This window comes from Prionailurus viverrinus, chromosome B1 (assembly GCF_022837055.1).
Source record: "Prionailurus viverrinus isolate Anna chromosome B1, UM_Priviv_1.0, whole genome shotgun sequence".
Taxonomy (NCBI): Eukaryota; Metazoa; Chordata; class Mammalia; order Carnivora; family Felidae; genus Prionailurus; species Prionailurus viverrinus.
In genome coordinates this window covers 27,877,094-28,021,272 of record NC_062564.1, presented here as the reverse complement: position 1 = coordinate 28,021,272, position 144,179 = coordinate 27,877,094, and the positions used below count along the sequence as shown (strand labels likewise).

Genomic DNA, 144,179 nt, shown 5'->3' with positions numbered 1-144,179 from the left:
CTTTCCTTAGATCTCTTGCCTGGGTCTGGAAATGACAAAAGGACTATTTTTTGAGTTGGCTGTCAAAGTATCTGGTGACCTCTCCTGGTAGCTAGCCACACCCCCACCCTACAGGGCACCAGCACCCCTACTGCAGATGTCACACCAGCAGGAAGCCCGACTGTGTGAATGTCTGAAATAAAGGCACCTGGCACCCTGGAATCCACTGCATGGCTTGTGCAGAACTTTTTTGGGGGTGGGGGGACGTCTGCAGTGAATTAAGTTATGAATAGCAGGCAGATGCAACAGGAAAGGGCCAGAGTTTTCTGCCAAAATGTTGACGTGTGGGGGCGCCTGGGTGGCTCAGTCGGTTAAGCGTCTGACTTCGGCTAAGGTCACGATCTCATGGTCCGTGAGTTTGAGCCCCGCGTGGGGCTCTGTGCTGACAGCTCAGAGCCTGGAGCCTGCTTCGGATTCTGTGTCTCCCTCTCTCTCTCTGCTCCTCCCCCATTTATGCTCTGTCTCTCTCTCTGTCTCAAAAATAAATATTAAAAACAAAACAAAATGTTGACATGTGTTCTGATCGCCTCACACCTCTGTGCACTGAAAGGTAATTTTCTGATTCCCTGCTTCCAACCGCTAGACAGGGAAGCAAACGGAGCTGCTGTCACTTGTTCGTGAGGCCAGGCTTTCCGACGTGGGCTTAAGGCTAGAATGGAGTCTCCCAAGGAAACATCCGGCTCCTTTTGCAGACTCCCGGGCTGTTCCTCGGCGGGCAGGCGGGCAGGGCTCACAGACTCATGCAGAAAGGAAGCTGCTCTAGCAGATTGGCCGGGCCTCCAGTGTGCCGCTGGCTCTGTGAATTCCACTCGTGGCCTTGTCCCTCACCTGCCTCTCAGCTGCAGCCAGAGGCCCAGCACTGCATGTTGGCAATGCCCCGATGCAGGGGACTGCAGCAGAACCCTACCTAAATATTTAGAACTGACCAATCATGAGAATGATCAATTACTGCCTGAGGCAAGGTGTGTTATCTCTGCCCTGAGGCCAAGTGAGCAGTGAGGTTGGGAGGGACAGCTGGGGCTCTGGGGTTGAGTACGAGCCCCCATTAGTTTGCCAAGGGTGCAGAGCAATGCTGCCGAACTGGGGGGCTGTGGCTGTGCCTGGATGGGGCTCGGTAGCTCCCGCCTCACCCTGATGGAGACTCAGAGGGTTGGGCTGGTGGTGGGGAGAATCAGACCCAAGTGTGAGGCTGCTGGTGTAGTGTATGCACATGTATGTGTGCGTGTTAGAAAGATGTGTTTACTCCTAGCCCCAGGAAACTTTCCTGTGCCTTGTTGTTGGGGGAGGGGACTGAGAGGAGGGAAGTTTATTTAAGCAGTGAGACTCAAACACCAAAAAATGAGGAGGGAGGATTATTTCCCAGCATCTATGTTACCCCAAGGAATGTCCATCACAGAAGTTGATCCCTGGGGAGGGGTGCATGTGAGCATGTGGGGTGCACTGAGGAGGGTTTGACCACCCAAGGGAGGGAAAGAGAGTTCCTATAAATAGGGCTGAAGTAAACTCCCCAGGAAAGCTGAGTACTACCCAAGACAGGGCTTAGGACACACTGGATGGCCATGGAGAAGTGAGGGGGAAAGAAAGAAGATGAAGTGTCAAGGTCAAGACAGCTGACCCTCTATTCCCAGATCTCACCACATGTCCTAAGACTTGGGCCTGCTCTCCTCTAAGCAGAATGAAAGAGATTGAATATGGACTGTATGTTGGATAATATTATTGTATCAATGTCCAACGTCTTGGCCATGACAATGGTTTTATGATAATGTAGACTGTCCTTGTTCTAAGGAGCACATGCTGAAGTATTTAGGGATGAAGTTTTCTGATACCTGCAATTTTCAAGGGGTTCAGTAAAAAAGAAAGGACAAGAAATAGAAAGTATTCAAGCAAATATGGCAAGACATTAACAATTGGTGGATCTAGGTCAAGGATACATAGGGATTCATTGTATTAACTTTCAGTTCTTCTGTAGATTTGAAATTTTAAAAAATGATGCTAGGGGAAATGAATCACTGGTGCATGACAACATGAATGAATCAACATACTGATTAAAGACAAAACTAGACTCAAAAGAATACATACTATGTGATTCTATTTATTTGAAATTCTAGAACATGTAAAACTACAGTGGAAAGGTATCACAACAGTAGTTGCTTGAGTGTGTGTGTGTGTGTGTGTGTGTGTGTGTGTGGTGGGTGGGATGACTGGGAAGGATCATGAAGGAATTTTCTATATTTCTGTAGGGGTTTGGGTTATGCAGGAATGAGGCATTATACAAAACTGGGACATTGTACACCTAAGATTTGTGCATTTAACGATATATAAAATTCATATGAAAAAGGAAAAGGTGGTTAAAAAAGAGTTGGGGGAAAATGAGTAAGGGTAGAGTGAGGTTTGTCTTGGAATTCTGACCTTTTGGGGATAATCCTTAGCATCTTTCCCAGGTTCCCAATGTGGCTGGACATATTCTGAATGCTTCACTTTGAGGGTTCAGAAAGAATATACCGTTGCTCAGGTTTTGGAAGTTACCAGCACTCGGGCTCTCAGTCAGCCATGGATCCAATGATGTGGCTAGACTGGTGGCTTAGCTCTGGGTACAGCGTGGCAGCCAGTCTCCAAGATGGCACCCAACGATCCTCACCTTCTGGTTTTGTAGTTCTCTTTCCCACTGAGTAGGGCCAACAGTACAATCAATAGGACATGGTGGATACAATGTGTGACTTCTGAGACTGTGTGTAAAAGACACTGCAGCATCTGTCTTGCTCTCTCTTGGATCACTTTCTCTGGGCACAACCAACCCTATGGTGACCGGCAAGGAACTGAGGCTTCCTGCCAACCACTAGGACCAGTTCACCTGCTGTATGAGTGAGCTTTTCGGGAAGCGGATCTCCAGTCCCAGTCAATTGTTTGCATGATTGCAGCCCTGGTGGTCATCTTCACTGCAACCTCATGAGAGATCCTAAGCCAGATTTATGTTAATTCACTCTTGAATTCCTTACCCACAGAAACTCTGGGGTAATAAATGTTTACCATTGTGTGAAGCCACTAAGTTTCGAGGTTACACACCAATAGATAACCTACACAGAAAGTGACACTGGGATCGTCAGAGGACACAAAGGTGCCTCCAGGCAGGGGTGGCCTGCCTTCCTGTGGCGAACCACGGGAGCTTCCCCTTGTGCCCACAAACTTCACCCTCCCTCCTGTTTTCATTCACGGCAGCCCAGAGAGAGAAGCATTTTCTCTTGCCATTCTGACCCGACAGTTGTACTAACAGTCACTAAACTTCTTCAAGGCTCTGCTCTCTAACACCGTCTCCACCCCCACCCCCACAAGAGGAATTCATCACCACACACTCGCCTCAGGACCTCATAGTACCTCATAGCACCACCAAGATTACCTTTTGGACCTGAAAGGTCCCCGGTTCTCACCATTGAAAAGTTATTGCCAGGGCGCCTGAGTGTCTCAGTCGGTTGGGCGTCCAACTTCGGTTCAGGTCATGACCTCTTGGTTTGCAGGTTCGAGCCCTGAGTCGGGCTCTGTTCTGACAGCTTGGAGCCTGGAGCTTCAGATTCTGTATGTCCCTCTCTCTCTCTGCTCCTCCCCGACTTGTGCTCTCCCTCCCTCTCTCTCTTTCAAAAGTAAATAAACATTAAAAAAAAAAAAAAGAAAAATTATTGCCAACGTCCCACCTGCGTTTTCCTCACCAACCTCGAGCCTCTCATCTGAGGAGAATCTCTGCAACCACAATCAATTTTTGTAGCAGATGCAGCACCCTCTTTTAAAGGAAATTTTATTAAAATATTTTCTTCATAAAATGTATATAAGGTCATTTTAGAAAAATTATAAAATACATATAGCAATCACTGTTAACAGGGGTGTGTGTGTGTGTGTGTGTGTGTGTGTGTGTGTGTATGTGTTCTCAAAGCACATTCACAATAAATAATTTAAAAGAAATGAAGTGCTGGGGCGCCTAGGTGGCTCATTCGGTTAAGCATCTGACTCTTGATCTCGGCTCCGGTCATGACCTCATGTGAGTTCGAGCCCTGCATCAGGCTCTGCGCCGATGGCGTGATGGTGCAGAGCTTCCTTGGGATTTTGTGTCTCCTCTCTGCCCCTCCCCTTCTTTGCACGTGCACTCTCTCTCAAACTAAAGAAATAAACTTGAAAAAAAAACAAAAGAAATCAAGTGCTAAAGTAATTTATTTTGTCACAGCCAAATTAAATTAACACATGTCAACCTGGATGCTTTGTGTATTAAAGGCAAACTCTGGCAAACAACAACTTAAACCTTCTGGAAATAATACGGACACAGATCAAAGGGGGAGAAAGTGATCTTTGCGGTCTGCGTTCTGTCCGACCTGTCTGTCTGATTGGACTTTTGCCGACTGCCATTACATGCGATGTTGGTGGATACCACTGGACACCTCCTTGCCCTCTCACAGTGAGAACGATCGCCCCTTTCCTCTCACAAGTGCTTAGACCCAGGTTCCTCCGAGGCCACGGCCCCCTGTACGTAGTGTACAAGGTCGGCCATAACAAAATGCAACAAACTGGGTGACTTAAAACAACAGACATGTGTTCTCTCGCAGCTCTGGAGACGGGGAGTCCCAAATCAAGGCGTTGGCAGGATGGGTTCCTTCTTAGGGCCTTGGCAGGAGAGTCTGCTCCATGCCTGTCTCTGAGCTGCTGGTGGTTGCCAGCAATCCTGAATGTTCCTTGGCTTGTAGACGCGTTCCTCCAATTCCTGTGCGCATCTTCTCATGGTGTTCTCCATCTGTGTCTCTGTGTCTTCTCATGGCCTTCTTAGAAGGACACCCGTCATTGGATTTGGGGTCCACCCTAATCTAGTGTGGCCTCATTTTCCTGTATTATATCTGCAAAGACCTGTTTTGAAATAAGGTCGCATTCTAAGGTTCTGGGTGGATATGAATTTGCGGGGGGACATCATTCAATCCCATGCATGAAACATCACACATTTTAGCCATCAGCAATGACAGTTATCTCCAGTGAATTATAAATCCCTCCATCATGAGAAATAAAGGCAGAGGAAGAGATCAAGAAAAGAAAGGCTTTAAATTTTCTAAAATGTTCATCTATTTTTGAGAGAGAGAGAGAGAGAGAGAGAGAGAGAGAACGCACGAGCAGGGGAGGGGCAGAGAGAGGGAGACACAGAATCTAAAGCAGGCTCCAGGCTCTGGGCGGTCAGCACAGAGGCTGATGTGGGGCTCAACTCACAAACCGTGAGATCATGACCTGAGCTGAAGTCGGACGCTTAACTGAGCCACCCAGGTGCCCCAAGAAAAGAAAGGCTTTAAATTTGATCTCTGTTGAAACATTAAACAAGTTTTATGGAGGTCCCAGGAGAGCGTGGATGAAGCCATTGCTTGCTGTCTTCCTTGTTGCTTGGAGAAAGCAAAGGAGCGGTTTTCTGCAGGAGAAGACATTCTAAGACATGGGTAATGAAAGCGAATCTTCAGGAAACATAAGGGCTAGATCACAGCTAATTTAGGCAAGAAGACAGTGCCTTGAATATCACAAAACCTATAAAATTGTCTTTAAGAAGAGTCCTTCAGGACACGGGGAAAGGCTCATGCTGTAAAGCTGACAAGAAAGCCAGCATTCAAAACCGCATTGGCAGCGTGAGCTCAACTATGCCATAAAGAGGAAGCATTTCCGGAAAATAAGGCTGGTGCCAGACGTGAGGTGGAGAGATGGACGCAGAGGGCGATTGCCTTTTATTCCACACAATTCTGCATTTGTCTGAATTCTTTTCCCCAGTGATCATGTACTTCTTTAAAAAATAAACTTTAAATCTGAAAATAGGTTTAGATCTACATAAAAACTGCAAGGATAATACAGAACATTCCCATATATCCAGTATCTTGTTTCCCCTATTGTTAACATCTTATGTTCATCACCAATAATGAACCGATACTGGCACATGATTATTAACTAATGTCCGTTATTTAATGGGATTTCAAAAGTTGTTTTGTAACGTCCCTTTCCTGTTCCAGGATTATATTTAGCGATCACGTCTTCTTAGTCTCCTCTAGACTGTAACATTTTGTCAGACTTGTTTTTGATGACCTTGACAGTTTTGAGGAGTTCTGGTCAGATATTTTATAGTGTCCCTCAGTTTGGGCTTGTCTGATGTTTTTCTCATTAGAGGGGGTTTTAAATTGGGGGGAACAAGAAACACACAGAAGTGAAGTGCCATTCTTATCACATCACATCAAGAGATATATTACTTTTTTAATAAAACACACAATAAAATATATTTTCAATAAGGATTATTCCAGGAAAAAAAAAACAGTGCTTAACTCTGAGTGTGGATTATGAGGGTTTTCTTAATATTTTTCTTTATAGTCTTCCAGGAAATGTACAAAATACATTTTATAATTAGAAAAAGAATTAACAAAAAATCTGCCTGTAGATAACCAGGAAGATCCGCAGTGGCTGTGGGGACAGGGGACGGAGGGAGGGGTCCAGGGCCCGTCTGGCGCGGGAACAGAGAGTGTCAGCGTGATGGGGAACACACCAGGGCCTGGCTGCATGCTGGGAGCAGTCAAGATTACTAATGGCAGGACAGAAAGTAACAGCAACAAAAGCAAAGCGAGGGCCAGGGCTAAGAAGACAGCACTAATGAGAACACTGAGATGCATTCCAGGCGAAAGGGTAACCCAAAAATGTAAGCAAGCCTGGAGCTGAGATTAGTTATAGCCAAATAAGTCATGCAGGATTCAGAGGGTGCAGGCAGCTGGGTGGAAACCCAGGCACCTCTGTGTCTCTGAATCCGGCAACGTAATGCTTTGTATAAATACTGACTTTTTAGGGAAGACAGAGAGGAGCCTCTCTCTTTTTCCACTGCAGGGATTAAGAAAAGTTTATTGATTTTTAAACAGGCTGTTTCTAATCAGGTCTTTTTTTAGATCTAATAAGGCTGTTATCGTTATTTTTTTTTTAATTGGGCGCAGAGAAGGGAATTCAATGTCAATCTGGGTAAAGTATTTTTAATTGCTTTGGAAGATGTTACATGAAACTAAGATTGTAGCTCACACATGTAAGCCCCAGGGCACTGGTCCCGTAGGGACATTCTACAATCCATACTTTGCCCCCGCTGTTGGTCCAGCATTAAAATGGCTAGGCTTAGGGCGCCTGGCTGGCTCCATTGGAGGAGCATGTGACTCTAGATCTCAGGGCTGTGAGTTCGAGCCCCAGGTTGGATGTAGAGATGGCTTAAAAATAAAATCTTTAAAAAATAATAAAGATAGGTAAATAAAATGGCTGGGCAGATGGGTTGGCGTCCATATAATGGGATATATGGCCGTAACTTCCAAAGAAAGCAATCTCTCAGTCATGACTGGCAAACTGCTATTCATGTTTCCAGACCCAAATCAAGTGTTCTGTAAAGTCTTCTCAAATTCTCTCAGGCATAACAGTGACTTTGTCCTCTGTTTCCTTCTATGGAATGTTGTAGCAATTTTCACCATTGTGTTTATCACATTGCACTAAATCATTAGTTTCTGCTTGTGGTCCCCCAGTAGACAGTGCTGCACAGAGAAGAGAGACGTGACGTATTCTCATTTTGTATTCTTTTCTCTTTCAAAGTAATTCACTTACTAGAGTATAGCAGGCACTCAAATCCATTTTTCTTTTTTTTTTTTTTCCTGAGTAACAGACTGGCTCTATCTCTCTCTAGGTCTGGTTTGTCTCGATCCACCTTCATATGTAACTGATTCTTGAGTTACTAAATCTGCAGTGCTTGTTTGTTGAGCACTTCCTGTGGGCTTAACTTCTGTCCCAGGATATACAAGGTTATAAAAGAACTATATGATGTACTCTTGCTGCTGTGTAGCCCTTACTCTTTAAAGAGATCCAATAGACAAAAACATTGCACAATCAGAGAACACCAGGAGGATATGTAATTATGGAAAAGTAATCCTAAGTGGCCTAATGCGCACGGCCTCAAGGTAGCTCCTGGTATGGGGGTGAGGAAGAAAAGGAAGATGGAAGAAATGAGGGTGCATGCTTCAGACTTACAACACAGCTGCCTGGGTGGGGTGGAACTCCAAGGAGAGCAGACAGTAAGAAGACCAGCCTGGAACTTCCCATTCGATTTTGGAGCCTTTGGGGTGAGTGCACTCCTGACCCACCAAGAAGCCAAGTGCTGAAACCAGAAGCTGGGCACGAACCAAGTCAAACTGGGGTGAAGAATGGAGCCTCAGTGGGCAGGCTGGGGGTGGCCTCAGAAGCAGGATCTGGATAAACAAAGGGCATGGGCCCAGGGCCATGTGCCTCAGGGGATCTGGCAGCACAGGTACCAGATCCCTTGAGAGCCATGGAATGTTATAGATTGATGTGTCCCTGCCTCACTGGCCTTTATTCCTGCTCCCTTCTCAGAGAAAGAGTTCTCCCCAAAATGCTTAAAGGCCCCATGGCTATTCCTGATGAGTAGGGGGCAGTAGGAGAGGAAAGGAGAAATATTTCTGGAGGGGATTAAGGCAGCAACGTGCACTTGGAGAAGACTTGGATGAAAGCTACGATGTTGCTACCTGCTAGCACTGTGCCCTTAGGCAAGTTGCCTGATGTCCCTGAGCCCTAATCTCATTTGTAAGACTCGATGACCATCTGTATCTTGCAACTGTCATTAGGACATACAGCACATGAGGCACTTTGGGCTGCAAGAAATCCAGAGCCTGGGATTCACCTCAAGGATGTGGAGGGTGGTAGCCAAGTTTATTGTAAACATTTGTGTGGCAACAGGCAGATGGGATCTTAGGGTGGCCCTTCCCGGCCTCATGGCAACCCAAGGGCAGACACGGCTAGGACTCACTCAGAGAACCCAGAAGTGAGCCTGGGACCAACAGCAGCCCTGCAGGCAGGGGCACCTCTCTGCCCACTCAAGAGAGGTTCAGTGCTTGCCTCTCTGCCGTTTTATTCGCTCAGTCCCTCTTGAACACCGACTGTGTGCCAGTGTGGGTGCTGGGGAGGCAGCCTTCCCACACATCGCTTGGCTCTGTCTCTGTGTGTCTTTTGGTTTCTGCCCCTGAATGGAGATATTTACACATTAGTCAGTATTCTTTATGTGTAAGTGACCGAAACCCAACTCAAAGTAGCTGAAAGAAAGGGAGCCTTTAGTGGCTCACAGTTTACACAAACCACAGAAAGGCAGGGAAGGGAGGGGAGGAGAGGGGAAGGAGAAGTAGGGGGAGAAGGAGCTGGCCTCAGGGTTAACTGATCAAGTTCACCAGAGAGAAGGCTGGGACTTAAAAAGAGCTGCAGGGGTGCCTGGGTGGCTCAGTTCATTAAACATGAGAGAGAGAGAGTGTGTGGGCGAGCAGGGGAGGTGATGGTCAGAGAGAGAGGGAGAGAGAGAACCCCAACTAGGCTCTGCGCTGTCAGCATGGAGCCCGACACGGGGCTCTGACTCGCAAACCATGAGATCATGACCTGAGCCGAAACCAAGAGTCAGACACTTAACCGACTGAGCCACCCAGGTACCCAGGATTCCTTTTTTCTTTCTTTTTTTTTTTTTATGTCTCTTTTCTTTTCCAGTTTCATTGAGGTATGATTGACAAATACAAATTGTATATATTTAGGTTGTACAATGTGATTTTTTTAAAGGAGTATAACATGATGATTTAATATACTGTATGAATGCATTATGAGATGATTACCACAATCAAGTTAATGAACACATCCATCACTCCCATAGTTACCTTTTGTGTCTGGGTGGTGAGAACACTGAAGATTTACTTCCTTAGCAAATTTCAAGCATATGGTACAGTATTATTAACTATTATCACTGTGCTGTCCAGTAGATTCCCATCTTATAACTGAAAGTTCATAAACCGGACCATCATCTCCCTATTTCCCCACCCCCAGCCACTGGCAGCACCATTCTGTTCCTCTATTCTAGGAGTTTGACTTTTCCAGATTTCAGATATAAGTGAGAGCATACATATTCATCCTTCTGTGTCTGGCTTATCTCACTTAGCCTAACATCCTCCCGGTTCAATCCTGCTGTTGCCAATGACAGGATTTCCTTCTTTTTACAGCTGAATAATATTCCATTGCATATATGCCACATTCTTTATACACTTATCCTTTGAAGAGGATTCCTTTTTCAACTCCCAGATATGCCACTTATTAACTGCCTGCTAGCATTTATAATCTTGCTAGGGCTTCATCTGGAAAATGGGCATAACAATCACCTCCCTTTTTACCATATAAATACCAGATGATATTATTATAAAATATCTGCACGTTAACAGTATGTGCCTATCTGCATGCTAAGTACCTCTGCACAAAGACTCGCATGGGAAGAAAAACATTGACCAACACCGACAATTGATAATTCAACCTACTGAATTCAGGATGTGTGGTTTCCATCCCGTGTTCTTGACTTTCTCCACCAACTGCTCATAGCTGGGACCACTGACTTCACTGACCTCTATCCCTCAATGCAGGTTCCTGAGCAGGGCTCAAGCAATAGGTAATTAAAGAGTTTAGGGGTGGTCACCTGGGTGGCTCAGTCGGTTAAGTATCTGACTTCAGCTCAGGTCATGATCTCACAGTTTGTGAGTTTCAGCCCCGTATCAGCCTCCATGATGCCAGTGTGGAGTCAGCTTGGTATTCTCTCTCTCTGCCCCTCCCCTACTTGTGCTTTCTCTCTCTCTCTCTCTGAAAATAAATAAATAAACTTAAGAAAAAAAGAGCTTTACGGGTGCCTGGGTGGTTCAGTCTGTTGACTGATTCTTGATCTCAGCTCAGGTCATGATCCCAAGGTTGTAGGATCAAGCCTCATGGAAAAAAAAAAAATTAGCAGTCCCCCCACTTCCTGTGGGAAGCTGTGCTTGGTAGCCTATGGGGTGGGGTGGGGAAGAGCCTCAGAAGCCCAGAGCTCCATCACCTCAGAACAAGGTTTCTGAATGGTTCTCGATCTCTCTTCTCAGGAGCCAGAATTCTAGACAGGACATCTAACATCCAGACTCTGGATCACTGGATGCCTAGATTTCTGGGCTGCTTCCTCCTCTCCAGGTGAGAACTTGCTGCCACCTAGAACCTAAATGATGGTTGAGAGCTGACCCCCTGTTCGTTTCCCTCTCCTGTTACACATGGTGGGCTGAGCCTAGACCCTCTCCTCCCCACCTGCCAGTTTTCCAAAAAAAAAAAGTCCTGCCTAGGTGTTGTCAGTCTTAGGTTTTAACATGCTGCTTTACTAATTTGTTTTTGTCGGTACCTATTTCTCCATTGTACCTTGCCAAACTGCCAGATCCATTAATATTTCAATAGTATTCTGCCCTAATGTAGAATCTCTGCTCTCATCTCAAATTTACTGAAGACTCACATAACGATAAAAACAATAAAATAGACCACATCCGTGGGGCGCCTGGCGGGCTCAGTTGGTGGAGTATACAACTCTTGATTTCAGGGTTGTAAGTTCAAACCCCATGTTGGGTGTAGTGATTACTTAAAAATAAAATCTTAAAAAACAATAGGGGCGCCTGAGTGGCTCAGTTGGTTGAGCATCCGACTTCGGCTCAGGTCATAATCTCATGGTTCACAAGTTTGAACCTTGCATCGGGCTCTGTGCTGACAGCTCAGAGCCTGAAGCCTGCTTCGGATTCTGTGTCTCCCTCTTACTCTGCCCCTCCCCCACTTGCACTCAGTCTCTCTCAAGAATAAACATTAATTTTTTTTTTTAATATAGACTACATCCCATGTGCCCAGCACTGAGCCAAGTGTTTGACACCCTTCCTGTGAGGCCCCTGCTGTATTCCTCTTGACAGGTGAGGACACAGAGACTCAAAAGGTTAACCCAGGATGGACAGCCAAAGTTGCATGCTTAAGTGACTGAGCCACCCAGGCGCCCCAGGAATACACGATTTTTTGTGTGTTTTAAGAGGATAAGACTTGGAGGATGGGTGATGTTGTTACTATCACTTGCCATGAAATATTGCAATCTCATCCCTGCCCAGGGATTTAGGGGAGAATAAATTTTAGATTTGGTCACTGTAGAAGCCATTCTACTTTCTAGTCCTTCTGGCCTGCCTTGGAGCTATTATTAGGTTCACTTTGGCAAACCTTTATTTTTGGCCCACCAGGGACTAGGTAGGATGTGAGGAAAGGGGGGGCGTGGGTGTGGGGTTAAAGTTGCAAAGGGCATGGCCTCTGACCTTGAAGGATTTGTCACTGAGATTGGAGGACGGATTTGTCAGTAAAAGCTGGTCAAGTGTCTTTGTCTGAACACCACGCAGGTTCACTCACTCTTTGCAGTTCTCTCAGCCCAGTTACCGCTGTAGTTTGACTGACCTACATGCTTAGACACGTATGAGGGGTTAGGCTATGCTGTTAGGCGGTGAGGGTCCTAACTCTGGGAGGTTTTACAACACCATTTATTTTTTTTAAAGATTTTATTTTGGGGTGCCTGGGGGCTCAATCGGTTAAGCGTTCAACTTCAGCTCAGGTCATGATCTTGCAGTTTGTGAGTTCAAGCCGCTTGTCGGGCTCTGTGCTGACACTTTGGAGCCTGGAGCCTGCTTTGGATTCTGGGTCTCCTTCTCTCTGCCCCTCCTCCACTCACTCTCTCTCTCTCAAAAATAAACGTTAAAAATTTTTTTTTAAGATTTTATTTTTAAGTAATCTCTACACCCAACGTGGGGCTCGAACTCACATCCCCAAGATCAAGAGTCACACGCTCCACTGACTAAGCCAGCCAGGTGCCCCACAACACCACTTCTTTTTCCTTTTAATGGAAACACATTTTCCTCCCCTCTCTCCCACCCACCCTTCTCCTGCTGGACTCCAGGTTGTCCAGGTGAAGACAGTGTGCCCACTCGATGGGGGATTCCTGTTACCTCAGGAACAGGCTTCCACTGGAAGAGTTTCCTTATAAGGGCTTATTCTTTGCTTCTAGAAGTCATTTCAATAAATATGTCAGAGTAGACTCTCATTTAAACATAATCTGTGGTGGGGAGAGGAGCAATTAAAATGTAATGAGGCTGTTAGGAAGTGGATCTGGGACTTTTCAGCTTTCTTATTCTGGTGAAATCAAAACCAACAGGCAGTTTTGAGCACCTGACCTCCCAATGCATCGCACGAGGAAGTGGGGCCTGTATGTGGATGTGTAAGATAACAGCCCAGGCCTGTCCTCCCGGGGGTGGGTCCACAGGCCCAGGGGAGCACAGGGGAGAACTGCTGAGTGTGTCCAAGGGAGTCGGGGGTGCTTATGTCTGAACTGGGTTTTGTTGTTGTTGTTGTTGTTGTTGTTGATGTTTAGAGAGACAGAGAGACTGAGTGTGAGCAGGGGCAGGACGGGCAGAGGGAGACAAAGAATCTGAAGCAGGCTCCAGGCTCTGAGCTGTCAGCACAGAACCTGACACAGGACTCGAACCCACGAACCTTGCAATCATGACCTGAACCGAAGTTGGATGCTTAACCGAGACACCCAAGTGCTCCCAGCTGGGTTTTTGATTAAGTGGATGTTTGACTGGCAAACGCAAGGACACTCAGAGCTGAAGAGACAGCTAAGGAGACAGTGTGGCCAGTAGTGGCATGGGGCACGGGAGGAGGTGGCTCTGGGACCAGAAGTTAGGGGTGTCTCAAGGATGGGGTCCTTGGGGAGCGATCAGGAGAGGCAGCTGATAAGGTGGCCTGAGGGCACCAGGCACCAGAACTGAGCTGTGCTTACAAGCACCCAGAAGCCACCAAATGTGCGCAGGCCTGATGCCGTTCATGTCTTAGGAAGTCAACTCAATGAACGAGAGAGGAAACGGTGACAATCAATCTGGAGATGGTTAGAAGATAAAGATGATGAAGGCTGCTTTTGGCAGAGGAATAGAGAGAGAGGGAGATGTCAAGAGAGATTTCAGAGGTAGAGCCGAGCTGAGCTGAGCTTTCCGAGGTAGAGCTGATGGTACAGGAAGGAGTCAGGTCTGATAGAAGGCTTGCTGGTTTGGGAAAATAGGTGCTTACCACACACTATGCTAGGATACATGAGGAGAGCTAACGTTTTTATATAAACTGCCTTCTGGTATCATCTCACGCGAATCTAAGAATGGAATCGCCTAACGACGCGGCAGAAGGCAAAATGAAGAGCTGAGGGAGGACGTACGAACAGAGGTTTGTTCTTTGTGCCCAGATAGAATCTGCCAGTTTGTGTAAGGTCTGCAATTGTGCCATTGGTGCCAACCACTATCTGCTGTGTAAAGTGGGACTCACTCCGGACTCCCACGTGAAACATTTCTGGGAGACCCCATCAGATGAAAGCACATGACAAATGCAATGCTAGAAGGGCATGGAAGGGGGGCTCTCTAGAAAGCATCTGGGGCCTGGATAGGGGGAGCTAGATGCGCTGGGAATCCAGGCTGCACGGAATTAGCATACCGGAGGCAGTTGAAGCTGGGGGCGCAGGTGAAATCATCCAAGGAGGGCCCAGGACAGACACTCAAGGAGCACTGGCATTCAGGGGGCAGCTGAGGTCGGTGGCAGTGGAAAATGAGGCATGAAGAGAACAAGGAGAGGGCAGAGGCTGGGAATCTGCCATGTGACGGACCAGGCTGGTTAAGGGCAAGTGGAACGTGTGAGGGGGGGAAGCAGGCACAGTGGGAACAAGGGGAATCGGCAAAAATAGTGTGTGGGCCTCTATTGCAAGTCAGGCGCTTACATCTGGACCGTTGTGCCTCTGTGTACTAACTTCTCTCAGTCCAGACCCAGCTAAGTTTGCTCTTGGCCCATAGCTTATGGCTCTCAGGGAGGCTGCCACCTTGACCTTTTAGAGCTCAGGCCCCTGGGATCATAGGTCAAGAAAGAAGGGGCTCATAACTTCCCTTCACTCATCTCTGTGATAAGAGCTTTTGAACCACTGGGCCAACGCACTCTCTCGTTTTGCACCGAGAAAAACAATCAGTGTAGATACTATGCAAAGATATTTCTGAGTGTGGCTTTGATCTCGCGGTAGCAGCATTCCAGGAGAAAAATAAGAAAAAAGCTTCTTAAGAATCTGCTGCTTGTTGGCTGAGAGATTGGGTGTTGTGCTGATTGATGAAGGTCCCAACGCTCAGCAGTTCAGGGGAGAAAGCAGGCCTTCGCTATTGGAAGAACTGCACGCGTGCTCTCGTCCTGGAGGGACAGCCCCTATCTTCGTGGTTAAGCACTTCCAATGGCTACCATGTGTCAGCTGGAAATTTTCCTTAACTAAAGGAATTAATCAACAATATGTCACAGCATCACGAAGGGTTTTCTGCACTTGTGTGCCATCATGAGCGAATCACATCTGTTAGAATTCTATGTGCAAACAGATTTTTTAAATAATTTTTTAAAGTTTATTTATTTACTTGAGAGAGAGAGAGAGAGACAGAGAGAGACAGAGAGAGAGAGAGAGAGAGAGAGAGAGAGAGAGAGAAACAGAGAACATGAGCAGGGGAGGGAAAGAGAGAATCCCAAGCAGGCTCCACACTGTCAGTGCAGAGCCCAAAGTGGGACGTGAACTCATGAACTCTGAGGTCATGACCTAAGCCAAAATCAAGAGTCAGATGCTTAACTGACTGAGCCACCCAGGTGCCCCACCTCTGAAGAGGAATGTGATGGAACAGAGTTGAAGAACATAATGATGATGTAAATGTTCTACAAGTCAAACCGTTCTCGTAATCACACTGCAACAATACATACATTAGTATTAATATATACATATGTTATTATGCTGATTTCTTTGGTTAAATAAAAATTCCAACGGACAGGAGGTAGATTTTAGAAGGTTTTAACCATGAACGAAGCAAGATAGGGTAGTACCTGGCCGGAGATAAATCCAAGATTACATTCGTTTTGGTGGATTGGGACCAAATGCAGATTTTTCAAGGAAAAGTAAAGTGGCATTTAACCTATAATTTCTCTTTTCTGAAAATTCGTGTTTTTTATTTGATTACTGATAGAAATTGATCATGTCCACATTTCTTCCTTGCCTCTCGTCTTAATTCAGAAAATAGAATGTATTCTGTCTGCTGTCACTCTCCTCACCCCACATCTTCTCATTCTCATTAAGGCAGAGTTGCTAAATAGTTGATATAGTTTCTGATGAGAATTGGATGATCATAGAGATTGAGGAACATGCCACACGCGTGATCAAAGGAGGAGACTGTGTATAGGTGAAATCTGTGAAGTCTCATTTTGACAATTTTATTTTGACAAGTTATTCGCCTTAAAAAAAAATTTTGAGGGGCACCTGGGTGGCTCAGTCGGTTAAGCGTCCGACTTCAGCTCAGGTCACGATCTCTCGGTCTGTGAGTTCGAGCCCCGCATCGGGCTCTGGGCTGATGGCTCAGAGCCTGGAGCCTGCTTCCGATTCTGTGTCTCCCTCTCTCTCTGTCCCTCCCCCATTCATGCTCTGTCTCTCTCTGTCTCAAAAATAAATAAACGTTAAAAAAAAAAAAAAAAAATTTTGGGGGCGCCTGGGTGGCGCAGTCGGTTAAGCGTCCAACTTCAGCCAGGTCACGATCTCGCGGTCCGTGAGTTCGAGCCCCGCGTCAGGCTCTGGGCTGATGGCTCAGAGCCTGGAGCCTGTTTCCGATTCTGTGTCTCCCTCTCTCTCTGCCCCTACCCGTTCATGCTCTGTTTCTCTCTGTCCCAAAAAATAAATAAACGTTGAAAAAAAAAAAAAAATGAAAAAAAAAATTTTTTTTTTTTCTGGCCTGAACTTGAACCATTAGGGTCATTACTGTTCTGGATGTTTTTTGTTCTCATCTATTTATTTACTAGCACCTAAGGTCTGCAGCTGTCCTCTGGTGCCTACCACTGTTGTATACGCGGGACTCTCACCCAGCCCTCCACGCAGGCGCCATTTCTGGGAGGCTCTTGGGGACTGTACTGGGCGTTGGGCTCTACAGGGCAGGGATCTCAGATCCAGAAAAGGGTAAGAGGAGAATCCTGTCTGGTTAGATTCTCCAGTCTCTCTGACCTGCGCCAGAAGTACATCTTGAGAATCTTCCAGTTGAAAGTGTCTATTCTATGTAATGAGAACAATGTAACTTATTCTTTTTTTTATTTGTCATGACTCCCAAGAATAATAGAGATGTTTTTCAGGCCAAAATGTTGGGGACCTTATTACCTCAAATTTTCTAGTCAGAGATGAAGGAGCTAAACATATGGCAAAAGCTCATCGCTAGTTTAATCCTCCTTTTCTATTTCCTAAAACACAAGACTCAAATGATTCTGAGTTGGAAGAGCAAGCTGACACACAGTCCAGTAGAGCTCGTGCTGGAATGTACTAGAAGATTCTGATCCAGTGGCGTCTTGTTACAATATGAAAGCCTTAAATATCGATGCAGCTGCAAATTCAGGTGGTGAAAAACATGGGTATTTGAGAAATGTGAAACTATGAATTATAACATTAACCACCATTCATTAGCCCTTCCATTGCTTTCAGGTTTTCCATTTTCTGATTTGTATACCTGCTCTCAAAGTCAAATCCAATGATCAATCACGGCAGTCAGTGGTTCCTCAGGGTCAGCACATCTGCTTCTCCTCATGTGCCGGCTTGCTATGTTCATTTCTATTTTGTTAACCTGTATACATACACATTCTTTATCTTCAAGTTTCTTTTGGAAAGAGGCAGCATTCTGCATACAGTTTTGGAATTAGTTTCTAAAGAGTAATTAATTGCGAAGGCTTTAGTTTGTCTTAAATCCTAAATAATCAATGGATTACCTGGCAGGAAGACAACAGCCATTCTTGTTAAATTATTCTGCTAATGTTTACTTTGTAAGCAGTGGTATTTTATGCAAACAAAATTGGAAAGCCTTGCTTTGGGCCCTGTAGGGGCAAAGGTCTTTCTTCTATTACTAAGTATTGTCTGGTAGGCCTTCCTGAGGGAGGCTTTGTCATTTCCACACCTCCCTGGAAGGTGGATCGGAAAGGACATGTGGGGCTGGGCTGTCTTCTAGAATGAAGTCTGACTTACTCTCCTTTTCAGTATAGATAATTTGTATTCATAGATGCATAATTTTTACACTTGTACTTTAGGAACAGTTTATATGCCTGTATATATAGTACAGTACATATGTGATCATTTCTCTAAGCTGTTTCATTTCTACCTGAGTGGCCCTCCATAATTAATCCAATATACTTTTGCACAGTGACCCGAATGAAATGTAAACTGTTCAAAAAGAATTTAGATTTCCAGAGAGGACAGTTGCTCATTGACAAGGACTCCGACCCTTGGCAAGCTGACTCCGAGGGAGCTGTCAGAAACCTGAGAGGGAGAATGAACTCAAGGGCAGCATAAGTCACCTCCAGGTGGCAGCTCACTGCTATCAGTTGGTGGTGTTAAATCAGGTGGCAGCCTCCTCTGGGGCTGGGGTCCCATTATTAAAAAAAAATTCTTTTTCAATGTTTATGCATTCTTGAGAGAGAGGGCAACAGAGCGTGGGCAGGGGAGGGGCAGAGAGAGAGGGAGGCAGCATCCCAAGCAGTCTCTGCGCGGTCAGAGCAGAGCCCGGTGTGGGGAGCAAACTCACGAACCATGAGATCATGACCTGAGCCAAAGTTGGATGCTTAACTGACCAAGCCACTCAGGCAGCCCCATTTTTCTTTTTCTAATGTGTATTTATTTTTGAGGGGGAGGAGGGGTAGAGAGAGAGGGAGACAGAATCCGAAGCAGGCTCCTGGCTCCAAGCTGTCAACGCAGAGGCTGACGTGGGGCTTAAACTCACGAACGGTGGGATTATGACCTGAGCTGGAGTCCCATGCTTAACTGACTGAACCACTCAGGCACCCCTAAATTCATTTTTCAAAAAATGGCAGATCTCATAGCACTCCTGGAGAAGGGAGAGGGTTTGCGAAATAAAATACATATGGGACACTACAGGTTGGGATTCACCTCTTCAGATGACTGATATTAACCAATATACCAACCATGACGACTTTTAAGCTAAATATTGAGGAAGGCATCTATCTTTTCAGCTAATGTGTGTATGGGTGGGTGGATGATGATCGGGACCAGGATCTGAAACTGTAACATGAGAAAGTGACACAAATTCCACAAGTTCGCAATACAGATAAGAGACCTAAATCAACATGATGGAGAGTTCAATCTAAAAGTAAGATCATGGTTTTATGTAAAGTCTTCTCTCTTAATGCTCTCCATAGGAAAAGAGAATATTTTAAGATTATAGAGACTATTATAAATGAAAACTTCCTGAAATTCAGGCATACAGACAAGCAAATTCACTTTCAATGGAGTGGACTAGGAGACACAGATGGGGTGCCTCTCAGCCTCTGCTCCCCTTTCTGGGAGTTGCCCATGGTCACACCCAGCAGCCGCACTCACACTTGCCTTCCTGCCTGTGGCTGACGAGACCAGCAGTGGGTCCAGCAGAGACTCCGTCCTGAGAGTTCTGAACGGGGCACTGTGAGATGCTGTGTCGTTATTTCCGCAGGCCAGTGAACAGAGCACGAGCAAACCAGGGAGTGAGGGCAACTGTGGCGGGTCACATGCACGTATAAGCAGTGATCGCTGGTCTGCTGAGAAGCCAACAGAGGGGACAATGTGAGAGAACTTGAGTAAGGGAAGCTAAGCTGACTGCCAGCTTCCTGGTCCAGTCCTCTGTGGGTCCCAGTTCTGCTTGATGCCCTTGGATTCCATTAACTATCGAGAACCTTCCATGAAGGCCTTTTTGCTTAAATTAGTTTTAAGTAATGTCTTTACCTTGTGACCCAAAAAGCCCTGACTAGAAAATATGGTAACCAAAGCAAACTGTGTAATGTAACCAGTAATTAACATTGAGAAAGAAATGTAAATGGAAGCAAAATTAGGGATGTATTAGTCATTTTCCCCTGCTGAAAATTTCAGAGCAGTCATTCTTAGCTTTTTGTGGGGGGTGGTAACAGAATTCTTTAAGAAGTTGATGGAAGTTACAGACACTTTTTTTTAGGGAAAAAAACCCACTTTTTGCATATAAGCCATGTACCACAGGGTAAGTACTTAGGTAATTTGTGTTTTTATTAAAAAAAATTTTTTTTAATCTTTATTTTTGAGAGAGAGACAGAGTGCAAGCAGGGGAGGAGAAGAGAAAGAGGGAGAAACAGAATCTGAAGCAGGCTCCAGGCTCTGAGCTGTCAGCACGGAGCCAGACATGGGGCTCGAACTCATAAACAGCAAGATCATGACCCGAGCTGAAGTCATACACTTAACCAACTGAGTCACCCAGGCTCCCTGATTAGTGTTCTCATTTGACCCTTAATAAATGTACGTATACACCTATCATCCTCATTGTGTCACCCTTATAAGCTTCTTTCTGAAGGATAAAACCAGTTTTCTCTGTAAATTTCCTTCAGTTCCTTTAACTTGATGGCTCAATCAGAATTATTCAATTCTGTTGAATAACTGTTGAATTCAACAGTTATTATCTGTTAAATTATGGGATATATATTGTACCAAAAACCTTTTTTTTAAAAAGTTTATTTATTTTTGAGGGGGTCGGGGGCGGGGGGGGGGGGAGAGAGAGAGAGAGAGAGAGAGAGAGAGAGAGAATCCCAAGCAGGGTCCATGCTGTCAGCGCAGAGCCTGATACAGGGCTCGATCTCACAAACCATGAGATCATGACCTGAGCCGAAATCAAAAGTCAGACACTCAGCTGACTAAGCCACCCTATCCAAATACTTTTTCATAATATTTAAAATACTTTTGAATGCAAATCCTGATCGATGCCTGAAACATAAATTGTCTTATTAAGGTGGATTAGATATACTTCACATTGAAATTGAATGCCCTCTTCTGTAGGCTACGCTTTTCTTCCCTATGTTAAACTTGTAATTTATCAAAGGTTCCAAGTAGCTATTAAGTCAGATGGTCTGTATTTGCATCCAGCCTCTGCTGCTTACCACATAACCTTGGGCAAATTATTTAGCCCTTTGAGAGTAAATTTCCTCATTGGCAAATGATGTCAAGAGTGGTACCTAATCATAAGGTTTTTGTGAGGTTTTAGTAAAACCCATTTAAAGCACTTAGCAAAGCCTAACACAAGGCAAGTAACTAATAAATATTAATTTCTTATCTAGATGAATTGACATAAAAACTTAATCACGATATACTGTTAACTTGCTTCTCTTGAAAGCCTTTTTTCCTGATTTGTCCTGCATACTTACACGGATAGAGTAAGTGCCAGGATTGAGTCAGGGTCAGGTCTGTTCAAGGCTTTTCTCCTCTGGGAACCTCCCTCCCTCTTCTAGACAGAACGAGTGTAGCTGAGTTCCACCCCCAGACTCTGGGACAGGGATTGTATTATTCTCCTCCTCTGTATGCCATGACACAATTTGTTGAATAGATATATGAGTAAAGAAGCACAGAGCCTGTATTGAAGGAGATTCCTGCCCTTTCCCTCTCATTGATCAGACCCTGAGGGAGAGAATGGAAGAGGTTACAGACATGGAAGAGGTTGGTATGAGAAAAAGAAGGCTCCTACCAAGTTAGGGAAAGATGGATTGTTCTGTAGCCATGGTAACAAGAAGCCACCATAACTGGTTGTTAAGTCTCTTCAATCTATCTGTGACAATCAGCTGAACTGAACATACTTTTGCAAACCAACCAGTGTTCACTCTTGCTTTTGAAAATCAGTCAATAAATAAGAATGGACCCGATGTGGTAAAAGTGCACCTGAGCACCTGCAAATCAGTATGTCTCACCTGAGCAACCACACTCCCACAGATGATGTCAACCCATTCACACTTCTGAAAGGCCATCAATCCATGAATTCCACACTTCTCAAAAACCCTACAGGAGATCAGCAGTCTGTTCTGCTCTTGGAGACCATGCCTGACAAGCAGTTCTCCCTTACTAGAGACTGCCATAAATCCAGTTTTGTCCTTTAATATCAGATATGGGGAAATAGTCTCATCATCCTTTCCCATTTCTGAAACAGAAAATTCGTCTATTTAGGTAAATTTCATGTAACATAATTCACCACCTTAAACATTTGAGAGTATACAATTCAGTGATTTTTAGTATATTCGCAATGCTATGCAACCACCATCCCTGTTTAATTCTAGAATATTTCTACTTTAACCTAAAAGGAAACCTGTAGTCCCCAATTGCCCTTCTCTTCATCACCCATCAACTACCACTCTACTTTTTGTTTCTGTAGGTTTGCCTATTCTTGACAGATCATATGAATGGAATCACACTGTGTGTGTGGCCTTTTGGGTCTGGCTTCTTTTACTCAGCATGTTTCAAGGTTCATCCATGTTGTAGGATGGATCCATACTTCATTCCTTTTTTATGACCAAATAATATTCCACTGTATGGACACACTACACATTTTTTATCCATTCTTCTATAAATGAATACTTGGGTTGTTTCTACCTTTGGTGAATAATGCTATGAACGTTGGTGAACATTGTTGGTGTGCAAATACCTGTTTGTAAGTACCTCTTTTCAATTGGTTGACAATTTTTTTTCCAGGACTTTAAGTATATCACCCTAAGGGCACCTGGCTGGCCCAGTTGGAGAAGCGTGCAACTCTTGATCTCGGGGTTGTGAGTTCAAGCCCCACACTGGGTGTGGAGATTAAGATAAAATCATAAAATCACAAAATCAAAAAATACATACATACATACATACATACATACATACATACGTCACCTACTGCCTTCTAGCCTCTGTGATTTTAAAAAATTTTTTATTACTCAAAAAAACTTCACTTTTTTAGTTAGCTTTCTGACGCTGTGCTTGTGCCTTCAACACTTTCAAAACAATTTTCTGCTCATCAACAAGGAAAGCACAATTGGTCCTATCACAAACACACTTAGCTCACACAGAACCACCATAGGCCCTGATGATATGTTTTTTCGTTTTAGACAACCTCAGAACTCCTCTAGGTCTCATAGCATGAATTCCTCAAAGTCGGCCTGGGCACACCCCACAAGCGGAATTGGATGCTTTCCCAATCTTCTTGGTATAAAGGTAAACGATTCTATTACCAGGGGTTCAGGACAGCCTGGTTTTGTTAGAGGCTGTATCGTAGGACAGCCAACGATGGTATGTCAAACACTAGGCCATTCTGAGTGCCTATGGACACCATCCCGAGAAGAAAAAGCTAGCCTCCATGATTTCTGATGAGAAACCCAGCCATTAACTTTATCATCACATTTTATGTGATGAGTTGCTTATCCAGAACAGGCAAATCCAGACACTGAAAGTAGATCAGCGGTTGCCAGGGTTTGGAGGAAGAAGGAATGAGAAAACTGCTCATGGGTATGGGGTTTTGGAGTGAAAATGTTAAAAAAAGAAATTAGTAATGATGATTGTATAGCTCTATGAATGTATTAAAATCCTCAAAACTGTAGATTTTAAAAGGATAAATTATGTCTCGAGCTGCTATAGAAAAATCTACATTGGATATCTCAAAGGCATCTCAAAATCAATGTTTCCAACATCAAATTCTTGTTAATATCAACCTGTCTTCTTCCTGTGCTCTCTCGAGCTCAGTGAGTAGACCACCACCCATCTACTTACACAAAATAGAAACCCTAGGTCATGCTTGCCACCTTGTCTCTCCCTTCCCCCAATATTTAGTCAATCGCTGAATCTTATCAATTTTACCTCCTAAATGTCTAAGTGTTCCACTTGTCCCTATCTTTAACAGTCCATCCCAAAGCCACCACAAAACTTCTTATCTGGTCTCCTTGCATATGCACACTTGCCCCTCTTCAATTTGCCATCCCTGCAGCACCTGGCAGTGCTGGACTGCACAATAGTTAGACCAGGCACATACTGACTACATCAGCAAAGCAGGCCACTTAAAAATTGAGGCAGGGGTGGGGCGCCTGGGTGGCTCAGTCGGTTGAGTGACCGACTTCAGCTCAAGTCATGATCTCACAGTCTGGGAGTTCGAGCCCCTCATCGGGCTCTGTGCTGACAGCTCGGAGCCTGGAGCCTGCTTCGAATTCTGTGTCTCCCTCTCTCTCTGCCCCCCCCCCGCTCATGCTCTGTCTCTGTCCCTCAAAAATAAGTAAACATTAAAAAAAAAATTGAGGTAGGGGTGCATGGGTCCATCAGTCAGTTAAGCATCTGACTCTTGGCTTCGGCTCAGGTCACAATCTCACAATTCGTGAGTTTGAGGCCCGAGTCGGGTTCTGAGCTGACAATGCCAAGCCTGCTTGAGGCTCTCCCCTCCTCTCTGTCCTTATCCCACTAGAACACCCCCACCCCCTCTCTCAAAAATCAATAAATAAACTTAAAAAAAATTGGGGCAAAATTTCTTGAAAATATTTGGTATTTTGTATTAGGATATAAAATTTCTGTAACAGAAAACCCAGCTCACACTTGCTGAGATAATGGGAAAATGTATTATCTCACCTAACAAGTCCAGAGTGAAGCAGGCTCTAAGATTAAGCTCAGCCACATCTTAAAGCACCTCCATTTTTTCTATATTGTCATTCTGCTACCTCTCCTCGTGGTGGTAAGGTGGCTCCCAGCAGCAAATAGGCAGTATGTCCCCTTATTCACATCCAGAAGGTAGAGGAAACTAACTCCCTCAATGACAAGTTAGTTCGTCCTTCAGCTTGTATTAGGCAAATTTAAGTTACAGGCACATTGTGGACCAGGGAAAGGCCCAACACTCATTGGCATGGACTGATTAAGGTTCACCTGTGGACTGGATGGACAGCTGAGTAAAATTTGAGGCTCTGCTGAGGAGGAAGAAGAGGGGGATGGATGCTTGCCCTTGATCTAATAACATGGCTTTTCTTTTGGGCAAGGGTTGAAATATAGGGAGGGGCCCTAACACATTGTAGAAAGAGGAAGTCAACTTTAGCAGAGTACCATTTACAGTACAAGTTTTCCCCTTTCATATTTCAGTATTCAAAACTCAGGGGCGCCTGGGTGGCGCAGTCGGTTAAGCGTCCGACTTCAGCCAGGTCACGATCTCGCAGTCCGTGAGTTCGAGCCCCACGGGCCCCACGAGCCCTGGGCTGATGGCTCAGAGCCTGGAGCCTGTTTCCGATTCTGTGTCTCCCTCTCTCTCTGCCCCTCCCCCATTCATCCTCTGTCTCTCTCTGTCCCAAAAATAAAATAAACGTTGAAAAAAAAAATTTTTTTTTTAAATAAAAACTCAAATGCATTTGATTTTCTGTCATCTGGCACAAATTTAACAATTTATCTGCAACCGGTAAAAAGCTTTCCAATTTTTTTTACTGCATTATAATAAAGTTCAAATGTAAAGATTATCATACGGGACCAAGTGTGGGTCATTCTTTTTCTAATTATAAAATATACTGAGCACAATGGCAGAAGTTCACTAACTACAGGGGTAAACACAGAGTCAAAGACTTCTCTTTTGGAGGCTCTACGCATTTAAGCAATATATATGACACATCTACAATTGTGCCAGCGAGCCTTAAGTAAAAAAAAAATGTATTTTAGGCAGTTACAGGATAAGTTGAAGGACCTGAAACCATTCTTTCAGCTAATAGGTCTAGATATATTATAGGTAATTAAGTTCTAAAAATCTGCTGTATTAAAAATCAAGTGCACTTAACCCAGAGATAAAGGGTTCTGTGTGTTAGGTTATTCATGGGGTGCCTGGGTGACTCAGTGGGTTATATGCCCAACTTAGGCTCAAGTCTTGATCTCACGGTTCGTGAGAATCAGGCTCTCTACTGTCAGTGCAGAGCCCACTTTGGATCCTCTGTCCCCTTGCACTCCTGCCCCTCCCCGACTCATGCTCTCTCAAAAATAAATAAACATTAAAAAAAAAAAGAGGTTATTCATTCAACAGTATACGTAAGTCACTAACAAGCATTGAGGTCAATCGTTCCGCTACCTACGTGTGGTTGGCCAGCTCCTACAAGTCTACGGAAGAAGCTCTCTTCCCTAGGTCGTCAGGATCTGCTGATCCGAGTGGAGAATCACAAAATTATAATAAACATAAAAATGTTATTTATTTTAACGTTTATTTATTTTTGAGACAGAGAGACAGAGCACGAATGGGGGAGGGTCAGAGAGAGGGAGACACAGAATCCGAAGCAGGCTCCAGGCTCTGAGCCGTCAGCCCACAGCCCGACGCGGGGCTGGAACTCACGGACCGCGAGATCATGACCTGAGCCGAAGTCGGACGCTCAACCGACTGAGCCACCCAGGCACCCTTTAAAATGTTATTTTTAATTAAAAACATACAATTCCATTCATCCACCATTCCTCTGATATCAGGCTAAAAGGCCTTTTCTGATTGGAGTCTATGGACCAGGGCTGTACAAAAGACATACATTAATGTGAGCAAGCAGCACTATCAATTTTAGTTTCATTGGACTGAGGACTCAAGACACTTGTAGAGAAAACTGAGGGCAGAATTCTGCTGGATTTTGACCTTTCCTCCACCCGAACTTACACATTTGTTTGCCCATACCTAATCCCACAGCATTTTTTTCTTGAGACAGACAATCCTTTAGAGCTACTTCTGGGTATCCGGTAGGTCTTTACCAGGACTTTCTAAGTATTCAACTTATTTTCATGGACATCACAACTCTCTTCATGCTCCTATTTGTTTCATTTGGGTAATATTAAATTAAATTATATGATTACCAAGTACAACTTGCATAAACAAGTTTGGGAACAAATGACTGACTTTTGGAGAGCATACGTGTCAGGAAGAAGTGACTAGCCTGTCAGAGACTAGCCTACTTACTAGTTGTAAAAATTGTGTGGGTCTTCAGCATCAGGAGTATTTTTCACACAGAACAGGGACTGGTTCAAAGGTATGAACCACAGGAAAGCTGAGCTGGTTTTAGAGACAGAAAATCTCAATTCAGAAACTTAGCATTCAAATTTATATGAAGCTGTGAAACTCTTCTGAGGGGAATGCTAACGAATACGATTTGACCAAACCCTTCTTTGCTAAGCCGCCAGGAGGGCCAGTAATGCTTCTCTGCAGCAGGGCATAATGCCGGGGTCTCCCATTGGATGTGTTTGGTGTCACCGGGTCCAACATGGTGAATGCTCAGAAATATTAAAATACATCTCTTTGAAGAAGGCAGGAAAGGAACTGTTCCTAGTTTATGTTTAAGAAAATATTGAAGGGGCGCCTGGGTGGCTCAGTCGGTTAAGCGGCCGACTTCGGCTCAGGTCATGATCTCGCGGTCTGTGAGTTCAAGCCCCACGTCGGGCTCTGTGCTGACAGCCTAGAGCCTGGAGCCTGCTTCAGATTCTGGGTCTCTCCATCTCTCTCTCTGCCCCTCCCCCATTCATGCTCTGTCTTTCTCTGTCTCAAAAATAAATAAAACATTAAAAAAAGACAAAAATTAAAAAAAAAAAGAAAATATGGAAGTCAAGCTTTCGGCTTTCGGCTCAGAAGAGGCCAAGGTGCGACTGTCTTCGGTCGTCCCAAATCCAGGTTCACCTGACACCAGCCGCCTCCAACATGGCGCCTAAATTTGACCCCGGCGAGATCAAAGTCGCACACCTGAGGTGCACTGGTGAGGAGGTTGGCACCACATCTGTCCTGGCCCCGAAGATTGGCCCCCTGCGTTTGTCTACAAAAAAAGTTGGTGATAACATCACCAAGGCAACTGGTGATTGGAAGAGTCTGAGGATTACAGCTAAGCGGACCATTCAGAACAGACAGGCCCAGATTGAAGTGGTACCTTCTGCCTCCACCCGGATTACCAGAGTCCTCAAGGAACCACCAACAGACAGAAAGAAGCACAAGAACAGTAAGCACAGTAGAAATATCACTTTAAAAAATTTTTTAATTTTGTTTTATTTTGAGAGACAGTGTGTGCACACACACAGGCACAGGCAGAGGCAGAGGGAGAGGGAGAAAGAGAAAAAATCATCAACAGGCTCCACGCTCAGCACAGAGCCTGACTCGGGGCTCAATCCCATGACCCTGGGATTGTGACCTCACCCAAAATCAAGAGTCAGAGGCTCAACCACCTGAGCCATTCGGCACCCCAGAAATCTCACTTTTGATGAGATTGTCAATATTGCCTGATAAATGTGGCACGGATCTTTAGCCTGAGAACTCTCTGGAACCATTAAAGAGATCCTGGAGACTTCCCAGTCTGTGGGATGCAATGTTGATGGCCACCACCCTCATGACATCACAGATGACATCAATAGTGGTACAATGGAATGCCCAGCTAGTTAAGAACTACTAATAAGGAAAATATTTCAATAAAGGATCATTTGACAACGAAAATAAAAGAAAAAGAAAGGAGGTAGGGAAGAAAGAAGGAAAGAAAGAAAGAAGAGGAAGGAAGGCAGGAAGGCAGGAAGGAAAAAGGAAGAAAATATTGGTAGCTTTAATAGTGGGTCAGATTATGGGGCGCCTGGGTGGCTCAGTCGGTTGAGTGTCCAACTTCGGCTCAGGTCATAATCTCATGGTTTGGGGGTTCGAGTCCTGTGTCAGGCTCTGTGCTGACAGCTCAGAACAGCTCAGAGCCTGGAGCCTGCTTCTGATTCTGTGTCTCCCTCTCTCTCTGCCCCTACCCTGCTTGTGCTCTGTCTCTCAAAAATAAATGTAAAAAAATTTTTTAAATAAAAAAAATATGGGTCAGATTACTAAGGATAATAAAATTCTCAGGGCGTGTGGGTGGTTGAGTCAGTTAAGTGTCAGACTTCAGCTTGGGTCATCTTGCGGTTCATGAGTTCGAGAGCCCTGCATCAGGCCCTCTCCTCTGCTTTCGGCTTGGAGCCTGCTTTGGATCCTCTGCGCCGCCCCGCCTCCCCCATTCTCTGTCCCTCCCCTGCTTGATCTGCCTCTCTCAAAACTAAATAAACATTAAAAAACAAAATTCTTCAAGGGAACCTATTTGCTAATCACTAGGGGCAAAACTATCCTGTTTCCTGGTGCCCTCTTGTGATAAAACAGCAGGTCTACAGGGCGGATTATGAAGCTTTAAGATTCAAGTATCTGAAAGAGATCTTCATTTACCTTCATTAACGGTTGGACTGTATACTGAGAACTAGCTACCAAAATGATATAAGGAGTTCAAGCAGTGATGTTTAAGGGTGGGCCATAGAATTATAAGTATTTCCTTCCCACCCCTAAATCATCTAAATGAAATTATATTACGTTTATTAGTAAAAACAACAAAAACACCACCATGATTTACTACCACGGTTAATTAATAATCAGCAGAACCAATTTAAAGTTTTTGGATAGAATGTCCTATAGCCTCAACATGATGACCCCTCTTTTAGTAATTCTTTTTTTTTTTTTTTCCAAGATTTTATTTTTAAGTGATCTTTACACCCAATGTGGGGCTTGAACTCACAACCCAGAGATCAAGAGTTGCATGCTCTACTGACTGAACCAGGCAGGCATCCCCCTTTCTAGTAATTTTTACTGAATTCAGGGGGAAGACCAAATAATTCTTTTTAAGTTTTCCTATTGTTTTATCTCACGCTATTGAAGAACTTAAAAAAAAAAAAAAAGATTAATAAGCAAGGCAAGTCTACAACTGTTTTTCTAACTAGCATTTAGGAAGCCCGCTGAATTATGGAATCTCTAAAAAGGTTTAACAGGTCTTCTAAAAGGCAGTATTGAATGGGGTTAAGATCATGAACTCTGGGGTAACTGGGTGGCTCAGTCGGTTAAGCGTCCGACTTCAGCTCAGGTCACGATCTCGCGGTCCGTGAGTTCGAGCCTTGCATCGGACTCTGGGATGACAGCTTAGAACCTGGAGCCTGCTTCCGATTCTGTGTCTCCCTCTCTCTCTGCCTCTCCCCCATTCATGCTCTCTCTCTGTCTCAAAAATAAATAAACGTTAAAAAAATAAATTAAAAAAAAAAAAGATCATGAACTCTGGAGCCAAATGCCATTTACTCAGTGACCTTGGACAGTTACTTAGCCTGTCTGTGCTTCAACTTCCACATCTGTAAAACAGTGATAATATCACCTGATTGTCAAGAGAATTAAATGACTTAGTGTATAACTAACCAGTTAAGTGTCAACTGCTTTTAACAGTGCCTGTCACGTAGTCGGTTGTATACACATTTAATAAGTTAATGCCTAAGTATATGTTAAGAATAGTTTTTGTAAGGGGGCGCCTGGGTGGCACAGTCGGTTGAGCGTCCGACTTCAGCCAGGTCACGATCTCACTGTCTGTGAGTTCGAGCCCCGCGTCGGGCTCTGGGCTGATGGCTCGGAGCCTGGAGCCTGTTTCCGATTCTGTGTCTCCCTCTCTCTCTGCCCCTCCCCCGTTCATGCTCTGTCTCTCTCTGTCCCAAAAATAAATAAAAAAACGTTGAAAAAAAAATTAAAAAAAAAAAAAAAGAATAGTTTTTGTAAGGATGCCTGGCTGGCTTAGTTGGTAGAGCGTGTGTATAATATGTGACTCTTGATCATGGGGACATGAGTTTGAGCCCCACATTGGGTGGAGAGGTTACTTAAAAAATTTAAAAGAGGGGCGCCTGGGTGGCGCAGTCGGTTAAGCGTCCGACTTCAGCCAGGTCACGATCTCGCGGTCCGTGAGTTCGAGCCCCGCGTCGGGCTCTGGGCTGATGGCTCGGAGCCTGGAGCCTGTTTCCGATTCTGTGTCTCCCTCTCTCTCTGCCCCTCCCCCGTTCATGCTCTGTCTCTCTCTATCCCAAAAATAAAATAAAACGTTGAAAAAAAAAAAAATTTAAAAAAAAAAATTTAAAAGAAGAAGAGGAGGAGGGGGATGAGAGGGAGGAGGAAGAAGAAGAAGAAGAAGAGTTTTTGTATTGTTTTCATTCTCTTACTCAACAGTCTTACCCTTCAGGATTTTTATTAATAATTTCTACTAAGCCTAGAGAAGTTAAACTTATGGTTAATGAAATATATATTTAGGGATGAGTAATCTAAATTTCTAAGAAGATGATGTTTAGAGAAGTTTATAAGCTGAAGACCTCTGATGAGGTCATGTGGCATGCCCATTAAGAAAGAGTTCTTCCTGAACCCATCTTCCCTGATGTGGAGAGCCTTGAGATGCTGACTGCGCACTAGTAAGGAACCCAGGTATAAAGGGAGGTGTGTATGGTTTTAGAATATGAACGTGAATTCTTGGATGCTCCTCCCTTGAAAAGCTGGATCTTAATCCTCTCTCCATTGAGTGAGAGACGGACTTAATGACTTGCTTCTAAGTAGAAGTGATGGTATGCAACTCTAGAGACAAGGTCCTTCCTCACCTGGATCTGAAGGAAGCTGAGGGAAACTGGCTGCCATTTCATGGATACCCACCAGCCCTATGGCAAGGCTCACGTGCTCCATCTTGTAAGTGGACCATCCAGCCCCAGTCAAGTCTTCAGATGACTGCAGGTCTGACTGACTGGCTGAGAAACATCATGAGGCACACTGAGCCAGAAGCACCAGTTGAAGTACTCCTAGATTTGACCTGCAGAAAGCATGTAAGATATGTTCACTGGATCTCGTTGCTACATCTCAAGGTAACTTTCTACATAGCATAAGTAAGTATTATAGTGTGTATTCATGGATGAGTAAGACAGCAGTGTAGAGTACCCTTTCTGGACCTGATACTATCCAACTGGTGAAAATCTATCATCCTGACCCAACAGCTATCACCACATTGCAGTAAGATGCTGTGATAAGATGGTTTCTTTCTTCTCTCTGCCCAACTGCTACCATTTTTGTCACAAGCTTGTCAGGGTTTGTCCTACCATTAGCATAATTGCCTAGAATGTCTGTGATGAAGCTGGAGTGCAGTCTCAGTGAGAGAGACTATTAGAGAAAGTGGCAACCTGGTTATGGAGAAGCCCCAAAGAGCGAAGTTTCATAATACATTGTCCAGGCTTTGGTTCTTTGTCCTAAAGGATCAGAAACTGTGTTTTATCAGAATATTCAGAATTCATAGACTAAATGGACAGACTTGGGGCCCGAACTATACAAATTAAATTCACATGAGACTAATGTATAACTCAGAAAGCTTCTCTAAATTTGCCACGTGTAGGGGTGCCTGGATGGCTCAGTTAAGCATCCGATGCGATTTCAGCTCAGGTCATAATCTCATAGTTCGTGAATTGGAGCCCCACCTCCAATTCAGGCTCTTTGCTGACAGTGCGGACCCTGCTTGGGATTCTCTCTTTTCCTCTCTCTCTACTCCTCCTCCATTTGTGTGTGCACTCTCTCTCTCAAAATAAATAAACTTAAAAAAAAAAAAATTTTTGCTATGTGTTGAATGGAATTCTGGTGCTCTGAGCCAGAGTTCTTCCCTTTCTTGAATGATAGCTTGGAGGTCATATTAGCAAATCGGAAGATGGTTCAGTTAAGCTTGTAATTAGAGCCCAAAGCTGTGAGTCTCAGGCATGTTCTTCTCAAGCCATGGCAAGTCTTGATAAACTGATACTAGCTGAACAAGAGAACACTTCCGGTCACTAAACTGCTCACATGTCTTGGGTTCAGTACCTCCCTTCCAGGGAGAACACTGTATGTACACAGTCATATTTTGCTTCTCCAAACTCTTGACAAATTGACCATTTCTGATCATATTTTCTTTCCTCAAATGAGATAATATCACTTAAAAACCACAGAGTACCTAGGAAACAGAGGCTTACCTTCCCACAAAATGACTTAATTAGTTTAACTCTCTGGGGGTATCTTATTACCGAGTCCTTGGGAAATGTCTCACTGTTGCTTTCACATATTACCTGTACAGTTAGGAACAGAGGACATTTATTAGCATGTCAGAGCTTGTCCAGAGATAATATTTTAAAACTGGCATAGCCTACATGAAAGCAGTTTTGTAATTTTTTATCTTTCATCTAGAAAAATTTTCCATGATCAACAAAATCCTAAGTTGAGACCACCAGGGGTGGAAAAATGAATAAATCGGTTATCAAAAATAGGGCATTTATGTGATGTTATTTTCCTTTTTTCAATCCACCATATGCGGTAGTATAGCTTTCTAACTTGAGTCATGAGTATTCTTACCAAAATTTAACCATTTGAATTTGGAACAAAGGCTAATTTGCACCTGTTCCATTTCAGAACTTCAAAAATAGTTTTTGGATACAATTATTTAATTTCAATAGGAAATATTTTGGTATTTAATGTCTTAATATTAACCAACAGCTACTGACTCAGAAAAAAGTATGTTCCATCAAATGTACACATTTGAATTATTAAAAAAAAAACTTAGGATTACAATAAAATCCTCAATATGTTGCCATTAAGTAACTAAGATAAATAATATGTAATTAAGATAAATAATAATAAGATCAACAGTCATTGGTAATGTGCCAAAGTAATTTCATAAATTTATAAATATATCAAAATCTCTTTTAGTTTTATTATCCTCAGAAACTCAGGACTACTCAAGGGCCATTTACTTGTCATTTCCATCAGAGATCATTCTTACTGATTTTGTTTGTATGCTACAGAATACATCTTTTTCTAATACCTGTTTTACTAAAATGAAAATAGATTTTTTTTCTTGGAAATAAGATGAAGTCAAATTAGTTCAACAGCTGCTGAAATTTCACCTGAAATATCAAACCGCTCCAAAGTAACAAAAGGAAAAGATAAACACATTAGCTTTAATATGGCTAGTACACAGTAAAAATTAAAAGAGCTATTTTAGCGAAGTTAACAAAAGTAGAAAACTTGATCAAAGTATGTTCACTGAAAGTCCCGTCACTAGCATTTTTATTGAATACAACATATGCTAGAATATAAATACATAGTAATATACCCTTTCTTATCACAGGGAATCTTTTACACAACTAAAATCATGGCCAACATATGACAAAAGAAAAATAAACCAAACCTGCAAATTCTCAGAAAAGGAGTAAGGATATAGGAAAATAATGCATTTTATGTAATTACAGAGGACAGTTATAATGAAAATCCATTACTTTCCTCTCTGACTCAATTTTATAAAATAAAGTCAACATGTATTAATCTGTGAATTGCTAAGAGTGCATAAACACTGTGGCCCTCTCAAAAGACAGTGGTCAAAGACAAACTGTTATCTTGATGTTGTATATTGTTCTTAGTTCTTAACTGGAGTTGAGCTTCCTTTCATAGTCTTCTTTAGGTGGTGGTAGTTTGGCAAGATTTTCATCAGGAAATCCAGCTGTAGTGTCTGGGGCTAAAAAGATAAGAGAATTAAGAACTGACAAGCAGAAAGCAAGAGTACCAGGCAGCTCAGGGTCAGGGAAGTATAGGTGATTTCCACTGGCTGATTTTTGCTTACCTGTTTTTTGTGGGGATTTTGGTTACTTATTTATTTATTTTTGTTAATTTACAATGAATATACATTAAGTTTGGAAATACGAAAAAGCCAAAAGATTTTACATATAAAAATATACATGAGGGGCACCTGGGTGACTAAGTATCTGACTCTTGATTTCAGCTCAGGTCACGATCTGCCCCGCATCGGGCTCTGTGCTAACGACAAGGAGCCTGCTTGGGTTTCTTTCTCCCCCTTTCTCTCTGCTCCTCCCCTGCTCCAACTCACTCTCTCGCACACTCTCTCTCTAAATAAATAAACTTTAAAAAAAAAATTAAAAATATACATGACTCAATTTTCAACCCTGCTGTTACAGGCTTTACGCTGCCCTTGAAAAAGTTAAAAAGTTCTCATCATAGACAACAACCTAAGTAGAATTCTTGGAATGCAGTTTTCCACAGGCCCTACAAGTACACAGCTGTACTCTCTGCTCTTCACTCACCAGTGCCGCCCAAACTTCCCTCGTTGCAAAACTCACTAGGGGTACTTGTGACAAATAGGGATGATTATTAGGTCCTTGCCCGAGACATTTTGATTCAGTAAGTTCTTTAATAAGGACCTGTGATGAGATGTGGAAAACTGTATTCAACTTCAGATATTCTTACTCACTGAATTCTTATCTCTTTTAACCCAACTCCAGTTTCTTTTCTCCTTCTTCAATCATTTTTGCTGTTATGCAGAAAGATAGTGAAAACAACCCTGGTTTGTTTTACTGCCTTTTTGGTCTATAGAGGTAATACTTGCTTATAATAATAATAAAATCCAAACATTACAGAAACAGAATAACCCAAAGACAGCTGGAGTTTTAACATCTGATAAAATACGGCTAAGAATCAGATGCAAAATGATAGATGTCTTGAAAAATATTTTCTTTTGGAGGAGGGGAAAGAGGCTGGGTAACTAAAGAAATATATTGTGTGCCAAACAATGAAGTTCAAAACTTCAATCAGAATGTCTTCTGTCCAAAGGAAGCCCCAAATGCCCTATTTTATCTCCTGTATGAAACTCTAAATACATATTCTTAATTATTCTTGGTTCTTAGTAGGAAGAGATAATTTCTCGTAAGCCAGGAAAATATCAAAACACACTTGCATATTCACAAACTGTGTTTATTTTCAAGTCAGCTATGTTGGTAAACTAACAGACGGACCAAAGTTGGTTGGCCAGTATAAATTTGGTAGGATCATTCCTTACCCTTTAGGATTGGTATTTTCAGAGTGAATCAACAGTTTATAAAGTTTGGTGATACATTTTCAGTGAAAATACATTAAGATCAGGAGCAACATCTCTGGATTTTCTTTGCTCATTATCAATTTGTCATTGTCATCTTTGTACATATTTTTGATAATAACTTAAAGACTGAATAATTTCAATGCAAATAAATTCTAGTTTTAGGAATTTAAAATCTCTGATTTTAATCATTTGCTTTTAATTTTTTTTTTTTTAAGTTTATTTATTTATTTTGAGACAGAGAGAGGGAGGGGGAAAGAGAGTAGGAGAGAGAGAATCCCAAGCAGGCTCCACGCTCAGTGCAGATCTTGTGACCTACGACCCCACAACCATAGATCATGACCTGAGTCAGACACTTAACTGGCTGAGCCACCCAGGCGTCCCTCTCATCTGCTCTTTAAATGGCAAACTTGCTGTCCCATTAAAACAATTATGTGGTAGTTTTTTGAAAATTAGTAGCGCCAGAAATTTTTTTCTAATTGAAGTATATTTAACATTATTCAAGTGTTATATTAGTTTCAAGTGTACAACTTATCAATTCAATGATTCTATACATCACTTGGTGCTCATTATGATAAATGTAGTCACCATGACAACCATACATTATTACAATTTACTGACTATATTGCCTGTGCTGTACGTTTCATCTCTGTGACTTACTTATTTTAAACTGGAGGTATGTACCTCTTAATCCTCTTTATCTGTTTTACCCATCTCTCTCCCCCCCACTCCACCTCCCCTGTGGCAACCACCGGTTTGTTCTCTGTATTTAAGTTTTTCTTTGTTTCTTTCAGAAAGAACTCCTTTTTGGGGCGCCAGGGTGGCTCAGTCAGTTAAGCACCCGACTTTGGCTCAGGTCATGTTCTTGCAGTTCATGGGTTCGAGCCCTACATCAGGTTCTGTGCTGACAGCTCAGAGCCTGGAGCCTGCTTCTGATTCTGTGTCTCTCTCTCTCTCTCTGCCCCACCCCTACTCATGCTATGTCTCTGTCAAACATTAAAAAAAAAAAAGAACTCCTTTTAAAGACAGGTTCCAGTACCTGTGGTCGCTCAGTCTGCACCCTACGAAGGCAGTCTGCACCATAGATCACTGTATTCTCAGGGATGACCTCAAATGTATTCAGGTTACAGCAAGCCCCAATGATGCAACCACTTGTCAGGATTACGTTTCTGCCCACATATGCTGCAATAAAAACATAGAAAGAACTGTAATTTAAGACAAATGATTAGAATGTTACATTTTTCCAAAATGTCTTAAGTATGAAAAAGTAAACCAGCTTTAAGAAAAAAATTAAAGAAAATACTTCAATTCAGAGTTGGTAAAGCATAGAGGCAGGCACCAGACTAGTATTAGATGGATTAAACACAGAGCTCTGCTGCTGACTAGTTGTGTGACCTTGGGCAAGTCACTATAAATTCTGAGTTTATCTATGAAATGAAAGATCAACCTACTTACAGTTTGTTGTAAGGAATAAGTGAGATATTAAATGGGAAGTGCCGAGCCCAGGTTTGACACATAGTAAGTATATAATAAGCAGAAAATAACAACGATAATAATTGGTAATCAAATTAAAACAAAAACCATTAAGTAGATTAACAACAAGTCTAACTTTAGTATTTAAAAAAAGAAGCATTATTCTTTCATGTCAGTTAGGACTACCAAAGATAAATTATTATTCTAAAGACATCTTATTGTTCAGGTTCTTTCTGGACTTTAGTGGGGCACACTCTTGGGAGCTGCTTTCCCGTAGTGGTGACTTTACATGACCTCCTGCCCAGCTCCACTTATGATAAATTGCTTATATTTGTTCCTGACTGGCTAAAGTAGTCCTGAAATTAAAGAAAGCAAACTGATACAGAAAATGATTTTTTTCTTTAATTCTGCAATTATATTAATCAACTAAATTATCACTGACACTAGTATTTAGCAGAAATCTTTTCAAATCTTTCATCTGAACGTTATGGTTTAATCCAATCCCAACTTACGTACACAGCTGAATTTCTAGTTCAATGTATTAAACACATTATTAGGTTCCTTAAAGGCAAAGATTTAATCTCCTATTTTAGTCCACTTCCAACCATGCCTTCCTTCCACTTTGCCAGAGGTTATACTTGCGTTGTTTTCTAGGACACCACAAAGAAAAAGGAGGTAATCATTTTCACAATAAAATTCTGAATACAGCTTACCTTTTGATTCAATAACATTATTATCTCCCATTTTCATGGCTTGGGAATCTGTAAGCCAGAGTTAAGTAAACATTGTAAACATGTGCATCTTTTCCCCCTACCAATTCACTATATCCTTATCCTGCCCTGGGACAGAGGGTAGGAGCATGGGCAGGGCCACACAGGCTCAGCCTGGTGAGAGCTCCTTTGCTCAGGGCAGCCTGAAAGTAAAGGTTTAATCTTTAAATGTAAGCATCTCTAAGTAGATATAAATACCTTCTATGTTTTTTAAGGAAATGAGCATCTTTTACCCCCATTCTATAAGTAACATATTTTCACAACTGTTTTAAGAAAATTAAATTTATCACCCAATCACTTAAAGATAACACTGCTAACAGTTTGATATATCTTTATGTAAATACATACAATTCCCTTAACATAACTGGGAATCAAACTGTATAAACTTTTACAGCTCACTTTATTTGGTTCAATTAAATTTGCAGGCATTATTCCATACGATTAAAGTCTTTAAAACCGTAATTTAAGATGACTGCTTAATGATCCGAATAGTCCATTTTGTGCCTGTAGCTTAATTTATTTACATATTTTGCTATCACTAAATAGATTTTATTTTCCTCCAAGTTTTTCTGTCATAAAATTGTATCTTGCTGACAACATGAAAAGAGTTTACTAGCTTTTTCGAGTACAAAAATCAAGGAAAGAACTAGTAGCACTCTGGGGAAAAAAAAACAAAGAATGAAATATTTCCAGGGGTGCCTGGGTGGCTCAGCTGGTTAAGTGTCCGACTCTTGATTTCAGCTCAGGTCATGATCTCATGGTTTGTGAGCTCAAGCCCTGACATCAGGATCCGCTGTTAGCTTGGGATTCTTTCTCTCACTCTCTCTCTCTCCCTCCCTCTCTCTTCCCATCTCTCTCGTTGCCCCTCCCCCCCTTAAAATAAATAAATAAAATAAACTTAAAAAAAAAAAAGAAATATTTCCATCCCTTTCTACCATTTCTTTGCAGCAGACAACATACTGTTAACCTAAACTATATAGGAATTGAATGGACAGAGCTGTGGTTCTTAAAGCAGGACAGAAGCCAGGATTCTTCTGTTTCTATGTCTACTGCCACTCAGTCATTGTTACCTATTGTTACCTGTGAACAAGCTGTAACACTAGGAGCAGTGTGTGTGTGTGTGTGTGTGTGTGTGAATGCATACTTATAACATACTTGATATATTTGACAGGTAAAATATGATGATTTCTATGGAATAGATTTTGGATATTAAAAACAGCTGGGAAGAATGTTTTACTTTAAACTATTGTAAAGGATACAACAGCCAACTTCAAACACATTATTGGTGCCAATGATCATAGGTTTTGGTTCTGGATCTTCAGCATCAGGGGTGATATTATCAGGGTGACTATAAAAAGAAGAGACAAATCATCAAAGTCAATAATGCAATAAGCAATTCTCTTGTTTTAGAATTTGGGTTCATTCTGTCAATTTGATCTCCATCAAGCTTAAAATATGTAACTATATAAGTAATTTCTTATTCCAAGTGAATTATTTATCATCTATGCTGAAGACTTGATTCTGAGTTGAAAAAGAACTACTAAAAGGTAAAGAAGTCACAGGTAAGTTTAGAAGGTCAGCCTTCCTTTGCTGATTTTTATTTATTTTTTTTATTTTTAATTTTTCCTTTGCTTATTTTTAAAGCCCATAGCCCAGAGGGCCTTTTCCAGGACAAGGTAAAAATGATGCTGGCTATAATTTTTAGCTTATTAAACTGGAATCAAAATCATGCCCGGCTCGAAAAATTTCCATTCTCAATAATCATTCGAGATTGTGAAATATAAACAGAAATTCACGTAATTATTTTATATGCTCTTAGGTAGTTTGAAATATTTGGAACATAAAATGTTTGTGGTCTAAGAGGAAGCCATTTTTTAAATGGTGCTTTATCTCTGACAGCTGAGTTACTGCAGAATATAGCTATTACTAACTTACTTACAATAAAGGTGCCAAAATAAGATTTTAAAAAGAAACTGCTTAATATAGTAAGAAACTCCCAAATCCTAAGTAAGTGTTTTGACAAATCAATCTCTTTATCACAGTCAAATATTTTCCCAAGGTCTTTCTTACAAATTCCATACACTGTTGCTATAAATTAGGTATAAGCTTGAATTTCCTGCCAAAATTTTATCTAGAAAGCTTTATTAAATGCTTATGAAAATTTCATAGGTATTATAGTCTAGCTCACTAAGATCATGTACATGTTTGAATATTTTATTACTTTTTATTCTTGAAAGTTAAAAATTGCCAGGGCGCCTGGGTGGCTCAGTCAGTTGGGCATCCGGCTTCGGCTCAGGTCATGATTTCACGGTCTGTGGGTTCGAGCCTGGCGTCGGGCTCTGTGCTGACAGCTCGGAGCCTGGAGCCTGCTTCAGATTCTGTGTCTCCCTCTTTCTCTGCCCCACCCCCCCCATGCTCTGTCTCTGTCTCAACAATAAAAATAAACATTAAAAAAATTTTTTAAAAAAATTGCCTCTAAGGCCCCCAAATTTTCAAATATAATTCTGGGTGCTACCCCCACAAAGCATATGAAAATATATATCAGAGTAAAGCTCATGTGTCTGGGCAGGAGTAATAACAATTCAGCCAGAAGTGAGAAATCTAACCAAAAGACTCTCTTCAAGGGTGGTCAGCACAGCACTTGGTCGCTGGAGTCAGGAAATGTTTGCTTAGCGCACAGAGGAGGTAGTGATACGTAAGGGGAAGATTATCAGACTGAGAGGAGGAGATTGTAGTCAGTCACCAACAAGTTATCTCACCTTGGATGAGTCTCTTCACCCATCTGGTCTCTGGTTTCCTTATTTACTAACCACTTGTGTTGAAAAGATCCTTAATGTTTCTCTAGTTCTAAAATAGTAGGCTTTCCAGATGTCTACCGTAAAAGGTTCCTATAGATAGCTGAATTAATAAAAACACAACCCGAGGTACTTAGTTCAGGGTATCTGAAAGTGTCTTACTCACGCATTTATGATAAGCGCCTGTTCTTCTATTAGGTTACCTTCCCCAATCACTATTGGCCCGGCTTCCGCAATAATCCGTGCTTTAGGGTGGATCACTGTCCTAGGTCCTGTTAAAAATACGGTGAAAAGAAATTATTGGTGGAGGCTACACTTCCAAGAGGAGGGGAGAAGGTGACCAAGAGGGGGCCGAGGCTATTGGGAGGAACATTTTCTAAAGTATGTGCCAGGCACCACACTAGGTGCACTTTACAAATGTTATCTCCTCAGCTGTTATCAATAGTAGTTAGTGCCAAATCTCAAGGCAAGGTGAGTGGAGACAGCACAGGCTTTGGAGCCAGACAGCCCTGGCTAACCAGCTGTTTGGAAGCCTCTGTTATCTCAGCAGTGAAATGGGGGTGGGGAGAATACCATCTTACAGAGGCACTGTAAGGATTAGGTGAGATCATGTTTGTAGACACAGTATTCTGGCACATTGTTGGCAATAATATTAATTCCCTTCCCTGCTTTCTCTCATAAAAGTAAGGCTCCCTTTGCTTATAATGTTGGGCTTTCTCATGCTAGTGAACCACATTAACACTTTCTCATGCTTGTGTACTATATAGAGTTAGTCTTCCTATTAAGTGGCTAAGAGGAAACATGGGTGGAATGGGAGAAGGGAAACATGGAAACCTTATCTTTGTTACTTTGTCACCATCCCAATAACAAGCCTAACCACTGGAAGGAGGCAGAGATACTGTTGTGTCTGGTCTAGACATGATTTTAACCAGTTAAAGGTTGAAAAGGTTACAGGGAGACAGTGGAAGGAGCCAATATAATTACTGTAATCCTAAGGCTCTTAAATAGGCAGACTGAGGGGATGCCTCCTACCTCAAATTGAAAGGAGCGGGAAGGGGTCTTACCACAACCATTTCACCACCAGGGTGGAGGTGGCCGGCATTGCTTAAACAGGGACACGATTCTGGACAGCTAACACATTCCCTCCCCGGGTTCTTAATTTCCCAAAGGCCTAGCATTTTGGTGATAATGAAATCACTCCTGAGAAAATATAACCTCATTACTGCCACTCCCTGCAACACTAGTCCCACCCACCCCCAATGCCATGGCTATTTTTATTGGTAAATAAGTGGACATAAAGTAACCAACTCTGAAAGTAAGACAGCGTGGGTAGAAGTGTTGACAGGAGGTGGGAAGGTAGTCAGGAAGATGCACTGTCCCTGTAATTCAGTACTCAACTATGTAAGTTAATTTATTCAATAATCATTAGCTGCGTGTGACAGGCAAGATCCAGTGCTATATGTTAGAGGGAAATAAAAAGAAATATAAGCTACTTTTGCCCTTTTGAGCTTGCATTTCTTCTTTATTTTGTTTTGTTATCTTGAAAACTGGAACTACTTAACATACTCACACACGAATGTATTAAATAAGAAGGTGTTCCTGGTGCCCAGAGAACTGGAAGGAACCTCAGTGCAACTTTATTTTTCCCCCTAACAATGAAGAGCTGGGGATTGATAAGGAGGGTGGGGTCCAAGACAGGATGCACAGTCAAAAGACGCACAGTCTGATAAGAAATAACATGAGAGTGGCTTTGTTATTTCTGTCACCCCTGGCTCCCCAAATCCTGAGCTGCCCAAGTAAAATTGCTTTGGCAAATTCTCCTATTCAGGATAAAAGATGGGATCTCTTGGGTCCCTGGGAAGATTCTCAAGTTGACCATGATTGTGAACACATGTGCCTTTTTTTCTGTTAAGAAATACACATATTTACAAAGGTAATACATACTCATTATAAAAATTCAAACAAAGCAAAAGTGAAAGATCCTCTCTTTGCGCTAATCCTGTTCCCTAGAGGTAACTATTCTTAAAAGTTTGGGGTATATTATTCCAGACTTAAGTTCCACTATACCCTTAAGACCCGTAAATATCATTGTATATAAATATCTTTTACCATGAAGTTAAAAAATAAATAGAATATAATTTGAAGGTGGAAAAATATGGATTATAAGCACATAGTTGATTTTTTTTTTTTAATTTTTTTTTTTAAACGTTTATTTATTTTTGGGACAGAGAGAGACAGAGCATGAACGGGGGAGGGGCAGAGAGAGAGGGAGACACAGAATCGGAAACAGGCTCCAGGCTCCGAGCCATCAGCCCAGAGCCTGACGCGGGGCTCGAACTCACGGACCGCGAGATCGTGACCTGGCTGAAGTCGGACGCTTAACCGACTGCGCCACCCAGGCGCCCCTGATTTTTTTTTTAATCAAGGAATGGTACTTATTATTGTGCAATTTTCTTAATTCACCTAAAAAATCATGGTGATTTTTCCATAAAAGTACATTTAGCTAGCTCTTCTTTTTAATGGCTGAATAGTACTTCATATCATATTAACACATCATAATTTATTTAACCAAGCCCTTACTGACGGGCATTTAGATGTTACCACTTTTGAGGGACAGGTGCTAAATAATACTGAAACAAACACTGGATTCCTCCAAAATGAGAATTTCTTACAGGTCTTCCAGCTGTGTGAACCAATTTACATCTGTAGTTTGCACAATACCAGATTCACACTTTACTTAAAAATGTTCTGTGATAGGGGCGCCTGGGTGGCACAGTCGGTTAAGCGTCCGACTTCAGCCAGGTCATGATCTCGCGGTCTGTGAGTTCAAGCCCCGCGTCAGGCTCTGGGCTGATGGCTCAGAGCCTGGAGCCTGCTTCCGATTCTGTGTCTCCCTCTCTCTAACCCTCCCCCATTCGTGCTCTGTCTCTCTCGGTCCCAAAAATAAATAAACGTTGAAAAAAAAAAATTAAAAAAAAAATGTTCTGTGATAAAAGGGACAAATCAATCATTCTATTTTAGATTCTTTGTAATTAAAGCCCCTACCAGCACCCCACTCCTTGTCTAGAAAGTCTAGACTCTGGTCTCTACCACTTAAAGGCTATATGCTTAATCTCTCAAATGCCTGTTCTCTCATCTATAAAAAGATGAGATCCAGAATAACCTACTTCATTGTGTTGAAGTGTGGATTATACGAAATAATGTCTGAAAGGGAGATCACAGGGTCTGGCCCATAGGTGTTAAAAATGGGAAGTTTATCACTATCTGACACTAAAAGCTAACAAATAACTATCAATAAGCAAAACAACTCCTTCTGGTCTGAGAAACAGAAAAACTCCTCTCCTCCACTCAGGTTATTAGGGTGGTAACTCCTGTTAAAAATGGGGGAAAATTCACATATTACTGTAAGATAGTAAAAGAAAAGAATAAATGTATTTTCTGTCCTGGCATTAAAATCTTAGACGGGGAAGAGATCACCATGCTGTGATAGAAAGCAGATCGTCTGCCGTGGCTAGATAAGCCAGAGGCACTAGGTATTCTGCTGGCCCCTAAGCTGCAGCTTTGACGACAAGCAGACGTGTAAGAAGTTACTGGAGAATGAACTAGTATAAGGTTGTCACTGAAACCTGTCTTTCTTTAAAAATTCCTCTGAAATAGCTTTGAAAATAATTAATATTTTCATTTTTCCCTTTAAAAAATGATCTAATATATGTTAACTATACAAACACAAATTTTAAAAATGAAACTAAACCCAAGTCCCATGTCTTATAGAAGTTTTAAATATAATGCCTGAGCTATTTTTTTTTTTCAATGTTTATCTATTTTTGAAAGGGAGAGACAGAGCACGAGCAGGGGAGGAGCAGAGAGAGGGAGACACAGAATCCAAAGTAGGTCCAGGCTCTGAGCTATCAGCGCAGAGCCTAATGCAGGGCTTTAACCTCCCAACCCCAAGATTATGACCTGAACTGAAGTCAGACGCTTAACCGACTCAGCCACCCAGGTGCCCCTAATGCCTGAGCTATTTTAAGCAGGTTTTTTATTATTGTTGTTTTCATTTTTATCATAATAAGTTAGCAAGAAGATAACTGGATATCTGTTTATAAATCTGAGGGCCCTGGGATATAATGCAGGATCACCAGCTTACATGAGACACCGCCTCCACCTGGTGGCAGCACTGCCAAACTACAAGTCCTTGTGTTTCAGGACTGAAATAACTTAGAAGGTTCAAGTATCAACTCTGAATTGTGGTGCAACAGAAGTCATGGCTGATAATAAACTGAACAGTTCCCCTAAACCTCCTGTAGGTCTTTTGGGGCAGAGAGTAGAGGGGTTAGTATTCATGTACTTCAGTATATGTGACTGCTAAAATTTTGGTTTCTAGAACTTGCTAAAGGGACATTCTGACTCAGGTGTGTAACCTGCAGTGTGGGCTTTGTCTCTGCACAGTTTTGTGCTGGACATTGGCACCAGAGGGCCCAGGAATCCGAGTGGTATTCCAAGACCCGGGCAGCCACAGCACAGCACACTGAAGTCTGGGCACAGACTGCTCCACACTCTTCTATATGTAAGAAGCACTTTTACCTAGAACGAGTCTGATTTCAAACCAAGTTTAAGGGTCTTGAGGTTAAAATGCTTTAAAAATAAAAATGTGTCACTATAGAAAGTTGCTTTTTTTTTTTTTTTTTTTTTAAAGGCTGTTGGGAACTTTTTTGGAGCTCTTAACTGGCAGGGTAGTTTGTATATTTGCTTACCAAATGTGCTGAAATCCTATTTGGCTTATCTCCCTGTTTGGATAAATGTGTCTAGAGCTGATGTTGCCTTACTGGCTGATGAATTATTTTTCTAAATGGTTGGCTGGGCTTGATGCAACACAGCCAGAAAGGCATTCCTTGCATCAAACTTCCATTCCCCTCATTTGGTAAAGGACATTTTTCCTACCTTTGCCACAGGAAGCTATCTTTGTGTACATTTACATATGTCAATAAATAGCTCAAAAAGCCACAAGCTCTCTTTAGAAGTTAAAACAATTCCTTTGAGCTGTAAGCTTAAGTACCTGTAAGAACTGCTTTATATTTGATGAATTTCAAGTCAAGGTCACTGTTCTGCCTTATTAAAAAAGACTTCCACAGTAAAGGGAAGCTTTTGATCTGTATTAAAAACTTGAATGGAGAGAAAGAATAAAAGGGACAAAGGGGTTCCATCTCCGTTTTCCCACTATGTGGAGGTCTGCCTTCCTACCTAGTACCTTGTCCCAACTGAGCCCTGTCCTGAGACCAGGAGACTGACTTTCACCCTATAATGGGACTACAGAAAAGGGGCTTAGAAGTAACTTTCTGAAATGCTTTTCAGCTTTCAAAACAAAATTTAAGGAAATAATGCGGGGTCCAAAAATCAAGGCAGCCTAATTAAAAACAGGCTGGACGCTAGGAAACCTTGTTTACCCACATTGTAATTAACAAGAGAGCTGTTATTTTTCCCAAGGTCTGTTTCCTGGCAGCCTCTAAGGAAAGGGGTCAGGCTCCAGCAGTGCCTCAAGTCCTAGGGTTTCTGCTTAAGGACAATGCTTCAAAGCTTCAGACTAGTTTCTTTGATAAACCAAATACCTGATTTTCTAGGAGAACAGATCAGGTTTAAAGTTCTATTACACTACTGAAACAAAGAGAAGGAAAAATTACTTTCTTTCTGAAATATTTCAGAATAGAATAATTTGGTAAAAGTATAACCAACTGGGGGATGTAAAGTTCTGCATAACATTCTGAAAAATCTATTAAACTCAACTACACTTAAGTTTATTGCTACTTGACTGAGAAAACAAAGCGTATTAGGTGTTCAAATCTCTATATCCCTAATATAACAGAAAAAGACTTTGGTCTGGTAAATTAAGCAAAAACAAAAACAATAAAAGCCATAAATTGGGAAAAAAGAAAAAAACATGGTGGGGAGAGTGAGTTTTTTTTTTTAATTTTTTACATTTATTTTTGAAAGAGTGAGACAGAGCACAAGTGGAGGAGGGCAGAGAGAGAAGGAGACACAATCTGAAGCAGGCTCCAGGCTCTGAGCAAGTGTCCAGCACAGAGCCGAATGCGGGGCTAGAACCCATGAACTGTGAGATCATGACCTGAGACGAAGTCCAACACTTAACCGACTGAGCCACCCAGGTGCCCGGGAGAGTAAGTTTTAATCACATAACTTATCTCTACTCTCTCATTTGATTTAATTTCAGATCTCCCTGGTGCTTTTTAATCTCATGTATTACATCAGAAAAATGAATTAATAGCAGTCAGAAGATTAGGGATATCTTATTCCAAATATAACAATGATAGAAATGGCTATCTAAATACTGATTCTGAAAATTTTCCATTCTTATATATACAGTTAAAGATAAACACAAACAAATAAAACAAAATGATAAGAAACATACATAATGAAAATGAGAGAAGAATTATAAAAGACTGAGCACTGGATAACTATATCACTTCTGAATCTTTTCCTTAGTTTTAAAAATTGAGATGTTTCTATAAAGAGAGCAAATTTTCCTGTTTTAAATTTTTTTTTTAATTTTTTTTTTCAACGTTTTTATTTATTTTTGGGGACAGAGAGAGACAGAGCATGAACGGGGGAGGGGCAGAGAGAGAGGGAGACACAGAATCGGAAACAGGCTCCAGGCTCTGAGCCATCAGCCCAGAGCCCGACGCGGGGCTCGAACTCACGGACCGCGAGATCGTGACCTGGCTGAAGTCGGACGCTTAACCGACTGTGCCACCCAGGCGCCCCTCCTGTTTTAAAACACTGGGTCAAAAATAAGCATAAAAACATTAATTTATATCCATTCTATGATAAACCTCAAATCACTAGTTAAAAATTACGACTACTTCTTATGCTAAAACATCTGTGTTGAACTGTCATTTACATTTTAGCCATCTCTGTACTATCAGCTACTGGAAAAAAAGTAGATTTAAACACTGTATTCCTTATATAATTTCAACATTTAGGGAAGGTTGGTGATTAAAAGGATAAGGAAAGGGGAGGAGCACAAAGTAGTGAAAGACAGCAGGAGAAACTGGAAAGTGAGTGCTGACTCCTGATACTCCCACGTCCCAATCCTATGCTGTGGTCCCTGGTCCACCTTTTCTTTTCATAGGAGAAAAGGAGAAAAGTAACAGGAGTTTTTTTTTTTTTTTTTTTTTTCAAATCTGAAATATACCTACAGACAAACATGTACCTACACCTGTGTGTACATTTTTGCCAGCAGAGGTTTCTATACTATCTATTATATAATAGGTATACCATACTTTGTTAAAAATGAGGAAGAAGTAGAAATGAAAGGGCAAGTTTGTGTAATTAGCTACATTATTTTAGCCTTACTTTCCTTCTAATTAAAAATACTTGGGGGTGGTTCAGTTGGTTAAACTTCTGACTTTGGCTCAGGTCAGGATCTTGCAGTTCCAGAGTTCAAGCCCCATGTCAGGCTCTGTGCTGACAGCTCAGAGCCTGGAGCTTGCTTCGGATTCTGTGTCTTCCTCTCTCTCTGCCCTTCCCCTGCTCACACTCTGTCTCTCTCTCTCAAGAATAAATAAACATTAAAAAAAAAAAAAAAAAGAATACCTTGTGAGTGGGGTGCCTAGGTGGCTCAGTTGGTTAAGCACCTGACTCTGGATTTCAGATGAAGTCATGATCTCACAGTTCATGAGTTTGAGCCCTGCATCAGGCTCTGCACTGACTGCTTGGGATTCTTTTCCTTTCTCTCTCCCTCCCTTTGCCTGTCTCTCTTTCTCTCTCAAAATAAATCATTAAACTTTAAAAACAAGAAAAAAGAAAAAAACAATACCTTGTGAGCTAATCAGAGGGTTATTCCTCAAATCATGATGAAAACCATAAAAATACCAGATTAAAGGGACTTCTGGGCGGCTTAGTTGATTAAGCATCTGACTTTAGCTCAGGTCATGATTTCACCGTTCAGGAGTTCAAGCCATGATGGCTCTGTGCTGACAGATCAGAGCCTAGAGCCTGCTTCAGATTCTGTGTCTCTCTGTCTCTCTCTCTCAAAAATAAATAAACATTAAAAAATTTTTTTAAAAATACCAGATTAAAAATAATGCAGAACAACATCTTTGATAAACATGTGGCCATCATGATTTCTCCTCATAAAAAGTTTGCAAATGGTTTTAAGAATTAACAAAAAGTTAACATAGCACTGAAAAGAAAACTGTGTCACCTTCTAAACTCTGAAATACTGTCAATCTAAAATAAAATCCAACCTAGAAAATTCCTAATGATATTCCATAATACTGGTACAATCTTTACTTGTTTTATAAGACATGATATCTAAATTGGTTGGAGGCTTAGACTTACTAAAATTCACAATTTTTTTTTCCTATTAAAGATAGTGTTAGCAGCGCCCGGGTGGCTCAGGCAGTTAAGCGTCTGACTCTTGATCTCAGCTCAGGTCATGATCTCACAGTTCATGAGATGGAGCCCTGCATCAGGCTCTGCACTGACAGTATGGAGCCTGCTTGGGATTCTCTCTCACCTCTCTCTCCAAATAAATAAATAATACAACAACAACGAAAGATACTGTTAGCATATGGGACCAGGGCGTATTTTCTCTCTGAAATTGTACTTAACTCATTGAAAGCTCTACTCTGGTAACATGCAGCTGCTAGTAAGGATGGACTCATGTTAGTTCGTAAAGCTACAAAGGCACAATATGCAGTGAAAACGTACGTAAAAGAACTAGTGGCTCGGGGCGTCTGGGTGGCTCAGTCGGTTAAGCGGCCGACTTCAGCTCAGGTCACGATCTCGCGGTCTGCGAGTTCGAGCCCCGCGTCGGGCTCTGGGCTGATGGCTCAGAGCCTGGAGCCTGCTTCCGATTCTGTGTCTCCCTCTCTCTCTGCCCCTCCCCCGTTCATGCTCTGTCTCTCTCTGTCTCAAAAATAAATAAAACGTTAAAAAAAAAAAAAAAGAACTAGTGGCTAAAATGTAAGTTCAGGGGAACTTAATCATGTTCATATAAGCAAGTTACCACATGTTAAACTGTTAATTTGATTTCAGTGCTGGACCTCACCTCCAGCAAGGCTACATACTGCTAAGATTTAACAGTGTGGTCAGCTAGTGTTAGGTTTCAGGCAATGACTTTCACAAATATTCTTACTTAATCCTTCAAAAAGTGCCTGTAAAGGTGGGCACTCCTATTTTGCATGTCGAAAAACCTGCTACTTGCCACTAGATATCCGTTCTTCCCTTTCCCTGGTAGCTGAATCCCACTGGATTGGGGGCAGCAATGCACCCAGTTCAGACTGTATCTCCCAGCTTTCCAAGGCTGAGACTAAGTCCAAGGCATCAGACATACAAAGAGAGAATGTGTGAAACTTTCAGGCAGACTATGTAAAGGAAGCTGATCCAACTTGGAGGTACACCCTTTTGTTTCCACTCCTCCCCTTTCTTCTTTTTTTTTTTAGTATTTACTTGTGAGAGAGAGAGAGAGCGCATGAGCTGGGGAGGATCAGAGAGGAGAGGGAGACACAGAATCCAAAGCAGGCTCCAAGCTCTGAGCTGTTAACACAGAGCCTGACTTGGGGCTCAAACTCATGAACTGCGATATCATGACCTAAGCCTAAGTCGGATGCTTAATGGACTGAGCTACCCAGGTGCCCCAAATCCTCCCCTTTCTTATCAAAGATCACTCTTGGTGCTTTAGCTATCACATTCAGGCCTACAAGGCTGGAGCTCCTGGACAATCAACTGACCAGCCCTGAATTGCCTACCTCTAGACTTATTTATATAAGAGAATAAACTTTTGTGTGTTTAAGCCACCACTATATGCAGCTGAACCTAATTCTAATACACACACTTACACAGATGGGGAAAATGAAGGCTGGTGAGGTTATGTATAATAATATGTGCAAGGTAAACCAGCAGGTAAAGAGCAAGGATGCTAACCCAGGTCTGTCCAACTCCATGGTCCACCTCTTACTAACTACCTAGTAGTGTATAAGCTCCATGAAGGCAACACCTTTGTCTGCTGTGTTCATTGCTGTGTCTCTAGTGCTAGCACAGCGCACACTGTAGTACATAATAGATGTTTCTCAAATAAATTAGTGACTCTATTACATCGCCTCATTCCTTTATCAGAGAGGAGTTTTCAAAATAGAGAGTCCATCCAGGTGTCTGGCTGGCTCAGTCAGTGGAGCATGTGACTCTTGAGTTTGGGGCTTTGAGTTTGAGCCCTACATTGGGTGTAGAGATTACTTAAAAATAAAATCTTGGGGTGCCTGGATGGCTCAGTCAGGAGATGTGACTCGATCTTTGGGTCGTGGGTTTAAGCCCCATGTTGGGTGTAGAGATTAGTTAAAATAAATAAATTTTTAATTAAAAATAAACTAAAATAAAATATTTAACAAGTACCCCACACTTACTTCTTTTAGAAATACTAAACATGGGAGAAATACATCATTTTCTCAATAAAATTAGGACGTCAATGAAACAGACAAATATATAACACCTAATTAATTGTAAAGCATTGAAATAAATTAAATTACATCAATTTTTGAGGAAAAAACCACTAATAAACAATTTCCTTACCTATGGTTACATCACCCCGGATTTCACTTTCTACACATACAACTGCTCCAGGAGCAATCTTCACACTGTAGGAAGAAAAAGGTAACATTCACCGTGGGTAAGTTTAAAAAATATTGCTATAGGGGCGCCTGGGTGGCTCAGTCGGTTAAGCGGCCGACTTCGGCTCAGGTCATGATCTCGCGGTCTGTGAGTTCGAGCCCCGCGTCGGACTCTGTGCTGTGTTTCGGATTCTGTGTCTCCCTCTCTCTGACCCTCCCCCGTTCATGCTCTGTCTCTCTCTGTCTCAAAAATAAATAAACGTTAAAAAAAAATTTTTTTTAATTAAAAAAAAATACTGCTATAGAAGCTATCTAGACACTTCAGTGAAAAAAAAGTTAAAAAAAGTCTGATTAAAAAAAGAAATTATAAAAGGTAAGGTATTTAATATACTATAAGTTTCTGAGGGGGCATACTATCCATCAGGCTAAAATCATATATGATGCCCTATTAAAATGCTTGAGAAAAGAGATTTTGGATTCTTTTAACACCAGCATTGTTTCCAAACAGCAAAAGGCTGAATACAACCTAGATATCCATTAGAAAGGGACAGGTTAGTAAAGTATGGTACACCACAATCTAATACACAATCATTAAAAAGAATGAATAATCCTTTATGTAAAGATTTGGGATGATTTCCAAGCTATATATATTTTTATATTAAATGTAATTTATTGTCAAATTGGTTTCCATGCAACACCCAGTGCTCATCCCAACAGGTGCTCTCCTAAATGCCCATCATCCACTTTCCCGTCTCCCCCACCCCCATCAACCCTCAATTTGTTCTCAGTATTTAAGGGTCTCTTATGGTTTGCCTCCCTCCCTCTCTGTAATCCAACCTATCTTAAGTCAAAAAAAGTAAAAGCCAGGGGCGCCTGGGTGGCGTAGTCGGTTAAGCGTCCGACTTCAGCCAGGTCACCATCTCACGGTTCGTGAGTTCGAGCCCCGCGCCGGGCTCTGGGCTGATGGCTCAGAGCCTGGAGCCTGCTTCCGATTCTGTGTCTCCCTCTCTCTCTGCCCCTCCCCCGTTCATGCTCTGTCTCTCTCTGTCCCAAAAATAAATAAACATTAAAAAAAAAAAAGTAAAAGCCAGAAAATGGACAGTATACAATACACCACTATTTTTGTAAAAAGAATGAATATTCACAATATATAACTGGCAATGTAATATTAATATAGAAATCAACGTAGAGAATCAAAATTTACAAATATTCTCTATTTATATTATAAATCAGCTTATCAAGTGATATAAACCAGAGTGCAAGCTGTTCAAAATTACTAAATTCCAAATAATTTATTGATGCTTTTTGATATTCTGTGATGTCCTGTTTGACACAGCTGAATCTAGCTGAATGCAGCTGTAGCTGAGCCATGAGCTGATGTGAAGAACTGTACCAAACGACTTCCCCATTAAATTGACAATCATTTGGTAACTTGTTCTAAGTATTTTTCTTAGTAGGAATGATATTATTCATGGTTAAATGTGCACTCGCTTCTATAAAACAACAATACCATTTTAGATATTTTGACTTCATAATTCTATTTGGTTTTTCAAAAATTTTGATTTCCAGTCGTTCACTGCAAGTACACAGAAATACAATATAATTTTGTATATTGACTTTGTATCCTGAAACTTTGCTAAACCCACTGAGTTCAAGTAGATTCTCTGGGATTTCTCACATAAATAATTTTGCTGTCTGTGAATACACAGTTTTTCTTCTTTTCCAATTATTTATTTTTCTTGCCTTATTGCCCTAAGATTTCTAGTATAATGTTTAATATCCTTAACCTGTTCTAGTTCTATGAGATCAACAAAACCTATCAAACTACTTTTCTAAGCCATGAATTTTGCATTTTAATGTTTATTTTTGAGAGAGAGCAGGGGAGGGGCAGAGAGAGAGGGAGACACAGAATCTGATGCAGGCTCCAGGCTCTGAGCTGTCAGCACAGAGCCCATGCAGGGCTCGAACCCATCAATGGTGAGATCATGACCCAAGCTGAAGTTGGACGTTTAACTGACTGAGCCAACCAGGTGGCCCAATTATGCATTTTAAATAAACTATTAAAACTTGATATATAAAACAGCTGAAACTTTCTTGACCAAAATGTTAATATCTTGACTGATTTGTTAAGTTTTCTAAAAACTTGTTTTCAGAAACTTTAGCAAATGTTTTTCAACCAGTAAGAACCAGAAATGTAGAGTGCAGTAATCACTCGTATTAAGTTCTATAAATATTCATGTATGAAAATACTGATTTTTAACTGATAGTAGATAGTATAAAAATGTCAATGATACTTTCTATTTGTTTTTCATGCCTTTTTTTGACATTGCTTTGATAAAAAAAAAAATTGTTACTGCCAGGTTTTATTTTTCCAAATGTTTTACTGTGAGATGGGTTCATTCACTTTTTAAGTCTGTCCTCTTTGATGAATGCAAATCTTCATTACATGTAACATGAACTTAAATAGGACATGCTTGCCATTCTAATAAAATACTTGTGTTTAGCACAGTTTCTTTGATATAACTTTTGAGCATCATTTACAACTGATGCAACCAATATAGCTGTTCTAGTGTGTAACTGCTGAATATTTGTATTTGCTTCAATATTTCCAAACTATCTCTGGAGGGACACAGAAGATACTAATAATATTCACTGCCTTCTGAGAGAGGAGCTATCGGATAGCAAGGACACAATGGTAGATGGAAAATGTTTTTCTTTACGTCCCCATTTTTTAACTGTTTGCATTTTGAAGCCCACAAATGATTACCTATTCAATATATAACTAAATAAAACAAGACAGAAAAGAGATTGATAAAATTTTCTTAACAGCAGGTGCTAAGGGGATCCTGGATTCATTTCTATAACTAGGCTGAAAATTTATCCTTATTTCCTTAAAAAAAGTCTCCCTCAAATCATGATCCTTATATGCCCTCCCCTACCTATAAATACTTTCTTGTAATTCGTATCATTTAATGAATTTTAGACTCCTAGTTTCCCTGTTTAAGACCAGTTTTTTTGTTGTTGTTCTTTAAATCACGGTTCTCACTGATTCAGCAACAATCTTTCTTAACCCAGGATAAAATTATTATTCATTAGTAACACTCTCATTACTTTCAATCTTCAAATAAACAATCAGCTATCATAAATATAACCCTATCATGCCGATTCACAATGGCATTGGTTATAGTATTTCTAGGCCACTGTCTGTCACTGTTCTGTGTCATATTACATGAAGGATGGTTGATACTGTATTAGTAGAAACATGACACAAGTCAATGTAAGTAAGAAATAAAAGGCTATGTTATGAAATAAATGCAAATAGTTGGAATATTCAGTATAATCACACTCCAGTCCATTTCCTGTATTAGTTTGTTCAGGATAATGAGGTGTTTTTGCTTTTTCATTTATTTTGGCTATCAGATGATGTAATTTAACTGAGACATTTGGACACTTTTGATGATAATTATCAGGATACTTCTTAGAAAATACTGTACCAATATGCATCAGGAATCAACGTAGTCACAATGTTTGACCTAGGAAATCTATTTCTGGAGTTCTACCATCAAGAATTCAACAGGAGGAAAATATATGCACAAATTGGCAATGTTATTTAGAATAATGAAACCATAAAAGGAGAGAAGTAATGAAATAAAATGTAATCAACTTACTGGAATACTATATAATCCTAACAATAAAAACAAGGTAAAACTACCTTTTTATAGAAAAAGTTTGCCCCTCTCTGCGGTACTGCACCCAAGAAATCAGGCCCAGACGTAAGTGATGAGGACTGGCTGAGCAACAGTGAGCCCACCATCTCCCCTTCCCCTGTGTGCCTCCCTATCCTCATACAGAATTTTAGGCAACAAGGGAATAGAACAGGATTCTTTTCCAAAGAAACTACCAGACAACATGAGTTCTTCAATGAGAAGTTCAGCTTCCTGCCTGATTTGCTCCACCCTGAAGCACATCAGAAGGTAAGCCTAATGCATATACCTGGAGCTTCCAGTTGTTTAAGTTCTCATCCTTAATAATGGACAGAGAGCCAGAGATGATTAGATAAATCAGGAAAGCCTCCAACTAAAAAGGAAAAAAAGCAAAACAAAGGAAAAAAATAGTCTGAATAAACACAGACAATTCAGGTAGTAAAAGTAAACTTAAAAAAAAAAACCAAACATATAATTCATGAGAAATAAAGGACTACTGCATTAAACAAGGCAGAAGTCTATGAAAAATGAACAGTCTAAGAAAGAGTTCCTAAAAATTAAAAACATAACCAAAATGTGAAATCACTAGGAATGTTAAAAAAAGAGCTCTTCCAGAAAGTAGAAAATGCAAAATAAAATAAAATAAATAAAATAAAATTGATAACAGGACAGAAAAAGTGAGAAAATTAGAGTACCAACATATGAGGTATAGAATCCAAATAAATCTCAGGGCACCTGAGTGGCTCAGTTGGTTAAGCATCCAACTTTGGCTTAGGTCATGATCTCACAGTCCATGGGTTCAAGTGCCACGGTGGGCTCTGTGCTGACAGTTCAGAGCCTGGAGCCTGCTTCCGATTCTGTGTCTCCCTCTCTCTCTGTCCCTCCCCTGCTTGCACTCTCTCTTTTTCAAAAACAAAAACAAAAACAAACAACAAAAAAAAAGAATCCAAATAAAAAGGAGAAAATAATTTATGGAAAAAAAAAACTATTAAAGAATAATACAAGAAAATTTCCCACAGACTAAAGAATATTAATCTCAACCCTAAAAGGATGTGAATGCAAAAGGCCCATGCCAAGTAATATCATCTTAAAATTTCTGAATGCTATGGAAAAGATCCTTAAAGTTTTCAGAACAAAAACCCAAAACACCAAGAGAGGTTAAAATAATCAGAATGGCATCAGAGTCCTCAGTAGCAATACTAGAATTTAGAAGACCACAGACAATCCCTACAGAATTCTAAGTGAAAACTATGTTCAAACCAGAGCTATCCACCCACCCAAACTAGCAATCAAGTTTGGACAGAGAATAAAGACATCTTCAGACTTGCAAAAACTTTAAAAAAGTACTCTTTATTGGGAAGTTGCCGAAGGATGTACTAAGCTAAATAAAAGTAAGCCAATAGATAAGATAGAGTCTAGAAACAGAGGCTCCAGTGTGTTAGTACAAAGGGAAATATCAGGACAACAGCCATGCATCAGCCTCAGAGAGCAAAGATGATAGAGGGTTTCATGGGAAGATCTCCAAAGGGGAAAAAAAAAAAAAGACAGATTATGTGATAATTACTAGATATTTGATATATCTGCTATATCTGTTAGAAGATTTGAAAATCATCAGTACATAGAAAAGTAAGGCAATGAAAAAAGTGAAGTCATTTTGTTAAATTTTATATTAATTCAGGTTGAGGGTCCACAGAAAATTAAGGAGAAAGACTCAGTAAGAAAGTAAAAACACAGAGCTCATGAGAGTTCTAGATCAGAAAGATAGCTCTGACAAAAATGATTAGGACTTCATCAAGATAAAAAGCTTCTGCACAGCAAAGGAAATAAATCAACAAAACTAAAAGGCAACTGGCAGGAACCGGTGAAGATATATGCAAATGACATATCAGATAAAGAGTTAGTATCCAAAATCTATAAAGAACTTACCAAACTCAAAACCCAAAAAACAAATAATCCAGTGAAGAAATGGGCAAAAGACATGAACAGACACTTTTCCAAGTAAGACATCCAGATGGCTAACAGATGCTCAACATCACTCATCAGGGAAATACAAATCAAAACCACAGCGAGATACCACCTTACACCTGCACCTCACACCTGTCAGAATGACTAAAACCAACAGCTCAGGCAACAACACATGTTGGTGAGGATACGGACAAAGAGGAACTCTTTTGCACTGCTGTTGGGAAGGCAAACTGGTGCAACCACTCTGGAAAACAACATGGAAGTTCCTCAAAAAATTAAAAATAGAACTACCCCATGACCCAGCAGTTGCACTCCTAGGTATTTATCCAAAGGATACAAAAATACTGATTTGAAGGGGCACATGTACCCCAATGTTTATAGCAGCACTATCAACAATAGCCAAATTATGGAAAGATACCAACATCCATCAACTGGAGAATGGATAAAGATGTGGTGTATACACACACACACACACACACACACACACACAATGAGCTATTACTCAGCAATCAAAAAGAATGAAATCTTGCCATCTGCAACAATGTGGATAGAACTAGAGTGTATTATGCTAAACAAAATAAGTCAGTCAGAGAAAGATAAATATATGATTTCACTCATGTGGAACTTAAGAAACAAAACAGATGAACATAGCGGAAAGGAAGTAAAAATAGGGAGGCAAACCATAAGAGACTCTTAAATATAGAGAACAAACTGAGGGTTGCGAGAGGGGTGGGGGGGTGGGCTAAACGGGTGATGGGCATTAAGGAGAGCTCTTGTTGGGATGAGCACTGGGTGTAATATGTTAAGTGATGAATCACTAAATTCTCCTGAAATAATTAAAAAGAGAGAGAAATATAGCTCTGAAAGTCAGCAGAGTACAAACTCTTTAACATGTCTCTCCATCATTTACATTCTAGAACCCCCCTAAATATTCCCTGATACAAGTGCAAAGTGACAGCAAAAATATATTTCTTAAATCACACCCACTTCCTTACTGATAGGGAAAACTAAAAAAAAGGAGACACATTTTTTTCTTCAACAAATTTCAGCAAACAAACCTTCCTACCACAAAGCATTTTTTAAAGCTCTAAGTAAAAAGAATATATATCAAACAAAACTAACTCCTGAGTCTAAGAAATACTTGTGAGATCAGACACAGCTATATCTGTTTGCATCATTTTGACATACACTGACTTTCTACAAGGCACAAGTTAATGAAATTCTAAAAACGATGCATCGGGGTTACGTGTCTGACTCTGCTGAAGTCACAGCAAAAAATACAATCTTTCTACCAAGTACAAGAAAAACTTCAGTAACATGGAACAGAAAGCAGAAAATGGCCTGACCTTCTCATCTTATAGATGAGGAAACTGAAGCCCAGACTAGAAATTTCCTGAAGCAGTTTGTCCCTGAAGCATCATTATCCTAACACCAATCATTTCTTTTCTGTTAGCTGAAAGTTTCTTGGAAACTTCCTGACATGTTGGGTATTTTTCCTGTGAAAGCTGAATGATGCTGTCCTTGAATGGATCACCATTTGAAAATGCAATTCCTCTGATGTTTTTCATTGAGAGTGGGTTTGTGTGTTAAAATAATGCAATCTTATTAAAATGCCTCGTTTTAGACCTTATTTCCCATTTCAAGTTTCCATTCCCTCAGCCTCCCTCTATGATTTTTTTTTATGAAAACAGCACTATCTAACATATAACTTGTCCTAGACAAGTGAGGACAGGAACGATTCCCAAGTGTCCCTCTGTCCAGTTTTATGTCTAAGGGAGAGGACCCAGGCAGAGTTTGTGGTCCCATCAGCATACTTCTCCATGAGGCAGAAAACAATTAATCACTAGACCAACTAAAACGTGGTCCAATCATCTCTGTGTAGACTCCACTGCACCTCCGAGTGATGGGGCTGAGGGGGCTCAGGCAGCTGAGATGAAAGGCTTAGCTGAGCACCTGTTTACATAACAAGCCATCTGGGGAGCCCGGGTAGCTCTTGATTTCTGCTCAGGTCAGGATCTCACAGTTTGTGAGTTCAAGTCCCACATAGGCTGTGCTAGCAACTCGAAGCCTGCTTGGGATTCTCTCTCTCCCACTCTCTGCCCTTCCCCAGCTCGCTCGCTCGCTCTCTCTCTCTCTCTCTAAATAAATAAATAAATAAATACACTAAAAAAAAAACCCAAAACACTCCACTGTACATGGCTATATACTGCACACAATTTTCAGAGTATACCTGGTTCTCTTTAGCTTATGAAAAAAGATTATAGTTACCTGCCTCCATAGAAAAAAACCCTAAATTTTAATTTACTGCAACAGAAACAAGGTGTGTCGGTTTCCCGTTCAAGGAGAGGCAGCAGAGGGTGCTCAACGCCGCTGCTTTCCGAAATCGTTAACTTAAGCAATTCTCCCACCCAAGCTGTTCGCAGCAGTGAAGGCTGTTGGGAGGAGCCCCGACTGCTGTCCTCACACATTTACAAAGTAGCTTAGCCACGCCGAGCAGAATGTCTCACACTGTTCTAGCCCAGGCGCAGTCCCCCTTGTGACGAGCGATAGCGATGGGTTTACACACACTGCACCCACAATGGGCAAGAGGGTTCTGGGGTGCGGCCAGCACTACCGTGGGTGTCTCGGAACGCACAGCAGAGAATACTGCTACAAGCCGCCCTCCGTGAACAGCTGCATCAAACAGCACCGAATTGGGGGACAGGGGGTGAGGGTCGGAGTTGGGGGGAGGGTCCCTCCGGGTCCCGAAGGAGCGGGCGACGCCATTCTCGCCGCGCAACGCCTCTCGGAGACCCTTTCCGCGCAGGCGCGTTCTGGAGGAGGGCGGCGCGGTGGCGGTGGGATCGAAGAACAAAAACCTTCCAGGCACCGATTCCCCATCCCTTCCCAATCCTCCCTTACGCCCGCTTCGTCGTTTTCTCCCTCAGCGGCCGCCAAGGCTGGGCTTTAAGAGCCATCCAGGCCGAGCGCCCGGGATAAGACATCATCTTAGTCCCTACCGTTGGCGACCAGGAGCAGATTCCACTCATGTGGAGTCTAGAAATAGACTTTTCTCAAACAACCGACTCACCTCTTTTGAGCCTTCTCCGCCATGGTTTGGACCCTGTCTCCAGTTGGAGCGGAGATCGACACAGCCGCCTGGGTCCAGCGATGGTCTCTACAAGCGATTGGAGCGCCTGGCAGGATCGGGATAGGGCAGGGGCGGGCCTGCCTGGGGGCGGGGCCTGCCGGGGTTAGTGGTTGCGCCACTCCCTGCTTGAGGAGGTTTGTGCGAGCGGACCTCGCGTGGCCGCTGGCTTATTTTTAGCGCAGTCCAGAGATGGATAGACTCGGATTTAAAGCAGCCGTTTAGTCTAATCCAGCGCACATCATGATGGCCTCATTGTACTCCATCATTCTTTTTCAGTCTGCTTTTCGGTCTCTGCCTGGGCCCTGCTTTTCGGTCTTTGCCTGTTAAATTCCTGCCAGGGCCTGGGCCCTTTTCGTTCAGTGTGAGCTCAGCTCTTGCTGGGTGAGCTCAACATTCCCATAAGTACCCTCCTACCTGCTGACTTTCTCGGGTTAATATCTCTAGTTCTGTCCTCTTTACCGAGCTTCATACATGGTTATTTCATTGCATCCTCCACTTGGATGCCTCAAAGTCGTATCAAACCTAAAACGTCCGGGGCAGAGCTTTTGATTTATACCCCTTAGTTGATGCTTTGCTCTCCACCTCAGTAAAGAGATCCACCATTCACTTAAAATTGCTCAAGCTAGAAACTCAATAAGCATCTTAGACTTTCCTCACCTCCCCATATATAATTCGTATATAATTCACCGGCAAGACTTCCACCTCCCTAATGCAATCTCAGCCGCCATCTCTCCCGGGGTGTCCCCCATCCCCTTCCCACCGCCTTCCCACCTCCCTCATTGAAGCCATTCTCCTGTCGCCAGAATCATCCTTTATCTTATTTTTAATTTTTTTCAATGTTTTTATTTTTGAGAGAGACAGAGTGTAAGCAGAGTAGGGGCAGAGAGAGGAAGACACAGAATCCAAAGCAGACTCCAGGCTCTGAGCTGTCAGCACAGAGCCCGACGCAGGGCTTGAATTCACCAACCAAAGATCATAACCTGAGTCGAAGTCATACGCTTAAGCGACTGAGCCTCCAACAAAATCATCCTTTAAAAACTAATCCAATTATTGTACTTTCCATTCTTTTCGTTTTTCTTCCTAACTCCTTTCTGTAACCTACCTCTGGACTAGATCCAGCCCCTGACTACTTCTCTTGTTCAGTTCTTTTGACTACTTCTTCATGTTCAGTTTCTCTTCCTCTTTCTCTAATCACGCGTTCATTCTCTATGAAGCCAAGCTGACTGCCCCAGACCGCTTGCACCTGACCCTGCTCTCCACCCTGCCTTCCTATGATGGTTTAAGTCTCAGATGTCACATACTCTGTGTATTGGTCAGGGTTCAACCAGAGAAACAGAACTGCTAGGAGTTATAAATTAAGAGGTTTATTGCAAGGAATTGGCTTATACAATTGTGGGGGCTGGGTAGGCAAGTCAGAAGTCTGTGGGGCAGGCTGGAACTCTCAGGCATGTGGTGTAGCTGCTGTCTGTAGGTGGAGTATCTGCAGAGAAGCTCCAGGCCTGCTCTTAAAGCCTTTTAACTGATTGGATTGGCTCCACCCAGATAATCTGGGATACTCTCCCTTCTTTAAAGTCAACTGGTTATGGACTTCAATCACATCTACAAAACACCTTCACAACATCACCTAGATTGGTGTTTGATTGAATAGCTGGGAACTGTAGCCTAGTCTAGCTAAACTGATACAAAACACTAACCATCACACTCAGAGACACCCTCTCTGGCCACCCAATCAGAAATAGGTCATTCTTGTTCTACTGCTGGTTTTCTCCATGGAATAAGAAGAGGACCCATCATCCAGGTGCCTGGCTGGCTCAGTTGGTACTACATGGGACTCTTGATCTTGGGGTTGTAAGTTTGAACCCCATCTTGGGGGTAGAGTTAAAAAAAAAACAACGCAAAAAAAGGACCTATCGGCAGCTGTAATTGTTTATCTTATTATTTCCCCCAAAGACTTAGTTCCTTGAAAGTAGCCACACGAATTTGTCCCCATTTACCCAGCACTGACCACAGTACCTGACACATAATAGATACTAAAAAAAGAAAATTGAATAAATATATGGATGAATTTAAAACATTCTATTGTCCCCAAGCATATAAGCACCTGTTTTCAAACAATGTCTGTCTAAATTAATTTGAAAGACTTCCATGGTGTATGTATTAATCACAGTTCTCCAGAGAAACAAAACCACGGGAGATTATACACACACAGACACACACACGCACATGCATTTATTTTAAGAATTGGCTCACGTGATTATGGTGGCTCCTTTCCTCGCTCACATCCTTGCTTCTCCTTCCCAGCCAGCCAGTTGTCTGTCCACAACTGGAAAATGACATTTTTCTTTAACTTAGTGAAGAAAATATGACAGACAGATGACTGGAAAGGCAAATAACACAGTATGTAAACTAAACGAGAATTGTGAAAGCAATGTTTTTTGTACGTTCTTAATATAACACCAAAACGCATTTTGGTTTCTATAGTGCAGTTCCCTTTATCAGAAAGCCAACTTTTATGCTGCTTCTCGCCAGTGCTTTTGTTTGCTATTTACTCACCCACGCCTTCCTGAGCCATATAAGCAGATCAAAGAGAACCTGGTTGAGATTTCTCTTCCTGAAGGAAGGCACCTGTTAAGGACTCTGGAAAGGACAGCATCTTTGTCCCAGTTCACAATGGATTGGCTTCAGCTGTTCTTCCTCCATCCTGTATCACTTTATCAAGGGGCCGCTTTTCCTTTTGCACTTCTGTTTAATTATCTCTGCACTATGGATTCATTTTCCACCCCTGCCAGGTAGGTTTAAAGGCTAATTTTGCTCTTACATCTATGAATACCATAGTAGGTCAAAAAGCACGGATTGGCCTGAAGACATGAAGATTAAATAATTAATTATACGGGGGCGCCTGGGTAGCTCAGTCGGTTAAGTGACTGACTTCAGCTTGGGTCATGATCTCACAGTTCACGGGTTCCAGTCCCGCATCAGGCTCTGTGCTGACAGCTCAGAGCCTGGAGCCTGTTATGGATTCTGTGTCTCCCTCTTTCTCTGCCCCTCCCCAGCTCATGCTCTGTCTCTCAAAAAATGAATAAATGTTAAAAATTTTTTAAAAAATGAATAATTAATTATACAGTTGTTTTTAAGTAATTATCACTACCACTGATTATTGATTGCTCAATCATTGATATCTCTATTAGAGTGAAATGGTAGTGGAAATTGACATCATGTCTGCATTGACTCAAAGTTTGACAGGTTTACATTAAAGGGGAAAACGGGGAAAATAAACTCTGGGGAGAGATGGATGTTGAGTTAGTACAGGAGTTCCCCAAACAGATATGTCTATACCCCCACCATATGTCCTGTACTCTTGACCAGTCCTAATTTCATGGAATTTTATCATTTTAAATAAAATTAAATTTTATTAAATATATAACTGATTTTTAAAATGCCTTTGTATGATTTCTCAGAGAAATGGAATAAGTCGAAATAAATTATGTTAGATTGGCTGGATCTCAATCTGGGGTCCAAAAATTATTATCATTAGAGACTTGATAACTTGATTGAAATGATTTTTGTGTAGTTAGTAAGTTATTATTATTTTTTATTTGAGAGAGAGCACAAGCAGGGGAGGGGGGGAGAGAGAGAGAGAATCTCAAGCAGGATCCATGCTCAGTGCAAAGGCTGATATGGGGCTCCATCCCACAACCCTGGGATCATGACCTGAGCCAAAACGAAGAGTCAGACTCTCAACCAACTGAGCCACCCAGGTGCCCCTGTATAGTTAATACATTATATACATTAAAGGCAGCCCGTGTTTTTAAAGAAGTTTGTGGAATATCCTTGTGTCACATGAAAATCCATTGCCCGAGGGCCACCTCCTAATGATTCACTTATTTTGGAAATTAAGATTTTTATACACTGGGGATTTTTAAGTAAGATCTAGTTGTATCTAATAAAAAGAACTACTGAGTTTGACGAATCTGTGGTATATTACATGTTCACAACTGGTTGACGGCCCTTACCCTCACTTCGGAGGGGAGCAATTGTAAAAATTTTCCTATTGAGAAAGAATCACAAATAATAAAGCAAAGCAAGTGCAAAAACAAGAGTTAATTCCCATAGGGTTAAGATTGCCGGCTTTGGGGGGCGCCTGGGTAGCTTAGTAGGTTAAGCGTCCAACTGTTGATTTCAGCTCAGGTCATGCATGATCTCATGGTTTGGTTTGTGACTTTGAGCCCACGTGGGGCTCTGGACTCTGTGCTGACAGCATGGAGCTTGCTTGGGATTCTCTCTTTCTGCCCCTCCCCTGCTTGTGTGCACATATGCGTGCACGTGCGCTGCCTCTCTCTTGCAGAGAGAGGGAATATCTCAAAAATAAATAAACTTAAAAAAGAGAGAGAGAGATGGCTGGCTTTGGAGTCAGCCTGGCGGATCCTGGGTCTTTCCCTTCCTGAGTGTCCTGTGTATGTGAATAAATTCTCAAGTTGATCTGTGAAATGGAAATAATAATGCCTATCTCATGGAGTTATTTTAAGGATTAAGTAAAGCTATTTCTTACAAAGAGATTATTAGCACAATGCCTATAATAAAATAAGTACTCAATACATCATGTAGCCTACATTGAACACGTGTAGACATTTTAATGTTTACAAAGCCTGAGGGCAGTTGCCACTTCAGTCTTCTACTTCTGCTGTGTAAGGAATACATGTTCCCCTTATTTTTCCACGGCAGGGAAGCACGGGAATGGCCCAGGCCCTGTGTGATAGAGCAACTTACATGGGGACCACCTATCAGTCCCCCCACAAGAAAGACATTCTTACTAATGTGTGTGTGTCGCTGAGCCATGATACATACCCTGCAGTGGTCAAGAAAATGTAGGCCTCTTTTTAATCTTTTTGTTTGTTTGTTTTAATGTTTATTTAGGTTGAAGGGAGGGAGGGGCAAAGAGGGAGGGAGAGAGAATCCCAAGCAGGCTCTGTGCTGTCAGCGCTGAGCCAGATGTGGGGCTCAAACTCACGAACCATGAGACCATGACTTGAACTGAAATCAAGAGTTGGATGCTTAACTGGCTGAGCCACCCAGGTGCCCCAAAAGCATAGGCCTCTTTGACTCAATTTTCCTATCCCTGACCAGTCAGGACCTATTTTCACACCTCTTCATTCAGATTTATTAATTTGGCACCAATTAAAACAAACAAACAGGGGCACCTGGCTGGCTCAATTGGGAGAGCATGTGACTCTTGACCTCGGGGTCATGAGTCTAAGCCCCACAATGGGTGTAGAGATTAATTTAAAAAAAAAAAAAAACTTTAAAAAGTAAACAAACAAACTAACCTCCATACACTGTGGAAAGAAGAACTGAGTCCTCATAATGTGAAATTTCCCAGGTCTCTGCACATCCTCAGGGCATCTATCAGCTTCTGAGGGAGGCAGTTTGCAAAAACCACTTCACTGACGTGGGTCTTTAACAACATTAAGAAAAACCATCAACTCCTAAGATCTTTAAAGTGCAATAGGGAAGATTAAGAGCACCTATAAAGATTTTCTAATTGAGTTTTTTTTTGTTTGTTTTGGTTTTTTTCTAATTGAGTTTTCAAACAGTGGAGAGAGGCATGGAGTCCCCTTTCCCACTCTCTCTGGAATGGTTCAGGGCAGTGCAACCCAGCGAAAAGGAAAGAGGCTCATCTCAATGAGACGATGTCCAGAGAGCTGTCCTAGATCCTCGACACTAGCTTCCCATCACTTTTCAGTCAGGCAGCAAACCACTAGATTAAAAAAAATTTTTTTCTTAATGTTTATTTTTTAGAACATTTAGAAATAGAGAGACAGAGACAGAGTATAAGTGGGGAAGGGCAGAGAGAGAGAGAGAGAGACACAGAATCCAAAGCAGGGTCCGTGCTCTGAGCTGTCAGTACAGAGCCTGATGCAGGGCTTGAACTCACAGACTGCAAGATCATGACCTGAGCCAAAGTTAGATGCTCATCCTACCGAGCCACCCAGGTGCCCCAGCAAACCACTAGATTTTTTTAAGATGTCCCCACCAGGGAACCTTCCAGAGCTGTCACCCACAGGATTGTCAGGGGAGGGTGTTGTTCCCACTTGAATGGTGGGTATCAAAATTTGTTTCCTGAGGTAGGTGTTTTCAAATGGACTCTGGCTTTTCTCCCAGGGTTCTTTCCCTCAGAAAAACAAAAAGAAGACTTTGGAGTGATAACAGTATGGCTCCCTTAGGTGTTACACGGGATTCTCCAGAATGACATCTGAAGTGACTCATCTGTCACACTGTTCCAAGTCAGTCTCACACTTGTCCTTTTTCTTCCAGGTACCTCTTTCTCCTGGCTGGAGGCGGGGCCCTGGCCTGGGCTGCTATGGGTTCCTTCGCCGTGCTTGTCCTCATCCCTGCTCTGTGCGCCGGGGTTCTGATTTCCTCTCTCGGCCCCCGGGATGTCCACAGGTGGGCTTTCTTCTTTCAGATGAGCTGGCAGACGCTGTGTCACCTGGGTCTGCACTATACTGAATATTACCTGCAAGAACGTCCTTCCATGAGGTAAAGCGGCCTGTTCCCTTGGCTGTATTAAACCAGCCAAGGCTTTGCTTGTGCCTGGGGGACATGGAGAGACCCTGAGTGTGGAGTTTGAATCTCAGTTCTTGCACATCTGAGCAGTGTGACCTTAAGCAAGTCATTTAACCTCTCAGCCTCCATTTCTTTTCCTAAAAAAAAAAAAGTGTGTGTGTATGTGTATATGTGTGTTTATGTCTCTGAATGCAAATCTTTGATGTTAGAGATAATGTATATAAATGTAATGATGTGACTATAAATAACTACCATGTGTTGCCTGTGTAGCACAGTATCTGGCACTTAGCTGTACTTAACATTGTGCCTGAAAGGGCGTTGAACCAGGGGTTCCAGGGCCCCTGGATGAGGCCTGTCTTGAAGTGACTAAGCACTATTTGCTGAACTCAGAGTTGGTGGTTTAGACACATGGCCAGCGGCCTCTCCTCCCCTTTAATAGGACCAGGAAGGTATCAATCCACTGTAAACCTTTGCTACCTTCCCATGGAAGCTGCTGTGCAAGAGTTTTGCTGCTGCTGCTTCTTTTTTTTTTAATGTTTATTTAATTATTTTGAGAGAGAGAGAGAGAGAGAGAGAGAGCGAGCGAGCGAGCGAGCAGGAGCAAGGGAGGGGCAAAGAGAAGGAGAGAGAAAATCCCAAGTAGGCCCCACACAGTCAGTGCAGAGCTCAACGCAGGGCTCGAACTCACAAACTGTGACATCATGACCTGAGCTGAAATTAAGAGTCAGATGCTGGGGTGCCTGAGTGGCTCAGTTGGTTAAGCGTCCAACTTCAGCTCAGGTCATGAACTCACGGTTCATGAGTTCAAGCCTCGTGTCAGGCTCTGTGCCGACAGCTTGGAGCCTGGAGCCTGCTTCAGATTCTGTGTCTCCCTCTCTCTCTCTTCCTCCCCTGCTCGCACTCTGTCTCTCTCTCTCTCTCTCAAAAATAAATAATGATTAAAAAAACAAAACAAAAAAAAAGGAGTTGGATGCTTAACTGAGACTCACAGGTGCCCCAAGAGTTTTGCTTTCATTGAGACTCAGCTATTCCATCGTCCCAGAAGGGTGGTCACCCAGTGTAGGAAAAAGAATCAGTCTAAAGAAATGTTTTCATGAGTCCCTGAGATCACCAAGATTAGAGGTATCTAATACAGGTATGTCTGTATTCTTGAGGCCTGTGGTCCCTGGCTCCCTCTGTTATCACAATTGGTGTGGGTCCATGGTCACTCACAGAACAGGGGCTGTGACCTGTTGAGGTGGGTCACCGGTCTGATTCTAGCTTGCCATTGCTTCACTCATTTTGCCATCCCTGCCACACCCAGAATCCTTTTCTTTATCCTCACTGTCTTCACCAAAGGCTTTAGGGTTTGCTTCTCAGAAGAAGAGGCAAGATGGCAGCCGGTAGGGAATGGGGAGTACTGACTAGGGTGTGGTTAATTAGCATTTCAGTGGGAAGCCAGGACCTGATAGGGGCTGGAGGAGCAAGTTAAACGGGATCTGGTTGACGGGATCTGGTTGACGGAAGGAAGGCTGAGCCAGAGCTGAAATGGGAAGATGTGCTGATTTGCTCTGATTGTCATAACAAAGTAATGAAGACTGGGTGGCTCACACAACAGAAACTTACTTCCTCTGGAGGCTGGAAGTTCAAGATCAAGGTGTTGGCAGGTTCAGATTCTTCTGAGGCCTCCCTCCTTGGCTTGTAGATGGCTCTTTCCCCCTGTGTCCTCATCTGGTCTTTCCTCTGTGTGTGTCTGTGCCCTAATATCCTCTTCTCATAAGGACACCAGTCATATTCGTTTAGGGTTTACCCCAATGACCTCATTAAAAAATTTTTTCTTTAATGTTTATTTATTTTTGAGAGAGAGAGAGAGAGAGAGAGAGAGACAGAGTGTGAGCAGAGAGAGAAGGAGACACAGAATCGGAAGCAGGCTCCAGGCTTTGAGCTGTCAACCCAGAGCGTGATGCGGGGCTCCGACCCATGAACCACAAGATCATGACCTGAGCTAAAGTCAGACACTTAACCAACTGAGCCACCCAGGCGCCCCTGATGACCTCATTTTAACTTAATCAACTTGTCTCCAAATACAGTCACATTCTGAGGGACTGGGAGATAGGGCTTCAAAATACGAATTTACGGGGAACACATTCCACCCCAACAGAAGGAGTGTGAACAGGGGTTGGTGGCATTTGGAGGCAATTTTACTTACTGTTTGGATAAGTCAGATGAGGTCAGTTGTCCTTAAATCCTCAGACTCTGGGGCGCCTGGGTGGCGCAGTCGGTTAAGCGTCCGACTTCAGCCAGGTCACGATCTCGCGGTCCGTGAGTTCGAGCCCCGCGTCAGGCTCTGGGCTGATGGCTCAGAGCCTGGAGTTTGTTTCCGATTCTGTGTCTCCCTCTCTCTCTGCCCCTCCCCCGTTCATGCTCTGTCTCTCTCTGTCCCAAAAATAAATTTAAAAACGTTGAAAAAAAATAAAAATTAAAAAAAAAAAATCCTCAGACTCACAGAATGAAACAGCAGCATTTGGGAAACAGTGCCATTTTCTCTCCACGGGACAGCAACCCTGATTGTAGAGTGCACCATATAATTTTCCTTAATTTTCTCCACAATAACTTTGCCAGTAGTATCTTCTCTACCTTGTGACACTGAAGCCAGAGCAGTTCAGGTGATTGGTTAAGAACACCCCTCAAATTGCTAATGACTCAGTGCACACCCTGAACCCCTAGCTTGACTCACATTCCTCAGCACAGAAACCACAGCCTGCAAAATCTTACTATCAGGGACCGGTTCATATTCAAAACCTCTGCTTTACTATAGTCTCTTCAGTACTAAATTTTTGTTTCTTCCATGGCAAATTTCTTCCAGGTCCCTGATCCTAATCTGCATAGGCCATTCTTAGAAATATTATAATCAATATTTCCCCACGATATTCCTTGTCAGTCTTTTAGTTGCCTCTCAGATTCATGATTAATTTCCCCATTACCTTAAAAAAAATTTTTTTTAATGTTTATTTTTGAGGGAGACAGAGAGTGCAAGTGGGGGAGGGGCAGAGAGTGAGGGAGACACAGAATCCAAGGCAGGCTCCAGGCTCTGAGCTGTCAGCATGGAGCCCAACGCGGGGCTTGAACTCCTGAACAATGAGATCATGACCAGAGCTGAAGTCAGACACTTAACCGATTGAGCCACCCAGGTGCCCCGATTTCCCCATTTACCTCTTGATCCTGCCCAGAGTAGCTTGTGGTCTGAACTAATCTAAGAGTCTTTGTGGGGGCACTGTAGGCCAGGACATCGGTCTTGATCATTCAGAGCTATTATCTGCTGTGGGGTCATGTGTGAGGGACTGGACTGGGATGAAATAAATATGGGGAGCGTTTTCACATTTAAATAAATCTCTTTCAGGTTCTGCATCACTCTTTCCTCCCTCATGCTCTTGACCCAGAGGGTCACATCCCTCTCTCTGGACCTTTGTGAGGGAAAAGTGAAGGCAGAAGCAAGAGGCATCAGGGGCAGAAACTCTGTTCTTGAACATCTGTGGAAGACATTGCCCTATTTCAGCTACTTGCTCTTTTTCCCTGCTCTCCTAGGAGGCTCCCTGTGTTCCTTCCAGAGATTTCAGGCTCGTGTTCAAGGGTCCAGCAGTTTGGGTCCCAGGTGCTCTGTCTGGGCTCTGACCCGGATGGGTCTGCAGATTCTGGGCCTCGAGTGCCTAAAGGTGGTCCTGAGGAAGGTGGTGGGTGCAGGAGCAGGTCTGACTGACTGCCGGCAACTCCAGTGCATCCGTGTCATGTGGTCCACAGCCGAGCTCTTCAAACTCACCTACTATTCCTGCTGGATCCTGGATGATGTGCTCCTCCATGCAGCAGGCTTTGGACCTGAATTCGGTCAGAGCCCTGCTGGGGAGGGATATGTCCCTGATGCGGACATTTGGACACTGGAAACAACCCACAGGATATCCCTGTTCACGAGAAAGTGGAACCAAAGCACAGCTGGGTGGCTCAGACGCCTCATATTCCAGCACGGCAGGGCCTGGCCGTTGCTGCAGACATTTGCCTTCTCTGCCTGGTGGCACGGGCTCCATCCAGGACAGGTGTTTGGTTTCCTCTGTTGGGCTCTGATGGTGGAAGCTGATTACCTAATCCACACCTTTGCCAACTTGTCTATCAGATCCTGGACGATGCAGCTGCTCTATAGAGCTGTCACCTGGGCCCACACCCAGCTCATCATTGCCTATATAATGCTGGCAGTGGAGGTCAGGAGCCTCTCCTCTCTCTGGCTGCTGTGTAATTCTTACAACAGTGTCTTTCCCATGGTGTATTGTGTTTTGCTTTTTCTATTAGCGAAGAGAAAGCATAAATTGACCTGATATCTTTCCCCAGCCTTCATCTTATACATCCATGAAATAGAGTTTAAAAAGTGCCAGATGGTGTGTTGATGATGCATATGCTTGAACTTTTCCATACTAGAAGGTTTTTTTTTTTTTTTTTCAAGTATTGGATGTGTATACCTCATGTCTTGCCATAGAAATTTGGGCATCTACTTTAACAAGCTATTATACTGGTACCGAAGTCCCGCCCTCCCCCCCCCAAAAAAAGAGACAAAGACATGGTTTCTTCCCTTGGGGCTTACAGTGTAGGTGTGGAAACAACATTTAGGTAAGGGGATAGATAAAAACATTAGGTACTGTGAACCAAATGACAAACAGTATATACATGGACACCTAAACACTGAGTGTCCAATTGGTCCACTTGATCCTGGACCGTGAGTTCAGCAAGACAAAAACAACAAAAACAAAAACCTAAGTCAGGGGCGCCTGGTTGGCTCAGTCACTAGAGCATGTGACTCTTGATCTCGAGGTCGTGAGTTCTAGTCCCGTGTTGGGTGTAGAGATTACTTTAAAAACAACAACAACAAAAACCCTCTAAATCATATAATTGTGTGGGTTTGTTACATGAACTAGAGACTCATGCTGATCCGTAAGTAATTTGAAAAATTTGGTCTCAGAATGGAAAGGCTGATATTATCTCAGAATATGTTAATAAATTGAAAATCTGGCTGAGGCTTGATAAGCACTTACATAATTGTTAAGTACAAAACTGACCCATGAAATAGGTCACACAAAGAGACCAAGAACAAGAAGTAAATCCTATTTTAGTACAATGTTGAGGGTCCAGTTCCCTTTTCTTGGCACATCCTAAATAATTGTCTCCGTTTCTTCCTCTGTTAGGACTTAAAATACCCCAAGAGAAAGCTGTCAAGACCTCCAGTGGTAGTGAAGCCACAGTCACATAACGATCGTTTTCACATCTGTGGGCCACCCGGCATGTTACAGAATTACAATTTCTCTTCAAATCAATTTTAGCTCAGCTTACTTTAAAAACTTACCCTCTTTCTAAGCAATGGCATTGGTGAAAATCGAGTTTAGTGCATTAATTATATTTTATTCTCATATTCACTAAAAGGAATGCATACAAATCGTTTGTGTCCCACTTAAAATCATCCGCTGACTCCGTTTATTGCACCATGGGAAGCACTGCACAGCATCTAATCTTCCCAAACCAACCATTTTCATTCTTTACAAAATTTAAACTTGCAAGTGAGCTTCTAATTTTTAAAACCTGACGAAGACAGTCAGAAGTTATAGATCATTTAGAAAGTTGTGTCGGGGCTCCTGGGTGGCTCAGCTGGTGAAGCATCTGACTCTTGATTTCGGCTCAGGTCATGATCTCACAGTTTGTGAGTTCAAGCCCCACGTCAGGCTCTGTGCTGTGTCAGCACGGAGCCTGCTTGAAATTCTCTCTCCCTCTCTCTCTGCTCCCACCCCACTCAAGCTCTCTCTCTCTCAATATAAATAAATAAACTTAAAAAAAAAAAAGCTGTGTCAATATCACTCACTAACAGACAGCAAACAAACAGCCCGATCTTCACACACAGAATATAGCACAACAAGCAGTGAGGGCCCTGAACAGATGGCAGGAATTTGTAGTGGCCTTAAACCCTCCGGCACTGCACTCAACAGCCCAGAGGAGACAATGTGGACAAACAGGATTTTCCAAGGTTGGGGATAGTCAAGGGGAAGCAGTAGGTTGCCAAGGGGATGTTAAAGTACTCTAAGACCATTACAAGCACGTTGCTGGAAGGACATCCCTAGAATCCGACCCAGACGGGCAAGTGGGATGGTAGTGGTGGTGTTATAGGTTGGGAAGAAAGATAAATAACCATTGCAGCATTATTTATCATTAAAAAAAAAAAAAGTCAGCATTAGGAGAATGGTTAAGCAATTACGATGGGCTATGATAGAGCTATTAAAAATGAATGGTTGAGGGCGCCTGGGTGGCTCAGTAGGTTGAGCGTCCGACTTCGGCTCAGGTCATTATCTCAAGGTTTGTGAGTTTGAGCCCCACGTGGGGCTCTCTGCTGTCAGCTGGGAGCCTGCTTTGGATCCTCTGTCTTCCTCTCTCTCTGCCCCTCCCCCGCTCACACTTGCACTCTCTCTCTCAAAAAATAAATTTAAAAAATAATAAAACCATTAAAAAAATGAATGCTTGTATACAGGCACGTCTGAGGAGCTAGCTACATGGATGTATGTGTTCAGTTTATGAAAACCCTTCAAATTGTACACTTAAGATACGAGCAAGTTTATGTATGTACATTACACTTGAATAAATTTTTTACATGAATGCCTTTAATGATTAGGAAAATGCTTACGATAGATTACTCAATTTTAAAAAGTAGTTGGTTAATAAAGTTTTTGTTTTTTTTTTTTTAATTTTTTTTTTCAGTGTTTATTTATTTTTGGGACAGCGAGAGACAGAGCATGAACGGGGGAGGGGCAGAGAGAGAGGGAGACACAGAATCGGAAACAGGCTCCAGGCTCCGAGCCATCAGCCCAGAGCCTGACGCGGGGCTCAAACTCACGGACCGCGAGATCGTGACCTGGCTGAAGTCGGACGCTTAACCGACTGCGCCACCCAGGCGCCCCGGTTAATAAAGTTTTTTAAAGGGCAATTTGGTCTCCAAATCTATCTCTCTATTGATGGCCAGGGGTAATTTCTGCTCCTCCGATTGGTTAAAACCAGGACATCTACTTCCTTCGCTTTCTATTTGCATCCTATAGAAATGCTTCATTTATATTGGACAGTATAAAGAACAATGTGATTTGAAGGACTTAATCTAAGGAAAAAAGTCTGAGCCAGACATGTAGATCCAGAAGCCATCTGTCTGCACAGAGGAGATTCCGGGATCCAAGAGCAGAGAGCAGAGAATGTATCTTCTTCCAATCTTCATTTCCTTTGTTAGGACTTAATTTTTGAGTTCCTGACTCCTGCTTCAGCTGCTCCCTCAGCCTTTGGCAACTTTAGTTTCCCTTTCCTTCAGTTACTGATTATCACTCCCAAGACCCCGCCTATTGCCTCCCAAATTCCCTTTGACATATCACCGATAGCACCTGCTTTTTCATCTCTGTCATTATTAATCTCATGGCTCTGACCTTGCTTTCGGAACTAGATATGACATTTTTCTTCTTTTGTTTGATCTAGAAAGTGGCCTTCAGGCCACCCCTGATTTCTGTCTTATTCTGTCCTACTTATAGGCCCAACCAGAATAGTATTTTGATAAATTATGTTTATCCTCTATAAATGCAAGGAAAGGGCCAGCAGCTGCTGTCCTGTAGGTGGTACCCTGGACAAGTGAATTAGATTCTCGGGGCCAAGTACTAGAGCTAAGTAACCCATAGAAACAGCCCCCCAATGGGGCTGAACCCCCTGGCTTCTGGCATCCTACCTTTTATCAGCCAACTTATTCTAAAGAGTTTGGTAGGAGGCTTCACAGATCCCCCCATGGGACCTCATCCAAATTTTGAAAAATATCATTGTATGAGATTCTGTTGATTAAGAAATTTCTAAAAATGGGATAAGCCATTAACAGACACATGAAAAAAAAAATGCTCAGCATCACTCATCATCAGGGACATACGAAACAAAACCACAATGAGTTACCACCTCACGCCTGTTAGAATGGCTAAAATTAACAACACAGCCAACAACAGATGTTGGTGAGGATGCAGAGAAAGGGGAGCCGTTTTGCACTGTCGGTGAGGATGCAAACTGGTGCAGCCACTCTGGGAAACAGTATGGAGGTTCCTCAAAAAACTAAAAATAGAACTACCCTATGACCCAGCAATTGCACCACTAGGCATTTATCCACGGGCTACAAGTGTGCTGTTTTGAAGGGGCACATGCACCCCAATGTTTATAGCAGCACTATTGACAAAAGCCAAAGTATGGAAAGAGTCCAAATGTCCATTGATAGATGAATGGATAAAGAAGATGTGGTATACATATACAATGGAGTATTACTTGGCAATCAAAAAGAATGAAGTCTTGCCATTTGGAAAAACGTGGATGGAACTAGAGGGTATTATGCTAAGTGAAATGAGTCAGTCAGAGAAAGACAAATATCATATGACTTCATTTATATGTGGAATTAAGATACAGAACAGATGAACATAAGGGAAGGGAAACAAAAATATAAAAATGGGGGGGACAAAACATAAGAGACTATTAAATACAGAGACCTGAGGGTTGCTGGAGGGGGGTTGGGTGCGGGATGGGCTAAATGGGCAAGGGGAGTTAAGGAAGACACCTGTTGGAATCAGCATTGGGTGTTATGTGTAGGGGATGAATCACTGGATTCTATTCCTGAAATCATTATTGCACTACATGCTAACTTAGATGTAAATTAAAAATAAATAAATAAAATAAAATAAAATAAATAACAATGGGATAAGCCATGATAACTGAAAAGCTCAGAATACTAGCAAAGCTTAATTAGAAAATATTTAACAAAAAACTGCAAAATTTGCCTTCCTAAGAGGACCAAGGAGCTATAGGGACCATCAGTTGTCTGTTGAGATGGCATTGCCCGGGAGATGTTCCATGAGAACTTCAATTCACCTTTCAATTTTAGGTAAGGTAGGCTCACAGCCTTGTCCCCCTGATGCACATGTAGCCACTCACCCACGCTGGCCTCTTTCTTCATCTGTTGGCAGCTGCCGTGACAAACAGGCAGCCAGTGGCTCTAAATGGGTAACTCAGGTTTAGTGATCCATCTCAATTGTTAAACTTCTCTGAAGGACACAATCCAATCTTGATTTTTTTTCTATCCATGTAGTTTTATAAAGCAAACCATAGGGAGACATCACTGACACACAGTTAATTCATCAACCCTTGATTCATCAATTTCATGAGAACATGGAAAAGGAGGCCCAGGTGGAGAGTTTTGAGGAGTTCATCCTGGCAAGCATTAGTAGATATTTCAATCCAGAAAAGTACTAAGAAAGCCAAATTTTATCTCTGCCCAAAGGATGCTACTCTGCCCACGTGACTGATCTCTTACAGGCAATGAACTCTCTCTCAGGTCGCTTGAGAGGCTCTGGCAGCCAGCCTGCCGAGCCTGGGTGAAGGCGAAAGGATCAAAAAATGAGGCACAGATTGATGGTGAATCAGGTTCAGTAGGTGTGAAAGAACAGATTGGACCAATGTATTCCTATAAGCACTATAGGGACCACTAGATTATGAACATTACAATGCTCAATTGCTATCAAAGAATAAATAGCAATCATTAGTAACAACCCTGATTAAAATACCAACTATTAGACTGTAGATTCAAATCACTTCCAACAGATTCTTTTCTACACGTTTTAACATAGCAGAAACTTGGTGGGGTTCAGCACTAAGAAGTAAAGGGTTAGTGGTTATATTTTATGTGAACTTTGTCAATGGCACCTATTTCCAAAACAATAAAAATGTGCAAAAATGTTGAACAGACACTTCAAAAAAAACCCAGATACTTCACTCTTTGGCTATCATGAATAATGCTATTATGAACATTTGTGTTCAAATTTTTGTGTACATATGTTTTTTTTTAATTTTTTATTTTCTTAACATTTTATTTATTTTTGAGACAGGGAGAGACAGAGCATGAACAGGGGAGGGTCAGAGAGAGGGAGACACAGAATCTGAAACAGGCTCCAGGCTCTGAGCTGTCAGCACAGAGCCCAATGTGGGGCTTGAGCTCACGGACTGCGAGATCATGACCTGAGACGAAGTCGGCCGCTCAACCGACTGAGCCACCCAGGCGCCCCTGTGTACATATGTTTTTAATGGTCTTATGTATATACATATGAGTGGAATTTCTGGGTCATATGGTAACTATGTTTAGCTTTTTGAGGAACTGCCAAACTCTTTTCCACATCAGCTGTACCGTTTTACATCCCTGCTCACAATTTTTCCATATCCTCGTAAACACTTGTTATAGATGTCTTTTTCATTCTAGTCATTGTAGTGGATATGAAGTAGTGTCTCACTGTGGTTTTGATTTGCATTTCCCTAAATGACTAATAATGTTGAGTACTTTTTCATGTAATTATTAGCATTTGTATCTCTCCCTTTTTTTTTTTTTTTGGAGAAATGTCTATTTCGATGCTTTGCCCATTTTTATTAAAATTTTTTTTAATGTTTATTTATTTATTTTGAGAGAGAGAGAGAGACAGTCAGGCAGGTGCAGAGAGGGAGAGGGAGAGAGAATCCCAAGCAGGCTCTGCGCTGACAGCCCAGAGCTGGACATGGGGCTCAGTCCTACAAGCCCTGAGATTATGACTTGAGCAGAAATCAAGAATCAGACCTTTAACTGATTGAGCCACCCAGGTGCCCTGCTCTGCCCATTTCTAAACTGGGTTATTTGGGGCTTTCTGCTGTTGAGTTGTTAAGAGTTATTTAAATATTTTGGATACTTGATCCTTATCGGATATGAATGCTGGTTGTCACTAAGCAATGTGCAGCTTATCAGCCAGTCACAGAAGGACAAATACTGCATGATTCCACTTACACGAGGTATCTAAAGTAGACACACTCATGGAGACAGAAGGTAGAACAGTGGTTGCCAGTGGCTGGAGGAGCGGGGGAAATGAGTTGCTATTCAACAGGTGTAGAGTTGCAGTCATGCACGATGAAAAAGTTCTAGACATCTGCTATATAATGTATGTACAAGCTAACAATACTAACTGCACTCTTAAAAATATGTTAAGACAGTAAATCTCATGTTTTTTAAAATATCTATGTATGTACGTATGTACACAAGTATGTACGTAAGTATGTATGTATGCTTGTACGTATGTATGTATCTATCATCTTATTGAGGGCTCATTCAAAGGGTCATTTTGCTCTCCTTATATTCTACAACCAATATAATATCACATAACCTCTGTTGCGGTGTGTTGACATTTCTTATTCTTCTATTTTTTCCCAAATGTCCGGGGAGATCTGGATGCACCCTATTCGTTTTTGTTTTCATAGAGTGGGCATCTATTAACAGATTTTTCCCTCACTCAGAATCTGCTTCAAAGGGGTGAACTCTTTGGACCCTTTTTATAACCTTGCCTGGGGCAAATATAATTGGTAATAATGACAATTATCTATAATTTTATTATTTCATTTGAGGTGGCTTCATATGCAACATTAAAAGTAAATTGGCATAATTCCCCTCAAGAAATTTGCAAGGTTTACATATTTGCAACAATGCAAAATTTAATTTTTTGAAAAAGTTGCACATATATCTTACTTATGAACAGCAATTAACAGTCATCCCTTTTCAAAACTGCTTCTGTTGTGGTAAAATATGCATAACATAAAAGTTACCATTTTGACCAGTTTTAAGTATACACTTCAGTGGTATTAAGAACATTCACATACTTGGGGTACCATCACCACCATCCATTTCCAGAATGTTTTCATCATGCTAAATAGAAAGCCACTGGAGAGTAACTCCCCACTTCCCAACCCCCCAGTTCCTGGTCACCACTGTTCTATCTCTCGTCTCTGTGTGTTTCCCCCTATTCCAGGTACTTCATATAAGTGGAATCGTACAGTATTTGCCATTTGTGTCTGGCTTATTCCATTGAGCATAACGTCTTCAAGATTCATCCATGTTGTAGCACGTATTAGAATTTCATCCTTTTTTAAAGCTGAGCATTTGAGTTGTTTCCACCTTTTGGCTATTGTGAATAATGATGCTATGAACATTGGGGTAAAAATATCTGTTTGAGTTCCTCCTTTTAGTTGTTTGGGTCATATACCTAGAAGTGTAATTGCTGGATCATAGTCAATGTTTCATTTTTTTGAGGAACTGCTGTACCGTTTTCCACAGTGGCTGCACCATTCAACATTCCTACCAACAGTGCACAAGCATTTCAATTTCTCCACGTCCTTGTAAACACTTGTTTATTCTGGTTTTGTTTTATTTAAATATAATAGTCATTCTAGGGGTGCCTGGCTGGCTTAGTTAGTAGAGCATGTGACTCCTAATCTCAGGGTCATGAGTTCAAGCCCCATGCTGAGTATGGAGCTTACTTAAAAAAGTATATATACATATATGTGTGTGTGTGTATGTATATATATACATATATATACACACATATATATATGTGTAGGTAAATACATATATACATATGTTTGTGTATGTGTGTGTTCTAATGGGTGTGAAGTGATATTTCATTTTTTTTTTTTTTTAAGATTTTTATTTTTAAGTAATCTCTACATTCAACATGGGGCTTGAACTCACTACCCTGAGACCAAGAGCCACATGTTCTGCTGACTGAGCCAGCCAGGCTCCCCTCATTGTGGTTTTGATTTGCATTTCCCTTCTGATTATTGATGTTGAGCATCTTTCCATATGCTTATCGACATTTTGTATATCTTCTTTGGAAAAATGTTAGTTCAAGTCTTTTGCCCATTTTCAAATTGGGCCTTTTTTTTTTTATTGTTGAATATAGGAGTTCTTAACTCATTTCGTATTTTAATCTTTTTTCCTGGGAGAGAAAAATAATGAAAGGTATAGTCAATACCAGGGGCTTTAGTCCTATATTGGGCAATTTGACAAAGATCTCTTCAACCAGTCTTACCCTGGAATTATTGATCTGCAAGGAAAAAGAAAGATCTTTTTTTAAGGTGTTTAGGTTAAATTCGGAAGTCATTCTCTAAACCATTATGATTCATTCCCTATAACTGTTCACATAGCCACAAACAAAATATGTTCCTTTTTTTTTTAATGTTTATTTATTTTTGAGAGAGAGAGAGAGATTGCACATGGAGGGGAGGGCGGGGGGGGGGGGGGGATGGGACAGGGGATCTGAAGCAGGCTCTGTACTGACAGCAGAGAGCCCCGTGTGGGGCTTGAACTCAGGAACTGAGAGATCAAGACCTGAGCTGAAGTCTGGTGCTTAACCACCTGAGCCACCCAGGTGCCCCAAAATGTGTTTCTGCTAGCAATTATTAAGAGAGAAAGAGCTGTGGGGTAAAGAAACAAGTGTCTGCCTCCTGTAGTTTGTCTTCTTTGTTAAACTTTTTTTTTAAGGTAAGAATTTAAATCTTGAGTATAAGAACATAATGAAAAATACCTGGGGCCTATTTATCCGATCATCAGCGCTCCCAAATACTGCCAATGCATCTGGCTCTGTTCCGCAGACTCTGGCTGCTGCCCAAGTTCTTGTCCTTTTCAAGACCAGATTTGCAGCTTCTCCATAGATTCTGTGAACTAGTCCAGAGTCTTCCTATATACTCCTGTTGTTGTCGTCATTGCTTAAAGAATGGAGAGTTTTGTTTTATTGTACAAAACCGTCCATAGATAGATGACAGTCACCTAATGTTAATATTGGTTATTTCTGGGTGGTAAATGAGGATGGGAATGATTGCGTTCTTTGAATTCTTTAAGAGACTGCTTTATTTGAAGAGTTTTCTCAACAGGGTTTAGATGTAAGCAGAAAGATTTAGGGGTCCCCTGAAAAAAAAAGACAAAACACAGCTTTTGTGACCCAAGAGAAGTCATTTTAGATCCCAGCTATTTACTGTGATCTGTGCCCAGGCTCTGCTGGCAGAGCTTCCTAGGTGTCAGAATCACAAAGAAATGCAAAACCTAGTAGTTACAGATTTTAAGGGAACAAAGGGAATTGAGGGGGGGTGGGGGTGGGGGGTGGGTGGGGGAAGTCTCTACCAGGTCAAGAAATAGCCTAACAAATTCAAAGACAATAAATCAATGGTAAAACTCCCAAAAGTAAAGATTGACCTAATGCCCATTCTTGAGTTGTTTCTGCAGGTATGAAACCGTGACCCATAGGGTTAATGAGTTTAAACTAGCAGAAAATTTAAAGCTTGTTTTTCAGAGAACTGTTTTTCCCTAATCAACTATTGTTTCTTTTCAGACCCACCAACAAATAGTCTGTCTCTGCAGAAGCCTGGACTCCCAGTCAACTGATTGATTTCAGCTTATGAACAAGCAAGGCCCTGCATTCCTTACCTTAGGAGCCCAAGACCCCATCCAGGTTACATCTGCTCTCAGAGCACAGCCATAGTCCCTTCCCCTAGTCTGATATTTACCTCTGCTTCTTTGAAGTCTCCACCCTAGAAGGAACACAAGCTTCATTAACATAACATAAGATGTGTGTATAGGCGTTTGTGATGACAAAGCTTCCTTTTCTGAATATTTATCCCAAAACTTAAATAAAACAATCTGCTCACCCCTGCAAGGCAGGGGGGACATTGTGAGAAATAAGGGAGATGATTCATTTTCAGAAATACCAAATAAAAGCTGTGATGTGTAGTTAATAGTAGGTTTACAACCTATTGGAAATATGTACGAACCCCCACCCCCCTCCACCAATGGAGTCCCAAACCTTTAGACACTTCACTTCCTGGTTCTTCTTCCCCTCCGCATTTCGAGGGCTTATTTTAGTGGGCTTTGCAATGAGCATGCGCCAAAGAAGAAAAGGAGGAGGGACTGGAAGTCTCTGTCACCTCAGGGAATGTATATTTGTTCCAATCAGACTATTTTTTGTCTTACACGGGCACAGGCGTGGCCCTGCAAGGCTGTTACCTCTGTAGTACTCAGCCAATGAGGAATCGGGGAAGGGACTTGCACACTAGGAGATAAATTGTCTGCTGTAACTGCCCAGAGTGTGCCTGTCTCTCAGACGCCTGCTCTTGCAAGAACGTTGATTAAAGTCTCCCTTGACTCTGCTCCAAGTTTCCGCGGCCCTCCTTTGATTGGGTTGGTGGGCTTAGTCCTCATATGGTGGCTTTGTAAATTATTCCCCATGATCTCCTTACTTGCTGCAAATGAAGTTTCCTTTGTGTGACAACTCAACTGGCATAATCTCTATCTGAAACTCACCAAGGAGTGAACTTACGTTAGTTCAGTTACTACATAGATAGTCCCCATGTTCTGGCATTTAAAAGCCTAGTCTTTTGAGCACCTGGATGGTTTAGTTGGTTAAGCATCTGAATTTAGATATTGGCTCGGGTCATGGTCTCACAGTTTGTGAGTTCCAGCCCCGCGTTGGGCTCTGTGCTGACAGCGCGGAGCCTGCATGGGATTCTGTTTCCTGTCTCTTTGCTGCTCCCCCACTTATTCTCTCTCTCTCTGAATGAATAAATGAATGAATGAATAAATAAATGAATGAATGAATAAATAAATAAATAAATGCCTAGTCTGATGTGGGAAACAAAAGCAAAAGGAAAAAATTAAGTTTCCTTGCTACTTAGAGCCCATTGACAAGTCCTTGAAACAGACAGAGACCTTCCTATGAGAAGGTGCATAGATATGTCCCCACCTTTGCCATTAGAAATGCATTCAGCTTTCTTTCTTTCTTTTTTTTTTTTTTTTAACATTTATTTATTTATTTATTTTTTTATTTTTATTTTTTTTTTTTTTTTTTAAAAATTTTTTTTTCAATGTTTTTATTTATTTTTTGGACAGAAAGAGACAGAGCATGAACGGGGGAGGGGCAGAGAGAGAGGGAGACACAGAATCGGAAACAGGCTCCAGGCTCTGAGCCATCAGCCCAGAGCCCGACGCGGGGCTCAAACTCACGGACTGCGAGATCGTGACCTGGCTGAAGTCGGACGCTTAACCAACTGCGCCACCCAGGCGCCCCCATTTATTTATTTTTGAGACAGAGAGAGACAGAGCATGAACGGCGGAGGGTCAGAGAGACAGGGAGACACAGAATCTGAAACAGGCTCCAGGCCGTGAGATCATGACCTGAGCTGAAGTTGGACACTTAACCAACTGAGCCACCCAGGCGCCCCTCAGCTCATTTTCTATGAAGCCCTGATGATCTCTCCCTCTGCTTTTCTAGCTCAGGATGATCTAGCCAAATTTCTCATTCTAGTACTCATGCCATCCAAGCTCAGGGAATACATGCCAAGTTCCCTGAGTGGCTCCCTTAAACTGCTTCTCCCTTGGCTTGAAGGAGGAGGAAGCAGTTTCTTTTCACACCCTTGGAGGGGGAAATGCCAAAGTGCTCCAGTGACTCTCTTCAAAGTGTTACCGTCTCTACTCTTTGATCCTCCATGTTTTACTTCTATAGGTAGGAAGTGGGTACGTGTTTAATAGATGTGACTTGGCACCACATTTAGGACAAGGGGACAGAAATTGGCACCTATAGTATTATTCTTGGTTTTGGGGACTTCAACTGAGATTGAAAGAGTCCCATTTATCATTAGTGTAGGAAGATCTAATTTTTACAAAAAAACATTTTTAAAATTACTTAGACACATCTAGTTAATATTTTGATATATAGGTATAATGGGCTGAATTTTGTTCCATCAAAATTCATATGTTAAAGTCCTAACTCCCAGTACCTCAGAATGTAACTGTATTTAGAGATGGGGCCTTTAAAGAAGTAATCAAGATTAAGTGAGGTCATAGCATAGGTCATAGTCCAATATGACTAGTATTCTTACAAGATGAGGTGATTGGGACAGAGAGAACACAGACTGAGGGATGACACAGTGAGGAAGAAGGTGGCTTTCTGCAAGCCAAGGAGAGGCCTCAGAAGAAATCAGCCTCCAGAACTGTGAGAAAATAAATTTCTGTTGTTTTAATTTTATTTTTTGAAAGTAAGCTTTATGCCCAACGTGGGGCTTGAACTCATGACCCCGAGATCAAGAGTCACATGCTCTGGGGCACCTGGGTGGCACAGTCGGCTGAGCATCCAACTTCAGCTCAGGTCGTGATCTTGGGGTCCATGAGTTCAAGCCCCACATCGGGCTCACTGATGTCAGCCTGTCAGTGCACAGCCCACTTCAGATCCTCGGCCCCGCTCCTCTCTCTGCCTCTCTCCTGCTTGTGCTCTTCCCCAAATAAATATTAAAAAAAAAAAAAAAAAAAAAAAAAAAAAAAGAGTTGTATGCTCTGCTGAGCCAGACAGGCATCCAGAAGTTTCTGTTGTTCAAGCCACCCAATCTCTGGTACTTTGTTATGGCGGTCTGAGCAAACTAACACAAAAACCTCCCAACTTTCTCTACATATACATACATATGTATTTATATACATGTACTTACATATCTCAGAAAATTAGGATCATACTCATTTTCTAGCCTGCTAATGATTAACAATATGTTGTAAAATGTTCTTATGTCTGCATTTTTTACAAGGTGATTTTTAATAACTGCCTAATACATTCATGACTTAATCTTCTGCTATGCGACTTTAACATTTTTAAACTTTTTACTGCTATAAATAATAAGGTGATGACTATCTTCTATCTCTGATTAATTCCCTAGGATTACTATTCAAGGACTTAATAGGTTAAATAGTATGCATACTTGGAGGCTTTTAATATTTATCACCAAATTACATTTGAGTATGTTTTTTAGTTTTTTCTTTTAATGTTCTTTTTAAAAATTTTTAATGTATATTTATTTTTGAGACAGAGAGAGAACACGAGCAGGTAGAGAGAGAGAGGGAGAGAGAGAGGAGAAACAGAATCTGAAGCAGGCTTCAGGCTGTGAGCTGTCAGCAAAGAGCCTGACATGGGGCTCAAATTCATGAACAGTGAGATCATGACCTGAGCCGAAGTCGGACGGTTAACCAACTGAGCCACCCAGGTGCCCCTTAATATTTTTTAAAGTTTTTATTTATTTATTTATTTATTTATTTATTTATTTATTTTGAGGGGGACAGAGAGTATGAGCAGGGGAGGGGTAGAGAGTATGAGCAGGGGAGGGGCAGAGAAAGATCGAGAATCCCAAGCAGGATCCACTCTGTATGTCAGGACAGAGCCCGATGCAGGGCCCAAACTTACCTCACAAACTTCAAGATTATGACCTAAGCTGAAGTCAGAAGCTTAAATGACTGAGCACCCAGGCGCACCCCTCTCTCTCTCTCTCTCTTTTTTTTTTTAATGTAAACTCCACACCCGACATCAGGCTTGAACTCATGACTCTGAGATCAAGTGTCACATGCTCTACCAACTGAGCCAGCCAGGTGCCCCACACTTGAGAATGTTTGTACCAATTTATACTCCTACCAAAAATCATGACCTGAGCTGAAATCAAGAGTCAGATCATTCACCAACTGAGTCACCCAAGTGTCCCCATTTTCCTGTCTTTAAAATAAATATCAGTTGGTTAAGCATCTGACTTAGGCTCATGTCATTATCTTGTGGTTCATGAGTCCGAACCCTGAGTCAGGCTCTGTGCTGACAGCTCAGAGCCTGGAGCCTGCTTCAGATTCTGTGTCTCCCTCTCTCCCTGTCCCTCCCCTACTCACGCTCTGTCTCTGTCTCTCAAAAATAAACATTGAAAAAAATAAAAATAGGGGCATCTGGGTGGCTCAGTTGGTTAAGCGCCGACTTCGGCTCAGGTCACGATCTCGTGGTCTGTGAGTTCGAGCCACGCGTCAGGCTCTGTGCTGACAGCTCAGATCCTGGAGCCTGTTTCAGATTCTGTGTCTCCCTCTTTCTCTCTCCTCCCCCGCTCATGCTCTGTCTCTCTCTTCTCAAAAATAAATAAATGTTAAAAAAAAATAATAAAAAAAAGTGTAAAGTATAACAAAGTGTCTGTGTATGTACCATGAAAAATTTTTAAAGTGAAACATTGAGAATACTGTTGAAGTCCTTTTTGTATCCTTCCTTGATTACTTCTCTCCACTTTATCACTTCAGGAGAGATTTTTAATTTTTTTTTAAGATTTTTTTTTCTTAATGTTTATTTATTTTTGAGAGAGCAAGAGAGCAGGGGAGGGGCAGAGAGAGAGGGAGACACAGAATCCAAAGCAGGCTTCAGGCTCTGAGCTGTCAGCACAGAGCCCGATGCAAGGCTTGAACTCACAAACCTCGAGATCATGATCTGAGCTGAAGTTGGATGCTCAACAAAGTGAGCCACCCAGGCGCCCCAAGATTTTGTATTTTAATGTCACAGTTTATTTATTCCAAAACAGTATGTTGTATTTGGGGCATGTTTTAAAACTTTACAACAGTGGGTGTTATTGTCTAGTATTCTTTTGTAACCTGAATTTTCATTCACAAATCCTTGTCAAGTTCATCCATGCTGGATGTCCTAGTCCCTTCTTTTTTGCTGCTGTATAGTGTCCCCTTGTGTGAATGTACCACAATTTATTTACCCAGTCTCCTTCCCTCCCTCCCCCCCAGTATTTGTCATTAAAATAATTAGTGATGGGCATTCATACGTGTGTAAACATGTTTCCTTGAGTGCATGTATGAGGGTTCCCTACGATATGTTCACAGAGTCGTTTGGTTATGTTTACGTATCTCCATCTTTGCTAGGGTTTGTCAAATATTCCTATATATTCTCCAAAATGGTTGTACCAGTGGACACTTACACTAGCAGTATTTGAGGGTTTAATTTGCTCCCTGTCCTTTCCAGTTATGGAGACTGTCAAGACTTAAAATTTTTCTGATCTGATGGGTGGTAACAGTACTTTAAAAAACTTATTTTGAAATAGTCTGACTTACAGAACATTGCAAAAACTAGTATAGAGAATTCATATATACCTTTTACCCAGCTTTCCCTAATGTTAACAAATAACATAACCATAGCACAATTACAAAACCAAGGAATTAATATCAGTACAATGTTATTAACTACTAAACTATGACCTTATTCAGATTTCACCGATTCTCCCCCCTATGTCATTGTTCTGCTCCAGATCTCATGCAGGATCCCCTTTACATTTAATTGTTGTGTCTCCATAGTCTCTTTCCATCTGTGACAGTTCCTCAGTTTTTCCTTGTCTTTCATGACCTTGAGGACTCTTGCCTTTCATGATTTTTGAGGAGTACCAGTTGTTTCATAGAATGTCTCTCAAATTGGGTTTATCTGACGTTCTATGATTCGATGGAGGCTAAAATGATACCTTCATTCTAGATTAAAATGGTTGAAAGGATAATGTGCTTACTTAAGAAGAACCCTGTCTTCTGTGGGCAGGGTTGCATTTACTGCAGATGATGCCGTTTCGGAGCAGGGGGCCTGGACTCATGTGAGGGGACCTCATAAGTCCCCTCACAAGGGCTTCAAGAATCCCTACTGTCCAGAGGAGGTAAAGTGCTACCTGCAACCTGGCACAGTCAGAGCTAGAGACTTGAGGCAAGCACATGGCCAAGATTGTAGAAGACAGTGAATACAACATTCAGTTTTGTTTTTGATTTTTGGAGGGCGGTGAGGGTTGTGTAGTAATTTCTCTCTTTTCCTCAGGTCTTTGGTAAATGATTTGTTTAAAGTTATAACCTGATTTTATTTTTATCTTTAAGGTTTTTTAAAAATGTTTATTTTTGAGAGACAGAGAGAGAGAGAGAGAGAGAGGCAGAGAGAGAGAGGGAGACACAGAATCTGAAGCAGGCTCCAGGCTCCGAGCTGTTAGCACAGAGCGCGACTTGGGGCTCAAACTCACAAACAGCAAGATCATGACATGAGCCGAAGTAGGATGCTTAACGGACTCAGCTACCCAGGCGCCCCTACCCTGATTTTAGATGTGCTTTGCAGGATCAAGAGAGAGGGTCTTATCCATGGTTGGGTGCAGGCTATAGGGAGAAGAGGAAAAGTAGTTACAAAGTGGTAAAAGGTGGCTGCAGAGAAGTGGAAGTCAGTCCAGTGCCAGAGTTTGGCTGAGGTACAAGCATTCCCGGGATTCCCAGAAATACTTTGGAAGACAAACATGAAAATAAGAACATTAACTGTCACACAGGTTGGAGGCTGGAATGGTTCATTACTGTCCTAGACCAAGATCGATCACCATTTTTCTTTCTTTTCCTTTTTTTTTTTTTTTTTTTTTTTTTTAAGTAATCTCTATACTCAACCTGGGGCTCAAATGCACAACTGCAAGATCAAGAGTCACACGCTCTACTGACTGAGCCAGCCAGCTGCCCCAACACCATTTTTTTTTTGTGAAGCATTCCTATCCTCCCTTCCCTTTGTAGGGAAGTCACACAGCTACTCGGTAGATATAATGTAGTATGGACCTCCAAGAATCTTTTATTTGTTCTCATCTCACCTTGTATTTTTATTTTGTAGTCCTGGCGTCTGATTCCAAAAATGTCTGTGGAATTAATAAATGCCTATAGTGGGTTATGCAATATTTCAGGTGGGAATCCAAATCATCATGTAAGATGTGTGATACCAGCTATAGCTTTTGCCTTCCTTCCCATCCAAGCAGACAGCAGGTTTCAGGTTCATTGTCATAGGTCAGGATGTCACAGGGAGAATATGCTGTGGGGAAAGGTTCATCTATAGTAAGAGGTTCATCTATAGTAAGTTATACTATGTGTCTCTGAATCAAATCTGGTGTGATGTGAGGTAGAGCCTCTGAGGAAAAGCAAAATAGTGGTCTTGGGTAATCTAATTGGACTTGGGTGCAAAAAATGTAAAATGTTCTGTAACGTAATTTCATCAGCCTGATTTTGTACACCACTTGGTATGGTCTTTTGGATGGTTTCAATTCTCAAAATAGAACCCTGGAGCTTCTTTTTGTTACCTGTTTCCTCGCTGGTAAATTCTGTCAGTTTGTTTTCTTCCAGTTGGTACTCCTGAACTGTTTGGTTTTTCCCTGCCTGGGAACTCATCTTTGCTACTGAGAACCCCTGGGCTAAACCATCAGCTGCTCCTGCTCGTGCAGCCTGACTAAAGGGAGAGGCATGTTTCCAGCGAGTAAGGGATAAAAAAAGATGTGCAACTGAGTAGGGTTCCTTGGTGACTGGTCTCCTGGACTCGGGTGTTTCCATTTCCGCTACTTCAGGAAACACGTCCTCCTCCCCAGACGGGAAGGTGTGAGACGGCGACGGGAGTGTATGCAGAGATGCTTAACAGATCTGCTGCTTGGCTGCTCCCACCGCAGCGCCCTCGGGGATCCCTCAGGAAGTTGCCGGAGCCCCCTCCTGCCTCTGGACGCCTCCACTTGCGATGAAGGCCTCCTTGGCATGGCTCCCGTATTTTATGCGGTATCTTCCCATGTGCTTGCCGCCTGCGTTTCAGGCTGTGGTTTCTTCTTCAATTTGATCACGTTTTCATTCTCTCAGGATTTCTTAGTTTCAGATCCACCTAAACTCTTCCCTTCTTGTTTCAAGTTTGGCAATGTAGCTTCCTGTTCTTTAAAAAAAAGTGTGTCATTTTCCAGGTTTGGTGCAGGGGTGGGGGTAAGGAGGATCACGGATACTTAACCCACCGGAGGCACATGTCAGGGCACCCTGCAGTGTTTATTAGATAGTCAACAGGTCTTCATGACTACCTCGAACTACTGCAGTGAATGCCTGGAAACCAGGTAGGTAGAGAATTTCCAAGAGATATTATAAGGCTGACAGGGGGGACTCCTGTTGGCAATATATTCTATTAAGATTGGATTATTAAAATGTTTTTTTGTTTGTCTACTTACGACGTAAGAGGGAACTGCTTAGCGGTACAGAGAACTGGTAAGAAACAGTAACAGTACCTAACATCAGCTGTGAGCCCTCTGCACGTCACATTTCAACATCACAGCCACTCTTTGAGGTAGCTACTATTTTTATCCTCATTTTGCAGCTGTGGGATTGAGACACAGATTAAATAACTCACTTATGGTTGCACATCTAGTCCAAGAGCAAGTTAGCAGTACGGGCTGGGTGTACCCCAGAGCCCCCGGTGTAACTGCTATGCCACGACGTGTGCCACAATGTCGACCCTCAGGAGTTTGTAAAGTAGTTACAAGGTTCAAGCGTCAATAGTACTGTTTTGTCTGGTAAAGGTTTGAAACAAGGCAAGTGCTGTCACTTCGAGGTAACAAACGGGTATGACGAACTAGTAGTTTGGACATACGGTCCGGACTTTGCTGTTTTCGACCCTCCCTACTTCCCCCTCCATTCCCTGACAGGACTATCAGAAACTTGTTAGTCACCCTTGACTCCTCTCTTTTTCCCACACAGTTCATCAGCAAATCTTGGTTATCACTTTAAAATTAAATCTCCACCCCTCTTACATCTCCATTGTATCTGGGATCCAGAGTGAGGGTGTCAGAATCAAGAAGCGCCCGCCATGATTTCTGCTGCCCCTGAATCCCAGGAAGCTTAAGAGCCAACACCACAATGCTGCTCCAGAGAAATGCTCATCTTGCCAATACCCTGCCTGCCAGCAGAAGATGGGCCAAAGCAGAGCAGGAAATTACCCTCTACCTCCCTTTTGCTTCCCAAATCTTTTCCTCCTGTGAACCCCCATACTTCCCTTTTGGCATGTATAGGAATCGGATAGGAATCAGCTTCCTTTGAAACCTTCTTGAGTGTCTAACTACATTACTAGTTCAAAGAGGGACTGTATTCCTATTTTTTTCCTATCCCCCAATATTACCTAAATGCTGTCATTGTAGTATAAAACTGCCATTGGAAAAAAAGACCCTTTCTAGATAAAAAAACTTGAACCTAACAGAGTTTCAGCATAAGTGTCTCAGTGACATAGCCAAGGTGGAGTATAGACCATTTCTACCTAATCAGCTGGACACTTTAAAGTGTCTGGAAGGTGTTTTTGTGAAACACACACACATACACACGTGTGTGTGTATGTGTGTGTGTCCCCCTTCCCTCTCTCTATATGTATACATTTTTTAAGTAGGCTCTATGCCCAACATGGGCTCAAATTTACAACCTTGGGATCAAGAGTCACAGTTATCTACCAACTAAGCCAGCCAGGAGCCTCTGTAGTAATATCTTTTTTAAAACACTTTTTAAAGCACTGGATTGTGAGCAGAATCACTAAGCCATTTATGCTCGTAAATGACAAATGTCACTTCTAGCATGGAGTATGGCTCAAAACTGTTTTTGTTTTAATCCCTGGGAGACTACTACCCTTTTCTTCACTGCTATACTCATTAACTAGGTATTGGAGCTGATTCTCACCTATATTTTGGAAGTTGATGATTCAGACCATGACAAAAGTGAATTAAAATCCATCCATCTTCATTTAGATCTAGGGAGTTTTCCAACTGTGAACACTTTGAGACAATCCTCAAATGTTCTATGTAAGTGTATCCAGCTTTCAGGAAAATATCTATTTTGGAGGTTTGCAAATCTATACAAGTTCGCTGACTTCTAGGTCATAACTGTATTTACATATTACAGAATATGCTGATCAGCCAAAAGACAAAAAGATACATGTGACATTAAATGCCACACTATAAATCAAGATAACTAAATTGTTCAACAGTAATGCTCTTACAAAGAGATATGGAAATACTGTTTCATTCTATATTATTCTATTTGATGGTTTCTATGGCTGTGAACTGCAACACTTCCTCTTTTACAGTATTAGCCATTCTACTGGCTTCTAAAACAAAAATTCCTGATTTTTCCGTCAGTACCGCAAGGAATACAAACAAGGAAACAACTAGAATCAAAAAAGGAACGTTTCATGGTCACATGGTTTTAATTTCTTGTGACTTGTGGAAACACCTTGGGAGTTTGATGGTTTTATTCCCTCTGATGGGAATTTACAAGCTTAACAACATCTGAGTTGTTGTGACTGCAGGGCATGGTCCTAAACCCAAGGATGGATTCAAACAATCTTCGAGCGACTGGAAGTAAAATATACAGTACAGAGCGTCCAGTAAAAGTGAACTGTAAAATCGTCTTTATATCTAGACTTTCTGCAACTGGAAACAAATGGTGAAGAGAGATATAAGCTCTCAGAAATCAGTTAGGGGCTTACTCAAGTACAAGGAACTCCTCAAGTTCGGGAAGTGGAACTGGAAGGCTTCTCTTGCGGCACAGCAAGTCACACCTCCGTGTTCTCTGTCACAACCCCTGTGTCTGGTGTACAGTTTACCAGCTACAGTTTTTTAAAAAGCCTTTTCAACAGGAAGAAGACTCGTCACACAGCCTTTCCTTTGTATAAGAGGTGGGAGCACCTCGCTAGGTCCACTGAGGTACCGTGTGCAGAAACGTTACATTATTGGTTCAGTCCACCTGGTTACCTCATTTTTCTTCCCTGGCAACTTTCCACTCTTCCTAATGTACTACAGATTTAGAAAACTAGAAACAAAGTAAGTTAAGGAGTGCTAGGCACAGACTCAGTTGTAAGAAAAGCCAGCAAAAACACAGTTCTAGAAAAATACGGGTCTGGGGCCATTTAAAGAAGGGGAAATAATTTATGACAACCCTAAATTACCAAGGAAAACGCAAAATGCCTTAATATATTCGAAGGAAGTACAAGAGTGTATGACCCATTTAATACTTTCACCAAAATAAATAAAACAACTGTCAGTTCTTTTTGAGACAAGCTTCAGTTATCTGGAATATTTATTTTACAGGATGTATTCTCTTCCCTGGGAGTGCCAGAAAATTGGGAGGCATTGAAATAAGAGCTCCTTAATCTTCACGAAGAGAAAGGATAACACAGGCTTAACGGAAGAAACAGGATTTTGAATTTCCCACCTATTTTATAAATTATAAAGCATCCTGAGCTGTAAAACGTACACATCACTTAACGGTAATGTTGCATGGCTGCTTGTTAAATTTGACGTGCTGATTTAAAGTGACCTGAAACTTCTGAATCTTGTCACATTCAACGTAAATGTTCCAGAGTCTCCTCTAGAAATATGGATCATCTTGACAACACCCCCCCCCCCCATCATGTTAGAGCAAACACTAAGAAACTATGGTTTAAACTTTTTAAAACATATAATGAGATTATATAATTAAGACAACTTGGGACAAGATTCACGTTTGATAAAAGAGAACAGCACTTTTCTCCAATCACACTGTGCCACACAGATTTCTTGCCCTTAACTATTTGAAAGGTTTGCAAAAAGCCAAATGCTCCAATAATGAATGGTAATAAATACACAATAAAACATACGGTCATAAAAAAGGTTCTGAAAATTTAAGAACAGGTACAACCTTGACTTTTGATTATCAACAGTCTTTTCAGGTCAACAGAATCCTCTATGGCTTTTTTGTAAAGGGCTAGTTAAAAATTCTACTTCCCCAACCTACTTCTACCAATCTATAGCTCAAAATCACAGGGCTTCCTTGTAATATTTACTACTACAGTTTCAATTCTGTTTTGGAAGTGAAACTTCTGCAAGTCTAACATTCATGACTAATATATTGCATTATTAAAATGAGTAACACACTTCAGGAGCTCAAGTGTGCAGCATATTTGCATTTCAAAAACACCCACAAAGTAACATAGATATTGAAAATCTTTATTGTTTCATCATCAAAAGTTTTCTTTCCGTAGAAGAATGGCAATGCGGTATCAGTGCATGTTCTATGGCAAATTCACAGCTCAAAGAACTAGCCTAGAGATCAGACAGCACTATGTCAAGCTCGTGTGCAAGACGAGAGACACGATGCTGCCAAACGCAACCAGGACACAGAAATATGCGGCTGCTAGAGAAAGAGTCTATGGCCAAGTGAATAGAATAGTCGCAGTGCACTGCACTGATATTCTAGAACAGAAAACGGGAAGGGCCAGAGAGTGTACTTCCTGCAAAAAAAAAAATCAAGTAGATCCCACGCACTGAGTTCCCAACTATATGGCCAGCTAATTCATGCACGCCTGTACCATCCCCTTTAGGGCTACATCACTGTAACACTGCAAGCCGTCTTCAGCCTGCTGTAGAGGCGGGACAGCCACACGCAGATACCTCACTCTGCTTCCCATCTCACAGCTAGAGTCACCACCTGGGCCTGGCAATAAAACCTGTGGACTTTAGGCATCTTTAGTAAAAAGCTGAACAAACCCAAAATGGGTTCCCATTTTCTTCAGAAATAAATTTTATATAAAAGCTGTCACGATCACTCAGTTTTGTCTGAAGGCAAAACAATTTTTATGTAAGTATAGTGAAAAATCACACAAATACCCCAACAAAATACTGTCGGACCAACTTGAACATCTTCGTTACTAGCTCTTGCAAAAGGTACTGATAATTGTTGAGATGCAAATGACCACAACGATTTGATCATGCCTGGTTACTGGGAACTTTTTGGTCAGGTCTTCTGTGTCTGAAGCTGCTATACAGCTGGATTTGGCTACCTTGCATTAATTCACACAATAAGTGCCATTTAAAAGGAAACAGCAGATCTATCATGATGAAATAAAAATCAAAAAAGTTGAGAGGTATACAGGAAACTTGTCTTAAATATTTTTAAATTACATATGATATAACCTTAGAGAGTAAGAACTACAATTACCATGGTCTAAATCTTAAATTGTTAATGCATGACTTATGTGCAAGACTAACAAGTCACTTGTTAATCATGTCAAGGCCTTGCGGGGCAGGGCACTCAGCATGTAGAGCATAGCAAGTACTTTCCAGGTGAGATCAACACCTCTAATTTAAAGTGTTATCAAACTATATTTGGAAAGTTAATTTACTTAATATATACAACGTAGAAAATAAGTTAAAAGGAGGAAGCAGGGAAAGGTTTTCTGGTCTAAATGATGCACACTACAACTTTTCCTTATCAGTAGTATGTTCCACTTCACCCACAGTAAAATATGAAAAGGCTGATAGAAGATCAAACATTTCACTTATAAATAGAAAGAGGATTAAAAAAATGGAATTTCAACATCGTTTCTTCCCATAACGCAACTCACTCTATCTATAATAGACATAAATAAAAACCATCTCAAAAATCTGGTTTTACACGCTTACCTTTGAGTTTAACAATAAATTCCTCTAACGACTGAGAAGAAAAGCACTCCTTTGTGGCAATTCCGTAAAATAATTTTCAGTCCACAAAACACCTGCTTACTGGCAAAACCAGCAACCTTTACGGAGGGCATGGGCATTAATACTTGGCCCCTCTGAGGTATAAATGCAGCTATATGCGTACTGAGTGTACAGTCTATAAGGTATGCCAATGGTCTGCATAAAATTGGGAGTGATGTCATCCTGACTGATTGAAAACTTTTTTTTTTTTAACTTTTTGCAATGGAGGTTAAATAATTTTAAGACAAAAGATGTCCTTTAGCCCAGTAATAGCTAGCAGAAATCTAATTCCTAACCAATGCAAATGGTTATTACATTTTAAAAATGCTTAACATTGCATGTTGATTAAAAAAAAAAATAACTAAACAGGGACACATAAATACTCAAATTCAGCAGGACACCACAGAAAGCATACTAGAGAGAAGTGTGAAATCAGTCAAGCTTTTCCAAAAGAGAAAATCCTTTTAATCCTTCAGCAAGTCTCTGTGAAAATAGTATGCTTACAATAAAAGTGAGAGGGGAGCACTGAGAACACCCCCAAGAGGCTTGCTGTGCCACTCAGCATCCCTGCCCCATCTCCTGTGCGCGCGGATGGCCGACAAATGACAAGAAGTCCATTTGACAATAGTTCAGTAGTTCCTTCACCACTGCTGCCAGCTGAAGTCATCATTGCTTCCAAAGACCAAGAAAAAGCCCAGGATAGTTGCAAATATGACTGTGTTTCCTGTGAGAACAAGTGCACAAGCTCCCCACTCAATCTAGAGAAATAAGACAGATAAACACTTAAGTTAACAGATGTAGGAAAAACAGAAAGAAAATGAAAAGCAAATCTAGATTCTAGTTCTATGCCAATCATGATATAAAAACAAGCAAGATCTGTGATAGTAACTTTCACTCTATTCAACACTTAACGGTCCTTCTATATTGCTGTTTTTAATTTGCTTCCTTTAAAAAGACAGGAAGTCATGAAAATGATCATTATTCAAAAGTTAGGCTTCTGGATTCTGAGGAGGCAGCAGAGACTTCTACAACTTAAAGCTCATGAAGAAATTTGCTCCAACTCTTCTTCAGTGAATCTAAAATCTTATCTAGACAGCAGATTGAATTTAAAGTACCAGAAACGAAAACACACCCATGTACATTCTTTTAAAGGAGTAGGGGGAATAATCGCCCCCTCCATGTGGAAGGGTGGTCAGTCCCTGGCATCTCTAAGTCCCCAGAGATGGGGGAGTGAATCTGACTGGTGAGTCTGGGAGGAAAGACCAGGTATACAGATCTCAGGCCCTTCTCCTCTTTCACACTTTCCCATGCAAAGAACACACTATCTCCTCAGGCCTTTAAACAGTTACAGAGGGCGGCCTGTGGTTGTTAAGCACTGGGTGAGAGGATGTGCCCACTTCTGAGAGTGAAGAACTGGTAAGCCAACTGTTGCCGCAGACCCCAGCCATGCTCTTCAGTATCATTCTTCCTCTTTTTTTAAAAGTAGGGTTCACACCCAGCGTGGTGCCTAATGTGGGGCCTGACTCATGACCCTGAGATCAACACCTGAGCTGAGATCAAGAGTTGGGACGCTTACCCGACCGAGACACCCAGGCGGCCCTCTCCAATATCATTTTTATCAGTTAACAACAAAAGTAAGATTATCTCTATCCTTTTTCCTGAGACAATTTTAACCTAGTCTGATGTAAAATCGTTCATAGAAAAATATATACACTTACCAGATGTGCTCTGGCAAATACAATAGGGAGCCCAAAAGCTGAGACAACAATGCCTGTTGTAAGAAATATGGCAAGTTCCTTACAAGCATTACTCATAGCATCTGTATCATCCACTAATCTTCTTGCTATGCAGTATGGAATAGGTGAAAGGATGTAAAAAAACAGAACAAAGAGAGGCCAGTATTGGCTAGAAAAAAAAAATAAGTTAATGTAGTTTTTGCTATCTATGTCATTTTCCTACACATAACATACGCTTTTAAAAAATAAAGACCAAAGAAATATTGCAAGGTTCAAAACAAGACATAGTTTAAAAATAAACAATAACCTGAACACTGAAAATAGTAATAATTAGAATCATAGTATTCCTAAAGTGAATTATGACACAATGATTAAATATTCCTTATGTTAAAAAAATGCTTTATAAATTATAGCAGTTGGAATCAAGGCCCAAAATTATTTTTCTTATTTTAGGCTATAAATAAAGATGCATATGGAAAATATAAATAGTAACAGTAATTTTTAAAATTCAAGATTCATGCCCTTGACTTCTTGATGAATGACAGCCTTCTCAGGGTAAAGCTGGAACATCCCTAAACTCTCGTTAGGTCACTATGAACTCCCAAAATACTGAAATAAAAATGTAGAAAATGAACTGAAAGTAATATTGAAGACTTTTAAGTTAGAATATAGAAAATAGATGGCTTTGAATCAACAGTCTAGCTATTGTACTGTGCCAGTGTAATTTCCTGGTTTGGATAATACAACTACAGTTATGTACGACAGCCACTGGGGGAAGCCTGTGTGAAGGATACAGGGGACCTCTCTGTACTATTTTGTTGCAACTTCTTGATAATACATAATCATTTCAACATAAAAAGTCAATTAAAAAAAAAAAAAAGCACAAAAAGTGAAAACTCCAAGCTGCCCATGTCTCCCTACTTTCTCTCTCTTGCTCTCCTAACAACCTTCTTGTGGATCCTTCCATATTTCCACACGGATAAATTCTAACAGTATGAATCACTGCACTTTTTCATTTAACAATGTATCTTGAACACCTTTATATATCAGCACTCACAGCTCTTGGCTCCTCCTCATTGTTTTTAAGATTGCCTACTATTTCCATTGATGGACATATTATAATTTAACCATTTCTCTTTTGACAGGCCTTTAGGATACTTCCAGCTTTTTTTGTTATTACAGACAAGATTGTCATGAACATCCATACTCTCCCCTCACTACACATACCTTTGTAAACATCTGCCAGGAGACCTGTATGAGAAATTCTAAGTGGAAGGGCTAGTTCAAGGAATATATAGACTTCAAGAGCTACAAGGAAACTGGCTTCCAAGATGACAGACTACATGAAGCTATACCTCTCCCTTCTCATACACGACAGTGCCTGTTTGCCCCAGCTTTTACCTTCACCAAAGGATTTCATTTAATTTTGAGAGAGGCTGAGTATATTTTCATGCGCTTATTAGTAACTGGCAGTTCTTTTTTCATATTTATTGTTGATTTTTCTATTTAGTTTTATTTTTCTTACTAATCTATCCTATTAATTTTTAAAAGTTCTTTCTATCCTATGGAAAATAATTGCTTACATGACTTTATTTTCTTAGTCAACTGTCTCTCGACCCTGCTTCTGGTATTTTTTTGCTGAAAAGATATTTTAAATTTTCTTGTCTTTAATTTTATTAAGAGATGCTCAAAACTGAGCAGAAGTGCAATAACCAAAAAGTGATTTTTGCACTTTTAAAAAGATTTGTCCTTGGTAAATGAACATTTCTTAGGATTACTTCTACAGTAGAAGCTTTCATTTAAAAAAAAATTTAAAGCTTTAAAAGTAGAAAAAATTTACCCTAAAACACTAAAAAAGACAAAAATTTTACATACTTGTATATTGGAAGGGCACATCCAAGCATCAAAAACATCAGCCCAATTGCTCCTCCAAAGGATAAACTAATCAAAGCTGCAAAGTAAATAAAGAATCAAATACACATATTAATTATATTAAATTAATATTATTTTTATTAATATTAATATTAGCAATCTGAACATTACCTGTGATCCCAGAAGCAAAAAGCAAAACACAAAAAACGAATGCATTAAAAGTGATTTATCTTCGGGGCGCCTGGGTGGCGCAGTCAGTTAAGCGTCCGACTTCAGCCAGGTCATGATCTCGCGGTCCCGGAGTTCGAGCCCCGCGTCGGGCTCCGGGCTGATGGCTCAGAGCCTGGAGCCTGTTTCCGATTCTGTGTCTCCCTCTCTCTGTGCCCCTCCCCCGTTCATGCTCTGTCTCTCTCTGTCCCAAAAATAAATAAACGTTCAAAAAAAAAAAATTTAAAAAAAAAAAAAAAAAAAAAAGAAGTGATTTATCTTCGAGGGTGCCTGGGTGGCTCAGTTGGTTAAGCATCCTCGGATCATGATCTCATGGTTTATGAGATCGAGCTCCACGTGGGCTGGATTCTCTCCCTCTGCCCTCCCCCACTCATACTCCTGTGTGCATGCACACTCTCTCGAAATAAACACTAAAAAAAAAAGTGAGTTATTTTCAAAAGTGTAAGTTATCCATAGTTTCAAAATAAGTTTTTTGGGGTCATCTTCAAAGCAACATAAAGCAACACTGATTTTCAGGGCCCTGACCTATTGTGGGCACACCACCACATTCCCTCATTACTGTCTCCATTTCTTCTTTCCTTTTTTATTTTTTTTTAAATTTTTTTTTTTTTAATTTTTTAACATTTATTTTTGAGACAGAGAGAGACAGAGCATGAACAGGGGAGGGTCAGAGAGAGGGAGAAACAGAATCTGAAACAGGCTCCAGGCTCTGAGCTGTCAGCACAGAGCCTGACGCGGGGCTCGAACTCACAGCCCTCACGGACTGCGAGATCGTGACCTGAGCTGAAGTCGGCCGCTTAACCGACTGAGCCACCCAGGCGCCCCTCTTCTTTCCTTTTTTAAATTTATTTTTGAGAGAAAGAGAGACAGAGCTTAAGCAGGGAAGGAGCAGAGAGAGAGGGAGACAAAATCTGAAGCAGGTTCCAGGCTCTGAGCTGTCAGCAGAGAGCCGGACGCAGGGTCTCAAACCCGCGAACCATGAGATCATGACCTGAGCCGAAGTCGAATGCTTAATAGCCTGCCACCCAGGTGCCCCACTGTCTCCAATTCTAATGAATATCCTAGCCTCCCAGATCAATGCTCTTCCAGTCATTACTGTTATATTTACTCCACAGATCATTACAGTTTGAAAAACAGGATGTGGAGAAACTCTGCTTTCTCAGCTTTACTAGACTTTAGAAACCTTATCAAATGGGAAAGTCTCTCATGATCAGCTCCTGCTTCTTGCACATGCACCCTCACTGTGCTCAAAACTAGTAAGAAAAAAGTATCCAAGGATACTCGTAGTTAATAATTTTAGTCAACTAATTTTGGTCTACCCATGTGTCTGGAGGCACTTGAGACCATAACAACACTGTTTCCACTGTATTTCAAAGACTACCTGCAGAATTCTTTGGGATGCTTCCTAAAAATGCCAATTTGTGGGCCACAGCCCAGGACTCTGAAATTTTATCAAGCACCCTGAAGATTTCCTAAGAAAATGAAAGCTTGAAAATAACTGTCTGAAAAAGGTGGAATGTCAGGGGTTTTCTTAATCAGTTTGCCAAGTGAATCCTAAACATGAGTTCATGTTATATCCTTTAATGTCCTCTACATATCTTTATAAAACAGTTAATCTGTGTTACCTTTACATGGTTTCAAAAGTTACTCAGACGGCTTCTTACCCTCCAAAGTTGACTCACAAAGACTGGGATGGGGGTGAGCGGAAGCGAGAGCTGCTGTCGGTTGAGCAGCCGGTATGTACCTGGTGCTTTAAATATCTGATTTCATCCTCTCCACAGTTTTATAAATTTGCAATTACTCACTCTTACAGATCAAGTCAGAGAAATTTCAGGGGAGTATTTAGTTATTATTATTTTTTAATGTTTATTTAGTTTGAGAGAGAGAGCACGCGCAAGCAGGGAAGGGGCAGAGAGAGATAGAGAGAGAGAATCCCAAGGAGATTTTGCAGTCAGTGCACAGCTCGACACAGGGCTCAACCCCATGAGCACGAGATCATGACTTCAGCCAAAATCAAGAGTTGGACACTTAGCCAACTGAGCCATCCAGGAACCCCTAGTTTTAGTTTTTAAAAAATGTTATCATGGGGGTGTCTGGGTGGCTCAGTCGATTGAGTGTCTGACTTTGGCTCAGGTCATGATGTGGCAGTGTGTGAGTTTGAGCCCTGCGTCGGGCCCTGTGCTGACAGCTCAGAGCCTGGAGCCTGCTTCAGATTCTGTCTCCCTCTTTCTGTCCCTCCCCTGCTCATGCTCTCTGTCTCTCTCACTCAAAGATAAATAAAAACCCTAAAAAATTTTTTAAAAATGTTACATAGTTTACAAAACTATAGCTGGGTTTCCTCCCCTAATTTCCTACATGTTACAAAATGTGCAGGATAATGGGTACAAGCCTTCTTTGGTATCACTTTTTAAGATATCACAAGCTACAGACACATTCTATAGGTGAAACACAGTTTCTAAAATTAAACACACACACACACACACACACACACACACACAAAGCGATGTGTTTTATAACTTTTTTTTAACCATATATTAGTGAGTAGAAACAACTTTCTTGAATAGGCAGTTTATTAGTGGCTTAGAATTAAGCAAAGATATAAATGATCAATTTATTTTGAGTTCTATATAACTCATATTTCTGCAACTGCACTGGCTAAAAGAATAACTTAGGCGTTTTTTGTTTTTAATGCAGTCTATTAACCTTAACAGAAACATTAAAATCCAAAAGAGTTGTAGAAGGCCTAAAAGTTACCAGGACAAAAGCTAACATATATAAACCAAAATTAACAGTAAAGGGGTTAAATGCTGCCCAGCACTACTGACAGCTTTCTCTGAATTAAAATGGTAATAATTGGGGTGCCTGGGTGGCTCAGTCAGTTAAGTGTCTGGCTCTTGATTTCAGCTCATGTTTTGTGAGACTGAGCCCCGTGTCAGTTCCGCGCTGACAGTGCAGACAGCCTGCTTGAGACTCTCTCTCCCTTTCTCTTTCAAAAAATAAATAAATAAAATGGTCATAATCAAGGACATCCACTTACATGGTAGGTCGGCAGATTTAGTTTTCCCTTAGATCACCGATGCAGGTCATGTAAAACCTGAACACATTTACTTAGTCCATAATACCAGTATATTTTCAATTACAGAAAAAAGAAAAGAAAAAAACCTGCACTTTTATTTTATAGCAAGTGAGGAACCTCAAATTTACAATGGAGTGAAATGTAAACTGTGAGGAAAATACTGAGTTTGCCATTTGTTTTGTTCAATTCAAAATAGGTCCTCAAAATCTGGCCCTGCTTACTCTCCTGACACACTCACGCCAGGCTATTAGCCCTTGTACTCTGCACGTCAATGACACTGGCCTTTCCTCTCCTGGCAATCAGCAGGCTCCTTCCCCCACAGGGCCCTTGTACCTATTGTCCTTCTACCTCAGACACGTTTTCATTCATCCATCTCATTCAAGAAATATTTACTGCAAACCAACTATGTAACAGGTGCTGGAGATTATTTATGTAAATAAACCAGACAAGGCCCTTCCACACTCATGAAGCTTGTATTCTGGTTCCATTCCCTTCCTCTTTCCTCCAAGTGAACTCGTCTATGTCCTTAAGATCTCAGCTCAATCGTTTCTTTCTCGGTGAAGTTATTCCAAACCTCCTGACTTGACCAATTCCCCTTATCATATTCATTCATTCATTCATTCATTCATTCAACAAATATCTACTGGGCACCTAACGTGTCACACACTGTTCTTGATACTAGAGATAAAGCAATGAAAAAAAAAAAAATCAAAGCTCTTGCTCCATGAAGCTTACATTCTAACAGGAGAACAAAATGATAAAAAACCAAAAGTAAGCAAAGGAATGTCAAGTGCTATGAAAGAAACCAGGTAGAGTAAGAAGGTGGAGCGCTTTTCAAGACACAGTGGCCTGGAAAGGCATCGCTGATGAGGTGACATCTGAGCAGAGACTTGTATGAACTGAGGAACTGAATCATGAGGCTTTCTGGGGGGAGCGTTCCAGGCAGAGCGCCATGCACGTGCAGAGGCTCTCTTGCCCTGTACACATCCCCTTTGCTCAGTTATCACAGCTATAATTTTATATCAATTTGTATCTGTCTTTCCTTGCAAGCTGTTAGCGCCACCACAGCAGGGAAAGAGTTTTTCTGTTGTTGATGCTCATACCCCAGCTCTCAACACTGAATAATAAATATTTGTAGAATGCATGAAAGGAAACCAAGGGGAAAAAAAGAGAGAAAAGGACAAAAGGGAAGAGGAGGTGATCTTCCGATCACACCAGAGTAAAAACAGCACATAACTGAAAGTCAGAAGGCAATGGGTCCCTAGACCCTACTAGCCATTTACTGCCTACATAATTATATCTGAATGTCAGTTCTTTCTTCTATGAGACCTGGATTAGATCTAAAATGCAAATAATTCTCAGAACACTAAAGATATTTGTTATAAGGCATGCTAAAAAAGTAAAGACCATCTCCATTTTTAAATAAATTTTAATTCCAGTATAATTAACATACAGCGTCACATGAGTTTCAGGGAACCATCTCCACTTTTTCAATGTAGTTGCCAAACAGCTAAATTCACCACTATAAATACTATATAGTAACAACTTATTTATCCAGAATATAATTTAGAATCCTGGAGGAAACAAGGGTCACTAAAGAGACAAAGCAGATGTCACAAAGCCCATACACTAAATCTACCATTCTTTATAAATAGACCCTTAGGCTCCTATTTAGCTGACATTGATTTATTCATTTTTGTGATTCAACTGTTGTGTGTGAATTTCAGCAGAATAAAAAAAGAATTAAAAAAAAATTTTTTTTTTAACATTTATTTATTTTTGAGACAGAGAGAGACAGAGCATGAATGGGGGGAGGGCCAGAGAGAGAGGGAGACACAGAATCTGAAACAGGCTCCAGGCTCTGAGCTGTCAGCACAGAGCCTGATGCGGGGCTCGAACTCATGGACTGTGAGATCGTGACCTGAGCGAAGTCGGACGCTCAACCGACTGAGCCACCCAGGCGCCCCTAAAAAAAGAATTTTAAGAGTCATATATGTTCATTTATAGTATTTTTTCAATAGCAATTCATATAGCCAGAACAAAATTAAGTGAAAAGTAACTTTCCCCACCCAGAAATGATCACTGTTACATGTAACCTGTGACAAAAATTTTCTAAGTTTGAAGATCTTGTTTCTCATATTGAAACAAATGAGAAAGAGGAGGCAGAACTGCACATAAGCAAGATCTGCCCTCTGACAAGAGAAAGGAGACTGAAAAAAAATTTAAATCAGGCAGAAAAACCTCAAAAAGCATACTGGTTTATGGTAATCTTGGCCAAAAGGCAAGTAGCTTTACTACTTGATGGTCTCTGGGGGGTAACTCTTTTGTGACAAAGAACAATTATTTATGTTCTTATCAAAAAAGGAAGTCTAAATTTTTTTGAGTACACTCTTAGAAAGTTAATGAAAGATTTCTTTTAAATAAATAGAAAATGAAAACAAGGTAAGATTCGAGTATCAAAAAATTTCATGTGACATCTCACTGCCCAGTCATACTGGATATAATAAAACAAAAACAATGGGGTTAAATAAATTGCTCAAAAGTGTTCTCAAAACTTGTGAAGTTTCTCCAATCTTATGAAATCAGCAACTAGGCTGATTTATACATAAATTTCATCATTTGTGTATAAATGGATGCCCCAGATGACACATCAATAAGGCAAGAATTTATACTGTAAATGAGTGATGAAACATTTGGAGGGCAAAACTTAGATGAGTCTAGTTTCTACTCCCAAAGCCTCTAGGCTAGGGATGATGGAACAGTCCAATTATTTAAACCCTCTCGAGACAGGGTGCTGATTCTGTGATTACAAAGAAATTAGAGTAGCAGGGACCAGTTCCCTAACCTGGGAGTTGCTAGAAAAATCTAATACATAACCGAATAATATGGCTTAAGAAATCGGGGCGCCTGGGTGGCGCAGTCGGTTAAGCGTCCGGCTTCGGCCAGGTCACGATCTCGCGGTCCGGGAGTTCGAGCCCGGCGTCGGGCTCTGTGCTGATGGCTCAGAGCCTGGAGCCTGTTTCCGATTCTGTGTCTCCCTCTCTCTCTGCCCCTCCCCCGTTCATGCTCTGTCTCTCTCTGTCCCAAAAATAAATAAACGTTGAAAAAAAAAAAAAAAGTAATGGTCTCCAATGATAGCAACACTCCTGCTTAATATAAAGATAGCCCAACAGAAAGAAAATATCCTGATAAACAATCATAACAATCAAAAAATCTTATTGAAACCAAAAGTGTAAGTACAATTCCATCTGTGGCACTTTCACCTGATTAATATTTTCCTAGATTCGGAGAAGGAAATTACAGTTATTTTCCTACAACAGAGACTCCCTACGTTTATGACACTGAGGAAATGGGGAAGAACTAGGAAACTGGCCACATCCTTAAAACCACAGCATTCTACCCTAAATGCCTTTCCATACAAGGATTCAAAAAGGTCTATTACAGTTCAAAAAACAGATCGAAAAATTATCTTTGTTGCTCAAATTAGCAAGTTTTATATCGGAAATGAAATGTTCTCAGACATTAAAAATACACCAGAAAAGAGTAAGAATGTGACTCTGGAGAAGCAGTTCAATAAAAGTTGTCCTGAAGGAAATAAATTATGCAGAAAAAAACACTATCAAAGTTCTTCATTTCCTGCATGCCTGCCCCTTCTACAATTCGCAGGTCAGGAAACCAACGTAATTCGTGGTCAAAAAGCTGAAAACGTTGTCAATGGTATTTCTAATCACACTGACAAAATTACCAAACAACTGGAAAGATTGCAACCTTCCTTATTTCTAAAGGAAATATACGAATAAACCAGTAATTTTCCATGAAGTTTTAAACTATTTTATTAAAAAAAAAAACCAACTGAAACTTTGAAATGTAAACGCCTCAACGTGCAACTTGTGGAGAACAGGAGCACCTCGGGGTCGCTCATACGGTCTAACACTATCGGAAAAACAAAACACAATCAAAACGCATCAGTTTTTGGAGTCTGTGAAGCTTCGAGCACAGGTCCTGAGAGTGGATATGCTGCCCAAGGCTCCGGAAAGAACCGTCCCCAAGTCCTTCCAAGGCTTTCCGGAGGGACTCGGTTCGGCTCAGCACCCCAAGATCGCACTTGTGCCTTTAAGCGGCAAATGACACTGATTTCACGTAACTGGCATCTCTAGCGGCCTCATCCCCCTCAAAACCACTCTCCGCTCGCCTCTCTCGCGGATGCAAACTCCTGCAAAACGTGTGGGATGGCCCGAGGCGCTGCGGGACTCTCGCAGACCGCGGACCACTTCATTCTTTGTACGGGGGCCGATGGGTGGGACAGAGGCTGCCGAGATCAGCAGAAAGCGGGCGCCGACGGTGAAGCCGCCGCGCCCGCCGGCCTTTCCCGGAGGGCGCCGCGCCCAGCTCTGCTACGAGGCTGCGAGGGCGGAGGCGGGGGTCCAGGGGCCGGGGGGCGGCCGCCAGCGCGGGGACCCCGCGGCGCGCGCCGGGGCCGGGAAGGCGGCAGGCGGGGGCCGCATGGGACCCCCTCCCCCCCCCTCGGGCGGCCACCCAGACCTCCGGCACCCTGCGCCCCAGGCCCACCTTTGATGCCGGCCATGGCGGTGACGTCGCTCCTGGCTCCAGGATCTGAGGCGGCAGCGGCGGCGGCGGCGGCGGCGGCGGTAGCAGCGGCCGGGAGATCCGAGACGCGCGGCGGCGGCGGCGGCGGCGGCTGCCAGACAACACCCGGAAGTGCACGACGCAGCACTTCCGCCGGCGACTCGCGCCCGCGCGGGGGCGCGGGGGGCGCGCCGGGCTGGGGGCGGTCGGGCAGGCAGCCACCTTCCCTGCTTCGCTGCTGTGCGGCTCGCCGCGGTCGCCGGCGTTCAGTCCTCGCCTCGGTTCCATGCCCATATTCCCCTCAGGCTCGGGGGAGCTCCACTCCGAAGCCTTCGTCGCGGATTCCGCAGCCTCCCAGATTCTTGGAGGATAAAGGAGCGGGAGTAGCCGCCGTGCTTTGGGAGGCATGGGGGGATGTCCTTGGAGGATCATCATTTAAATGTGATCTTTAAAGCGCACCCTTTTCTCTCTTCTCCCTTGCTTTGCAGTAGGAGAAATAAGGCTGGTTAGAACGTCTGCACTTGGCTCCCCAGTTTGCGACACAACTAGGGTTCTGTTGAGACCCACCTCCAGAGATTAGGAGCAGCAGGACCCACTACAAACAAATACAAATTTAAATACAAATCCGATCTCTTAGGAGTCTGTGAGAATCGCTGTTTATGTTTTTAGTAGTAGCAGGGCTAGAGGAAAAAGGAGAAAGCAGAGGTACAAATACATTTATTTAAGTCATCCTACAAATGTATTGAACGTTTACTATGTGTGGGGAACAGGGCTAGGCCCTGCGGTGAGCAAACCTGGATGCGGCTTCTGTCCTGAAGGAGCTTGCAGTTTGTAGAGAGACACAGCCTCCCTGCCCCCCCCCCCCCTCGCAAAAGGTAGAATTGGGACTGATAATTCCTAGGAAGAAGGGTAGATCGTCCTTTGAAAACCTTTATTTAGATAAGAGAGATTTCCCCAAGGGAGGGACAAGGGAAGTATGAACGGGTGCATAACTAGAAGACAAAAGGGAAAAACCGTTATGGGGAAGAGAAAATATGTTGGGGGTGCAGGTTGGGGGAGTGGTTGGATGGTGAACTTGGGAGGCAAACTGGGCCCCAGGAGCCTGGTCTGTTGGAGAGGGGACAGAAGGCCAGGGGGACTGCTCTGTGTCAGAGTAGGACAGCAGCATCCTATATTAGATTTCCTCCCCTTTCCTGAGCAATAAGAATCTTTCGAAAGTTTTTTTTTTAATTTAATGTTTATTTTTTAGAGAGACAGAGTGTGAGCGGGGGAGGGGCAGAGAGAGAGGCACAGAATCTGAAGCAGGATCTAGGCTCTGAGCTGCCAGCACAGAGCCCGATGGGGGCTTGAACCAGGGGCCCATGAGATCGTGACCTGAACCGAAGTCAGATGTTTAACGGACAGCCACCCAGGCGCCCCGTTTGACGAGTTTTTAAAAGTTACAGGTGGAGGTGCTTGACATAAGATTTGAATTTTTCAATCTTTTCAGTCACTGGAGTAAGAAAAAGTGGCATGTACAACTTTGTTGAGTGAATGGTTAAAGAGATTTTTCCAAAATGCTTTAAGATGAGAGGTACTGGGAGCTAAAGGTATTGCCCTACCCTGATTCTCTCCATTACTTTCAGGGTTGAATTACAATTTTTTAAAAAAGAGGTCACTTGAGGCTTAATGCCCCCCAATAAATCTATAGATACCTTATGGAGCAGTAGAATTATTTTCTATTCAAGTTAGTGCAAACAATTCTGGTGTTTTCTGTATCCAGAAGAGTTTCCATTTAAGGATTGTAGCAAGCTTGAACATATGCTGTGGACATGTTGCTGTTCAGTCTGTGAACCACCAGCTCACTTCTCTAAACTGAAGCAGGTGTATGGGTCCTCCTCCCAACCATCTTGAAAAGAGTAGGTAAAATTCCTGGAGAAGTAAAGGATTCCATCCCAAATGGTCACCATTAACACCTTTCTTGTTTTGTTCTGCAGTATTCATCCTCGAAAGCACAATGGTTGAGGGAACATGATAGAGATAGCTGACCAGTGGTGGTGGTAATCGTGGTGGTGGGAGTGATAGGTTCTTAGCTCATAGACTCCTAGCTTCTGGGGGAAAGATCACATTTGAGGAAGCCTTTCTCGGCTTCCACAAGCCCCAGTAACTGAGTTAAGCGCTAGTCCCCTAATTTTCTCTTGGGAGTACAAATATTCATCCTTGATGACATTAACAGGCAACTAGGATTGTTCTTCACATTAGAAGGATCTATCTACTTCTTTTGCTTCCATGGTCACAGAATCCTATGAGATTATGCTCCGTTGATTTTTCCATGAGATCCACAATGTTACTAGCAAGAAAAGACTCACTGCCCTAAGGACTATTTTTGGTCTACCAATGTTGTCTGGAGGCACTTGAGACCATAACAACACTGTATTCCACTGTATTTCAAAGACTACCTGCAGAATTCTTTGGGATGCTTCCTAAAAATGCCAATTTGTGGGCCACAGCCCAGGACTCTGAAATTTTATCAAGCACCCTGAAGATTTCCTAAGAAAATGAAAGCTTGAAAATAACTGTCTGAAAAAGGTGGAATGTCAGGGGTTTTCTTAATCAGTTTGCCAAGTGAATCCTAAACATGAGTTCATGTTATATCCTTTAATGTCCTCTACATATCTTTATAAAACAGTTAATCTGTGTTACCTTACATGGTTTCAAAAGTTACTCAGATGGCTTCTTACCCTCCAAAGTTGACTCACAAAGACTGGGATGGGGGTGAGCGGAAGCGAGAGCTGCTGTCGGTTGAGCAGCCGGTATGTACCTGGTGCTTTAAATATCTGATTTCATCCTCTCCACAGTTTTATAAATTTGCAATTACTCACTCTTACAGATCAAGTCAGAGAAATTTCAGGGGAGTATTTAGTTATTATTATTTTTTAATGTTTATTTAGTTTGAGAGAGAGAGCACGCGCAAGCAGGGAAGGGGCAGAGAGAGATAGAGAGAGAGAATCCCAAGGAGATTTTGCAGTCAGTGCACAGCTCGACACAGGGCTCAACCCCATGAGCACGAGATCATGACTTCAGCCAAAATCAAGGGTTGGACACTTAGCCAACTGAGCCATCCAGGAACCCCTAGTTTTAGTTTTTAAAAAATGTTATCATGGGGGTGTCTGGGTGGCTCAGTCGATTGAGTGTCTGACTTTGGCTCAGGTCATGATGTGGCAGTGTGTGAGTTTGAGCCCTGCGTCGGGCCCTGTGCTGACAGCTCGGAGCCTGGAGCCTGCTTCAGATTCTGTCTCCCTCTTTCTGTCCCTCCCCTGCTCATGCTCTGTCTCTCTCACTCAAAGATAAATAAAAACCCTAAAAAAATGTAAAAAATGTTATTATGGAAAAATTAAATACATAAAAAGTAGTCAGAATAGTATGATGAATTCCCCTGTACCATCAACTACCTTAAAAAATGAACATATGGTCAATGCTGTTTTGTCTATACTCCCCATCCTCTTTCCCCTACCTCCTATATTATTTTTCACCAAATTATTTTGAAGAATATGCCAGACATAATTTCATCTTTAATATTTTAGTATTTTTCTAAAAGGATCATTTAAAATGACATAACTACAGTGCATTTATCAAACCTAAAAAACAATTCTTTAACATCATACACCTAGTCAGTGTTCAAATTTCCAATTGTCTCATCAATGTCATTTATTTTATAGTTTGTTTGAATCAGGACCCAAATCAGGTCTACACATTCCTGTTGCTGTGTCTTAGAGATGATTTAAGAAACTGCCTCTTATCATTTAGATCTCAGCTCAAATGGTAGCTTCTCAGAACCCTTCCTGGACATCCTATTTATTATAGCACTTCACGTTATATTACCCTGTTTTCTCCGTCTTTTTAAAAAATTGAACTATAATTAACATGCAATGTTATATTAGTTTTAGACGTACAACATATTGATTCAAGAATTCTATCCTCAGTGCTCACCATGATAGGTGTCGTAACCATCTGCCACCAAACAACATCATTACAGTATTATTGACTATATTCCCTATGCTGTACTTTTCATCTCTGTGACTTTTTAATTTTATAACTGGAAACCTCTTAATCCCTTTATTTCACCCATTCCCCCCAATCACCCCCCTCTGGAACCATCACTTTGCTTTCTGTATTTAAGAGTCTGGTTTTGTGTGTGTGCATTACTCTGTTTTGTTCTTGAATGCATGTATTGTTTTTCTGAACTATACATTACTTGTTGTTTGTCTCTCCCACCAGAGTGTAAGTTAGTACAACCTTAATGTTTTGTTCACCACTCTCTAGGACTGTACATGGCAAATGATGTGATCTCAAATAACAGCAATTCTCCTGTCAAGGTAATTCATGACCTCTACATTGCAAAATCCAAAAGTTGCTTTGTGATTCAACAACAGTAAATACTGGTGATTTTTCTCTTTCTCTCAGCTACCATATAACTATTCTCCTGGCTTTTCTCATATCTCACCAGAGGTGACTTTTCAGACTCTTTCTAGGATCTTCTGCCCAGAGTCCAAATGATAGTGTTCTCTTAGTTTTAGTCCTGGGCCTCCTTCTTTGGCATATCTAAATTCTCTCCATATGCATCATACCTTTTCCTGTGACAATAAATACCATCTTAATTTTGATAACATAACTACCAAATTTACTTTAGCTTTGAAATGCAGACTTGTATATTCAAGTGTCTGTTTGACAGGTCTATCTGGATGCTTTATAGTCCCTGAAAACAACATGTTCAGAACAGAATTTTCTATTACCTTTATTATTCCAGTCTCTGTCCCATCCCAAGTCTCCACTGTTCTGCCTCCTCTTGTTCCAGTCTTCCCCTAATTTACTTTGCTTCAGTTATATTGAACTTGTTTGCCTCTTCTACCCCCTGAATTTTGTTTTATTCACTACTGTATCCCCAGTGCCTAGAACAGTGCCTGGCAGGTCCTGTTAGGTACTGGTGGATGCTCAGTATGTAAAGTTATTGGCTGAATTAATGACTATTCCTCAAAACAAAAATCTAGGGCTTGTGCACCCACTGTTCCCTAAGCCCTGAAGGACCTTCCCCCTGACCTTTGTATGGCTGGTTCTTTCTCTTTCAGGTCTCAAACTTCAAAATCACTTCCTCAGCAAGAAAATGCCTCCCTAAAGTCACCTCCCAGTCTCTATTGTAATATCCTGTGTTACTTTAACCAATGCATTTATCACTGTCTATTATCTTTGTTTACTAATTATTTAATGTTGTTTGTCCTATCCCACTTCAGTGTAAGGTCCGTGAATACTGGGACTTTGCCCATATCCTCCATGCCTAAAACAGTGCCTGGCATTTGTTGAATGAATGAATGAGAGAAACCCAGGCCTGTCAGACCTCAAAGATAATGCTCCAGCACTCTTAGAACTGTTTTCTCTGACTGGTTCTTTAGGTGGTAGTTTCTTCTCCTGATATTCTGTAAATTCCTACTGCCTCCACGTACAAGAAAATAGGTAGAGGTCCTGAGCTTCTGAACCACACAACATATTTCCATGCTACCTTTCACCCCAATCTTCGCAAACAGTAGTCGGACGCGAGTCATATGCCAGGCTCCATGTTAGGTGCTGAGGACAAAAAGTTTTCTAATGCACAGTCACTTCCCTCAGGGAGCTTATGAAGGTTTCGGAAATGCATAACCTAACTACACTTCTAAGATTTCGCGTTGGTTTCAATCTCTCTAACCGCTGCACTTTCGCGCGGAACCATTCTGAGCCGCAGATCAAACGCAACAGGGAGGGGCCCAAATTTCGGTTCCGCCCACAATATCCGGCGCCCCGCCCAGGCCCCGCCCCCCGGATGGTCCGTCCTTCCCTTGGCCCCGCCCCCAGCCGCTTTAAGCTTTAGGGGCGGGGCCCGCGGCGTCCACTCGTGTTCCAACGCGCGACGCAGTGGCAGTGACGTAACACTTGCGCAAGGACCTTCGCTGCGGCTCTGCAGACCTTCTCTTCGCCGCCGTCCCAGGTGCTGGGTGTTGTCGCGTAGCGGCAAGTTCCGCAATCAGGGTTCCGGCCCGCGAGCGCCTGGCAGCCGTCCGCTTTTTTCACCGGAGCCATGGCCGCAGCCGGCGGGCCAGAAGCTACTGGACGCTCTCTCCTTCTCAGCCTCCTCTTGCTTCTGCTGATCACTGGCCCTGCCCTCGCCTGGAACGACCCTGGTGAGTGCTGTCCTCACCCGCCCCTTTCTGTTGAATTCACCTAGCGTTCAGAGGCCCAGCGGGCGACCATTTCCGTTCGCCGCCGTTTGGGCCATTCTATTCTAATTTCTCATTTCCATCTTCTTTCCTAGTCGTCTGCGTCCTACCTGGCCTCTTTGCTTTTCCCAGAAGTCCTGTGGGACTGATGGGGACAGTTGGGGAGTGGGCGGGGCGGAACGACTCTATATTTAAAGATCTCCTTTCTCCCTTTCCTGGACTCCCAGAATTTGTCTACCTTCTCCTTCCTCGGACAACAGCCCTCATCTCTAAGACTTAACTGGAAAGCTCGATACTCACTTGCTCATTTTGCTTTGTTGTTACGACTGTCTGATGTAATCTTCGCTGCCTGTTGTCATGGCTGCCTGTTGCTGTGGCTGACAGTTGCTACAGCACCGGCAGTCTGTGAGTCACACTTAGTGGACAGGGATGTAAACCTTGCAGGTAGGTTAGCAGAATCACAGACATGTGAGCGGAACTCATGCTTCTTAATCTGACCATTACAGTGAAGTTTATTTTGTTACGTCACCTTTTCCCATTGTTTTTCACCGAACACTAGAATTTAAAAAACATTATTTTTTGTGTGTCATGGTATATGATAAATACTTTCTGAGAAAGGACTTTTTTTTTTAAATTACTATGTTATTAGAATTTTCTGAAGAATTTTTGTGTGATAAGTAATATTCCGGGTAATTTATACATAAACATACAGATTTCCATTTAATGATGCATGCTGTTAAATTGTAATTATGTAAGAAATAATTTTTAAACAGTTAAAACATCATTTTTGGTTTGGGGAATGAAGATGTTACAGCATTAAAAGTGTCAATATTGCATTTGTGACTTAGGCGATAGGAAATGCCTATGTTTCTTAAGCAACAGATTTATTTCTGTAATTTCCTATTTGATTCCTGAATGCTACAATGAGAGAGAAGGTGCTTGACTTTGAGTGTGGATGTTTGAATGTGGATGTTTTATTAGTAATAAAAGTCATGTTGGATTTAAATGTCCATGTAATTTCCTTATGTATTTCTGGAAAGTTGTATATAAAGATCACACTTTGGTCGGAATTATAATTTAAAAACTGGATTGAAACATTAGTTGAACTTCAGTTCTTAAGGAAAAAAAAGTTTTCAGATGAAGAATCCGGGGAATTAAAAAAAAAAAAAGGGGACCAAATTTAAATTAATGGTGAACTGCTTCTTGGAAATCTTAGTCTGCCTATTCTATACACTATTGTTCTGGAACAAAAAGCACCAAAATATTTTGCAGAGTAAACACAATTGATATTTATAAATTCTATTTTACCTTAAGTTTACTTTGAGGAATTGTTTTGTGAAAGTATTTTATTGGGTTAAGTTTTATCAAGCCCTTTAGTAAAGCAATAATCACTCCCTCATTTTGTGTGTGTGTGTGTGTGTGTGTGTGTGTATACACATATATATATTTGGCTTTGGATGCACTTACTTTGTCTTTAGCTAACATAGAGCAGTAATTTGTCTGGAAAAAATTGTACACCCATTCTAAAGAGATTACCTAAGACTTCTCAAAATTCTTTATGGAATTATTTTATATTTAAGTCCCTTTTCTAGGCATTGGGAATATAGCAGTTAACAAAACTGAGTGTCTTGACCCCAAGGAGTTTACATCTATTGAGGAGAAATAGACAGTAAACAGACTGGTAAGTAGCTTGTCATATGGTGAAAAGTGGTATGGACAATGATAACACAGGGTAAGGAAGATAGGGTGTGCAGGTAGAAGTGGAATTTTTAAAATATGCATTGGTCAGGGAAGAAGCCACTGTTAAGGTGACATTTGATCAGAAACCTGAAGGGAGAGGAGGCATAAATGACCTGCTGTGAATTGTATTTTAAAGGCTCATTCTGTCCACTCTGTGGAGAACAGACTGTAGGAGGTCCAGGGAAGCTGGGAGGCCAGTGAAGAGGCTGCTGGTACAGTGAGTTCCAAGAGTAATGATGGTTTGGCCAGAGGAGAGGCAGTGGAGTTGGTGAGACTGGTTGGATTCTCACCTATTTAGAAGGTGGAGCTGACATGATATTCTGATGCATTAGGTGTAGGGGTGAGAGAAGGCAAGGTTTTTGCCTGAGTGGCTAGGAGTGTGGAGTTACTATTTCCTGAGATGTGGAAGATTGTGAGAGAAGCATGTTTGGGGGACTTTGGTTTTGTTCATCTTAAATTTGAGACCTGTAAGTGGATTTTGATGTGAGTCTGGACTTCAGGGAGCTCCCTGTGACCGTTGACTGATACAACTAGTGGAGGATGGGTATTAGCTTTTTGTACTTGGACCTTGTCCCAGTTTGGTGTGGTATAACAAAATACCATGACTGGGTTGCTTAAACAACAAGCATTTATTTCTTGTTTTATGGAGGCTGGGAAGTCGAAGATCAGGGTGCCAGCATGTTTGGTTTCTTGGTTTGCAGATGGCTGTTTTGTTGTTATGGCAGAGAAAGAGAGGGCTGTGGTCTTTTTCTCTTCTTATAAGGGTCTAATCCTATCATGAGGGACTTCATCCTCAAGTCCTCATCTAAAACTAATCACTTCCCAAAGGCCCTGCCTCCAATATTGTGACATTGGGATTAGGGCTTCAACATAGGAATTTTTAGGGCCACAAAACCTAGTGAGCTTTAGGATGTCTAGGGAGGAAAGATGCTGTAGGTGGTAATGATACCCCATGTGTGTATAGCTCCTTAAACATCTCAAAAATATTTATTGTACCCGATCATCTGTTATGTGTCAGGTACTCTGCTGGATAATGATAGTAAATCATATCTAAGCTTCGCCGTCTATTTTAAGGTTGATAAATCTAAGATTCATGACCAATTTTAAAGTTGATATTCTTAATTTTACAAGTGAGGAAATTTCTGTACAGATAAATTAAGTGACTTGGCCAAAGTCATATAGCAAGTTGGTGATGGGAATTTAGTTTGGTGTTCTTTGCTTATCTCAACCCTGCTACAATAATTTCAAGTTATTGTTATTCCTGGTATTTATTTTATTTTATTTTTTTCTGTTATTTAGTTTATCTTGTGACTTTTAAAATTTTTTTTAATTTTTTTATTTTGGAGACAGTACATGTGCCAGTAGGGGAGAAGGGCAGAGGGAAAGAGAGAGAATCTCAAGCAGGCTCCATGCTCAGCAAAGAGCCTGATGCAGGGCTTGATCCCACTACCCTGGGATCATGACCTGGGTGGAAATCAAGAGTCTGATGCCCAACTGATTGGGTCACCCAGGTGCCCCACCTTATGACTTTTTAAGCCATTCAATAATTTCATTGTCAAGTTTTAATGTATGAAGTAATAGTTTGGGGTTAATATAGCACATAGCATATTTTATTTTAATATAATTCTTGGAAATTTTAGGTCTTTAGTCCATATGGAATTAAGTTTTTATATAGCTGTAGGTGGAGTTTCTTCTAGCTGCATAGTTATGTTGGTGTCATTTATTAAGGAAGGCCCCCCCCCCTTTTTTTTTACTAAATTAAAAAGCCCACTTTATCTTATATTGAATTCCCATATATATCTAGATTTATTTCTAAAAAATTTTTTTTTAATATTTATTCATTTTTGAGGGAGACAGAGCGCGAGTGGAGGAGGGGCAGAGAGAGGCTGAGACACAGATCCGAAGTAGGCTCCAGGCTCTGAGCTGTCAGCATAGAGCCCAATGCGGGGCTCTAACTCACCAACCATGAGATCATGACCTGAGCTGAAGTTGGGCACTTAACTGACTGAGTCACCCAGGCACCCCTGTCTGGATTAACTTCTAGACTTTCTTTTGTTTCATAGTTCCCTTGCCTATTTCTGTTCCAATTCCATACTATCTTTTTTTTTTTTTTTTTGAGAGAGAGCGAGCACACATGCATGGGGTGGAGGGGCAGAAGGGGAGAGAGAGAATCTTAAGCAGGCTCCACACCCAGTGCAGAGCCTCAGGCAAAGCTCGATAGCACCACCCTGAAGAGTCTGAAGACTGAGCCACCCAGGTACCCCTTCATACTATCTTTAAAAAAAAAATTTTTTTTTTAATGTTTATTTATTTTTGAGAGAGATAGAGAGAGAGAGACAGAGCACAGCAGGGGAGGGGCAGAGAGAGAGACACAGAAACTAAAGCAGGCTCCAGGCTCTGAGCTGTCAGCACAGAGCCTGACGCAGGGCCTGAACTCACAAACTGTGATATCATGACTTAAGCTGAAGTCGGACGCTTAACCGACTGAGCCACCCAGAAGCCCCCATACTATCTTTTATTATATTATTATTTTAATAATATTATAAATTTAATATAAATATATTAAATTAATATATAATTTAATATAAATATATTAAATATAATATAATATGTATTTATTAAATAATATAATATTAAATAATATAAATATATAAATTTAATATAAGTATATTAAATATAAATAAATTAATATTATCAGTTTAATATTTATTAAATTACTATCATTTAATATTAATATTAACATTAATATTAGCATTGTTTATTAATATTTATTAATATCTATCAATATATTAATATTAAATTAATATTTAATGTTATTTAAATAATATAAATTCATAAACATTAAATTAATATATAATTTAATATAAATGTATTAAATATAATATAAATATGATATACCTAGTAATAATATAATATTAAAATATAATATTAAATAATAGGAATATAAATATATAAATTTAATATAAATATATTAAATAAAATATAAATATAATATAAATTTATTAAATAACATGATATTAATAATATAATATTAAATAATATAAATATATAAATTTAATAGAAATATATTAAATATAATACAAAGATATTAAGTTAATATATAAATTAATATAAATAATAATTTAATTTATTATATATATTATTATTTTATATACTTTTAAATGTTTATTTATTTATTTATTTTTGAAAGAGAGAGAGGACACAAGCGGAGGATGGGCAGAGAGAGATAGGGAGACACAGAATCCGAAGCAGCCTCCAGGCTCTGTGCTGTCCGTACAGGACCCGATACAGGGCTCGAACTCATGAACTGAGAGATCATGACCTGAGTTGAAGTCGGATGCTTAACCGACTTAGCCACCCAGGAACCCCTATAGTAATTTTACAGTAAGTTTATTATCTGGTAAAGCAATTCTTTTTTAAACATTTTTTGGCTATTTATAGATGTTAGTTTTTCCATAGGACCTTTAACATATTTCTTCCCAGTTCCAAAAATCCCAATTGGGTTCCTGGTTGGAAGTGTATTAGGTCTTATTATACATGCATTTAAAAAAATATATAGATCACATATTGATCCTAAATTTATTTCCAGATATTTTATGTATGTATGTAGCTTGGCACTAATTTCAGATAGGCTTCTCATTTTCTTTTTTTTATTTAAAAATATATTTTTTTAATGTTTATTTTTGAGAGAGGGAGAGACAGTGTGAGTGGGGGAGAGGCAGAGAGAGAGGGAGACACAGAATCTGAAGCAGGCTCCAGGCTCTGAGCTGTCAGCACAGAGCCCGACGTGGGGCTCGAACCCACAAACTGAGATCATGACCTGAGCTGAAGTTGGACACTTAACTGACTGAGCCACTCAGGCACCCCTAGGCTTCCCATTTTCATTTCTAATTGAGTATTATATGTATAGAAAAACCTGTTGACTTTTGGTAATTGATAAAATATCTAGCTGTTTTATCAAATTCTCTCATTATAACATGGTTGTCTTTCGGGAAGTTCTCTTGAATTTTGTAGGTCCAGAAACTCTAAATAAAATGTTACTTGTTTTCCTGTGTGTACCAAGTGCGATAGACACTATTGGACGATTAATCAGAAGCTGTTGTCTACCTTCTCCTTGTCTACCTCCATGTAAATACTAGAAAAGCCAAATACTTATTTTACTAGAATTACTTGATACTAAGTCATTCTAGTCCGTCTATTGAAGGAATTCTGGGAAAGATCTATTTATTTATATCTATCTCTATGTCTTTTAGTTTTTAATGTTTTATTTATTTTTGAGAGAGAGGGAGAGAGAGAGAGACAGACAGACAGACAGACAGAGCATGAACCAGGGAGGGGCAGAGAGATTGGGAAACACAGAATCCAAAACAGGCTCCAGGCTCTGAGCTGTCAGCACAGAGCCTGTAGAGGCCCGAACCACAAACTGGGTGGTCATGACTTGAGCTGAATGAAGTTGGACCCTTAACCAACTGAGCCACCCAGGCACCCCTGGGAAAGATATTTTAAATTTTGATGGCAAGTTAATCAATCTTTGTATATTCCTTGTTTCCTTTCAATTCCATATTTAAGGTTGAAATATTTCCATGTAATTTTAGGCATCATGACAGGCCACCACTAATTCTTCAATATGCTCTTCCCCTTTTTAAAAAAGGAACTTTTCCCCACAAGGTAAAAATAACATTACCCCTGGTAAACTAATTATCTATTCCATATTCAGATATCACATTTGTGCCCAAAATGTCTAAACTAGTTGGTTCAAACCAAGACCCAATCCAGGTCTGTGCATCACATTTGACTGTATTCTTCTTTAAGTCTTTTTAAATGTAGAAATCCTTTTTTTATGCTGCTGCTTTGGTGAAGGGCTTGGGCCTATTGTCCTTTAGAATATCCTACCTTCTAGATTCTGTTTTTTTGCGGCATTGTTTTAGCTTACTTTTTTTCTTCCTTGTATTTCTTGTAGACTGAGTGTTAATTCCTAAGGATTGATAAAATTCATGTTAAATACTTTCAGGGATTACATCATAGTAGATTCTTTTATATCAATTTGTTCTACCATTATTGATGCTAAGATTACTAGTGGATTAAAAGTGGCGTTATTTCTCCCTTTTGAAGTTACATTTTTCCAGAAAGCACTCTAGCACCATACCAATATCTGGTCTCTTAATGATTTTAAAACCAATAAATCCTTGTCTGAATCTGTTTCTTTAGGGGTTATAAAATGATGATTTTTTTCTAATTCTGTCATTTCATCTGCATTTATTAGCTGTCATTCTTCAGTAAGGTTGAGATTTCCATTATCACCTGAGGCTATTTCAGATTACAGTTCCTGGTGGAAAGTCAGAACAGAAATTTAATTTTTAATCTTTAATTACCAATTTTCAGGGGAAAGGAGGTAGGTAGCAACTTTTAGTGATAAATGAGTTTTTTGCATTCTTTTTGAGCATTATTATGGACTTTGGATTTTCATAGATTGAATATAACTTGATCAATTGCAGTCTTTATCTTGCTGGTCAGTCTTTTGCTTTTGGTGTCTTAATGATCATAAACATACTCTGTTGTGCTTTTGTACAGTATTTTTTTTTGTTGTATGTTTTATGGTGTAAGTTTTTAGCCATCATTGGTTAACTTTTGTCCGTGGTGTCCAATGATTAATTTTTCTAATCATGTGCCAATACTATACTGTTTATATTACTATAGATTTAATAATATATTTCAGTATATATAGTTTAAATTTCCTTTCTTGTTACTGGTTTTCAGCTGTCTTTTCATATTGATTTTATATGTTAATATGTATTTTATGTTATTATATTTCTTTTTTTTTAAAGTTTATCTATTTTGAGACAGAGCACATGCATGCATGCACTAGTGGGGAGGGGTGCAGAGAGAGAGAGTGAGAGAGAGAGAGAGAGAGAGAGATCCCAAGCAGACTCCGTACTGTCAGCACAGAGCCTGACTCAGGGCTGTGTCCCACTAACTGTGAGATAATGACCTGGGCAGAAATCAAAGAGTTGGACACCCAACCGACTGAGCTACCCAGGCGCCACTATGTCATTGTATTTCTAATTTTATTGCATTTTGGTGAGAGAGTGTGGCTGATAAATCTCAGCTTAGTCGCATTTATTAAGTTCTTTTTTTGGTAAATAAGTATAAGTAAGATCTGTATCTGCTGATATGAGGGAATGTCCATGATGTCTGGTTAAGTGGAAAAACCATGTGAAGAATAATGTGGGCTGTATGTATCAGTTTTTATAAAATTAAACTAACAAAAATCAAAACAACTCCTGTATCTGTGTCTGGGTAAGCAAGAAAAAAGTACTTACTAGGTTGTTAATCAGTTAAGAGAAAGAAAGAAGAATTCTTCATGATCCTTTCTAAGCACATTTCCTTTCCTGGAGGTAGCTACTTTCCTGATTTTTGAATGATTACTTTTTTTTACTCCAGTTTTTCTACTCATGTATGTGGTAAAACCCTAAAAGTTTATGAAAAACTGACTAGCTCATTTCTTAGCAGTGTAAAAAAAAGGCCTCTGGCTTCAGGTTTCCTGAGATTTTAAGTGCCCCTTCTGGAGAAATCACTGGGAAAATCATGGGAAACATAGGACTCACTATAATTAAGGTATCTGTCGAAGACTGTTGTGGTCCGATATTGAACATTGGGCAGAAATATGGTCAGAAGGAGTAGGTTGTTCTCGGTCTTTTACTTCTAAGTTTCCCATGGTCTGTCTGTTGCACTCAGGAATAGGTTAAAGCCAGAATGCTTCTCTGGGGTGACATGAGTGTCCTCAACTGAGCCCAGTTAGCAGGACATGGTGGGGAAGAGGAGGAACTTGATGAGCTTGAGGTCAAGACAGACCAAATACAGATAAAAACCAAAGCCAGGTCCACCTGGACATTGTTTCCTTAGGTTTAAAAGAGATGGTATGATAGCAGCAGGGAATTTTCCTGGCAGCCCTCCTGTCTGGCTTTTGAGCAGTACTCTTCCAGTGTGGACTTGCTGCCCTCTGCCTGGTCATGGTTGTCATATTGCTGTCTTCATTCCTCGTTCTCCTTGGGATTTCCTTTGTCCCTTTGTATGCCATTACTTTTTCTTTAGTCCTCTGGGTTTTATGTCTTTCTCTTTGTTTTATTTTTTTCTCTTGGTGGTGAATATCTTTCATTGTCTTACTGAGAATTGATACCTACAAGGTATATATTTTGAAACTTTTCAGATGTCTGAAAATTCCACCCTCTTGCTTGAGTGACAATCTAGAATTCTATACCCACGTACTTTCGAAAGTATTTCCTATGACATGAATTTTATTAGGATGACCCTTTCTATGTTTGACAGGATATTTACTACCTGTTCATCTGTATTCTTCCTGTTTCAGACAGAATATTATTGCGGGATGTAAAAGCTCTTACCCTCCACCACGACCGCTATACCACTTCCCGTAGGCTGGATCCGATCCCACAGTTGAAATGTGTTGGAGGCACAGCTGGATGTGATTCTTATACCCCAAAAGTCATACAATGTCAGAACAAAGGTTGGGATGGTTATGATGTACAGGTAATATTTATTATGTTGATGGAAGTCTAGTTGGAATTTTTAGTCAAGTATTTATTGGGATATTATTCAGTATTTTGGGGAAGTTCATGTAAAAAATCTCAAGTTAAATATATAAATATAAATCAGTTATTTTCTGGAAGAACATCCTCCAAAGAAAACTGATTTTAAAGCCTGGAAATATTCATTGTAATTTTCATCCATAAATTTCTTCTAAGACATTAGTAAATGTCCAAAACTTTATACACTTGGGGTGGGGACAGAGAATCTCTGCTGGTTATCATTTTACTGTCATTCCTCAAAAAATACCAACCTACTTTTGAGAAATGACATTAATATGATCAGGAATTGTAGATGATTAGGAATGTAAAATGGTGCAGATGCTTTAGAAAACTGCCAGGCACTCAAAAGGTTAAACATAGAGTTACCAAATGCCCCAATCATTCTACTTCTAGGTATATACTCAAAAGAATTAAAAACATGTATCCACACAAAAATGTGTACATAAATGTTTGTAGCAGTATTTATTCATAATAGCCAAAAAGTAGAAATATCCTAAATGTCTGTCATTGATGAGTGAATAAACAAAATGTGGTATAGCCATACAATAGAATATTTCTAAGCCATAAAAAAGAATAAAGTACAGATACATGCTACAATATACGTGAAAACTTGATGCTAGGTGAAAGAAGCCAGTTACATATTGTCTGATCAGACATTCATATGAAATGTCCAGGATAGGGAAATCCATAAAGACAGATTGGTAGTTGCCCAGGGCTGGAAAATTTGGGAGGAAATAAGGAGTAACTGCTAATGAATATGAGATTTCTTTTTGCAGTGTTGAAAATATGCTAAAATTGATTGTGGCGATGGTTGCACAACTACAAATGTACTAAAAACCATCAAAATGGGTGAATGTATAGTATATGAGTTGTATCTCAATAAAGGTGTTATGAAAAATAAAACCGCTTATCTGAAATTTGAGAGAGGAAGATAATTTGGCAAAAACTTACAGAAAGGCAGAAAAACAAATCAGATCTATTTTAGTTTGTGTCTCTTTAAATGTTGTTAAAAGAAGCATATTACCTAATTAGCTCAATATATAATTACGGAATTTAAACTAAATTTAGACTTTTTTTTTAAGGTGGAAATATTTAAGGCTAGTGTGAACTCTTTTTGCATTTTTCTAAATATCTTAAAATTTAAGAGATGCGTTGCCTGACTGCCTCAGGTGGCAGAGCATGTGATTCTTGATCTTGGGGTTCTGAACACAGGCTGGGCATAGAGATTGCTTAAAAATCTCTATGCTGGGCATAGAGATTACTTAAAAAAGATGTTTAAAAAAATTTTTTTTAATGTTTATTTTTGAGAGAGAAAGAGAGAGATAGAGTGCAAGCTGGGGAGGGGCAGAGAGAGAGAGGGAGACACAGAATCTGAAGCAGGCTCCAGGCTCTGAGCTGTCAGCACAGTGCCTGACGCGGGGCTTGAACTCACCAACTGTGAGATCATGACCCGAGCTGAAGCCACACACTCAACCGACTGAGCCATCCAGATGCCCCAAAAAATGTTTTTTAAGAGATTACTTACAGGATTGGACCCTGAAAAGTTAGTCTGTGTTAGTCTGTCTATTATAAGATTTGTGTAGAAGGTTTAAAAAAAAATTTTTTTTTAATGTTTATTTGAGAGAAACAAGAGTTTGAATGGGGTAGGAGCATAGAGAGAGGGAGACACAGAGTCTGAAGCAGGCTCCAGGCTCTGAGCTGTCAGCACAGAGTCTGACACAGAACTCGAACTCACGAACTGTGAGATCATGACCTGAGCCAAAGTTGGATGCTTAAGTGACTGAGCCATCCAAGCTCCCCTGTGTAGAAAGTTTTTTTTCGCAAGGTTATGTACTATTTCTGATGGTATACATAGTTACCAGATATTCATGGATGATGCTGATTTTTGAGCCCTAACCTTTAAAGAACCTCTATTTTTATTTTTTATTTTTAAAGTTTTTATTTATTTATTTTGAGGGGGAGAGAGAGGGAATGAGCAGGGAAGGGGCAGAGAGAGAGAGAATCCCAAATAGGCTCTGCATGGGTCTCTGCACAGGATTTGAACCCACAAACTGCAAGATATGACCTGAGCTGGAATCCAAGAGTTGGGTGCTCAACTGACTAAGCCACCCAGGTGCCCCAAGAACGCCTATTTTTAAAGTAAACATCTTGAACTACAGTAGCAAAAGTTGACATTTAAAATTTTGCTTAACGTTTATAAATTGTGGTATACTTAATATGTACAAAAGAATTCCTCATGTGTATACGTAAGTAATAAGGAATAGTAATAAAATGTACACTCAGGTACCTCCTACCTAGCTTTAAACCCTGTAGGTTGCCTTCTCCCCAACACCGAAGTACTCATTGTTCTGAATTTTGTTTATCATTCCCCAACTTCATTTTGCCTTATTGAGACAACTGTATAACCCAAATGGTATTTATTAAAAAAAATTTGATTCTCATAATCTATTTCTGTTTTTCTTCACAGTGGGAATGTAAGACTGATTTAGATATTGCGTATAAATTTGGAAAAACTGTAGTGAGCTGTGAAGGCTATGAATCCTCTGAAGACCAATATGTACTAAGAGGTTCCTGTGGCTTAGAGTATAATTTAGATTACACAGAACTTGGCCTGAAGAAACTGAGAGAGTCTGGAAAAAACTATGGCTTTCACTCTTTCTCTGATTATTATAACAAGCTGTATTCCTCAGATTCCTGTGGCATCAGTGGATTGATTACCGTCATAGTACTACTTGCTATTGCTTTTGGAGTTTATAAATTGTTCCTTAGTGATGGTCAAGATTCTCCTCCCCCATATTCTGAGTATCCTCCGTATTCCCATCGTTACCAGAGATTCAGCAACTCTGCAGGACCCCCTCCCGCAGGCTTTAAGTCTGACTTCACAGGTATGTTTCCCTAGGTAATGGCAATAAGTAGGGTAGATGTGAGGTAGTGAATCTCGTGCTGGTTTCTGAAATAGAAACATAGTGGCATTGGGAGACCAAAGCAGATTTGTGTTCTCATATTTTACTTTTTCAACTTCTTTTACCTATTTTTCTGCGTGAAGATAATTGCAACCACTATTTTAAGGTGGCATGGTTAAATTATAAATCATCTTAATCAGAAGAACTTGATCAGATTTGGCAATAAGCATTTACCTTGAACTCCATCTCATACCATACACAAAAATCTATTCATTAAATATAGATCTCAGTATAAAAGGTAAAACATAGGTTTCCAGAAAACATGAAAATATTTGTCACGACCATGGGATGGGCAAAAATGTCTTTGGAATACAAAAAGTTCCAGCCAGAAAGACAAGATGGATAAATTCGACTTTATTTAAATTGAGAACATTTAGCCATCAAAAGACAACATTAACAGAGTGAAAAGGCAAGCCACAGGCTGGGAGAAAATATTTGTAAAACATTATTTCCAACAAAGGGTGTGTATCTAGAATATGTAAAGAACTCTCCCACAAGTCTCAGGAAAGGCAGACAATCCAGTTTTTAAAATGGACAAGAGAGTTGAACAGCCATTTTATAATAAAAGAAGATATCCAGATGTCTAGTAACAATATGAAAAGGTGCCTAGCATCATTAGTCTCCAAGAAAATGCAAATTAAAACCACATTGAGTTCATTATTAACCACCGTGTAACCACCATAAGAGCTAACATTAAAAAGGCACAGTATCAAGTAATGGCAACTGCAACTTGATGGTAGGAGTTAAAATAGAAAACACTTTGGAAAACTGTCACTGTCTAAAATCAAACATTCACCTCCCCTGTGACCCAGCAGCTACATTCCTTGATACATACCTAAGGGAAATGCATGCATTTGTACAAAAAAAGATACGCATGGAATATTTATAACAGTTTTATTCACAATAGCCAAAAACTGGAAAAAGAATGTCCATAAACATAAGAATGGGACAAATTGTGGTTATTTTCACACAATGGAATACTGTAGATTGGTTTTAAAAAACAAAAACAAAACCAGATGTGTGCAATAGTGGGGGTTGCCTCTCACAGACATAATGATGTGCCAGACACAGACGAGTACCTAGTAAATGATTACATTTAGAAGTTCAGGAATGGGTAAGACCAAAGTATAGTGAGAGAAGTCGGGGTAATACTATCTCTGATGTGGGTGGGTATCTATTGGGAATTGTCATGAGGGAGCCTTTTGGGGTGCTAGAGATGTTTTATTGATGTGGGTTGTGGTTACATGCATGGGTACATATGTACAAATTTCTTATGCTATACAAGTGAGATTAGCACACTTTCCTCTATGTTATACATCAATTTAAAAAAAACTTCCTCTGAGCAGAGGATGCTTTTTTGGTTTAAGACCTGACTTCCCAATCAATACAAATATCTTTGCTGCCTCCACTTGGATTCCTGCATCAGGCACCCAAGTACAGCTATCACATGAAGCTTTCATAGATGTTCATAATGCAGAAAGGAAGGACCTCCGACAAGTGGGGTCGTCTTGCAGTAGCTGATCCTGAGCAGGGCAAATATGACTTTTCAGAAAGGGACCCTCCTCCCTTCTAAGATACATCCCTTTTTTCCACGTCTATGGGAAAGGCACTCCTTAGTTATAAATTGGTATTTTATGAATATACTTTTTGAATACAACTTGTTTATGAGTTGAGGGCTGAGTATTAGCAATAGACAGTACAGGTGAAGTAATTGAAATGTCATGTTATTTTTGGTGTTGTAGGTCATGTTTTGTTTACGTGAGGGTATATAATAAATCATTTTTATTTCTAGGACCACCTGGTGCAACTTCTGGTTTTGGCAGTGCTTTCACAGGACAACAAGGATATGACAATTCAGGACCTGGGTTCTGGACTGGCTTGGGAACTGGAGGAATACTAGGATATTTGTTTGGCAGCAATCGGTAGGCTTTGCATTGATCTCACTTGCTCTTGAATTCCACTTTTCTTTGGAAGCTTCTTTGCTTTACTTGCAGTTGGAGTGGATTTGGTTTTGTTGAGGAAAATAAATAATGGTGACATTACCGTATTAAATCAGAGTCTCTGCTATATGGGCTTTCATCAATACTGTATATGCTACTTTCTTTCATTGTGTCTTCTTCCAATGTCATCCTTATAGATACTATGAGATAGGAAAAAGAGTGTTTACTTAACATCTGAGAAAATGAGAAGATAGGAAAGAACATTGCGCTTGAGGAACAGTTTAGCAGTCAGGTTTGGTAGGGAATGATAGAAGCAAGGCTGGACAGGGCTTGGAGCCAGATTTTGGGATGTCTTCAGTATTATTGGTAGTTTAATTTTAGATTTTATCTGACTGTGAGTTCTGAAAGAGTCTCTTCTCCCTGTCACTCTCTGCCCCCCCCCCCCCCCGCCCACCATGGCAATGACCATACAATATCAGAGAAACAAAATAGTATCTATTTCATGTTATACCAGAACACTGAGGAAAAACACTTGATAAAGATTTTTTTTCTGAGAGGTTAGCAACAGAATATTTAAAACTGGTCACAAGAAAATGCCTGACACGCTTTTATGTCTTCATAGAGCAGCCACACCCTTTTCTGACTCGTGGTATTACCCATCTCCTCCTCCTTCGTCCTCCAGCATGTGGAATAGCCGTGCCTACTCGCCACTTCGTGGAGCCTCGGGTAGCTATTCGGCATATGCAAGCTCAGAGACGAGAACCAGAACAGCATCAGGTGAGAGCGAAAACATGGAGCTTCGTATCTTGTGGCAGTAGAGTATAGAAGTAGTTTTGGAACTTAGGAAGATGATGAACTGAGGGCACCTGGGGGGCTCACTCAGTTAAGTGTCCGACTCTTGATTTCAGCTCAGGTCCCGATCTCGTGGTTCGTGAATTCGAGCCCCGCATCGGGCTCTGCACTTACAGCACTGAGCCTGCTTGGGATTCCGTCTTTCCCTCTCTCTATGCTCCCCACTGCCCCCTTCAAAAATAAATAAATAAGGGCGCCTGGGTGACTCAGTCGGTTAACAGTTAAGTGTCTGACTTTGCCTCAGGTCATGATCTCACAGTTCGTGGGTTCGAGCCCTGTGTGGGGCGGGCTCTGTGCTGACAGCTTGGAGCCTAGAGCTGGCTTCAGATTCTGTGTCTCCCTCTCTCACTCTGCCCTTTCCCCTGCCTGTGCTCTGTCTCTTTCTCTCAAAAATAAATAAACATGAAAAAAATTTAAAAATAAATAAATAAACTTAAAAAATACATTAAAAAAGATAACTGTGTATTAGTAATCATAGTTTTATTTGGCATACCCATCAGAAATATTAATAGCACAGTTAGCTGAGAGAGAATATAGTTTAGATTCATTCTTTCCTCTCACCTCTAAACATTCTTTAAAAATCAAGTAGGGATTTGGTTTAAACTCACTTCCAACATTAACCAACTAGGGCTTGACCTTCAACCTTCCTGAGCATTGGTTTCTACATGTGTTTAATTCTGTGACCTCTGGAGTTCTTCTTAAATTCTAAAATGAGATTTTCTATATACTGAATATTCAGCAAAACTCAATAAAAATGTATTAATTTTGAAGTATGGTGGTAATGTTTATTTCTATTGTTAAGAGGAAATTTTGTAAAAATCAAGGATACAATATAAAAAGTAAAAAAAATAACTATTTGTTTTTAAACATCTAGCTAATTAGCAGAGAATGGGAGGTAATGGGTCATGAAGTAGATTGCTGTGGATTGGATTCATCTTCAGCAGGGGGAAGTTCTAAAAGAGAGATGAATTCTTGATATTGACAGAAAACTGCATTTAAATATGTTTTGAAGTGTAACAGTGAATTTCTCATAGTACTGGTGTGAATATAAATTGATACAATCACTTTGAAAAACCATGAGCATACTCTAGCCCCAGCAATTTCACTCTCAGACGTATAGCAACAGAAATGCACACATTCGTACACTGAAAGATAAGTATGAGAATGCTCATAGCATCTTTAATCCTTTTTTCTTTCTTTTCTCTTTTTTTTTGAGAGAGTGCATATGTGTGTGCACATGCACTCAAGAAGGGGAAGGTCAGAGAGAGAGGAAGAGAGAGAATCTTTAGCAGGTTCCATGCCTAGCATGGAGCTAGATCTCATGATTGTGAGATCATGACCTGAGCTGAAATCCAGAGTTGGATTTCATAACCAACTGAGCCACTCAGGCACCCTGCATATTTACTCCTAGTAGCCTCCAAGTGGAAGAAACCCACGTATCCAAGAGCAGTGAACTGGTTGAATAAATGGAGTTATGTCCATACGATGGAATGCTGTGTAACAGGGCGAGTGAATAAACAGCTGTATGCAATAATGTGGATAGCTCTTCCAAATATAAATAAGAAAGAAGCCAGACACAAAGGACTGTATATAAATATGATTACAACATTCATATTTTATAAATATACATGTTTAAAAACAAGCAAAGCTAACCTATAGAGTTAGATGTTAAGGTGGTAGTTATTTTTGGGGAGAAAAAAGGGGAGGTAGTGATTGGGAGGATATATAAAAATATAGCTTACATAGGCCAAAACACAATAATAGAACACTCTTTCTTATTGGAAACAAAAATTGTAAAAAAAACCCCATAAATATCAACTAGAAGTGTATGGGACTTATATGAAGAAAATCATCAAACATTAAATAATCTTAAGGAAAACCTGAAAAAAAATGGACTTTCCAGGTGGGAACACTTGTCATCTGTAACCCGTTAGCGTGTGTGCGTGTACCTGTGTGTGGGGGTAATGAAGTTAACGTTTACTATTGAGAGCCTGAAACTTGCCCCCACATTATTTCTGTTTGTCGCCATCGTGGTGACAGGTGGCAGGGCGTGGCTGGCTCCACAGGCTTCTCTGCTTTTTGGCTTAGGTTTTAAGTATTGCCCATACCACGTTGCCTTAATTGCTCACGTTGCCTTAATCGTGGAACACATCCCTACTACAAGTGATTTGCAGCAGCCTTGATGTCTGGATGACCAACTAGGAGGGCTGTTATGGGGGGCGAAGCATTGTCTGCATAGCCCTACTCCCCACTCCCTCCCTCCCATCTCTCTTACTCATTTGTTAACAATAGATGTGTTACTGTTGTAATTTGATAAACAATGCCAGTGCAGTTTTGAAAATGAATATAAATTTTACTCTTCTCATTTTAGGATATGGTGGTACCAGAAGACGATAAGAAAGTAAAAAGTTGAAGTCAAACGTTGGATGCAAAATTTCTGACTTTTCATCAGTTTCTTAAAAAAAAAAAAGTGCTACCTGCTAACAACTGGGGAAAGGGGAATATGCAAAAGTTCTGTAGTTTTTTTTGTCCTGTATTGCTTTTTGTGTTCTGTTACTTGATATATGAGAAAATGCTTATGTAGAGAACTGTATGCTAGTGTAATATGCAGTTGTGTTTTATGGTTTCTGAGAGTGATGATTACCATGGAAAGCCGAAAATGTATTTAGTTTCTAAAACCTGTGATGCCATTAAGACTGAGGCTTTCTTACCATTAGATCCTGCATACATAAAACGTCAATCTTAAGTGGTTTTAGTATATGCGTCATTACTTTATACAAACGATAATAATCTATTTGATATTTACTGTTTGGTGTTTGCTCTGATAACATTTAAACCAAGCTTTGGACTACCAATTATACTTATCTGTGTTCTGATCACTTTTGAGCTTGGGAGCTTTGAACCCTTCAGTGGTGGTGGGGTTCTAATAAGTGAGAATGACCTTTTTTGGGAAAAGGTAGAAAATGAGTATCTAGAAAGTTGTTGTGAATGATGTTGTGCTGACAAAAATGCTTGAAACCTCCATATTCATTTCTTGGGAAGTAAAGTTTAAATGTTTCAGCAAAGGTCTTTTAATAGCAGAAGCATGCTGTTCTCTGTGAATCTCCAATATTGTAGCAGTCTGTTTCAGTCTTACATTAAAATGACAGGAAAAGTAAAAACAAAGGGTTTAATTCTTATTCTTTCTACCAGCCTTGACACAAATTGGTATTAACTTTTTTTTTTATCCTTCTTCCCGAAGGAAAAGGGGTCTCCCTAATTTCCCCTGGGAGTCTTGCCTTAGCTTCCAGTCAATTCAAAAAAGGAATTCAGACATGGTGTGGAAGGAGGCCTCTGCTAAAAAAATGACTTAAAAAAAAAAAAAAAAGAAATCACCAAGTCTCTCAACTCTCAAAGATTGCACCATTTGTCTCAGTTAAACTCTGCAACCTGAGAGTCCCATTTTTACCTCTTAGGAATCATTTAAAAACAAACCTGTATTTATTGTTTATAATGTGATTTAGTGGCCAGTTGAAAGAGTATTGTGAACAGAACTGCCCTCATCAGTAAAACTTGGTAGAAATCTTAATTTATGTCACACAAGAAACAGTTTTTATTTAAGTATATTGCGCTAAATCCTTACCCCATTTCCTCTCAGTAAAGGGAGATGGAATAAAAGAAAATCCATCTTATTGCCTTTTTCCCCAGTTGCTAAGTGTTTTGGGTTTTAATTTACCTTTTGCTACAGGGGTCTATAATCTTGAATCCAGGTATGTTTTACTTGGAGAGCAAAGTAAAAAGAAAGTTGTTAATTTAAAACTGCTGTGGATTGTCCCAGTGATAGTGATCTGCATATTAAATTTCCTTTTTTTTAACAAAGTGATTTAAAAACAATTTTTTTAATGTTTATTTTTGAGAGAGAGAGAGAGACAGGATGCAAGCAGGGGAGGGGCAGAGAGAGAGGGAGACACAGAATCCGAAGCAGGCTCTAGGTGCTGAGCAATTCCCGTGAGATCGCGACCCAAGTTAAAGTTGGACGCTGATTGAGCCACCCACGCGCCGTGATTTTTTTTTTTTTAATTGAAATACAGTTGCCACACAATGTTATGTTAGTTTCAGGCCCAATTTCAATTTTTGGATACATTATTTCAGGTCATTGGAATTTTAAGAAAATGATGAGTGAATATAGAGTTGACTAAATTGGTGACTTTAGATTACTCTCAGCACGAGGGATGTTCTTTTTATTATTATTATTTAAAAAAAGTCCTTTTTAAGTTTATTTTGAGAGAGCAGAGGAGGGGCAGAGAGGGAGAGAGAATCTCAGGCAGGCTCGTGCTGTCAGCGCGGAGCCCGATGCAAGGTTGAACTCATGAACCGTGAGATCATGACCTGAGCTAAAATCAAGAGTCAGACACTTAACCAACTGAGCCACCCAGGCGCCCCACGAGGGGTGGTTTTCTTTGAGGCTCTTTCAAAGACTGCTTGGAGGGAAAGAGGGGAAAGAAACTGGGCATATAGGGCTCAAGATCCTCAGCCCCCAACCCCCACTAGGGTGCTTCTCCTTTATTGTTGTATGTTTACACATCTTTGTTATTTGTGGAAAAGATTCTGAGGTATCGCCACCAAATCTAAGACAGAATAAAAGACAGTACAACTAACTGGGTCTCTTTAGTGTGTTGATGGCCCACAGTAGGGGATGGCACCAAGGGAAAGAAAGGTACTGAAGTTGGGAGCTTGGTGGACCTGCTTGGGTGGGCATGAAAAGGAGAAAGGAGAGGTGAAAGGGGGCTTTACAGTTTTCCTCACATGAGGGTTCAGCAGAACTTCAGATGTTAGGATAGGATTTCTGGTATTTTAACCAGTTAGGTGTGTTTCTGTAGTTTCATGAATGCTTCTCTCTGAAACTCCTGATCTTTTAGATTCTGACCCCTATCCTCCAAGACTGGGTTAAACTTATCTACTGTTCTTCCATAATACATTGTATATACACTTTTACCATTGATTTTAGTACATTTCATTGTAATGATCTCAAGTGTAGATCTTTCTACTACTCTGAGCTCTTTAGGAAAGAGGGCCAAAAATTACTTCTTCCTGCCCCTTGCAGCTAGGGCATGGTCATGTGACTAAATTCTGTCAATATTTCTGTCCTATGTTCCCTCCAGGTCTTTGGAGAGAATGGCACAAAGACCTCAGGACAATTAAGAGCCTATTCCCAGCAGTGATAGGGTAGTTCAAGATTTCATGGAGGTATTGGTGAGTGTCTGGTGGTACTTCCCAGGGACCCTATTAACTGGATGATTGCTGTGGTATGTCTTGGCTGGTTTGTGTGCTGCCTGGATGCCCATGTCTGAAAACCTGCCTCTTCCTAAGCCTGGTTTTCCAGCCTTCCCATGGGTTTTTTGAGCTATTTAATATAAATGCTAATAAGTTCCTTTTCTGCCCAATTTAGTAGAGTCATTTTCTGTTTGCTACTAAGGACCTTGTGTGTATGTATGGTGAATCTCCTAAGATTCTTTAACTGTAAGCAACAGATACTGGCTAATTGTAATAAAACATTGTGGTTGACTCCCAACTCCTGTTCATCCCTGTTGATTTGTTCTCTAAACCAGTGGTTCTTAAACTTGAAGAAGCATCAGAATCACTAGAGGGCTTTAAATACAGATTGCTTGGCCCTACCCTCAGAGTGTCTGATTTAGAAGGTGTGAAGATGAGTTTTATGTGTCACCTTGGCTAGGTTATAATTATCACTTATTCAAACACTATTCAAGGTGTTGCTGTGGGGATACTTTGTCGATGTGATTAACATGTACAATCAGTTGATTTTTAAGTAAAGGAGATTATCCTTGGGGATATGGGTGGGCCTGATCCAATCCATTGAAAGGCCTTGGGAGCAGAACTAAGATTTCCTGAAAGAAGAAATTCTTCCTGCGGATAGCAGTTCAGTCAAGAGGTAACATCCGCCCTTCCTGATGGCTTACTCTACGGACTTTGGACTTGCTTAACTAGCCCTAACAATCGTGTTAGCCAATTTCTTCTAATACATCTCTTCCATATACATCTGCTGCTGGTTCTGTTTCTCTGATTGAACCCAGAAGTGATTCTAAACAAACAGAACCTTGAGGATGAGTTTTGAAAATTGGTTCTGGGTTTTCTGGAATATGGTCTCTAATCTGATTAATTGAAAGACATTAATGACTGTTTCCAGTGTTCAAGAGGGTACTAGTAGTCCATGGAGTGTTGTGGCAATGGAGACACACAAAGTATCACATTTTGGTAACACATAAAAAGCAAGATTCTGGATGACCATCCCTTAGGACATTTTAGTCTAACATGGAGTGTAAGGGGACTGGCTGGTTGCTCCTGACTGAGCTGGACAAAGTAGAAAAAGAAAAAGATGAGCTCAGTGCTTCAAATCCCTAGCTGAAGCTTCACATTAATGACCTGAAAGCTTTCTTTTTGTATTTTCTCTGAAAGAAACCATTACGTCCTTAGCTACAGGGCTGAGATTTCTGAAGACCAAATCCAGAATCTTATCCTGCAAGTGGGTGAATTACAACACAAATGACTTCCCAACCTGAAGGAATGTCTGCTGTTACAGTGAGAACATTGAGTGGGAAAGAATGGGAGCCTGAATAGTGGAATGGGAACGTATGGGAAGATCCCAGTAAAGTTGGGGCCATTGAACCCCTAAGGTCTGCTGTTTCTTTCTTACCAGCAGAAGTAGCCCTTCAACTCTTGTCTGAGAACATTAATCCTACTTTGTCTGAAACACCTGATATGGCCTCTCTAGAGTTGTTCCTTGCAAGGCATTACCGCTTCTCCTCAGGATTCCACCACCCTACTTTGCTTGTAGAACCCACAGGTAGACTCCTGTCCCAGCAGTTACCAAAGGGTAAAGTACAAAGTATAATCCATGAGGTGCATTACACGCCAAAAGAACTGTGTAATTTTTCCAATCTATACAGATGGAAATCTGGGGTCTATGTGGGAATGGATCTTAAGGTTGTAAGATAATTATAGATAAATATAAAGTTGAATCAGGCCAAATTTATTGATATGGGCCCACTAAACAGATTCTGGATTTAGTATTTTAGTTCAAGGGATTTGAAAGGGCTCTAACAGCTTGGTTAGTTGGCTGAAACATGGACTCAAAAATGGCCCACACTAAAGTCAGACTGCCACAGCTGCTTTGGTAGGTATATTGTAGAGGAAGGGATCTGAAGGCTTAATGGGATTGGAATGTTAGGGTAGATTTATCATGTTAAGACCTACTCACCCACCCTGGGAGAGTCCAGAGGAAGACACCTTTCAGAATTTTACTTTAGAAATGAATTTGGGCATGGGGCCCCAGCATCCTTGAGCACAGTGGTAGCTCTTTGTAGGTCAGAAAATACAGTGAGAACTGCTTCCATCAAACTGGGGTCCCTAAATGCAATGAGGTTAATGTGATCCCAAGATAGGAGGGGCCAAGTGGCGACACTTAGTTGCCAAAGACAACATGGCCTGGTTATGGTAATAAAGAGCAGAGTGAGAGTAACATTTACCTTAACTCACAGAGACCTAGGGTGTTGGTGTTGATTATGGCGTACCTAGAAAAGAAAAGGCGAGTGGTCTACTAAATTCTTGCTTGATCTGTGTAAATGGAAGAGTTCTAGATTGAGCAGAAGCCTACCTCTGCTACACTGCCAAAACTTATATTAATCTTTTCTCCAAGGACTTGTTTCCCCTGAAGGACCTATGGCTATTTACTAGGGAGGCTGTACACTGGGGAAAGGGAAACAATCATCCTTTGGGGATTACTGGATACTGTCTTTGAATTGACACTAATTGTAGGAGGTCCAAAATGCTACTCTGGTCCACCAGCCAGAGCAGGGGTCCATGAAGGTCAGGTGATTAATGGAGTTTTAGCTTAGATCTCTGTCTCAGTGAGTCCCGTGGGTCCCCAAATGTATGAATCCTATGATCATTTCCCCAGCTCTGGAATGCATAGCTGGAACAGACCTACTCAGTAACTGGCAGAGTCTTCACATTGGTTCCCTGACCTGTGGCGTGAGGAGTGTTACGGTAAGAAAGACGCACATGGAAGCTACAGAACTGCCTCTACCTACAAAATGGAAAACCGGTGGTGGCTGCAATACGGACACTGGATTAAAGGGGCCAAGAGGATGTGTGGGGACCCCTCCTGGAAGGAAAAACATCTAAGTTAGAAATGCCAGTGGCTAGGAATAGAGTGGAAATGAGGAAATGAAATGGGCACAGAAAGCCCGTAGAATAATGAGTTTGATGTGTGTTACAAGTTGAATTGTGTTTCCCCAAATTTCATTTATTGAAACCCTAACCCCCAGTACCTCAGAATGTGGCCTTAATTGGAAACAGGGTTGTTGCAGATGTAATTAGTTAAATTAAGATGAGGTTACTGGATTAGGTGAGCCTCTAGTCCAATATGACTTGTGTCATCATAAAAAGGAGAAAGTTGGGCACAGTGTTGTATACACGGGAAGAATGCCATGTGATGACTGCAGTTATGGTGCCATAAGCCAAGGAACACCAGAGATTGCCAGCAAAGCACCAGAAGCCAGGAGAGAGGCCTGGGACTGATTCTTCTCTGGTGCCTTCGGACGGGGCATGGCCCTGCCCATACCTTGATCTCAGGCTTGTAGCCTGTAGAACTAGTAGAACTATGAGACATATTCCTATTGTTTAAGGAAAAAAAAAAAAAAAAAAAAAAAAGAAAAGTAAACCAAAGAAAAACCACATTTCTGGATGGACTGCAGAGCTTAGTGCCACCTTCAAGGACTTGAAGGATTCAGGGCTGGGAATTCCTATCACATTCCTATTCAACTCTCATACTGGCCTGTGCAGAAAACAGATGGCTCTTGGAGAATAATAGTGAATTATCATATTTTTAATTAGGTGGTGACTCCAGTTGCAACTGCTGTTCCAGATGTGTGGTTTTTTGTTTTTTGTTTTTTTAATTATGTTTAAATTCAAGTTAGTTAACATATAGTGTAATAATGGTTTCAGGAGTAGAATTTAGTGATTCCTCCCTTACATATAACACCCAGTGCTCATCCCAACAAGTGCCCTCCTTAGTACCCATCACCCATTTAGCCCATCCCCCCACCCAACTCCCCTCCAGCAACCCTCAGTTTGTTCTCTGTATTTAAGAGTCTCTTATGGTTTGCCTCCCTCTCTGTTTTTCAGATGTGCTTTCATTACTTGAGTACATTAATACATTTCCTGGTACCTAATATGCAGCACTTGATCTGGCAAATACTTTTCCTTGATACCTTGATAGTGACCACCAGAAGCAATTTGCATGGCCAGCAAGACACTTCCACTGTCCTACCTCCAAAGTATATCAACTCTCCAGCCCCGTGTCATAAACCTTTCCCTTCCACAAGACACCACATTAGTCCACGAGAATGATGATATTACGCTGATTGGACCTGGTAAGTAAGAAGTAGCAACGATTCAAGACGTTTTAGTAAGAGATGTGGGTGTCAGAGGGTGGCAAATAAATCTGACAGTGAAATTTCTGGAGGTCCATTGGTGGGCACAGCTGTTGGTTGGTCTCTCTCATTTGATTGTTGGCTATATGAGGGCAGGAGTTATTTTGGGGGATATTCCTGTTTTGTTCATGGCTATATCTTCAGTGCCTAGAATAGTAGATAGAATCCTAGCAGGAAATAGATGGATTTAATAAAGGGATTATTTACAAAGTTGTGGGCAAATGTAGGGAAACCACAAGAGTGGTATAAAACAACAGGGTAAGTAACAATTGGACTGTTGTCCTCCTAGGGCTGAAGAACTTTTGAGTAAAGAGTACAAAGAGGCTCAGTGCCCCTTGTCATCACTGAGTAGCGGCAACCCAGTTTTTCCTTGGGAGTTTGGATGAATTACCCAAGTCAATATAGTGATCGTTTCCTTTGCCTGTTTGTTCAGTAGCATAAGGAGTCCAAACTGGCCAGAGTTCAGCTCCAGGTACCCAATTCACCACGATAGTGTTTCCTGGTAGAAGCATTCCTTCCTCAGGCACCAGAGCTCCCAGATCCCTGGATTAGTACCATCTTGTGAACTTTCTCAGATTTGCTCTCCTGTCCTCTTTTACTTGGTTGGTGTCTCACCCACAGCAGGTGATTCCACTTTGAGACGGGAATGAAGCCCATTACTGCTAGGTATGGAATATGGCTTCCTGAATGGCTGCAAAGGGCCAGTTCATGGAACTCAGAAGTTCAGAGAATTAGCTCGATGGTGGACGGTCCTTTCTGAACAGACACACCTACACGTACACACACACAAAGCATTTTTTTGGTCTAATACAAATGTTCACAAAAGAGCAACCTGGGCAGTGGAGGCTCTTACATGACATTTTCTGTGGCTATTACTCAGCCTCTTTCTTCAGCAAGCCTTATTCTTGCTCAAATGGTTTATGAACAAAATGGTGGTGGGGGTGAAGGGTATGTACAGACTTAGTGACAGAGGCTTTCGCTCACCAAAATTCATCTGGCTACAGCCGCTGCTGAGTGCCCGCTCTCCAAAAGCAGAGACCAGCACTGAGCTCTGGATATGGTACCGTTTCCTGGGGGACCAGCCAGCCACCTGGTGGCATATTGATTACATTAGACCACCTGTCATGGTTTGTTGTCATTGAGATAGGCATTTACTCTGGGTTTGGACTCGCCTTTGCCACTCAAAATGCTTCTTGGAAAAACCACAATACGTGGGCTTACAGAACGCTGTATTAAAGATCACAGCAGTCCACCCTGCGTTGTTTCTAAGGAACTCGTTTTATAGTGAATGAAGGGCAACAATGGAACTAATAGAGGCCTCCGTCCTCTCCTGGATCCAGAAGTAGTACATCCCCATGATCTTGTTAGCTCAATGATGCCTTCAGGCAAATGTCTTTTCATATTTTGTTCAGCATTGCTAGTTTCCCTGCGTGATAAGATTGCTCCAAATCGTCTATTGCTCAATTACTGGGAAGGGGACTCCCCCTACTTTACATATCTGAAGACAGCTCTATCTTTGACCAAGGTAAAATCCCAAACACGTTCAATTATGTTTTACTTTACCTAATTTTTAGGTTCCTCTGCCATGTGCTCATCATTCTAGGTCTGATAATATTTTTTCCCCCAGCACAGTCTTTTCTAGTTTTCTTATAATACCAGAGGAGAACAGACAACACTTCTTCTCTTGACCTTAAAGTGTTCACTATTAAGAATGCTTATTAAGCTAAATTATTCACTTTATTTTATTTAAAATTTTAAAAATGTATTATTATTTTTAAGGTTTATTTTTGGGAGAGAGAGAGAGAAAAAGAGTGCATGAGCTGGGGGGGGGGACAGAGAGAGGGGGAGACAGAGGACGCAAAGTGGGCTCCTTGTTGACAGCAGAGAGCCCCATGCGGGGCTTGAACTCAGGAATTGTGAGATCATGACCTGAGCTGAAGTCGGCTGCTTAACTGACTGAGCCACCCAGGCGCCCCTATTTTTATTTTTTTGAGAGAGAGACAGAGAGAGAGAGCCAGCTGGGGAGGGACAGAGGGAGAGGGAGAGAATCCATAGTCTGTATGGAGCCCAACACAGGGCATGATCCCACAACTGTGAGATCATGACCCGAGCCAAAATTGAGTCAGTCACTTAACTGAGCCACCCAGGTGCCCCTAAGCTAATATATAGAATATATATAGTATATATACATATATAGTATATACACATATACATATAGTATTATATATTATATACATATATAATGTAATAAATAAATAATATATTATATTTTATTATTATGTTTATACATACAATAAATATATAATACATTATATATAAATATATAAAAATAAAAATAAAAATATAAATATAAATAAATAAATAAATATATATATATATATATATATATATATAAAGAAACAAAAAGTAGAGGCACCTGGAGGGCTCAGTTGGTTGAGTGTCTGACTCTTGATTTTATCTCAGGTCATGATCCCAGGGTCATGGGACTGAACCACGTATAGGACTGTGCGCAGAGCATAGAGCTTGCTTAAGATTCTCCCTCTCTCTCTCTCTCTCTCTCTCCCTCTGCCCTTCCCCTGTTCTCTCTCTCTTAAAAAAAAAAAGAAATAAAAGTAATACAAATTCTTTGTAAAACATTCAGTTTAGAAGGATATAAAGAGAAAAGCAAAAGAAGTCTGCATCTGCCCTTCCTCCCCTCCAGTCCTGTCAATGTGGCCTCTCTACGCAGAAGTAAGCTGGGTTTTGTTATTGTTCTAGAAATAATACATGACACCAACAATTTTCCCCCTTAAATAATAGATCTATTTTCTTTTAACAGCTGCATGGTATTCCATCATATGGATACAGCATAATTTAATCTGTTCATTATTTTTATTTTTATTTTTTTTCATGTTTATTTATTTTTGAAGGAGAGATAGAGCATGAGCAGGGGTGGGGAGCAGAGAGAGCGGGAGACACAGAATCTGAGCAATCTCCAGGCTCTGAGCTGTCACCACAGAGCCCAATGTGGGGCTTTAACCCACGGACTGGGAGATCATGACCTGAGCCGAAGTTGGATGCCCAGCCGACTGAGCCACCCAGATGCCTCTGTCCATTCCTTTATTTTTAAATGTTTACCATGTCTTAAAAGTTTTTTCTATTTTCAACAATGCAATAATGAACATACAGAGATATCTTTAGCAAAATGTTTAACTGTCACTCTGTAAAGAGAGGGTGGACCCCCACTCAAAAAACAGAATCACTTGTTATTGTAGTTTAGATCATATATATATATATATATATATATACACATACATACATATGTATATGTTTAGATTTGTAAGACATGTTTCTTTTTTTTTTTAATTTTTTTTTAATGTTTATTTATTTTTGAGACAGAGAGAGAGAATGAACAGGGGAGGGGCAGAGAGAGAGGAAGACACAGAATCTGAAATGGGCTCCAGGCTCTGAGCTATCAGCACAGAGCCCGACGCGGGGCTTGAACTCACAGACCGTGAGATCATGACCTGAGCCGAAGTCGGACGCTTAACCGACTGAGCCACCCAGGCGCCCCTGTAAGACATGTTTCTAGAGTGATACTATCCATGCTTAAATGCGGGATCCAGACTGAACTTAGGAATTGGGTATAAGAGGAGCTGCTATTTATTTTTTTTAAATTTTTTTTAACATTTATTTATTTTTGAGACAGGGAGAGACAGCATGAACGGGGCAGGGTCAGAAAGAGAGGGAGACACAGAATCTGAAACAGACTCCAGGCTCTGAGCTGTCAGCCCAGAGCCTGACGTGGGGCTCGAACTCACGGACCGCGAGATCATGACCTGAGCTGAAGTCAGATGCTTAACTGACTGAGCCACCCAGGCGCCCCGAGGAGCTGCTATTTAAACATGGCTTTCCGTCTTTCTGCATGGGTGGATAAAGTGAGTCACTCTGAAGCAGATCTTCTTTGTTCTAGGATTCTCTTTGTGGCTTTTCTTAAGTAAATAAATATAGGGTAAGTAGGCAGGCCATTGCTCTTGAGGAAGCATATAATAGGACTTCAAAAAGTGGCTTGATGAAAGCTACTTCTTTTAATATTTCTTAATATGTAGAGACCAAAGGTTGCTTAAGAGGAACTAATTTTCTTGGAGACCAAGGTGACTATTGAAAAATAATGTAGCAATATTTTTGCCCCTCTCTTTTGGAATTCCTCACGAATCGTAACTCCTAGATGATTAGAGATAGGTCTTATTACCGAGGTAGAGAAGAATGAATTTAGACTGGGGATTCTGGCTTACTATGAAATTCTAGATGGTCTTGGGGGAAATCTGGTTCTGAGTTAACTTCGTGGCTATATCTGGAGCTAGAATTGCCCAGATCTTACAACAGGACACAAGGAGTGTACTTTGGAATGAATGACTAAAGGTGTGGGTCTAAACCAGAGAGCTGTAAACTGGGAAGTCTAGGAGTAGGGCACCACTTTGGCCTCCACAGGAATAGGGACTGAAAAGGACAGTGGAAAAGAATACATCAGACTGGACGGTTTTCAGAATGTGGCAATAACAGTAGCTGATAATCTGGGCAGCTGGTGTATGGATCAGATTTTCCAGATTGCTCTCCAGAAGCATTTAAGAAATACATTCAGCCACTCTGGACAATGTCCGTGGGATTCTTGAATAAGTGGGGTTGGAGGGAAGAAACAAGGTCTCTTAAAAGGTATTATGCCTCCAGCTAATCTAAAATATCAGAGGGGCACCTGGCTGACTCAGTCGGTAGAGCATGTGACTCTTGATCTCCGGGTCGTGAGTTTGAACTCCACGTTGGGCATAGAGATTACTTTAAAAATCTAAAATATTGAGTTTCTGGCCCAGTTCAATTAGGAAAAAATAAGAGATGCGACCATATCTGTTCCTCAAGTGGATTAAATAAATCATGTACAAAGTTCAGGGGATATATTACTTCCTTGATGTGAATGAACATTTTATTATTGTAGCCTTTTTGGTAGCTACATCTCTCTGCTACTTCATATTCAGCTTATGGAAAGGATAAGAAAAAATGCCATTCTGTTTCACATGAACTGCAGGCAAGAGATTTGCCATGATTCTGCACTTACGCAATTGACTTAAAAAACAAAACCCAAAAACTAAATTCAGGAATTTCTAGTTAGATTCATTAAATTTCATGATCTTTTTTTTTTAAATGGAAGACAAGAAAACATTTGTGTCGTGGATGTCACTACAAATACTACTAATTTGTATACTTACACTCACTAGTCCTGGTACTTTAACCAATCAAAGGGTTTCAGGATTCTTGCTTTCTGGAAAATTATGGAGAGCTTTGCAAAGCAATACCAGATTTTATCTTCCCTCAGACAGAGTTGCTCAAGGTGTCTCCTAATAAAAAAAGTTGTTATAAAGTAGCCTGTCATGGCAACAAAGAGAGCCCATAATTTCAAAATGTGTATTTCTCATCGACATTGGTTGCCACTTTCTGGCTTTTTCTAAATTCATTTTTTTCTTTCATCACTAGAGGGCAATAATGCTCCATTAATCAAAGTATAGTGGGCAGTGAAATCTTTTTTAGTTTCTCTTACTTGTAATATTTAGCGGGTTGTTTATGCTGTTATAGACCTATTAGATAGATTATTTATTTCCTCCCAGACTGTTACCAGAATATAAGGGTTGCTTATATTAGAGCTGTTTTTCATACATGATGTCTCTGACATACTGTTAGAACCAATGCGGTCTGCTGTCATTTGGTCTCACATTTTCACTTATATAGGACTTAACTCTTTTTTTTTTTTTCCAACGTTTATTTATTTTTGGGACAGAGAGAGACAGAGCATGAATGGGGGAGGGGCAGAGAGAGAGGGAGACACAGAATCGGAAACAGGCTCCAGGCTCTGAGCCATCAGCCCAGAGCCTGATGCGGGGCTCGAACTCACGGACCACGAGATCGTGACCTGGCTGAAGTCGGACGCTTAACCGACTGCGCCACCCAGGCGCCCCAGGACTTAACTCTTTTCTCTGTGTAAAAATATATCCCGATTCTGATGATTTTTAATCTTTTCCACTATTGCCACGCAGGTTTAAGCTACCATTCTCTGCCACCTCAATGAGGCCTATGCTAACTACTTGTATCAGTCAGGCTAGGCCGTTCTGCCGTGACAATCCCAGAATCTTACTTGCTTAATCAACCCATAGCTAACACTAAGCGTCTTATGTAGGTTGGGAGGGCTTCTGCTCGTTACAGTTACTCAGGGATTCTGGCTGATAAGCTTCCACTTGGCATGTTCTGCAAATGCAGCATATGGAAGGGCACGTGGGGAATCACACACTGTTCTTAGAGCTTCTGTTTAGAAAATGCCATGTGCCATTTTTGCTCTTCATTGGCCAAAGTGAATCACGTGGCTACACTTAATGTTAATATGGTAGGGCAGTACAATCCTAGCATAGGCTGGAAATGAAAGACCAAGTATATTTGGTGATCAGTAATAATAAAGCCAAACTGCTCTATTTAAAATTTGCACATCCTGGAGTGCCTTGGGTGGGTCAATGGGTTTGACTCCAGCTCAGGTCATGATATCAGTTTGTGGGTTCAAGCCCCACCTTGGGCTCTGCACTGACAGCTCAGATTCTGTGTCTTCCTCTTTCTCTCTGCCCCTCCCCTGCTTGTGCTCTCCCTCAAATATAAATAAATAAACATTAAAAAAAATAAAATTTCTGCTGGTGCAGCCACTCTGGAAAACAGTATGGAGGTTCCTCAAAAAACTAAAAACAGAACTACCCTATGACCCAGCAATTGCACTACTAGGCATTTATCCACAGAATACGGATGTGCTGTTTCGAAGGGACACACGCACCCCCCATGTTTATAGCAGCACTATCAACAATAGCCAAAGTATGGAAAGAGCCCAAATGTCCATCGATGGAAGAATGGATAAAGAAGATGTGGTATGGCACAAAAACAGACACATAGACCAATGGAATAGAATAGAAACCCCAGAACTAGACCCACAAACGTATGGCCAACTCATCTTTGACAAAGCAGGAAAGAACATCCAATGGAAAAAAGACAGCCTCTTTAACAAATGGTGCTGGGAGAACTGGACAGCAACATGCAGAAGGTTGAAACTAGACCACTTTCTCACACCATTCACAAAAATAAACTCAAAATGGATAAAGGACCTAAATGTGAGACAGGAAACCATCAAAACCTTAGAGGAGAAAGCAGGAAAAGACCTCTCTGACCTCAGCCGTAGCAATCTCTTACTCGACACATCCCCAAAGGCAAGGGAATTAAAAGCAAAAGTGAATTACTGGGACCTTATGAAGATAAAAAGCTTCTGCACAGCAAAGGAAACAACCAACAAAACTAAAAGGCAACCAACAGAATGGGAAAA

General features: G+C 41.2%; 5 protein-coding genes and 1 pseudogene across 8 annotated transcripts; 3 read left to right on the top strand and 3 right to left on the bottom strand.

Moving 5' to 3' along the window:
• Positions 1 to 22,732: 22,732 nt before the first annotated feature.
• LOC125164732 (60S ribosomal protein L34-like) lies at positions 22,733 to 23,086 on the bottom strand (annotated as a pseudogene).
• A 4,289-nt stretch (positions 23,087 to 27,375) lies between these two features.
• Positions 27,376 to 28,172, top strand: LOC125164186 (60S ribosomal protein L12-like). The gene is given in 2 exon segments (XM_047856733.1): positions 27,376 to 27,735; positions 27,964 to 28,172. Coding segments are annotated over 2 exon segments (501 nt in total). The 5' UTR covers positions 27,376 to 27,443.
• A 5,065-nt stretch (positions 28,173 to 33,237) lies between these two features.
• DCTN6 (dynactin subunit 6) lies at positions 33,238 to 59,999 on the bottom strand. 2 transcript variants are annotated; one of them, XM_047856732.1, is made up of 7 exons: positions 59,863 to 59,999; positions 51,086 to 51,150; positions 40,671 to 40,776; positions 38,969 to 39,057; positions 37,653 to 37,700; positions 36,506 to 36,648; positions 33,238 to 34,095 (listed from the first exon to the last, which is right to left on the bottom strand). In XM_047856732.1, the coding sequence occupies exons 1-7, from the start codon at positions 59,883 to 59,885 to the stop codon at positions 33,997 to 33,999; spliced, it is 573 nt and encodes a 190-aa protein (XP_047712688.1). In that variant the 5' UTR covers positions 59,886 to 59,999; the 3' UTR covers positions 33,238 to 33,996. The 2 variants fall into 2 exon arrangements, with proteins under 2 accessions (XP_047712688.1, XP_047712687.1); XM_047856731.1 differs by lacking the exon at positions 59,863 to 59,999 and adding an exon at positions 59,061 to 59,296.
• Positions 60,000 to 62,538: 2,539 nt separating this feature from the next.
• Positions 62,539 to 70,829, top strand: MBOAT4 (membrane bound O-acyltransferase domain containing 4). The gene is made up of 3 exons (XM_047857567.1): positions 62,539 to 62,711; positions 66,235 to 66,459; positions 69,866 to 70,829. Exons 1-3 carry the CDS (start codon positions 62,593 to 62,595, stop codon positions 70,827 to 70,829), a joined length of 1,308 nt encoding a protein of 435 aa, XP_047713523.1. The 5' UTR covers positions 62,539 to 62,592.
• A 24,101-nt stretch (positions 70,830 to 94,930) lies between these two features.
• Positions 94,931 to 106,663, bottom strand: LEPROTL1 (leptin receptor overlapping transcript like 1). Of its 2 annotated transcripts, XM_047855351.1 has the most exons (4): positions 105,970 to 106,134; positions 98,100 to 98,175; positions 96,207 to 96,393; positions 94,931 to 95,246 (listed from the first exon to the last, which is right to left on the bottom strand). In XM_047855351.1, exons 1-4 carry the CDS (start codon positions 105,983 to 105,985, stop codon positions 95,130 to 95,132), a joined length of 396 nt encoding a protein of 131 aa, XP_047711307.1. In that variant the 5' UTR covers positions 105,986 to 106,134; the 3' UTR covers positions 94,931 to 95,129. The 2 variants fall into 2 exon arrangements, with proteins under 2 accessions (XP_047711307.1, XP_047711306.1); XM_047855350.1 differs by lacking the exons at positions 94,931 to 95,246; positions 96,207 to 96,393; positions 98,100 to 98,175 and adding an exon at positions 103,305 to 103,366 and having other exon boundaries at positions 105,970 to 106,663.
• A 5,252-nt stretch (positions 106,664 to 111,915) lies between these two features.
• Positions 111,916 to 132,861, top strand: SARAF (store-operated calcium entry associated regulatory factor). Of its 2 annotated transcripts, none has more exons than XM_047855349.1 (6): positions 111,916 to 112,175; positions 121,318 to 121,496; positions 124,023 to 124,440; positions 126,311 to 126,440; positions 127,141 to 127,235; positions 129,682 to 132,861. In XM_047855349.1, the coding sequence occupies exons 1-6, from the start codon at positions 112,073 to 112,075 to the stop codon at positions 129,705 to 129,707; spliced, it is 951 nt and encodes a 316-aa protein (XP_047711305.1). In that variant the 5' UTR covers positions 111,916 to 112,072; the 3' UTR covers positions 129,708 to 132,861. The 2 variants fall into 2 exon arrangements, with proteins under 2 accessions (XP_047711305.1, XP_047711304.1); XM_047855348.1 differs by having other exon boundaries at positions 111,917 to 112,175; positions 127,081 to 127,235.
• Positions 132,862 to 144,179: the final 11,318 nt, after the last annotated feature.

What these genes read in the sequence shown, in the direction of transcription:
- DCTN6 (XM_047856731.1), bottom strand. Translation starts at nt 59,260, where the DNA reads ATGTGTGAGGACAGCAGTCGGGGCTCCTCCCAACAGCCTTCACTGCTG. An exon ending in CAGGCGCTTATCATAAATGC is followed by an intron (nt 39,058 to 40,670) that starts GTGAGTAAGACA and finishes TTCTTTTTATAG; the next exon opens with TCACCCTGATAATATCACCC. An exon ending in TGTGTTTGAAGTTGGCTGTT is followed by an intron (nt 37,701 to 38,968) that starts GTATCCTTTACA and finishes TCTGGCTTACAG; the next exon opens with ATTCCCAAGCCATGAAAATG.
- MBOAT4 (XM_047857567.1), top strand. Translation starts at nt 62,593, where the DNA reads ATGGATTGGCTTCAGCTGTTCTTCCTCCATCCTGTATCACTTTATCAA. An exon ending in TCATTTTCCACCCCTGCCAG is followed by an intron (nt 62,712 to 66,234) that starts GTAGGTTTAAAG and finishes TTTTTCTTCCAG; the next exon opens with GTACCTCTTTCTCCTGGCTG. An exon ending in CAAGAACGTCCTTCCATGAG is followed by an intron (nt 66,460 to 69,865) that starts GTAAAGCGGCCT and finishes AATCTCTTTCAG; the next exon opens with GTTCTGCATCACTCTTTCCT.
- LEPROTL1 (XM_047855350.1), bottom strand. Translation starts at nt 106,422, where the DNA reads ATGATGATCCTCCAAGGACATCCCCCCATGCCTCCCAAAGCACGGCGG. An exon ending in CGCCATGGCCGGCATCAAAG is followed by an intron (nt 103,367 to 105,969) that starts GTGGGCCTGGGG and finishes TTCTTTTTTTAG; the next exon opens with GGGCGCCTGGGTGGCTCAGT.
- SARAF (XM_047855348.1), top strand. Translation starts at nt 112,073, where the DNA reads ATGGCCGCAGCCGGCGGGCCAGAAGCTACTGGACGCTCTCTCCTTCTC. An exon ending in CTTTAAGTCTGACTTCACAG is followed by an intron (nt 124,441 to 126,310) that starts GTATGTTTCCCT and finishes TTTTATTTCTAG; the next exon opens with GACCACCTGGTGCAACTTCT. An exon ending in TATTTGTTTGGCAGCAATCG is followed by an intron (nt 126,441 to 127,080) that starts GTAGGCTTTGCA and finishes ATGTCTTCATAG; the next exon opens with AGCAGCCACACCCTTTTCTG.